We start from the raw sequence: 137,345 nt of genomic DNA, 5'->3' as shown, positions 1-137,345 counted from the left end.
AAGCCCAAATGAGGGTTTGGAATTCAAGCATTCTGTCTGGTTCGCTCTCTCCTGGAAGAGAGCGCCATAAACTAGGTATGAGTTGGTTAAATACTTACAATAGGTCCTTCTATTTGGTCATCTACTCAACACTTATTTATTGGTGCATGCATTATCCTTTACTGTTCCTGAAAGTTGCTTTGCCTTGAATATTTCTGGTAATTCTCACTGTCTGTTCTTATGATTAAAAAAAAATTGACATATTTGTGATGGGGGAAACACTCATGTTTTCATTTGGATAAAGCACTACAAATTTGCATACTCGTAACTCCTTAGAAATACTATGAACAACTTTTCCCATAGCAGTTGAGAATTTCTTCTTAAAACTCTGGCCACGATGAGGAAAGCACAGGAGTGTCCTGAAAACAAAATCAACTAAGCTTTTTCTTAAAAACCCAAAATTTGGGTTGAGTTTTGGGTGAATTTGAAGAAATCAATTTAGAGTTTTGTTTTTTTTAATTGAACTGGTTTGCCTATATCAATTTAAATATCCCTTGCTAAATCTTATAACTTGTCTAATACTTTACCTATGTTTGTCCAATGGAGCTAATTGATCCCTGTTTATATTAATCTCTCTGCTCTCTGTGGCTTTCTTCAGAACTGAACACACCCTCTTCACATACTCTTTCTATGTAGGAAACCGTCACTTACATTCTTCATTTATACTCTCTATTTACAGTTTTAAAGCTGATGGCAGAAACTAGAAGGGTATTCCAATTAAGGCCCACTCGGTGTCAATTAAAATGGAATTTCATTCTGTACTGTCACTATTACTAATGACCATATTCCACATGTAACCATCGGTGCTGTTTGCAGAACTTGAAAAGCCCAAATCATAATTAAATTTCCTTGGTTTCAAGTTCATAGAGTTCTGCTATTTGCGCCCCTGGAACTGGGAATTTTACATGAACAGGACTGTAGTTCTGTTTGCCAGCTAAACATACAGATAGGAGCTGGTATTTGAAAATAACTTTCTATTAAGAGAGCTTCTTGTTGAGTACATTGCAAATTTATTGAATGCTGTGGTAAATCAACATCTGTGCTAAATGTCAATTTTAAAAATGCTATCTTAATAAGATATTCAAGTTTTTTTTTTTTCTTTAAACTAGCAGGGTAAGTGCTAGTGAATATAAATGACCTTTTTGTGGTTATGAACTGCTGAACTTCACAGTGAAACATCCTACCACAAGATGGGAGTCTTGCTACCAGAACATGCCCTATAGATTTTTACCAGTGCCTTATAAGCTTCATAATTACTTGTAAAAGTGTTTGTTTCACTTTACTGAATGGACACAGTGAAATAAAACATAGCCTTTTTAAGCTTAGGAAGTAAACTTGGATTTATGCCAGCTACAGTCTGTTTTTTAAATGTTAACTTCTTACTTATTATAAACTTAGTTTTGACACCAGCTCAATGGTTGCAGGGTTGTCACATTTATATATATCAAGTGCAACTTCTGTTTTGTGAAAAGTGATTATTCTTTCTCACACAGAGGTTTTGTGTGTATCCTAGAGTGGAATTGCATTAAAACCCACTTGACTACTTCAGTTGCTGCATTAGAGTCTTTTAACATGTGTGCTGATCTAGGTGAGAGTTAATCTAAGCTGATGTATTTAGGACAGGATCCTGATCAGTGAATTAACTACTAATAGCACTGTGCAATGTTGCATTGACTATGGTTCTCAGGACTATTTCTGAAGGTCATTCTTAGTTTATTCCCTGGCTTCCTAACATAATCTAGCAGTTAGCCTTGCAGACATGTTCCACTTGTGATGTGCGTGAACACATGAATGATTTCTTTTGCACTAATGTGTGAAGACTTTTTTTCCCTCCACTACAGAACAGGTACAGTAAATCCTGTCCAAGGCTGCCATTTCTTGACAGCTGTAGGTTACCTCACAATATGAGGAACTATTCAGTGGTTTAATTGCATATTTGCAGTAAAATATTATATTAGATTTGGACTATGTTAATACAGCCAGGTTCCTATTTAAACCAGAACAGCATTCCCTGTTAAATAGCAGCTGGTTTTATTTTTCAAAAATAAGGTTTATAGTTCAAGTACTTTTTAGCCTTTGGGTCTGTGATTCTTGAGACAAGTTGCATGTTCTTATTGATTGGTCCTGTAACTTCTATAAAACAAGTTGCATTTGTTCTGTTCTCTGCAAAATAATTAACCCTTTAGCCTTAATCATTTTAAATACAATGGATGCGTACTAGTAAATTATAATAAAACCAAATATACCTGTGTATTCACTCCTGCTTCCACTTGACTTTCCTCCCAGCTGCATGGAGAAGGAGGGAACTAGCCAAACGTGTCTGAATCAGACTTGTTCAAGCATCTGGCATAGTATAAAAAAAATTCAGAGAAAATAAACCAGAATTGCTCTTTAGGAGTCAGTTATTTAATTCACTTTTTGCAGGAAAAACAAAATATCCTGAGTTCTAGTCTAACTGGTAAGGAAGGAACTACTTTTTCAAATGGTGTGTATTTAGTTACCTTTGTGGAATCTTGAGCAGTGGAGTGGCAGAGCGATATTTGGAGGGGGAACTCTTGGGGGAAACTGCCTTTATACTCATTCAGTACCTTGCATATTATGGATGTTACTGGGAGAGAGGGGGAACTGTCTGCCCCTTTGAAGGCACAAACTGCATGCTAATTGATTATAATGTGAAGTAAGTTTCCTCAGGCAAAGGAGGGACTATCTAATGAGCAGGGAAGTAAACTGTTTCAAAGTGCCTGCCCCAAATAGGATAGCTAATACTAATCAGATGAGTTTTGCAAAGGAGACACAGGCAACTTATGTAAGTTCTAAATATTTATCAAGTTTCCCCACCTTGCTACTTTTGCTACTTGCTAGCTCTGACTTCAGTCTTTAATTAAATAGCTGTTGTGTGATACGAGTTTCTGCAGGCTACTGTAATAAACAGAAGTCTGTTGGAAATAGAAGTTGAGTGGCAGGAGATGTTTCTTATGGTCTTAATTCAATAACTTCAGTGTATTTGAAACTGTAAAATGTTACAGCAACTTTCATCCAAGGATTGTATGTGACAGTTATAACTATAAACTTAATGTCTTAGGCTTGGTCTACACTACCCCCCCTAATTCGAACTAAGGTACGCAACTTCAGCTACGTGAATAACGTAGCTGAAGTCGAAGTACCTTAGTTCGAACTTACCTTGGTTCACACTCGGCAGGCAGGCTCCCCCGTCGACTCCGCGGTACTCCTCTCGCCGAGCTGGAGTACCGCAGTCGACGGCAAGCACTTCCGGGTTCGACTTATCGCGTCCAGACTAGACGCGATAAGTCGAACCCAGAACTTCGATTTCCAGCCGTCGAACTAGCTGGTAAGTGTAGCCAAGGCCTTAGTGAAGACAAATGTTGACTCATTCCGGACTCTTTCCATTTCATGACTCTTTTTAAAGTTTCCATCTGTTTGATTTTAAAATAGCTGTTTTTCAGAACTCAGGAAGCTCATAGCAGAAACCTTTGAATAGTATTTAAAGGCAGAGAGACAGTATTGTTACAAACAATAGTGATTTATTTCTGAAATAAGAATTGCTATGCTACATGAATTTTCATTAACAAGTATAGAGGTTTTTTTTATGGATCCACTGCTGTGGACAGAAGTCATTACTTGTCAGACAGGCAAAAGGTATCCTTGTTCTGACGGGTTTAGTTTAAGGCTGTTGATTAATCGCAATTAACTCAAAAAAATCTAGATTAATCAGTTTCAATTGCACTGCTAAACAATAGAATACTAATTGAAATGTATTAAATATTTTGGATGTTTTTTCTACCTTTTCAAATATATTGATTTCAATTACTACACAGAATACAAAATGTTCAGTGCTCACTTTATATTTTTATTACAGTTATTTGCACTGTAAAAAGGATAAACAAATATTTTTCAATTTACCTCATACATGTATCAATCTCTTTATCGTGAAAGTGTAATTTACAAATGCAGATTTTTTTGTTACATAACTGCACTCAAAAACAAAACAATGTGAAACTTTAGAGCCCACAAGTCCACTCAGTCCTATGTCTTGTTCAGCCAATTGCTAAGAGAAACAAGTTTGTTTACATTTACAGGAGATAATGCTGCTGGCTTCTTATTTACAATGTCACCTGAAAGTGAGACCAGACGTTCACATGGTACTTTTGTAGCCGGCATTGCAAAGTATTTGTGCCAGATATGTTAAACATTTGAATGCTCCTTCAGGCTTTGGCCACCATTCCAGAGGACATGATTCCATGCTGATGACGCTCGTTTAAATCTGTGAGACAATTCTCCCCCAAGGAGTTCAATGTCTCCTGCTTTGTGTTTTATCCGCATTCTGCCATATATTTCATGTTATAGCAGTCTCTGAGGATGATCCAGCATGTTGTTCGTTTTAAGAACACTTTCCCTGCAGATTTGACAAAAACGCAAAGAAGATACCAATGTGAGTTTTCTAAAGATAGCTACAGCATTCGACCCAAGATTTAACAATCAGAAGTACCTTCCAGAATCTGAGAGGGATGAGGTGTGGCACATGCTTTCAGAAGTCTTAAAAGAGTAATACTGTTGCAGAAACTACAGAACCTCAACCACCAAAAAAGAAAATCAAACTTCTGCTGGTGGCATCTGACTCAGATGATGAAAATGAACATGCATTGGTCTTCACTGCTTTGGATTGTTATTGAGCAGAACCCATCATCAGCATGGATGCATGTCCTCTGGAATGGTGGTTGAAGCATGAAGGGACATAGGAATGTTGTAAATATCTTGCAACACCAGCTACAGCAGTGCCATGTGAATGCCTGTTTTCACTTCCAGGTAATGTAAACAAGAAGCTGGCAGCATTATGTCCTGCAAATGTAAACAAACTTGTTTGAGCGATCAGCTGAACAAGAAGTAGGACTGAGTGGATTTGTAGGCTCTAAATTTTACATTGTTTTGTTTTTGAGTGCAGTTATGTAACAAAAAAAATCTTCATTTTAAGTTCAACTTTCATGATAGAGATTTCACTACAGTACTTGTATTAAGTGAATTGAAAAATACGATTTTATTTTTACATTGCAAATAGTTATAATAAATATAAAATGACACTGTACACTTTGTAGTCTAATTGAAATCAATTTATTTGAAAATGTGCAAAACATCCAAAAATATTTATATAAATAGTATTCTATTTAACAGCGCAATTAGTCCTGCAATTAATTATTTTTAATCGCTTGACAGCCCTAGTTTATTTTAAATAGACCCTAGGATATATACAAAACAAACCATTCCTTTGCACTATTACTGTGTGCCCATTGCTTAAAACGGATGTCAACTTCCCAGTTTCAAGGAGCTTCAAGTGCTAAATGTACCAATTTTTTTGTGGCTAAGATCTTTTGTCCTGTTCTTTGAAAATGTTATTTCCTCAGTTGCATGCAAGATCTCTCCAGCCTATTGGAATGGAGGCAGAGTTCTTTGCTTTTAGTTCAACAAAGCTTCTAGTTTAACATATTTACTGATTCTTCTCCCCCCGCCCCCCATTCTTTCCTCACTCTCTCCCTCATCCGAGTAGAGTAGATGTTTCCTTTGGTTCTCAGAGACCTTTTGCAAAGGATTCTTTCCTCTGAAGTAAATTTTTCTTTACCTTCTTATTTACATCCTCTTCCCTGTGCAGTTTTCTCCCTGACTTGTACTCCATCTGGAGAGAGGAGGAGGATCTTCACAGATGCTCTTTTGGAAGGGTTGGAGACTCCCCTAGCTTAGCAGTAAATTCCTGAAATCTTATCCACATCTGCAGCATTTTGAAGCCCCAGTGGCAACATTTAAAGAACTCCTGCTTCCATGCTCAGAAGAGTAATTTTGCATTTGGAACAGACTGCAGTGCTTGGAGCAGGCAGTTAAGACCAGATGTTGTTCCATGTACCTAGCACTCCACTGAGACATAGTACGGTGCCTACTTCTGCAGCCAGTGGCTTAGCTGCTGCTGCTTCGAGTAATATTCCTATGGGTGCCCTCAGATTTTAAGTAGCAGTGTTCGTTAGGCCTATGCATGCCTCAATTGTCTGCTTGTGACAGACCCTCAGCAGCATCTGAGTTGAGTTTACTGTATTTTTCTTGTGCTTAATAGTTTGTTCTCAGTTTCCTTTGTGGTGGTTAGTTTAGTTTTGTTTTTAAAACTATAGAATTAGTACAGCTATCTTAAAAAAAAAAAAAAAATCTTATACTCCACCTGTTCTTTGTTTCTTCCCCTCAGGAGAACTTAAACCAGTTCTTCCAAGTTTAAACATAGCCTCTCGGCACCATAGGCAATCCCGAGCAGTGATGGACACTTCTGATGTCTGCTGCCTTGGGGAGTCACATGTTCCAAAAAATTGTAATTTCTGTCTGCAACTTAGTCTGGTTAGAAAGAACCGACAACTTAAACTCTCTTCATGATGGAGAGTCTGCTCGAGTCAGCTTCTCACCCTGGTCAGGGGACTCCCTGCACAGTACAGCGGTCTCTCAGCAGGTCAATTGTTTCAACCTCTTTGCTGCAATGTTCCCCTAGAGCATTGAAGAAGAAATCCCTCTCAAAAAGACTCTAGGAAGAAGTCTTTTGGGTAGAGAATCTGTTCCTGGAGAGAGGGGTAGCCGGGGGCATTGGGGCATGGGTCAGTCTCCAGAGCAAGGTACTGGCCAGGGACAGTGGGACACGGTGAGGGGGAGGGGGAAAGCAGGCGGAGGTCATCAGTCCAAGGAGCAAGGGGCTGGCTGCGGGCAATGGAGCAGGGGCAGGATCGCTACCTCTCTGGGACGGGAGCCAGTTGCTCTTTTGTGTTCTCTTCCTGCCTTCTGGTGTTGGCTTGGGTTATTGTACCTGACTCGGCACTGTGTGATTTCCCCTGCAGCTGATGCCTTCCTCCCTGCCCACGGGCATGCAATTATGCGTTTTTAAAAAAAAGTGTTAATTTTGTTTTCAGTTAATCTTAGGCATTAACTGTGATTGACAGCCCTACATCTGGGTGTACAAAACACCATAGCGGATGCCCTCCGCAGACGCTTCTCACAAGATTGCAAATGGGAGATAGATCCCACTATACTCGTCTGAATATTTCAATGTTGTTGCCCTACAAATAAGCCTGTTTGCCACAGCCAAGAACAAGAAGTGCTCCCAGCTCTGCTTGGCACCCTGGGAGATGCCTTTCTCCTTCACTGGAGTCCAGGCCTTCTGTATGCATTTCCCCTGATATTCAAGGTGCTGTTGAAGGTAAAGGAAAGCCAAAGTTATTCTCATAGCTCCAACATGGCAGAGACAAATGTGGTTTCCTTAATCAGTTCACTGTTTTGTCAACCGATTGCTCTCTGGACTGTCCCCCATCTTTTCTCTCAGGATGCTGGTCAAATCCGTCACCCCAACCTTGGGGTTCTCTAGTTCAAGGCAAGGCTGATTGATGGTTTGCGTGGTTAGAAACAACCTGTTCCGAGGATGTAAACAAAGTGCTGTTACATGGCAGGAAACAATTTACTTGTGACACATATCCCCAAAACTGGATGAGATTCAAACACTGGTGTGACCTAAAACATCTTCCCTTTCCTACATCTTCACCATTATCATATGTATTAGATTATATCTTAGAACTAAAAAGGACAGGATTAAGATCCATAAAAGTGCATTTGGTAGCTATTACCGTCTTCCATTGTATGATAGAGGGTTTTTCTGTCTTTGCTCATCCTACAACAGAGGTTTCTCAAGGGACTGGACAACCTCTTCCCACAAATCAAATGCCCTACATGGGACCTCAACTTGGTACTTGGGTGTCTTACAAGGCCTTCCTTTGAATCTATGGCAACCTTCTCCCTTCTACAGCTGTCTATGAAAACTGCATTTCTGTTAGCCATTATTTCTGTTTGAAGAGTGGGTGAGATAAGGGCTCAGATGCCATACCCTGCCTTCTTTAAGAAGAAGGTCTCACTCTGTCCGCATCCCAAGTTCCTGCCAAAGGTATCTTTGAACTTCCACATAAATTAACGTATCCACCTTAGTTTTCTTCCCTATGCCACACTAGGATAAAGGAGATGCAACATTAAATAAACTTTGATGTTAATGCCCTCTCAACCTTTTACTTAGGAGCAAGCCCTTGAGGAAGTCTCCCAGGTTTTTTCTCTCCATTGTGGACAGTGGTCTCCAATTTCCAAGCAGAGACTCTTGATGGATATCTGGCTGCATTGCCTACTGCTATCACTCTCATGATCTTCAACCTCCATCTAGAATATTAACTCACTCTACAATCACTCTGTATTTCAGTATCCTTTCTTGAGAACGTTCTCAACAGACTTATGTGGAGCTGCAACTTGGACGTCCATTCATACATTTGCTGAAGTGTCTAATGCCACAGCTTCTGATGCCATATTTGGCTCTTCTGTTCCATCTTCAATCTTAGACTCCAAAGTCTCACCCTTGTGTAGAGGGTACTGCTTGATAGTCGCCTGGAGTGGAACTCCCATGGGAAATTGCTTGAAGAAGAAAAAGGTTACTCACCCTGTTCTGTAACTGTGGTTCTTCAAGATGTGTCCCCTATGAGTACTCCACTACCTTCCCCTCTGCTTTGGAGTTCTTTACAACAGACTCCATAGTAGTAAAGGAACTGAGGGTGGTTCATCCCTTCATCTATATAGCCTCGGTGCAGGGCATGAGGCTGTGGCGGGTGCATGCAAGGGCCGAACAGACACTGCTACCTAAAATCTCTAATCTGAGGTGCATAGGATTGGAGCACCCATGCGGCGGGGAAGGGGACATCTTGAAGAATCACAGTTACTGCATAGGTGAGTAAACTCTTCCTGCTTTATTTCACAACAGATTGAGGACACACTAAGTGCATTAAGTCTAAATGGATTTCATCACTAGATGCTGGCTTGCCCTCTCCTTTAGAATCACCATCTTGAGCTAACTTTCTAGTTTGCTAGCAAATACCTTGTGATCATCTTGGGAACAACATAAATCCACACAGCCAATCTGTTCAGCACCAGAATCAGCATTGTCACAAAGCTTGCACGAAGGCTCTGGTAATGGGAAGAAATTCTTGTCTGATACATACAACATCTATTTTTATTTTCTGTCCTGCTGCTGTGTTGAGCATACATGCTCACAAATTTTACAGCATCTTTTTTTTTAACTCAGGCTAATTCTAATTTAGAATGGTCTCTGACCCACAGTGCCCGCTAACTGTTGTGCATAGTTTGGTATTTGTTCATTTTCCCTTTGTGATGGTTGAATGATTAACATTGGTTGCTACTTCCCATGAGTTATGCTTTCCATCCGAAATAATGGATCTGTCAGAGAGGTAAGGCAAAACTTAGCTTTTTTTTTAATCTGTATTTTTAGCTTATTCCTAGTGTGACTTAACTGATCTGACCAGCCTGTGCTCCTCTAGTATTCTCTAGGCTTGGCTCATCTTCCTTCGCAGGTAGTATGCGAAGGAATGTTACATGGGGCTAAAAATGTCCCTCAATGTTAAGTGTTGGTAATTTTCTTAGATACTAATTTGCCTCATGAGGCTGTTGCATAGATCTTTACATCCAGAAGGGACTGCTATGATCAAATAGTCTGACTTCCTGCCTAACGCAGGCCATGAATGTTACAACAGTGTTTTGCTGTTTAGTTATTGCTCAGATGCTGAAATGTTTTGCTCTTCTTTGTAATTAATTATAATGTCTAGAATACCAACATTGCAGCTTTGTATTCCTGTGTTCAGTAAACCTGTGTTATACAGAATTTGTTCTCTTAACAGGTCAGCTTGGTTTCAGAGTGAAATATGTTTGTTTTATACCTTATTGATGTCTTTGACAGGACTTCTTATTTGTGTGAAGCAGGCAAGGGTTGACCAGCAGGTTTATTTTGGGTAGATTCTAGATGACATACATAATACAATACTAAAAATCCCCAAACTTTAACTGGACTTTCACTATGTACCCATTCCTTAAAGGGGATGTCAACTGGCAATCCAATTAGCTTAAAAATTGAAAGTAGTTTCAAGTCCTAAACTTGCCAATTTTTGTGGCTAAAAACCCATTTTTTCTAATTTTGAAAACATTTTCCTTTCTCTTGCTCCAATTGAAACAAAGGAAACTAGCAAAGTAGGAAAAACAGTGAAACTGATAATACACAAGGTGCTGTCACCTTTGCTTGTTGGGTCATGACTTCAATTAAACTACTTGCATGCATTTAGTTAAGCATATGTATAATTGTTTTATGGGTTGGGGGCCCAATATTGTAAGCTTTTCACAACAGGAGCCATATTCTTGTTTCTGTAATGTGTGCAGAACGCTTTTGGGTATGCAAAACCAGTGCTTGTGTTCCTATGTGATATGATGCATCCTGTAATGCTTGTAATGGTCAGGTTTTAAGAAAAATGCTATGGTAGGCAAGCCCATAGAATATATGCAATTCAGGCAAGTGTTACTAAATTAATAAAACAGATATTGGACCTACGTTCACATGGAGAAATGAATGTCTTGTTTCTGCATCTAGCCTTTTTCAGGTGTAAGTGGTGTTTATGGCTTTCCATATTTCACTTAAATTGGCAGTTCTCTATATGATATAAATGTCTGAACAGTTCTGTATCTTAGACCCATACCCCATAGCATACTAAGTTGTCAACCACCCCACCCACATTGTGTGAAATAGATGCAAATTTGTTTTTATACTAAAATCTTCACTAGCAGTCTGTAGCCTTATTTTTATAGAATTTCATATTGGAATATAAAAAACTTAGAAATCTTAATCATACTATGCAAATCACTTCACTTTCAGTGAATCCAATGCAGCTTTAGAAATATTTGATAACTACTATTAGACTTCCTCTTTCCTTACCAAGTTCCTCCTCCATTATAATCTTTTTGTGGTGTTAGTCTTCCTCTCCTGCTAAGATTTGTTTATACTCACTTATATTTTTGTTGTACCCTACTGATTCCCTCTTCAGAGTCTTGTGAGGATTATAGCAAGTTTCCACTCTTGCACTTCTAATGCTAGTCTTCCATTAATATTTTATTGGGTGTAACAGCTAATTACCATTTGGATTTTACATGGATGTTTGTTTACATTATGCTACTGACATTTTGTCATCTCAGAACTTTTGAAACTTGTTTCCATGCTAGCCTAATTCAAATTTTATTTTAGTATCTGTTTCCTACAGTGTACTTTCAAGAACCACCTTTTTGGAGGTGGGCTGAAGAGGCAGTTAAAGATGTGCTGATGCTAAGTATCTGGATTGATTGTGCTGAAGACTGGACTGTGTTCTATGCAACATGTACATTACAGGCAATGACCCTGCAAACTTTCTGAACATGCCTCAAACCTGACCTGCAAGAACTGCTTCTAGTGGTGAGAGTGGCTTATTCCATTGCTGTTCAGTTCCTGATCCCTATGTTTAGTGACAGCTGTGGTGGTGAGCCTATGGGTCTGCTGTAAGCATGACTGAAACTACCAAAGCACTTCATACAAGACATTGAACAGCTATCCAATGGTATATTGTATTTCTGGCCAGTTATGTATATAAGTGGGTGTATATAAGGTAGAAGCTAGAGTTTGACTTCTTTAATAAAGTGCATGGATAGCTCAGTGGTTTGAGCATTGGCCTGCTAAACCCCAGGGTTGTGAGTTCAATCCTTGAGGGGGCCACTTAGGGATCTGGGGCAAAAATCAGTACTTGGTCCTGCTAGTGAAGGCAGAGGGTTGGACTCGATGACCTTTTGAGGTCCCTTCCAGTTCTATGAGATGGGTATATCTCAATATATTATTTATTATATAGTTTATATTCTTGATTACTGTGCCCACTAGATTGTGAGATGATTGGTGAGTCATACTATGATTTTTTTTTTTTTTTAATGGTATCAATGAAGCCATATAAAAGATTCATCATTCACCAAGATTCAGTGTTCTAAGGCCATTTCATAATTAGGGCATCTTTGATTAAAACATCAGTTTCCCTTAATCCTTCCCTCCTACCCACCAACTTAATGGCTTTCTATTAGTGAGAACCAATGTTGGAATTTTAAGAAATATTTTCAAAGAAAGGAGGCCAAATTGGGAACAAAAAGAAATTACACTGAAACTGCACATGCAACTGGGACTTAAAATGAAAATGATAGGCCTCATTTTGTAATTAATCACATTCCATAAATTGGGAGTGATACTAAGATACCTCGCTTAAAAACTCTCATTACACAGAATAAGGGGATCAGTTTTACTTTCGACGTTGTTAGCAAGTCTCTGATCTGTGCTTTGGCTGGCTTTTAAAACTGGAGCCTTTAACAGTTCCAATCCCACAAGTTGATTTTTGTTTTTGTTTCTGCTAACAGTGCTGTGATAATGTAAATTCAGCAATAAGAGATACTCATTTACTGTGGACATGTGAACACAGATAAACATCCTTCAGTCTCTTCTGGGGCTAAATACATGCTAAAAAGTTTATAGGATAAACAGTGATGCTTCAGTTTAATGTTTTTTTGGGGGGCAAGCTATGAAAATGGTGGGTCAACAACAATCCCATCCATGTGATGCTCCAAGACACTGAAGCTAACTTAATTAAATCTTTTATTGACTGCCAATGGAATGCTAAACACACTCCTTCACACCATAGTATATGTAGTATTAAAACAATAGGAGACATGATTATGGCTAGACAAAAGTCTCGAAGCACTCCTCTTCTGTTATGTCCAAACTGCATATCAAAAAAGGGAATTAGACCAGCCCCTAGGGTATCTCTAGAGTGCAAACAATCCCCAAAACAAACCAAAACCCATGGCACCAAGTCTCAGAGCCTGAGCTTACAGACTTGAGCTCGTGGGGCTTGCGCTACAGCACTAAAAACAGCAGTGTGGACATGTCCACTTGGCTGGATTGATTCAAAGTGTCCTGGCCAGATGACATTCCATTTGTAATAATTTAAGAAGCCTACAGAACAATATACCCACCCTCTTGTATTCAAAAGATCTTTGTGTCAACCTGCTGCATTCATCCTAGTGGTGTCATGTAGAGATTAATTCTACTCCTAGAATCGGAGATGCTATAGCCAGCATTTCTTTGGTGCTCCCTGCTATTTGAGAACTGAGAGCCAACCTCAACTGCCCTGTGCCAGATAAGTATTTACAGCCATTAAAGCTTAGATTTTTTTTTTTTTTTAAGAATATATTTCAGATCAGTCTGGCTGATTTGAGACAGAACAAGGGATGTGTTTGCCCATGTTGAATCTCTAGTTGGAGACCTCTCTATATATTCTAGATCACCACAAGGCCCACAGGAGAAAAGGAAAAGCAGTCATCTGATAGTATGATAGGAATTATGGGGAATCGGAGTGTTGTGTGTGTTGTTTTTTTGTCAGCCCCCTTCCTTCTCCCTCTGGACATGTTGAGGCCTTCCTTTGTGTCTTACCCTTAGACCAGTGATTCTCAAACTATTGTACTGGTGACTCCCTTCACATAGCAAGCCTCTGAGTGTGACCCCCCCCTCCCTTATAAATTAAAAACACTTGTCTATATATTTAACACCATTATAAATGCTGGAGGCAAAGTGGGGCTCGGGTGGAGGCTGACAGCTCGCGACCCCTCCCCCCATGTAATAACCCTGCGACCCCCTGAGGGGTCCTGACCCCCAGTTTGAGAACCCTTGCCTTAGACAATTCCTACATGAGTTATGCAGGAGGCTTTCTTCCCCAACTGGTTGTGTGGTGGTAATGAATTCACATCCTCCAATAGACAAAGTTATATCTCTCGAGCTCTCAGCTGAGGCTGGATCACAGATCCTTCAACTCTAAAACATAGGCCTCTGTGGTAGCAAATGGTCCCACAAAAGTCCTGTTTCTTGAAACAGGTATGAGTAGTAGGGGACAGGTGTGGTTAATTAAAGGGAATCTCATGTGGGGCAAATTCCTATGTATATTGGTTTTATATGTACTAGGAGGCAATATTAGTTTATAAACCAGTCATGTCTGGAGCCCAGAACCAACAATAATCTTTTATTTTTAGCTTTTAGTTGCCTCCTGCTGGACTTGTAGAGACTGGTCCTCATCAAAGAGCTGTCAAGGTACCTGTTGGTAAACATCTCTTGTTTTCCTCCTTCATTAAATAGGAGAGATCCTGAAACTGGAAAAGTGAGACTTACAACTCTCCCCCTCCTCCCCCATTTAAAGTAAACTCCGTATAAACACCATGCTGAAACCTGCTGAAAGGGGGACCAATAAGTCAGCTTTCAAGAGCCTGAAATAAAAGTATAGGAGAGAGAAACAATTATCTAGCAGCCCTGCAAAGAGAGGCAGACTGGTGTGGAGCTGGTTTGAGAAGAAATTGACTGCTTTTGAGTCTCTGGTAAAGGAAAATGCTGAAGAGAGGGGGAATCTTCCTATGTGTCAGAGCCCTCTGGTGAAGACCCCTTACGCCCGTCCCTCCAAAACAAACTATCAGCCTTATAAATATTTCTCATGTCTGTCTTTGAAATGCCAGCCAACAGAGCATCCTCTGACAATGCTGAGCATTTCTCCAGAGTCAGATTTTGCATTCAAAAGGTCAGTGCTGTTAATATGTACCTTGCTAAAAGTGAAGTTCTCATAGTAATTGCTGGTTTACAGAGGTCTCAATTGAAGTACTTATTTTTCCATAGTCCCATATTTTATTAATGTTATGAATAGTATAATTTATTTCCTAGAATTCATTCTCTTGTTAGAAGAACAAAACGTAGGATGACTTCAGCTTGTAAAGCGTGGCTACATAACATAGCTTTAAATACTGGAATCAAAACTATTTAGCATCACTGCTGGAATAAATTTAGGGGGTTTTTTTGTTTTGTGTTGGTGTTTTTTAAGATGCATTTTATTGTTTGCTGAAATTTCAGGGCTGGTATTTGTCATATCCCTCATGGTCATTGTGATGTGACAAGCTAGGCTTACAGCAAGGAGAGGGTCTAGCACAAAGAATAGAACTTCTTTCTTCTCCTTTTCCCACTGATGCTATTAATACTGAACAGAAATGGCTTGTATGTGGCCCAAACAGTATCCATTTGAGACAGCAGTCTGTCAAAAGCCTAGGATGTGTGCAGGAGTAAGACTGGATATAGGGGGAAGAAATGAAGCTGACTTGTGCCTGCTGCTTTCTAAAACATGTCATGTAGGATTGCATTGTTGTTTGACTTCTGTTTTCAGTTCACAATTTTAAATCAAGTACCTTTTCCCTCTCGGCTGAATTTTTACTTTGAAAATGAATGAGAAGACCAACTCTAGCTGTGGGTGAAAAATCCTTTTGAGGACCCCGGCCAAGCTGCTGCCAGCCAAAGGAAAGAATGAGATACATTTAACAAAATAAATAAAGCCACTCATTCTTTATTAGTTGTATTTTACATTTATTTTTTACTTTACTGGATCTGTTGTGATAGCACAAGGAGCCTTTGTCATGTTGTCATTAGCTCTGTTAAGTGTAGCTAGTGCCATAGATGTTTACTACCCTTAAAGTCCCTTTAGAAGCTAAAAATTGAGTTTGTTGCTATTGTTCAATAACTTTTGTTTTAATAGACACCAATTTTGAATTTACATCAATCCAAACAGTGATTCAGTATGAAAAGATCACTCACTCCTAGAGAAAGAGAAAGCTGGTCAATAGGATCCTTCTGACTACCGGGTCCAAAGAGGAAGGTGGGAATGTGACATTAGTAGCACTCACCTTACTGTCTTGCTGTCTGGAAGAGAACAAGGCACCATAATACTTTGGCGCATGTAGAGCAAAAAGACATCAGTAGCACTGATGAATATGGAGTGTGGGATATAAAGCTGCCGCCTCCTCTAAAGATCTGTTCCACTCTTGCATGTTGGGCACAAAACAGAAAAATATATCTGCATGATAGGAACCTACCTTCTTGGTGTCATTGTGGGAATACTGTATCCCAGCTATATCCTTAATTGTGCTGTCTCTTTTGTGCTAAAGTATTAAAGGTAGACTGCAGAGCAAAAATGATTGTCAAGTGAGAGTATCATGTTTCTCTGTGAAGAGTAAAGTGTGACTGATGGACAAAGTTGGTATTTGATTATAGAAAAGTTAGGCAATGATGGCTGTTTGTAGTTCTAATACCCCTAGAGGGCTGATGACTAAACGGAATATTAGATACTTGTATCACTGGAATTAGTATCAAAAGGAAAATCTATTATTACAACTCCAAATACATGTGAGCTGAGACAGCATGTTTTTTGCTAGAGCTTTGTATTTAAATAGCTCTATCTTGGCTGACAGAACACCTGCATCAGCTTGATCCATCAGAAATGTAAAACATTACCTCCTCACTACACACACTCTACCATTTTTCAATTCCTCTGCAGGGTGGGAAACAAAGCAGGTTCTGGAATTACCCTCTGTCATGTTCTAAGAAATCCTTATTTTAAAATGGCAAATAAGTTATTTATCTCTAGCTTGCCAGCAGCATTTAATAGGTTTTAGCTGTAGAAGCTTTCAGTACCAAATGAGTCTTCCCACATAACTACATATCCCTAAAATTGCATAATGTGAGAGCCAAAATCTAAGAGTCAATGAATGAATTAAAAATATAAAAATAAAGGGGATGGTTAAAAGCAGAAAATAATATTCAGAATCAAAATTCAGTGTGGTCATAATACCATGTAGTGTTTTTACATTTTATAAAAAGAACAACAGGAGTACTTGTGGCACCTTAGAGACTAACAAATTTGTTAGTCTCTAAGGTGCCACAAGTACTCCTGTTCTTCTTTTTGCGGATACAGACTAACACGGCTGCTACTCTGAAACCTTACATTTTATAAAGAGCCTTAATCTCAATGCTACAACGAGAGAATTTATATACTCCGCTAAATTTACCTGTCAAGCTGAAAATTCAGCATTTCTAGAGTAAGGCTAATTGTTATGCAAGACACGTTCAGGCTTCCTAGGAAATGTCTAATGAATTAGATCATTATGTATGCAAAGTCCCCTATAGAAAATTAATTAATCAGGCCAAATTTAGCTGGGGGTAAATAAAGAGTAACTAACTCTTTAGTTACACCAGTGTAACTTTAGTGCAAAATTTGGGGCTAATTTGCTCCTTCCAAATGAAAAGGAAATAACCCTGTAACAGTTCTTTTTTGGGAACTGCTTTATGAAATATTTTTAACTCGGAAGATTATTGCAATCTGTGATACTTGTTTTTCACACATTTTGCATTTTTATCAGGTTTTCACTACCAAACAACAAATGGAAGAGAATGCGTTTTAAGGGGGTTTTATGTTAAATAGAATGCCCATTTGTAGAACTCACTTTAAAAACATTTTTAATAATCCAAGTTTAGAATAAGATGCCCTTCAAATAAAACTAAAAGTAGCACAATTTCCTTCTTGTAATGTCATCTTCTTTGAGTCAGTAAAATAAAACATTCAGCACTGGTTCCTATTCAGATATCCACAGAAATACTGTAGAAATAAAGAAAGCACTCCTAAATTTTTTTTTGCATTGTTAATTACCATAGTTTTAATATTTTTAAACAATAATAAAAAAGGATTTGCATCACTGACAAGGCAGGTATTAATATGAGTTTGTAGAATTCCATACAGTATCTGCTAAATAAACATGTTTGGCAGCTTAGCAAATATCATATGATTGCAGCATCCATGATTTTAATTAAAACAGTGATTTCTTCCTCTGTAAAGAGTTTGTAAACCAGAATAGCACTGTACCAGGTTCTGGATGGAATCAGAGCCCATGGGTTTAAGAAAGTATATTTAGTGCATGACTCCAGTACAGAACTGCCAAAATCAAACGATTGTCTCCTTTGAGTTTCTTTTGACTGAATGAAGGCCCAGCAATGACTGCTGGTTAGAAGGAACACTGATGGATTTTGGAATTAGGAGTATCACCCTCTGATTGGTCCGACGCCATTCGTTGTATAATCTACAGTGGTACCTAAATGACACCTGGCGGAAGATCAAGAGAGAATAGATTATTAAATTTAAAAATGCTTGGTGTCCTAGAATGAAATAAATTAGAAACAAAAAATAAACACTCCTGGGAGTCTGTGGAAAAAATTTAAATCAGAATGGGGGGTTGCTAAAGTTTGAGAACCGCTGTTCTATCTGTAATGAATTGTACTGAATGCTAGTATGTTTATTTTCCGCTCCCCTGTGCTACCCATCCCCATTAGCTGCTGTCCACTCATTCCAATTATTACCAGCCTAATGGTTGGTAAAAACTGTAGCGAGATGACAATCTGAGGCTAGAAACAACTGTTGCACAGATTGCATCACAAGTTTTCAGCAGCAGGGAAGTGGAGTTGCTCGGGATAAAACCCGGGCCAGAGTCCATTCCTATCTCCCCACAGCTGGAAGCACTCACAATCTTACAAACTAGCTCTCTCTCCTGTCTGGGAACAAGCCACTTCCATAAGTATTAAAATTATTGGCAGCAACTTGGAAACAAATGAATCTGACATATAGCTTAATGCTGACAGTTGAGACGCTGATAGTAAATTCATTGTGAAGATCTGCAAGTAGCTCACAGGTAGGCACATATATAAATAATGACTGAGGCTTATGCTCTCCTGCTTCTAATCCCCTCCCCCCCCTTTTTTTTTTTCCAATTAATGTGTCAGACTCCACAGAAGATACAGTAGTTGAGCACCATGTTGCAGAACTGCCAGTTCTCATCATGGCAGCATGAGTATTTCAATTTAGGGAGCCGTTTGTTTGGGGTTTTTTTAAGTTGCTCAGGAGCTCCAGAAAAGCTGGTGATTGTTTGACTTTTACCTGCACTAAAAAGGGCCACCTTTGTTTTGAGTGGAATTGAAGCCAGATTGCCCTCAGGTGAGATGGCCAACATTTCCCTTCAGATTTTGCAAGAGGAAGTGTGGTTGCCCTTGTAAAGATAGGCACTAGTACTCTGTGTTTTGGATGAGTTTGAAGCCAAATTAATGTCAGTGCAGATGACCACTTTTATTCACTAGGTGTGGCCTAGGCCTGAGGGGTAACATGGTACAAAGAATGAGACTATGGGGTGGGGGTAGGGAGAGAGGGGAACTTGGAGGAAGGCTATGGGGATGAGGAATATATGGGAGCCGGGCAGCAGACTGGAAGTAATGGGAGACTAGAGAGGAAAGCACAGGCAGAGGATTGAGTGGCTTGCCAGGAAAAGGCAGGGAGCAGGTGAGTGATAGCAAAAAAAAAAAAAAAAAAAAAGAGATAGAAAATGGCAGTAACTCACCCTAGGGATAAGAAGAGGGTAAGTGGAGGTCCCCTCTGAGAAGAGAGGGGAAAGGCCCATATTTTTGTGTCTATCCATTTTCAGCCAGAAATTATCAACAAACTGGGAATGGGGCTTCCAAACATCTAAAGACCCACTACCGTTTCAACTGGATGCAAAACACTTCACCTCCTGTCTTACGTACATGTTTAGCAATAACCGTGTGTTAAAAGCTATTGTGTTCCATCCCTCACATGGATGCATTAGCAGTAGTGAGAGAAGTGATTGTGGCGTAGATACTGACAGCTGGCTGCAGTTTTTGCACACACAATTACCTTATATGTATTTAGCACTGAAGGCAATGGTATCAGACCCTTTATTTGTGAAGTGTATTGGTAATACATGACTGTAATATAGTACTCTTGAGCCGTGGGTGGGAACTGCCTGTACACTGATGACAGACACCTTGTCATTGCTATCCAGGAGCTATGGAGTGAAATTAAAGACACTATATCTGGAAATGACACACACAGTCTGGGGAGAGGGAGGGACAATAGGAAGGTACTGCTGTTTGTTTACACAGAGCTTGCAATATACTCAGTCTATGGCTGCGTAACTGTCAAAGGAAGCTACTCATGTCCTTACTCTAGGAGCTGCAAGTAAGCATCCAGGGCAGATTGCCAGGAGGATTTGGGGAATATAAATGATAAAATAAGAGCTAAGTGATGCAAATGTCTCCTTCAAAGCTGTCTTGAGTTAGCTATCTCAATATAAAATCCTAGTGGAGACAAGGTATACACAGCATTTATCTCAGTAGAGCTAGTCAAGGTCAATCCTATATCCCCCACCTGTGGTTTACCTCAACTAGCTACTATGTCTGTCTTCTCTCCACTAGGATTTTACTGAGTTAGTTATCTGGTGTAAAAACACAGCTTTTTGCAGTGGAGACATAGCCTATATCTCCATTTTCACTGAACACATGAACATACATGAGGTCTCTAAATGGATGAGTGTGCTAACAGCAGGAGAAGGCACATTGGAATGAGGTAAAGAACTTGATCTGAAATGAATGGGCAGAATTCAGAATAAATTCTGGACAGAAAACACAAGAACTCCTCTAGACAATCTGGATTTTAGCTCAGGACTTGCTTGAAGCTGCAGAGAACTATTCTGGAATAGCTGCATTGTTAACCCAGGCTGGAACTGTTTGAAGACATTTTCACAGGATATCCTACTTAAGATTGACAGCTTGTTTATGATGGGTTCTTGCCTTAGGGCAGTTTCCAAGTGATGTTAGCTAGTAAATTTCAGTGACAGTGAGGGCTGCCCACCATTGCATTTCTCAGAGAAGCCATTTTATGAGACACGAAACTCCTGAGGTGCTACATAAAATGTATGTTTTTTACATCAGTCACTGGCATACTAAGCATCTTTGTCTTTGGACTTGGATAGCAAGGGTTGGGGGAATCCATCTTCAAAGCTCACTTAGGTGCTTTGTGAACTCGTTCAGATAGGCATTTGTTTTTAATATTTTTAAACAGCAATTACATTGTTTTGCAAACTAGAGGATTAAAATAATACTCTGATATACACCTTATCCAATCCCACAGAAGTCAGAGGCACTACTCAGGGTGTAAGTTAAAGCAGAATTTGGCCCTAAATTCTTGTCTTAAATAGAAAGCTTGCAGATCTTCCTACTCAAGCACACAAGCATTTTTTGTGTATAGGTCACAGAGATATTGACTAAATTCAGAAGAAAAGCAATAGTCTTTCTGGGACACACTGACTGTTACATTTGCAAGGAAGCTATTTTACTCTATCCCTAAGAACCTCTCTACCAAAAAAGTGTCTCGCGTTGGCAGCCCATTAAGCTCTTGGTTCACTGAGGTGTAGTGGTGTATAAATAACCCATATGCCAGTTTTGGATTATAGAGAAAATTAAACTGATTGGTTGGAAGTAAAATGAAATTTTGTTTACTTTTTCCAGAACCTTAAGGAGCATCACTGTGCTGCACATATACTTTATCCTGAAGTGATAAGAATATTCCTTCCCTGGCTCTCTAACCACAGTGCAGATTCGCCTATGTTCCTATCTTTCAGATTAGGATGGATCGGCTGATGGCGCTTTTTATTCTGGTAACACAAAGATAGGCTATATAGAAGTGCATGGTGCTCTGTAGCAAGAGTAAAGATAATAGGGCCAAGATTTTTCAGAAGTTATGTGATCACACTGGGGATAGGCTTGATTTTTGGAAGTTGAGTGGCCAATACCCTCTGAAAGTCAAGCCCTTTTAAGGTGCTGTAGTTAGGCAGCCAAAATCATAGTTGCTTTGAAAATCTTGACCTTTCCAGAGGAACTTACTGTCTTGCTGATAAAGTATTCTAAAATGCTTTGCATATAGACAGTGCCTTTCAGCTAAGCATGTCGAGCCACCTTACAAAAGTATTTAAGTCTTACAACCTGTCTGTACAGAAACATTACAGCCATATTGTAGATGGTGAAAACTGAGGCACACAGCACCTAAGTGACCTGCTCAAACTCATTCTGTGTAGCAGTGCTTCAATGAGACCCCAGTCCTGGCTCCTTGGCTTCCTTCTTCTAACCACTCAATTCACTTCCTCTGAAATGGGAGGTGTGACATTGCACTCTATATGATTTTATGAAAATATGCTAATGAGTGTGAATATAATGTAACTGGAATATGCTTCATGCAAAAGGTCTCTTGTAAGGTATCATTACAAAGCTTATAATCTACTGAGTGTGCTCATCCTATTTGTATGAATGTATCATTCTTGTATCTGAAATTAGGAATATAAAATTTAACTCTGAGGTCCTATTGTAGTTATGCAAAGTATGGGCCATTACTGGTGGCTTGGAATCTTGATGGCTCCCATTAACCAGGACAATTGATTGTAGATGGCTCTGTATACTTGTAAGTATTCTTGTATATGTGTTTGCTGGCAAGTTGGCAATGAAGACCGTGGCTACACTCAAAACTTCAAAGAGCTGCCATGGGAGTGCTCCCGCAGCAGCGCTTTGAAGTGTAAGTGTGATCGTGTGCCAGCACTGGGAGAGACCTCTCCTAACACTGCAGGTACTCCACCTCCACGAGGGAATTAACTTACAGCGCTGGGAGCCGTCCTGTTTACGCTGCCGCTTTACAGCGCTGTAACTTGCTGCGCTCGGGGGGTTTTTTCACACCCCTGAATGAGAAAGTTGCAGCGCTGTAAAGCGCCAGTGTAGCCAAGCCCGAAGTCTTAGTGACATGATCATGTCCCCTCAACTGGACTCTATCTTTAACCTGGTGCTTTTCCATTTAGAAGGAGGGGTGGGACAAAGGATTGCCACCTTGTGCAAAAGGTATATAAGGGGGTGGAACAGAACCAAGGGGCTATAGTAATGAGAAATCCACTAGCTAACATCTGAGCTGGAACAAGGACTGTACCTGGGGAAAGGATTGGGCCCAGACTAAAAGGAGGCTAGTCTGTCAAAGAAGCTTATTGGAACATCTGAGGGTGAGATTTACCTGCATTTAATTTTTACTGTATTAGGCTTAGACGTGTGTTTTTGTTTTATTTTGCTTGGCAATTTTTGTGCTGTCTGTTATTACTTGGAACCACTTAATCTTTTTGTATTTAATAAAATCACTTTTTACTTATTAATTAACCCAGAGTACGTATTAATATCTGCGGGGGTGGGGGCGGGGGAGGCAAACAGCTGTGCATTTCATTATAGAAGGCAAACAATTTACGAGTTTACCCTGTATAAGCTCTATACAGGGTAAAATAGATTTATTTGGGGTTTGGACCCCATTGGGAGCTGGGCATCTGAGTGCTGGAGACAGGAGCTGTTTCCAGTTAAGCCTGCAGCTTGTGAGGGATGTGGTTCAGACTTGGATCTGTGTTTGCAGCAGGCAAGCGTGTCTGGCTCAAACAAGGCAAGGTACTGGAGTCCCAAGCTGGCAGGGAAAATAGGCTAGAGGTAGTCCCAGCACATAATGTGGCAGTTCCCAAGGAGGTGTCTGTGATCTAACCCGTCACAGGAGTGGTTGCTGTTCTGCAAGGTGAGATACTTTGCCTCCCTCACACATCTACCTCCTGCTGCCCTGAGTAATATAGTGAAATGGATATAGATTTCTCCCCTCCTGTTCTCTCCCCCTCCCCGGTTGAAAAACCACAACTAGGGGGCCACAGTGCAATGAAGATGGTGTATTTCAGTTAAACTGAGCTACATATTGATATCAGGCTCATCACCATAATATCTAAACACTTACCAAAATTTTGAAAGACACACACACTTCTCATTCCATACTGCTAAAGGAGAAACCCTTTTTTAAAAACGAATAATTGATTTTTAAATGTTGTTGGTAAGAATGGCCCTACCCAAGTAGCTTTTAGTAGCTTCAGTTAATTGTTGCAGTAGTTATTTAATGGGCACCCACAGGAGTCCATGCACCAAGAATAATGAAATCTAATTATTCAGCCAAACTATTTTTGCATAGTTCCAAACTCTACTAATTTTGAAATTAAGAAACAAATCCGGCTCCAGTTGGGCTTTCAAGGTGACTTGGATGTATTGTACATAAGTATCGTAGTAATCATCTGAAATCTACAAGCTGTGTGAGGTAGCATCAAATACAAAAACACTCTGCTGCCTAACTTCTAGTGTGCTTTCAACCTCATGTGTTTACAAACTGAAGAATTAAGCCACACTTTCCAAAGGGAAATGTTTGCAGCAACTCAAAGGAACCACTAAGTACAGCACCGAGGACAGAAGGGAGAAACGGCAGACATTTTGGGCAAAATTTGCATGTGTTTTCTTGTGAGAGCTCCCAAATTGGCCTGCAGTTATGCGTATTGGCAACACTGCTGCCAACACCACAAATGGAATGAATGAATCAGGTCACACCTTGCTCAGAGCTATTGCTTGCTTCAGGTTGCCTGCAGCCTCAGTGATGCAACATGGTGTTGGCTTAAGGCTTGTTGGCTGCACTGGAGTTTTTTAGCACAAGTGTGGGTGCATTGCATGGAGGTGGCTATGTTGGTTCAGCTACCTTCCAGCACAGCCAAACCCTTGCATTCTGTTCCCATTTGGAGGGGTATCACGAGCTCAAAATGAGGCTATTTTTTTATATAAATAAATGCTTAGATTCTGAAGCACCGTCCTGCAGCAAGGTGTGGATTCTGTGGCAAATTCCACGGCAGAATACATGGGGCCTCAAGAAGCAGGGATGTGAAAAATATTCTACTAAGATTAAATTTTTACACAAACTCAGCACTTTGAAAAGTATCTGCACTCATAATAGCAGTCAGAAGTCAAATTAGAAGACCATGCTTATGCCAGGGCCATGTGGCAGCCATTTTAAGGCTGCCAGGATCCCATCTTAAATCTCCCTTTTCTCCTCCCCACAGCTTCAATGACAGTTCACTCCTGCAACATCTGTCTGGAACTCTTCTCCCCTTGGGCTTTCTCGTTCCCTCCTGCCATCTCCTATGGGGCTCTGAGTCAGTTATTACCAAATACCAAAGGCAAAGTACCTTTAAGGAAGAGTTCTGTATAGTTTAATTGGGATGAAACCTATAGGTCCCCTACAGACATTACTCTAAAAAATCCTATAAAAGGTAATAGAATATGACATACACCCTACCACATGATCGTTAGATAAACAGTACTTACTAGCGTCCAAAAGAGGTAAATAGTGAAGAGTGCGACAGTGAGTGCAATGAGGCCAACAGCTTCTAGCCTACTACTAAAGTGCAGATGGTCCACCGCTCCCCGCAGACACAACCAGCCAGAGATGGTCGCCAGTGGAGTTATAAACAAGAAGCACACCATGTCTCCAAACAGAGTCCGTTTCTCATGCTGCGGGCCTGGGTTTCTTAGCCACTGCAGAAGGGAATTGAAACAAGAGAAGTGTCAGTAAAAGCTTGTTAGAATGGTATAGAAACATGGCTGTAGTGGTAAGTTTTTATGGAATCTGGTTACCATATCTTGGAGAGGTAGATTTACTACAGCAATAGAAGACTACACTACAGTGCTAGTCCAGTGCAGTATTTCTAATGTAGATATACCCTTAATGTCCTGGGGTGGGTCTATACTTGAAAATTAGATAGACCCAGTTATGTCGCTCAGGAGTGTGAAAAATCCACACCCTGGAGCCACACAGTTAAGCTTACCTAAATCCCCACATAGACAGCGCTAAATCAGCAGAAGAATTCTAGCTACTGCCACTTGGGAAGATGGATCATCTATACTAATGGGAGAACCTCTCCTGTTGGTGTAGGTAGTGTCTACACTAAAGCACAACACCTGTGCTGCTGTAGCATTTCAAATGTAGACTAACCCCTAACCTCAAGGTCACTTAAGCATTAAAATGTTGAGATGTAGTTTGTATAAAAGATATTACAAAATAAGTCTGTTTTAATGTAAAAAGTTAGTTTGTTTTGGTTGCTTCTAGAAATGATTGATTATAACTGTCACCTTGTTCAATTTCCATGGATCCCTGTAATGAGAAACCATAAGGAGAATGTAAAAAGCAACAGAGTCCTGTGGCACCTTTAAGACTAACATTTATTGGAGCATAAGCTTTCGTGGGTGAATACCCACTTTGTCAGATGCATGTAATGGAAATTTCCAGAGGCAGGTATAAATATGCAGGCAAGAATCAGTCTGGAGATAATGAGGTTAGTTCAATCAGGGAGGGTGAGGTCCTCTGATAGCAGTTGGGGTGTGAACATCAAGGGAGGAGAAACTGCTTTTGCAGCAAACAAACCTCGATGCCAACTCTGCCCACATATCTACACCAGCAATACCATCACAGGACCTAACCAGATCAGCTACATCACCACCAGTTCATTCACCTGCACATCCACCAATGTTACATATGCCATCATGTGCCAGCAATGCCCCTTTATGTACATTGGCCAAACTGGACAGTCACTACGTAAAAGGATAAATGGACACAAGTCATATCAGGAATGATAATATACAAAAAACCTGTAGGCGAACACTTCAACCTCCCTGACCACACAATAGCAGATGTAAAGGTAGCCATCTAACAGCAAAAAAAAACTTCAGGACCAGACTCCAAAGAGAAACTGCTGAGCTTCAGTTCATTTGCAAATTTGACACCATCAGCTCAGGATTAAACAAAGACTGTGAATGGCTAGCCAACTACAGAAGCAGTTTCTCCTCCTTCGGTGTTCACACCTCAACTGCTAGCAGAGGACCTCACCCTCCCTGATTAAACTAACCTCGTTATCTCCAGACTGATTCTTGCCTGCATATTTATACCTGCCTCTGGAAATTTCCATTACATGCGTCTGACGAAGTGGGTATTCACCCATGAAAGCTTATGCTCTAATACATCTGTTAGTCTTAAAGGTGCCACAGGACCCTGTTGCTTTTTACAGATCCAGACTAACACAGCTACCCTTCTGATACTTGACATAAGGAGAATGCAAGGAACTAAAGGGAACAGGAGTGGGGATTCTCCTTTTAGAGGTGCCTATCGAAAGATTTTTGTAAGAAGTGTTTAAAAGGTGACCTACAACGAGAGTTACTCAGCATCTGCAACTCCCATTGGTCTCAGTGCTACTGCAGATGTTCACCACCTCACTTCTCCAAGTAAGAGCCTAAAATGGTAAAATCTTTTTATTTCAGCACCATGGCCTAATGGTATGTCCACGCTGCAGCTAGATATCTGTAGCTGGCCCATGCCAGCTGATTCAGGCTTGAGGGGCTCAGATTAATTGTGATGCAGATGTTTGGGTTTGGGCTGCAGCCTGGGCTCTGAGACCCTCCTACCTCACAGGATTCTAGAGCCTGGGTTCCAGCCTGAATCTGTCTACACTGAAATTAAACAGCCTCTTAGCCCAAGCCCCGTGACCCTGAGTCAACTGGCACAGGCCACTCATGGGTTTTTAATTGCAGTATAGATATACTCCTAGTGTCTGCAATTAACCATGCTGTGAAGGGCATTCAACACATAATTTCAGATTCTGTGTCAGGTTAGGCCCTCCCCTCCCTAAGATGTAGCTGACCAACTCACACTATGTGGTGATGGTGTTGGCATGCACCATACTGGGACATTCCATCAAAGCAGGATGTGGCTGGCTGTGGTGCTGGCATTCGGAGAGGTTAAAAATAACAGGAGGGAGCTTTGATCCATTTGCCAAACACGATAAAACCACCGTAAAATGGATTTTTTCATGGCCAGTGGTTTTAATTAAAACTGCTTTTTTACCAACACCGGTTACCGTTTTGTTGCTCGGAGATCGAATGTCCTCAGTGTTTCGTCCATATTTCCTATTTGTGACAGTTCAAATGCATATTCCTTTTGATATTTTATAATAAACCTTTGGAAAGATTTGGTATTTTCTTCCAGATCTCTCAGCAGCTTTTGCACTATCTTTGTTCGCTGATGAAGACCGAGACCATGATGGTTCATGAAGCAAGCACACCAACCCACTGATGGGACGAACACTGATGGCTTTACTGACTTATATTTGTCGTCTTTCGACACTTGCAGAGTACGCAGATGAATTCCAGTTCTAGTGACAATGTACCCATTTTGTCGACATTCAACAACCTAATTATTGAGATCTTTCTCCAGCTCAGGAAATGAAGCGGACCTTGTTAGACATTTTTTCTTGCTTCTTGGCATGTCTTTTAGTGTTGTTTTATTTTTTTGCCATTCTCTTATTTGCTTCTCATTGATACAGAATTCACGAGCAGCAGCGCAATTATTGTTTGCTTCTTCATATTCAACAACTTTAAGTTTAACGCTGCGTGATAAGCAGACCGTTTCCTTTTGATTTCACCATTGTTCATTTTAAATACTAGTATGAAAATAGATTATTATTATAGTTATAGATTTTGTAGGACTTTATATAGGAATGTCACCTGCTTTATCACTGTCAAATTATTATTGTTCTTTGTTTATTTCAAAGCAGCCCTGTAGATTGGCATGTCTGTGGCGATAATAGGTTATTTAAATTTTATTAGAGATTCCATCGATTCTGTGCGTTATATTTTCATATTGGCTCGAGACTTATGAGGTCCATTTGTAGAAATGCATGAAGAGATCAAATTTACACAGTAGCAGACTGACACCAGTGCTATAGTACTATCATTCATTGTATTTTTATGATTGGCTTGTAAGGTGTAGCATTTTGTGAACTGCATGGGTCAAATGTCATGCAGATCTGCAGCACTGCTCTTTCAGTATTCATTTCAAGCCAATCTAGTCCACTAAACAAAGCCTTTGCAACTTTAAAAGGCTGCAGTATTGTGATCAATAAATGGGATGGCAAACTTTGGCTCCTTGCCCGTTAGGGTAAGCCGCTGGTGGGTCGGAACGTTTTGTTTACCTGGAGCGTCCGCAGGCATGGAGCCCCTCAGCTCCCTGTGGCCACGGTTCGCCATGTCCAGCCACTTCCCGCAGCTCTCATTGGCTGGGAACGGCGAACTGCGGCCACAGTGAGCTGAGGGGCTCCATGCCTGAAAACGCCCCAGCTCAACAAAACCACAATATATTAGATATTCAATTAAATGATTCCATAGAGTTTAAAATCATCAAATTTTGGTGTAGACCCATTTATAAGCCAATCCCCGCTCTTCAATGCTTCACTTTTTTACCAAAAATATATGGCTTATGAACGAGTATATACGGTATTTTTTCTTTTTTTAGAAGGGATCTAAAGCCTCATGCTTTAGATCATATGCCAACCACTAACTGACAAGGTTTAGGAAGACATCTCGCCATGGGAAGGTTATTTAATAATGGCCTACTTCAGGATTTCTTGTACCTTCCTATAAAACATCTGGTACTGGCCATTCTCAGAGACAAGATACTGGATTAGACAGACCATCACTCTATTATGCTATTGCAGCACCTATAGTCTTATGCCCCCAGTTACACATGTAAAAGCTCTTACGCAGCACAGGTGTAAGTGACTGGCATGTAGTAATCAATTCTGCTGATGCACAAGAAGGACCAGAATCCAACCACTCTCTCTTATCTCCACAGTGCAAACAGGAGCAAACAGTAGTAAACATTTATGTACCATCAGTAGGCACACTGACTGACGGAACACCCAGGGATCTGTTGTGTAAGAATGTGCCATTTTTCCATAGTTACTTTTCAAAGCAGAGTTGAATTTTAAGCTGTCATCTACCTTAGATAGATTAAACTGAACTCTTGGTCTTCTTCAAAGCTGTTCAATTAACATAGACTTGACTGGCTTCATGTGACTCCACATATTTCAAGTAATTTAAAGATCCAAATACAAACTCCACCACTCACGAATCTGTGGATTTGTGACACTCCTGGAGGACTTTATGTCTACGAGCCAATTAATAGATTACAATGAGACAAATCTCTAACCAGCATAATTTTGCTCCAAAACCATCCTTGGTATTTAAAAGGAAAACTTCACACATGCACAGCTAGCAATTTGAAATTTCCAAAGATCCCCTTTCAACATAAATATACTGAGAAATGATTTGACCTCATCAAATAATTTGAAACTTCAGACTCCTGAGATGAACAAATGAGCAAAGTTTCCTCTTAATTGGTTTACTTCATCATTATGTCGGGTTGGATCACAGAAACCCTCTTGGGAGCTGCCACCCGATGTGCCAAGACTACTTCTACCCCTGCCTTCCCTGCCAGCTTAGGGTCCCAGCACCCTGTCTTGCTGAGCCAGACACTCCCATCTGCTCCAATAAAGACCCAGGGTCTGAATTACTTGCCCCAAAGCTGCAGGTTTACCTGAAAGCAGCTAACAGAAGTGTTCTTGTCTTTAATATTCAGATGCCTAACTCCCAATGGGGTCTAAACCCAAATAAATCCATTTTACCCTGTATAAACCTTATTCAGGGTAAACTCATAAATTGTTTGTCCTCTATAACACTGATAAAGAGATATGCACAGCTGTTTGCTCCCCCAAGTATTAATACATACTCTGAGTTAATTAATAAGTAAAAAGTAATTTTATTAAATACAGACAGTAGGATTTAAGTGGTTCCAAGTAGTAACAGACAGAACAAAGTAAGTCACCAAGCAAAATAAAATAAAACACGCAAATCTATGTCTAATCAAACTGAATACAGATAATCTCACCCTCAGAGATGCTTCAGTAAGTTTTTTCCTCAGACTAGACACCATCCAGGCCTGGGCACAATTCTTTCCCCTGGTACAGCTCTTGTTCCAGCTCAGGTGGTAGCTAGGGGATTCCTCATGATGGCTCCTCTCTCCCCTTTGTTCTCTTCCACCCCTTTATATATCTTTTGCATAAGGCGAGAATCCTTTGTCCCTCTCTGGGTTCCCACCCCCTCCTTCTCAATGGAAAGACACCAGTTAAAGATGGATTCCAGTTCAGGTGACATGATCACATCACTGCAAGACTTCATTGCCCACGTGCCAGCACACACATATACAGGAAGACTTACAGGTAAAACACAGCCATCTGAAGACAATTATCCTGGTTAATGGGAGTCATCAAGATTCCAAGCCACCATTAATGGCCCACACTTTGCATAATTACAATAGGCCCTCAGAGTTATATTTCATATTTCTAGTTTCAGATACAAGGGTGGTACATTTATACAAATAGGATGATCACATTCAGTAGATCTTTGTAATGATACCTTACAAGAGACCTTTTGCATGAAGCATATTCCAGTTACATTATATTCACTCATTAGCATATTTTTATAAAACCATATAGACTGCAACGTCACAATCATGTCTGAGCAAACATCACAAAACACAGAACTGTGATCCTGAAATGTCAGATTGGGCTTGAGACATTTAGTGGTATGTGTCATGATCTTGAAGTCCTACACTTAGGAAAAGGAAATCAGCAGAAACTGGAGCCAGATATCTGGAAGCAGCGTTTTAGGCATACTTTGGTGAGGGGGCGGGCAATAGCAAACTAAATAAATACCAGCTGCCAGTAGAAAGAGCATTGGTAGTAGCCTCTCCAGAGTTAGGGCCCCCAATGGGCAAACATTTACTCACATGCTTAACTTCAATTAGATGACTCATGTGCTAAAGTTAAGTACATGCCTAAGTGTTTTCAGGATCAGGGCCTAAGGTTGCAGTCAGCTTTCATTATAAAGCTCTATTTTGGTTCCCCTATAACTTTGGCTTGGAAAATTGCCAGACTTACTCTGGAGGCAAAGAAGATTCTACAACCTTTGAGGAAAATCCACCAAGCTGAGTTACAGGTACTTAATATCTACCCTGAATGTTTGCCCTTTTTTTCCTGAAACTTGTTTCCCTTCAGCTAAAAAGCAGCAAACTTTCCAAACAGCTCATGCTCCTTGAAAGCTGAGACTCTAGCTATACTTGTAGAAAGCAGATTGCAATCAGGCAAAGTTAGCAATTTTTGTTGTGGTTAGTCTCTCCTTTTGTCTAGGTAAATGGGAAGGGTTTTGCCTTTAATGTAAAGATTGACACTAGGTAGATCTGTGAACATGTTAATCTCAATGGGATTGTTTCACTTTAGGAAGTGTTTAGGTGACAACTAACAAACAGGTTCCTTTAGTGTAGTTGATAAAGGGCCTGTGCTTCTGGAGGTAGAGGGTAAGGGTTTAAGGCTTTGCTGCTGTATGTAGTTTTATTATGACAAAGCAAGTCTCTTCAAATATAAGTTTCCAACTATACTTCTGTTATAAGGCTGGGCTTCAGTCTAAATCCCATCCCCCAAACCGCATTTAAAAAACCTCAGCCATTCATATTTTTATGTTTGTCTCATTCCCAGTGAGAATGTTTTCTGAGTATTTGGAGGGAGCTGAGTAAGAACATTGTGGCATTACAAGACAATGTGATCACTAAAAATGTCTTCGGTTGGAAATATTTGCAAAGTGTCAGTTTATTTGTGCCTATCTGCCAAGTTAATTACAGCACAAAAACTGACACATTGGTCAATTCTGACATTGGCTCAAGCAGGAGGCAGTTTTAAGAGAAGGAAGAATAAAATATCTATGAAACTGCTTTTTATTTGAAAACTGGACTGGATTATCTGTAGATGAAGTTGGAGACTAACCAAGGCAATAGAGCATATTTTCATTGCTGAACTGTGAACAAACCAGGGTTACTTCTCTAACGGGGAAACAAACTCTATTTGCATTTCTTCTCAATTGTTGCGATTTTTTATTATTATTATTACGTGGGCAGTGTAAGATCTGATGTCCTTTACTCTCAGTTTAATTTCTTTTAATGCCTGAGCCTTGTAAATGACAAATAGTTAACTACACTACCCAGCTCCAGTTCTGCTATGAACTTCACATGGGCAGCCCATTGTGCCTGTGTTGAGCTCATTGCAAGCTCTGGACCTTAATGACCTTGGTGTTTTTTTTTTTTTTTTTTTTTAAATAAAGTCACTTTCCTTTTGGAGTATATAAAGGGATAACATGCAGAGGTAGTAGTATCACTCTACATAGCCCTAGTGTGTATACACCTGGAATGATATGCCTGTTTAGGAAGCACATGAGAGAGGAAAAACACAAAGAATGGGAACAAATTTGATACAAGGATCAGTTTATAGGAATCCTGCATGAAGAGAGATTGAGGGAGCTAAATGTATAGAATTTAGAAATTACTTAGAAGGAATGTGATCATAGTCTATCAAATACCATCAAAGTAACTATTGATGAAGGAAGGGAATTATTTATGGCCTCCGTAGACAGATGGAGCAATGGCTTGAAGTGAAAGGTTTGTGCTAGAAAAAATACTCTTTACAGTAAGAGCAACTGAGAAGTGCTCTAGCCTACCAAGGGAGCAGGTTGAAGCATCTTGGTCGGCTGCAGAGCCTGACCTTTTGAAATGGAAGTTTGATCCGGGACTTCAATGGCAGCCGACCCTATGATTGTATGTAAGTGACTAGGCTCTGCAGCTGCAATGCCACAAGGTATTCGTGTCATGGCACAGCTTAAAAGCTGACATGCAACTCACTCTGCCAACATACAGCACTATAAATGTCAGGTGTGTTCTATATCCTAGTCCTGGGTTACAAAATCTGTGTTTAGAAGCATTGTAATGATAGGCTAGGGAAAACATCAGTGGGTTACTCAACAGCTGCATAAAATCTATGCAGCTTCTTCCAGCCCCAAGAAAACAATATTGTCTTCCCTAATTTGCTGCTATAAGCAGCCTTCTTATTCTCCACTCTCAGGTCATATTTGAGGTGACATTGTAGTAAATAAAACGTTTCAAACCATACCTGGGGAAAAATCCCTTTGATTACTTGTTGGAACCACTGTCTTTCGGCATAAGCAAAAATACAGTTCGGATACTGCTATTCCCAGCTAGGAAGACAAAAGTAAGCACGTGGGATAGAATTGCCAAGAATCATGTTTTGTGTTTCAAACTCAGAGCTAAATGGGATGCATCTAGCTCCACATCTGTGTATGGAGCCAGCTAACAGATGAACACTCTATGTTCTGCAAGTGTGATCTGTAAACTCAGAGCTATAGAAACTAGTGGGGATAGTTGGGTAGAAGTTGGGCAACCCTCAGAGCCAGCAGACAATAAAACTGTCACCTTCAGCACTATTTTTGTTTCCTAGCAAAAGGAAACATCTGGCCCCATGCGATAGAGCAGTAGCAAACATTGTTTTGGACACTTGAAGTGTCCCATTTGCAATCTAGGTTTTTATTGTAGAATCCTAACATCTAGAGAAAACATATTAACATAATTATTTCAAACACAAGGAGTTGTGCCTTTGAAAGCCCACTATCTTCCAGCCCAATCCCTAACCCTTAAAGAAAGGCTGCAATCCCTTCTATAGGAGCTGCTTCCTCTATGATTGCCTGGTTGGGACTAAATGCCCCAGTGTGAGTTGTTTCTTACAGGAACATTTCCCAGAATTAATTTCTAGTAGTTCTCTCTCCCAAATTTAAAAGGTCAAGCAGTAGTAGCCTTAAGGGTCCCATTTTGCATCTCCCTCTCTGGTAAGTATTCTGAGCCATCCCCACACCCAGGTTTTTCCTGTCTCTCATTCATATCCTCACACCCAAGTATACAAGGGAGCCAAAAAGGGGTTGAGGAAAGTCAGAAGAGAAAAGTTCTGTAACAACAGACTTCTGCAACTAATACGCGAGTTATTTTTTCTGTTGTTCCAAACTGCCTAAGCCTCTGACTTGTTTAGATTTATCTAGATTACTCCCCATTGAGAGTGACTAGTAAATGGTATACATACAACTTGAAGAGATGCAAAAAAAAAAGTTAGGACGCTGAAGTGTTTATTACCTTAGCAGTAAATGAAAGCTGTATGTTGAGCTACATTTCTCTTTATAATACTCCTTATAAATTAAACATGCACCTTAAATTAAGACTACTGAAACTGCAATGCTGCTCGAAAACATGCCTGTCTGCCTTTGGCCCCAAGGGGCCATTCCCACAGGTGGGGGTGACTGGGACATAAAATCACCCCTGCCACACCTTTTTCCTCTGTCATCTCTCTATGGCAGAGGAGTCTGATGGGAGGGAAGGTGACAAAGCTGTTACAATGGTACTGTACCTCTCATTCTCTTTATTCAAGGGGGATTCTGAAGTGTCCAAAGCACCAGGTTTACAGCTGCTTTACACTGCCTGTGTGGATTCAAGAATCAGGCCCCTGGGGTGGAATCCTGGTCCCACTGAAAGCAAATGCAAAATTTCAATTGAGTTCACTGAGCCAGGATTTCAACCCGAGTGTCTTATTACTGCACAGTTACTTAGTGCAGGTTAATCAGGGTTAGCTGTTATACCCCTCTTTGCTTCTTAGCACACTGAATCAATCTCTGTTTAAAGCGAATACATTAGTTGTCCATGATCATTTTTTCTCTTGCCAGTTCTTTCTGTGCTCCCTTTCCTTCTCTTTGAAAGGAGTTCAAATAATCTTGCAGCACATCCTTTATTCCCTTTAGAACTATGTAATGAAGTTATCTGCTCTCTTGCCCTAATGCTGTGTTGCGAGATACAGGTTCTCCAACTTTTCAGAATGAATCGAATGCTGCTTGTTGCTGACCATGCATCTGAAACATTTCCTTCTGGTCTTGAGAGTTATCCTTTTGCTAACTCTGTTAAACAACTCCTGGTGTTCCTCTGTTCCAGTAACTGAATACTAACCTTCTGCTTCATTGAGCAGCAGAGAGACAAAAATGCACAGAAGGAACCCCAAAGGATAAAAAGAGAGCAAGGCTCAAAGCCCTGCACAGAAAGTCAATTCAGATTTCAGCGCAAAGCTTCTAAAAGTTTTTAATTATTATGCAAACTCATCTTAATCCTTTCATGCCCAGAGCTAGTTTTTTCCTATCACAAGCTCCATTGCTAACGATGGGCTGGCAGAGAATAAGAAGTTCACATCTATCCAATATTACTATGGGTATGTCTACACTACGAAATTAGGTCAAATTTATAGAAGCCGGTTTTATAGATATCGGTTTTATACAGTCGACTGTGTGTGTCCCCACATTAAAATGCTCTAAGTGCATGAAGCTGGCGGACTGCGTCCACAGTACCGAGGCTAGCGTCGACTTCCGGAGTGTTGCACTGTGGGTAGCTATCCCACAGTTCCCGCAGTCTCTGCTGCCCATTGGAATTCTGTGTTGAGATCCCAATGCCTGATGATGCAAAACAGGGTCGCAGGGGGTTCTGGGTACATGCTGTCAGGCCCCTCCCCCTCCGTCAGAGCAATGGCAGACAATCGATTCGCGCCTTTTTACCTGGGTTATCTGTGCAGACAACATACCACGGCAAGCATGGAGCCCGCTCAGCTCAGCTCAGCTCACCGTCACCATATGTCCTCTGGGTGCCGGCAGACATGGTACTGCATTGCTACACAGCAGTAGCTAATTGCCTTTTGGCAGTAGACGGTGCAGTATGACTGGTAGCCTTCATCGGCTATCTGGTGCTGGCAGACGTGGGGCTGCATTGCTACACAGCAGCAGCCCCTTGCCTTTTGGCAGTAGATGGTGTATTAAGATTGATATCCGTCATCATCGTATTCCAGCTCAATCAGAGGCACCTGGGCAGACATGCTTTGTCTCCTGGAGACTCAGTCCTGCCGGCAGTCCAATTGAACCGTCTTGACGATGATGGCTAGCAGTCGTAGTACAGTATCTTCTATCAAGCACCCAGAAGATGCCGAGGGCTATCAGTCATGCTGCACCATCTGCTGCCAGCTTAAGATCTAAAAAATAGATGTATTCATTTGCTTCCCCCTCCCTCCGTGAAATCAATGGCCTGCTAAACCCTGGGTTTTGAGTTCAATCTTTGGGGGGGGCCATTCTGTGTGACAGTTGTTTGTGTTTCTCCCTGATGCACAGCCACCTTTGTTGATTTTAATTCCCTGTACCTGTACGCCATGTCGTCAGTCGCCCCTCCCTCCCTCCGTCAGTTTCGCGCCTTTTTCAGACCAGACGCCATAGCACTGGGATCATGGAGCCCGCTCAGATCACCACGGCAATTATGAGCACTATGAACACCATGCACGTTGTCCTGGAGTATATGCAGAGCCAGGACATGCCAAAGCAAAACTTGGACCAGCCGATGAGGCGATTGCAGCGCGGCGACGAGAGTGATGAGGAAATTGACATGGACATAGACCTCTCACAAGGTACGGGCCCCAGCAATATGGAAATCATGGGGTTACTGGGGCAGGTTCATGCCGTGGAACGCCGATTCTGGGCCCGGGAAACAAGCACAGACTGGTGGGACTGCATCGTGTTGCAGGTCTGGGACGATTACCAGTGGCTGCAAAACTTTCGCATGCGTAAGGGCACTTTTATGGAACTTTGTGACTTGCTTTCCCCTGCCCTGAAGCGCCAGAATACCAGGATGAGAGCAGCCCTCACAGTTGAGAAGCGAGTGGCGATAGCCCTGTGGAAGCTTGCAACGCCAGACAGCTACCGGTCAGTCCAGAATCAATTTGGAGTGGGCAAATCTACTGTGGGGGCTGTTGTGATCCAAGTTGCTAGGGCAATAAAGACCTGCTGATATCAAGGGTAGTGACTCCGGGAAACGTGCAGGTCATAGTGGATGGCTTTGCTGCAATGGGATTCCCAAACTGTGGTGGGGCGATAGACGGAACCCATATCCCTATCTTGGCACCGGAGCACCAAGCCACCGAGTACATAAACCGCAAGGGGTACTTTTCAATGCTGCTGCAAGCCCTGGTGGATCACAAGGGATGTTTCACCAACATCAATGTGGGATGGCCGGGAAAGGTACATGATGCTCGCGTCTTCAGGTCTGGTCTGTTTCGAAAGCTGGAGGAAGGGACTTTCTTCCCGGACCAGAAAATAACCGTTGGGGATGTTGAAATGCCTATCGTGATCCTTGGGGACCCAGCCTACCCCTTAATGCCATGGCTCATGAAGCCGTACACAGGCAGCCTGGACAGTAGTCAGGACCTGTTCAACTACAGGCTGAGCAAGTGCCGAATGGTGGTGGAATGTGCATTTGGATGTTTAAAAGCACGCTGGCGCAGCTTACTGACTCACTCAGACCTCAGCGAAAAGAATATCCCCATTGTTATTGCTGCTTGCTGTGCGCTCCACAATATCTGTGAGAGTAAGGGGGAGACATTTATGGCAGGATGGGAAGTTGAGGCAAATCGCCTGGCCGCTGATTGCGTGCAGCCAGACACCAGGGCGGTTAGAGTACAGCAGGGCACGGTGCGCATCAGAGAAGTTTTGAAAACTAGTTTTGTGACTGGCTGGCTGCGGTGTGAAACTTCTGTTTGTTTCTCCTTAATGAACCCTCTGCCCCATCCCCACCCGGTTCACTCTATTTCCCTGTAAACCAACCACCCCACCATCCCCTCCCCCCTTCGAGCACCACTTGCAGAGGCAATAAAGTCATTGTTACTTCACATTCATGCATTCTTTATTAATTCATCGCACAACTAGGGGGATAATTGCCAAGGTAGCCCGAGAGGGGTGGGCGAGGAGGGAAGGAAAAGGACACACTGCAGTTTAAAACTTTAACACTTATTGAAGGCCAGCCTTCCGATGCTCGGGCAATCATCTGGGGTGGAGTGACTGGGTGGCCGGAGGCCCCCCCACCGTGTTCTTGGGCGTCTGGGTGAGGAGGCTATGGAACTTGGGGAGGAGGGCTGTTGGTTACACAGGGGCTGTAGCGGCGGTCTCTGCTCCTGCTGCCTTTCCTGCAGCTCAACCATATCCTGGAGCATATCAGTTTGATGCTCCAGCAGCCGGAGCATCGACTCTTGCCTTCTGTCTGCAAGCTGATGCCACCTATCATCTTCAGCCTGCCACTTGCTCTGTTCATCCCGCGATTCAGCCCGCCACCTCTCCTCTTGTTCATATTGTGCTTTTCTGTAGTCTGACATTGACTGCCTCCACGCATTCTGCTGTGCTCTTTCAGCATGGGAGGACATCTGGAGCTCCGTGAACATATCATCCCGAGTCCGCCGTTTTCTCCTTCTAATCTTTGCTAGCCTCTGCGAAGGAGAAACATTTGCAGCTGGAGGAGGACAAGGGAGAGGTGGTTAAAAAAAGACACATTTTAGAGAACAATGGGTACGCTCTTTCACATTAAATTTTGCTGTTCACATTACACAGCACATGTACTTTCATTACAAAGTCGCATTTTTCCTCTTATATTGAGGGCCTGCCCGTTTGGTGTGAGAGATCACTCACACGGTGCCAGGCAACAGAATTCGGCTTGCAGGCAGCCATGGTAAGCAGGCAGCCATGGTAAGTCTTTTGGCTTTTTTAACTGTCATAACATGTGGGAATGGTTTCAAACAGTAGCGCCCTCATTTCCCATACCAAGGACCCATTGGGTTGGCCATTTAAAATGGGTTTGCAATGTAAAAGGAGGGGCTGGGGTTTCCGGGTTAACATGCAGCACAAACCCAACTACCCCCCCCTCCCGACACACACACACACAATTCTCTGGGATGATCCCTTCACCCCTCCCCCCCACCGCATGGCTAACAGCGGGGAACATTTCTGTTCAGCCGAGCAGGAACGGGCACCTCTGAATGTCCCCTTAATAAAATCACCCCATTTCAACCAGGTGACCGTGAATGATATCACTCTCCTGAGGATAACAAAGAGAGATAAGGAATGGATATTGTCTGTATGCCAGCAAACACCGGGACCATACGCTGCCATGCTTTGTTATGCAATGATTCCAGACTATGTGCTACTGGCCCTCCCCAGAAACCTTTAGCAAAGGCTTTGGGAGTATATGAAGGAGCGCTTTCTGGAGATGTCCCTGGAGGATTTCCGCTCCATCTCCATACACGTTAACAGACTTTTCCAGTAGCTGTACTGGCCGCGATTGCCAGGGCAAATTAATCATTAAACACACTTGCTTTTAAACCATGTGTACTATTTACAAAGGTACACTCACCAGAGGTCCGTTGTGTGCCCTCAGGGTCTGGGAGCACGCCTTGGGTGAGTTCGGGGGTTACTGGTTCCAGGTCCAGGGTAATAAACATATCCTGGCAGTTGGGGAAACCAGTTTCTCCGCTTCCTTGCTGTGAGCTATCTTCATTGTCTTCATCATCATCTTCCGCGTACCCCGAACCCGCTTCCCTGTTGCATGTTTCTCCATTGACTGAGTCAAAGCACACGGTTGGGGTAGTGGTGGCTGCATCCCCTAGAATGGCATGCAGCTCCGCGTAGAAGTGGCATGTTTGCGGCTCTGCCCCAGATCTTCCGTTTGCCTCTCTGGCTTTGTGGTAGGCTTGCCTTAGCTCCTTAATTTTCACGCGGCACTGCTGTGCATCCCTGTTATGGCCTCTGTCCTTCATGACCTTTGAGACCTTTTCTAATATTTTTGCCATTTCATTTACTGCTACAGAGTTCAGCTAGCACTGATTCATCGCCCCATATGGCGAGCAGATCCCATACCTCCCGTCCATGCTGGAGCTCTTTTGCGATCCTGGGACTCCATCATGGTTACCTGTGCTGATGAGCTCTGCGTGGTCACCTGTGCTGTCCACGCTGGGCAAACAGGAAATGAAATTCAAACATTTGCAGGGCTTTTCCTGTCTACCTGGTCAGTGCACCTGAGTTGAGAGCACTGTCCAAAGCGGTCACAATGAAGCACCGTGGGATAGCTCCCGGAGGCCAATAACGTCGAATTCCGTCCACACTACCCCAAATCTGACCGGCAAAGGCCGATTTTTAGCGCTAATCCCCTCGTCGGAGGTGGAGTAAAGAAACCGGTTTAAAGGGCCCTTTAAGTCGAAGAAAGGGCTTCGTCATGTGGACATGTCCAGGCTTAATTCGTTTTAACACTGCTAAAGTCAACCTAAACTCGTAGTGTAGACCGGCCTATGCTAATGTTATCTTTACTTGAGTCTTTACTAGCCCACACTGTTTACTTATGTTTCATTTTTTTTAAATTAACCAATTAATACATATCTAAAGTGCTATTTCAGTTGGGCTGATTTAAAATATGGCAATAACTTCTAATGTCAACAGTCTAAGTGTAGTGTAAATTTAAATTCAAGAGGGAACATAGCAAATAGAATTGTAAATCAGAATACATCACTATCCAAATTTTCTGTTGTTAAGATGAGACATACTTTGACTAGCATATTTTCCAGGGCTTTAAAGGCAATGCTACTCAGATCCATATGGTGCACACAAAATGCTTTTAAATTTCCAATCTCCCCCATGTTTATGCATTAATGTGTCTGCTTTCCTTGCACCCTCCTACTGTATTTGGATGCATTTTCAGTATTTTATCTATTGCTGTTGCCATGGTGGGCATTAAACTGACACAAGAGGAACAAGATGACGTTCCATATCCTCAGTGTAACATAGCTGGAGCTTGACTGAGCAAAATCTCAATGCATTATACTTTTTGTTTAAATACAGTTAATAATCTGTTTGGGGTGGCTCCCTGTATTATCTTCTAAACTCAGTCTTTCTTCTAACTAAGACTTCACTATCATAACATTATACTAGTTTGGTGTAAAGAATGCTAGTTCTTTGAACAGATGTCTGTGCCCAGGGTGCTCCCTTGAATTATTAGCTGTCTCTTGTGCTGATGAAAATACAGCATTGACTATTATGTAGACAGGAAAAAAGTACATGAAATAAGAGGAAAATCCTACATGGGTCTGATTTAAGTATCAGAAGGTGTTAAGTAAGTCTCTGGATGTTCTACAGAGCAACAGATAAAAGGGCACAGTCATAGTGTGCTTGTCCAGTGAGCTGTAATTTAAAAAAGTACAAAGAGGTTTCAGTGTAGTAAAATGAACTCTGCAGTGCTGCTATATAGCGGTACATAAAACATGCTGGGTCTTTGGCACTCTTTAAAAAGTTTTCTATATGATAAAACAAAAGCACCTTAAAAATACTTGTCCATCAGGTGACTTACTGTATATCTCACTAATTTTTATAACTGAAATATGTGAAAACAGGCCCCAGTTTCAATTTGGCTAAAACCTTCACAGCCTGTAGGGAACAAATTCCTTTTAAATTGTTCATACAATTCTTATCAAGCAGCTGGGTCTTTTTAAAGGAAAAAGAAATGAGGAAATCTAATCTCTCTCACCATGAAAAATACTGCCATGCCTTTTTGATCCCAAAGGAAGATCAAGACATCATATGAAGCTTTTCTTCTGAATTGTCATTTTCCAAATCTTATTTCTTAATAACTTATTGCACATTTCAGCTGACCCTATGGCTCTCTTCTAAATGTACTGTTCAACAAGCTAAGAGTTAAGCACAGAGCAGGAAATGGGGAGGCAGCACATACGTTAAAACCCCTACTGGGTAGGAAGCCATGTGGCTAGGGCATTCACCTGAGAGGTGGTCAATCCCTGTTCAAATCCCTTTTCTTCCTTAAGACTAATGGGGACTTGAACCAGAGATCTCCCACATTCTGAGTGTGAGTACCCTAATCCACTAGGCTAAAGGTTATAAGGGAGGGTCTTCTGCACTGGCTGCTTTGTGTGAACTCTCCTGAGGGGCCTGATCCAATAGGTGTGCTCAGAGGCCGCCAACCAGATTAGGCTTCCCACACGTGACTTAGGTGGCCAAACACCTACCTTCCCTAGTTTGTGAATCGCTCTGGGGCTTACGCTGTAGAGAAGCACCCAGGCGTTTAGAGTAAGGCAACAGTGCACAAGCCCATAGGCAGGGGTGGACTGGGGGTGGGGCCTAGGGCAGAGCCGGGGGTCGAGTACCCCCCGGCACATAGGAAAGTCGGCGCCTGTGGCACTAAGTGAATTTAGGGACCTATGTGGGTAGGCGGCTGCCAAGCAGGAGTTCTGCAGATCACAGTGGTACCTACAAGCAGGACTCTGGCACTTAAGGATTTTTGAGGATCGCACCCAAAGTAAATTTACTTTTACTTTTGTTCCATTAGATCAGGGGTGGGCAAACTTTTTGGGCCAAGGGCCACATCTGGGTGGGGAAATTGTATGCAGGGCAGGGGATTGGGGTGCAGGAGGGGTGCGGAGTGGAGGAAGGGGCTCAGGGGAGGAATGCAGATTGCAGGAGGGGGCTCAGGGTAGGGGGTTGGGGTGCACAGGGATGCAGGGTGCAGCAGGGGGCTTAGGGCAGGGGTTGGAGTGCAGGAGGAGTGCGGGGTGTACAAGGGGGCTCAGGGCAGGGAGTTGGGGTGCACGGTGCAGGCAGGGGCTTAGGGCAGGGAGTTGTGGGGCGGGGTGCAGGAAAGGTTCGGGCTCTGGGGTGGCAGCGGCACGTGCCAGGGCAGGCTCCCTGCATGCCTGCCCTGTCCCCGGCCCCACGCCGCTCCAGGAAGTGCTGCGGCCCCTGAGGTAGAGCTCAGTGTGTGCTGCCCTTGGCGCACCTCCAGGTACCTCCCCTGAAGCTCCCATTGGCCGTGGTTCCCTGTTCCCGACCATTGGGAGCTGTGGGGGGCGGTGCCTGGAGGCAAGGGTCCGGAGGCCGCAGGGACGTTGGGCCAGCCGCTGCTTAGAGCGGCGCGGGGCCCGAGGCTCCACAGGGGGCAATCCCGCGGGCCGGATCCAAAGCTCTGAGGGGGCCGTAGTTTGCCCACCCCCGCATTAGATGATGCATTTGTTTGAGATCCCTCCAGTTGGTCACAAATAGGGTGACCAGACATCCTGATAAAATCGTGACTGTCCCAATTTTTAGGCGTTTGTCCTGCGTCCCGACCGATGTTTGGTTGGGATGCAATTTGTCCCGATATTTCGCACTCCTGTTTTTGTTTTGTTTTGACTCTTGCTCTGCCGCAGGATCCCTTCCCTCCCCCACCATGTGTCCCGATATTTTCTTTATCCCCTCTGGTCACCCTAGTCACAAAGTACATCAGATCCACACACATCAACTATCACATAATGGATTTCTTCCATGTCCAGAGTAATACTAGAGTTTCAGCATCTTAAATTTGACAGTGTCTGGTATCAGGTGTAGCATGGCTCTTACTTTTCACTGTGAGAAGAAATGTTTTTCAAGGTGAAGCCAATCAATCTTCTGACACACGAGGGAATATTTGGTTTCTCTTTTTTTTTTTTTTTTTTTTTTAAGAAAAAAATTACTAACAATACTGAAAAAATATAGTGAATCCAATAGCCTGTTCTGATCACATCATTACAAATGCAGAGGAATCTTCTGGTGCTATAATAATAAAGTGCACAGGGGAGTAATATGGTGGAATGAGCAGCCAAACCGCTTGTTGCTCAGTTAACTTTAAACCTACCACCACCCAACTTCTCTAGGGTGATGAGAGCTTGAGTGGTCTTCAAGTGTGTGAAACTTTCAGCTCAGGCAAGCTAAATCGCTGTTTGTTTTTGTTTAAACCATTTTCCTTCCATGGTTAAGCAGTATAACAGGCAGTGCTCAAATTGGGAGAGGGATGAATAAGGAGGATATACTCCAGGCCCTTTTCTTAGCTTCTTTCTAAGAAAATGGTTTAACATTTCTTCTAGTGGGAAGAAGATTCAGTTTTTCTTCATGGAAAAATCATTAGGTTAGACTAGGTGTGTGCACTGTTTTCAAGAAGCAATATATTAAACTTTTAAGTTTAGATTATACTCATGATAAAGGTAACTTGTGATATTTTCTATTTGGATTTGTCCTTTCGCTCAAAATCCAGATAATATTTTCCCTTTTTATTACTTTGTTCCTTCCAATTTTAATTCATTGGATTTTACACCAAAAAAGTGGTTTGAGCTTAAATTAGGATTTAAACTATTTTTAAAAATGGTGCATTCATTATGCTCTTTCCTTCATGTCACTGTTGATCACCCTATAAAAACTTTGGGGAGGTGGTGGTTAAGAATCAAGTAAACGTTGCATAGTAAAAAGTAAAATGGTAACTAGCAATGTGTACTGTTTTGAAATCTGCTTGGATCTGGTTCTTAATTCTCTTTTAACTGAGAAACCAAAGACAATTTTTTTAAAAAGTTATTTTGTTAGAGAGAGAGAGGTCACTTCAGCATGGAGGATCAAACAGCTAGCCTCCTCCAGCTCTGAAAGAGTTAGATTTCACTCTCAAGTTGTGGCATCATCATTAACTCTGAAAAATGTCACACTCCATTTGTACAAAGAAAATTTCATGAGCAGTCATTGTGAGGACGAAGTTGAAACAGGCTGGATCCTAAAATCTAACCGTTTATTTCAAACGGTATCAAGGTCATTCATCTTGTTCCTTAGGAGGCAAATTCACAATGGTAGGGACCTCAAACCACAAACAGATCTATTTTATTGCACCTTGCTTGATTCAGGATCAGAGTGGGTTGATAAGAAAATGTCACCTTTATTGAGTATAGCCCAATTATGATGATTTTGCTATTTAGTCATTGTTAGCCTGGGAACATCCAAAATCAGCATTTCTCAAACTGTGAGGCTTGAATCTTGTTCAGTTGCTCAGACAAGCCACTGGAAAACGGGGGATAGGATTAGGCCAGAGAAAAGGACTTCTTCCCCCTCCCATTATGACTTGACAAAACTATAGCTCCTAGTATTCAATACTGATCATGTACAACCTAGCAGAAGATCTTTGCTTTGCTGAACCCAAGAAAGACTAAAGTGTCCTCATGTTTAAAACTGGTCCAACACAAAGCATCATTGGTAGTCCCTGGAGAAGATCTCCCACTCCCACCCAATTGGGCCAATGTAGTTTTTTCCAACAGATAAATGATGGGATTGGTGGATACAGAATCTACCTCCTGCTGCTTATGAATTGGATGAAAACAAGAATTTGTTTCCATTTATATTGTCAGTTTTTCCAGGTACACATACAGTACCAATCCAAAATCAGCCACACATGAAGCACGTACAGCACTTGATTAAATCTCTGTGTCCCCAACCAACATGAAATAAGATGTTTTTCACTATTCTCATAAAAAACTCAAAGCCTTTGCAGCTTAATTCAAGCAAAAGAAAGGCTGTGAATTTTGGGTGTTGGGAGGTGGGGGCAGAAGTGCAAGAATAACAAAACCTTCATTTTGAAGCAATTCAGTTTTAATTACAAAAGGATTCAAATTTCACAATATTTTAGAAGTCAAAATAAGGGAGAAGCAAGTTTATCAGCCAAGTCAAACCCATATCTTGACTGCTTTTTAGCACAACGAGACCGGGCAATTTTGTATGTTAATTAAAGCAACTGCAGTAGGCAATAGCCACATTTTAACTAACAAAGGGGAAACGATTACCGAATATTACTCTGTAGTCTGGTGTACAGGCAAGAAGAAGCAAAAGGGTCATCTGAGAAGTGCTAAAATGTAAAACCTCCAACAAGAACCATTCCTTTCTAGGGGCTTAAAACAGAAGCCAGATTTGTGGGGGGGAGGTGCGTTAATTAATTCCTGACCCATATTCATTATCCCAAGTAACGTTTGTCTAGTATTCCATAGATTTTTGTCAGTTGTTTTCTAGATGGCTCTCTACCAGCCTAGCCAAAATGATATACTCTGCATTTTCTACTTCAGGCAAACTGTTCACAAGATGATGTTCGTTTAGATGTTTACAGTGAAGCAAAACCATCAATTTCATTCTTCTCACTCAAGCTGATTGCTTCAAAATGAAGGTTTTGTTATTCCTGCACTGCTGCTGCCCTCACCTCCCAATGCCCAAAATTCACAGCCTTTCTTTTGCTTCAGTGAAGCTGCAAAGGCTTTGTGGTCCTGGTGTAAAACATACATCACTTGCTCATTAAAACTAAGCTTTTGAGGACATGGCTCATTTACTGACCTCTACTAACGGCCTGGGTTTGCGCTCTACTGCAAACCTGAAGTGGCAGAGTTCACAGTAACTGGTATTCGAAGAGGACAGCCAATGCTCCAGGCAGCTGCGATGAATAGTCCCCAGGGTTCCTGTACATTCACATGGAGAGAGCAGGTCTTCCTGACTGCTGCCTTCGTGGCAGATCCTGCACATTGGCCTGTCATTGAAAGGGCTGCCAAACAAGAAAGGGAAGTTGCTGGTCAGTATATTAGGTTGTAAATATACTGCTTTATTTACAGTAAATATATTAATTTCTCTCTCTTAGCCCATGTTCCAACATAACAAGAAGGGATGTTCACAGCGTGTATTTATTTATACATTAGCGTACAGCATGATCCCCAGGCTAAAGACTGAAGGCACTTTGATATTCTTGTTCAAAAGTGCTCTATTTCTGGTCTATAGAGTGACAAGCTGGAAGGAAGTCCTTAACAGTTGGAGAAGGGAATATACAGAAAATTTACTTACACTGACAAATGTATCATTTCTCACAATGTAGGGAAAGAAATACACCAGGAAACACTTTGGGGTGGGGGGTGCACTACAGGAGAAATCTCTAAGTGCAGCAGAGTATATTTTAACTCTATCCCAAAGTGAATGCCCGTTACAGGGACACTAGTCATGATTAATGCTAAAATTTTTATCATGGATATTTTTAGTAAAAGTCAGGGACAGGTCATGGGCAATACAGAAAAATTCACAGAAGCCCCTGACCCTGACTTTTACTAAAATATCCATGACACTGTAGGAAGGGACTGGACAGCTGCAGGGTGGCTGGGAGTTCTGGGGCACCCACCACCATGGGGGCTCAGAGCTCAAGGGTGTCCCATCCACCAGTGGCGGAGGGGATCTGCAGGGTCCCCCTATCCTCCTCCCCAGTGGCAGGGAGCGCTGTGGGAATCCCCCAGCCCTCCCACAGCAGCTGGGAGCTGCCGGGTACCCCCGCTGCCCATGGTGGCTGAGAGCTTGGGGGCCCTCTGCCTCAGGTGGTGAGGGTATCTTACAGCTTCCTGCAGCTGCGGGAAGCAGCTGGACCCTGCAGCTCCCAGCTGCCAGGGATGAAGTCACTGAGGTCTTTGGAAGTCCACGACCTCCATGACAAAAATCATAGCCTTAGTCATGATCTGTGCCACTGAACTACAGGATAAGATGCGTGCACACACACACACACACACACACACACTCTCTAATTTAGCCTGAAACAATAACCCTGTGACACAAACTGACCTCCAGGCAGCACCATGCACTGCCAAGTATACGAGCAGAGTCTCCAAGCCAAGTTTGACTGGACACTAAAGAGATCCAGGATGCTTTGGTCTGGTGAAGGCAGCACCATACATCTGGAGCAATTCCTTATGGCCAGCTAAGGAGCACCATTACTGGGTTCTGAAAGGAACAGTGTGATTCTTCTCAGCCAAAAGAAGGATCACTTTTGATGGGGCACAGATGGGGGAGGGGAAGAGCACCTCTCCTTTACAAAAGCATTAAGGACTCAGTTCTCCCTTCTACAGACACATGTAACTATCAGTAACACGCATGAAAAATAAATAAGAGCGGAATAAATCCCTGAAATGCTAGAACTGTAATATGCTAGAGGGGTAGATTAAGTATCAGCCTTGAAATGCTTGGACTCCTTGGACCCACAATTTAAAATCCCAGCAGGATTAACATAGCCATTCATCTGGCCAAGGCAGATAAATTGAATAAGTTGCATTTTCATGTGTGTGGATCTTTTGGCTGAGACCTTGAAAACGCCAACTCTGTATCGATGCTTTGGGTTCACAGGGCTTTCTTATAAGAATAGTGCCTTTGTCTCTTTGTCACTGACCCAAATTTCCCCTCCTCATTATTGTGCAATGTGTTACTGCTGGCCACTACCCCTGCTCTGGCTGCTTTTCAATGGTGCCCTGTGTATATGGGGCCAGGTTCTCCTTTCACTACACGAGTCTAAAATCCAGTGAAGTGTAAAGGTGGCCTAGGCGAAGGGACAATCTGGCCCACTGTTTATTAAAAAAACAAAACCCAGTGGTGTTTGTTATGACATTACATGCAGATCTGAGCTAGTAAGTTCAGTTTGATAAAAAACTGAAAGGAATAATTGTTTCACTCCAAAAAAACCCCACAGTTTTACATGACACCCCAGCAAGTTAATAACATCTGCCTTTAAACAATGCAGCGGGCTTGATTCTGTGCTCTGTTACACTGATGTAAATCCAGAACTACTCTAAAGTATCAGGGAAATGCCCAAAATCTCCTGTGTGAATACTGTGAAACCCTTATGGATTCTCTTAATAAAGTGTTAAGAGAACAAAAAAACCCACCCAGCTTGTGGTCTCAAAGTATATGACTTAAATATATATTTTGCCACATAATCTGTCAGTGTACATCAACAGCATAAAAAGCTGCTATCAATCACATGAGAAATGGCTCCGGCAACAAAGCCTGCATGTGAATCTTCATGAGAGACAGATTCTTTGCTGGCTCAGTGAGTTAGAGCGTGTGGCATCGTTTAGGAATGGCAGTCTGAACAAAATGTGTTATGGCAGTATTAGCAACAGCACGTGAGGAGGGAGGGAGAGGAACGCTGTATGCAATATTCTGTACCTTAATAGTGACAGTGCGTGTTTGAGATGAAACCCATGTATGAAGCATCATTGGAATGAGTGTTCTCATCAGTAAGTAATGAGTAGCATTCACAAGTTGTCAGGAGTAACATTCTGAAGTTTCCTTTTACAAATCAGGAGAAATTATTGAAACTTATTCACTTGACCATCTGCATCTTCAGACAGCACTGCCACATTTTTTTGCATGAAGGTATAATGAGAGTTTAATTATAAAAGGTGAAATGGTGGTGATGATAAAATTGTAGTGATGATGAGTTTAATTATCACAGTAGTAAATCTTACGCGAGCAGCAACACATCTATCTTCTTCTTCTTCTGTGTGTGACTTAAAATAGAAAAGTAAACATGATGGATTTTAGCTTCTTACTCAATTGTCATAGAAACAGGTATGACTGAGCCTGTATATGTGTTTGGCTTTTTTATATAGATTTCTTGTCTGACACAGACTTGAATACTGTAATTCTAGCCCCTTTCTACACTTCCGAGCTAAAACAGTTTAATGATCAATTACATGTTTGTTTTTTATTTGGTACTACTGTACCTCTGTGTGGCAAGAGTCCTTACTACTGTTGACAGAAGCTGCCCGTCCTTGGCTGAAACTTGCATGACATACTGCGGCTGTCCATTCACAAGACTGCTACAATCCTCCACCGTCTTTACTAGGGGAGCAGCTGAGCTGGTGCAGTCTGGTAAGACTTCAGGCAGGTGACTGCAGCGGCTGGTTGTCATGGTAATAGACAGCAATTACTTTGCTAATGGTTTTCACATTCATACAGGATTTCCATCTAGGAACAGATCAGAAAACAATTTATTAAAGCAGGGCTGTTAACAGTGAATGCAAAATTACAGGCAACCAACATCCCATTAGTTAAAATGAAATAGGGTTGGAGTAGCACCTTATCTTACAAATTTTACACACACACAAGAACCCGTGGCATTTAATAACAATGCAGCAGGCACATCTGTGTGTGTAACTGTTGTATTGATCTCTATGAAATGAGAGGTGTGGGGTTTTTTTTGTTTGTTTGTTTGTTTTTAAGAAAAAAATAACCCCAAACCTATTTACCTCTTGGTATTGAAAGAAAGCTTAAAATATTACTTATAGTTGAAAAATAACTTGTGCAATGTGCATATCTAGGAATCAGCTGCACATACAGGGTTTCCTTTGTTTTTCTCTGATTTTTAAAGTGATGGTGGTGATAAATGAAAAGATTGGAACCTTTTGTCTGTCTGTCTCTTTTGCCTGTGTTGCAAATGAATGTATTAGGTTCATTTTAACTTGACACTTGCCTCTGACCACAAACTGACAAGGTTACATCTTGAAAGAGAAAGTAGTTGATAATCTACTCTGTGAAATCCCTCTGTGAAAATAATCCATTATTGCTAAGCGCATTACTTCACCAACACAGCAGAATAGAGAAACAACAAATACCAAGCATTTGTAACACAAACCCACTTATTGATAGTCTGCATGCCGTAATAATTCATGCCACAAGGAGAGGTAAAAATCATAGCATGCATATGGCTCTCTCATACGTTTGGCTCATTTTCCCATCACTTAGAATATATTTTATATGCTGTCCTGGATAGTGGTAATTGCAAAGCAAAGGTTACACTAGCAATAAGGGAAGAAGACAGAGCCTTTGGACACGCATTCTTTGCAGCTTCACATAATGATGGTCATTATGTCCAGGTATGATTTTTAAGGCAAGGCAGTGTGAGTCAATGTATAGCACGTGGGGCACTGTGCCTGGAAACTTGGGCCCTGATCCTTTTTGGGAGTTAGGTGCCTAAATACCTCTTGAGGCTCTGGGCTTAACTTCTCTAGACCTTAGTTTCTCCATCTATAAAATGTGAATGATCCCCATCTTCCTTTGTAATATGCCTTGATCCATGGATGTAAAATACCACTTTAAGTGCTATGAACGATTATTATTCTTTGTGCAAATTGGAGCCAGACCTATATTGTGCCTAAGTGTTTCTGTCTGTGCACAACATTTGGTCCATTTAAAAACCCAAAACTTAATTCATGTTTCAGCCATCATTATTTGTAGAGTACTGCATGCTAGGAATCAAACCGTGCATTTAAATATTAATGATTACTTCTTTTAAGAGCCCTTTAGAAAGGTGTGTTTAAGGAATGAATTAATGTAACTAGATCTCGTTGGATTTGAACAGACACTGGAATGTCACTGTTGAATTTTTAAAGTTTCCTGACTGGACCTCTTTGGCAGTAAGACTTTGGGAGATGCGAGGATGTGATGGTGATGCCATGTCATTTGTACAATGCAAGCTTCAGAATGGATGCAGGCCTTCTTAGACAGGTTTCTAAGAATAGGAAAGAATGCCTGGGAACCTGTGTGTTTTAATGGGATCATTTTCAGCTACTTTTCAAACTCTATACCCCAGAGAGAAGTGGATGCTGATGAGCCAGCTTACAGTAGTTTCAATGTTCAGAGAACAGGGAAAAGAAAGAAATCACATTCTGACCCTCATTTACAATGAAAATGAAGCAAATGACTAATTTCAAAACCATTAGCACATAAAAGATGAAGACTTCTTATGAGAATAGGACCCACAGGATTTCCAAGGAGGGTGTGCTGGGACATGATTACCAGTAACACTTTTGTTTTAAAATACATGCTGAGACTGTTCAACAAGAATATGCAGCAGCAGAGTAGCTGCTTCATTAAACTTAAATAGCCTAGACAGTACTGTGCTTACAGACCCATGCCTGAGAATTATAGATTTCCTTTCTGGTTGCTTCAATGACCTCATTATGTACAACAGCAAATTTATTGTTCCATATAAAATGACCATCCAAGCCTTTACAAACACATTCATCAGCCATTTGATAAGTTTAAGAGCATTTTCTGAAACACCAGATGATGCAACTAACTGCAGACTATTAAAGCACACAGAACTCTTAGTTGTAGCCATCTCCCATCTGTGATGTTAATTCAAATCCTTGTGCACAGCACTGCCTTGACATTCCAAGCTAGTGGAGCAACCTTGCCCTATTCTTTTGTCTAACTTAATAATTTTCACTTTTCTAATGGAAAAAAACATTTTAACAAAATCGATAATGATATTAATTCAGGCCTTGAGAATAACTCTTTTTTTAAAAAAAATTGTTTCAATTCTAGCATAGATCTAAAATGTAATTAACTTGATTCCAAACCCGGTACCCCTGGGAATGTATTTCATGCAAACTGCATCCCACAGTATATGCTTGGAATTAATACAATTACAAGCTTAAATAATAAGCACATATTGTACTCTGAGGTGAAGACCAAGATTAATTGTCCTGAGAGGTACATGCTGACTAAGGCAAAGCTGAAGTCGATGTTGATTCTGAAGAACAATAAATCTTTATAGGCAATAAAACGCCAAATTCATTTGGAATGTTTTCCATCCAAAATATGTGGAAATCTCTCCATTGTGGCTATCAATATCTTAGCAGAAGGGGAGAGATTAAGAGCAAAGGCAAGGAAGAAAATGTCTTTCCATCTGGCATTTAATGAGAGATATAATACTGAGGAGGTAGGAGGATTATTTCAGATGCCAGGAGTTGCAGAGAAAGGCAGCACTAATACAAAGTGACAAGACCATATGAAAAGATCAAGATGAACAGAAAAGGTACTAGTGAGATAAACTTGCCCCAAACTTTGAAATTGGAAACCTCAGGAGGGCAGGCCTAGGGTATGTCTATACTTACCTCCGGGTCCGGCGGTAAGCAATCCATCTTCTGGGATCGATTTATCGCGTCTTGTCTAGACGCGATAAATCGATCCCGGAAGTACTCGTCGTCCACGCCAGTACTCCTGCTCAGCGAGAGGAGTACGTGGAGTTGATGGGGGAGCCTGCCTGCCGCGTGTGGACCCGCGGTAAGTTGGAACTAAGATAGTTCGACTTCAGCTACGTGAATAACGTAGCTGAAGTTGCATATCTTAGTTCGAAGTGGGGGATTAGTGTGGACCAGCCCCTAGACTCGATCCTGTTTCTAATGAGAGCTGGCATTGAGTATGTGGTAACAAGTGTATACTTACTGACACACTTGAGAAAATGTATATAATCTGTCATTTCCTCTCTCTGCCTTGATTACTGCAACCTCCTCGTCTGGACTTGGATTCCCACCTTGTCCTTCTCCTATCTAACCAAAATTCTATTGTACTGTTCAAACCATGAATCTCCCTATTCTCCTAGTGCCCAGTGACTACCATGTGCCTGCTGAATGATGGTAGAACTTTGCACTTACATGTAACATTTTTTTCTGAGAAACTTGAAGCACCTAGCAACAAATAATATAGTACATCTCAATACACCTCTGTGAGGCAGAGAAGTAGAGAGTGGAACTGAGGCCCAAAAATTGTTTAAGTAAATTGCACAAGGTTATTCTGGAAGTCTGTGTCAGAGCCAGGACCATATTTCCAGAATCCTAGTCTTCTGCTTTAGCCATAAGGCCATATCCTTCTCCCCATAATGACTTATTGAAAATTACAAGATGCTATTCCAGCAAAGGGCAGCCCTAGCTTATACACACTCTCTTCCTTCCTGATCTGCTTGCTCCCACCCAATGTGGTACAATACAGCTCCTGGTGGTATTATTTCTCCCCCACCCCCTTTGTTTTAAATTATTATTCCAAGCCCCTTTCTGTGGGCTTTTCAAACACAAAAGCAGACAATATACAGATCAGGAAGCCTGTCTCTCTTTCTCTCCTCCCCCCCCCCTCCAACAAGGGGGCAAAAGTGCCACCAAATGTTGGCAATCCACAGTATGAAACGAAATTATAGGCCTTTGTTTCTTGGGTACACCAACAGCTGAGTATTCCTAACAACAAACAGTTACTTAAATAGCTTTTCTTTATAGAAGGATTTTCCTCCTGTAAGAGACTTGTAATTCTGGGATTAAGAGAAACTACAGGACTCCAGAAATACCTGTATGCAAGGCACCCGGACTCTTATTAAGTTATATTCAAACATATGGAGATGTCAAAAACCAGCCTCAAAAGCCAGGGAAGGAATTTCAACAGCTCACCTGAATTTACAATGGGCACATACATTGAATCCTCAGTGCACTTTTGACTATTGTGCATAAATTGAATTCATTTCTTAAACCCATAAAGCACCATCATGCTGATGAATTCAATTACAATAGTGGATTTTCAGTTTTAGCCACGAGGGAATCTCTTGAGAGCTTCAGTAGAAACCCTGAGTGGTTTGGAATGGATTCACATGAGACAAAAAAGCTCTTATACTGTAAGGCACTAGGAGGCAAGTTATACAAATATTGAAGTGGAGCTCTTGTGTAAACTGCCCATTTGTGCTTCTTCAGCACCCTTATTAAAAACAGCACATAATGCATCTGTTGTATTCATATGCTTGGAAACCCATTCTCTTTTCCCATTCTACATTCCCAGGAGCCTCTGATTCGTTTCAAGAAATGCAACTCAAACTTATATCAATCAGCTTTGGGACTTTAGAACCAAGGGGGGAGGGGAAACACACACTAACTTGTTAGCAGGAGAAGGTTTCCCTAAGGAGTGTTAGTCATGGAAAAACAAAAAACAAATCTGGGGGGGCACTTTGGTTCCTATTAATTTATTTTTACATTTTCTTAAGAAAATGTATCTGTCTCTCCAGAATCTTTCCCCCCAGTTTAACATAACTTAAAACAATGAGCAACAGGTAATCATTAAGCATCAAGGAGAAATGTCAAGCTAGTGATGTTCAAGGCCAAACGGGAAACCAAGGCACATATTGCTCTTACCAATCCTTACATGACTTGATAAGGTCATGTTTTCTAAAGACCTCAGTGGAGCCCCTCAATTTGCCTGGCAAATTTTGCTGGTGAAGATGAATCCATTTTGCCCAGAAGTCTTTATGAAAATATGGCACACAAAAAACAAGAAGTTTGTGTTCATATGCTTTTGCTATTATTAAAAACTGCAGATTTTTATTTCAGGGCAGTTTAATGTTTTTTTTAATATATATGACTGTATTGCAGAACAGGAGTACTTAACTATGTCAATGTCATTCTGAAAAATACCATTTGGGGACTGCCAGAAGGTGGGCTTGTCCTTTTAAGGGAGTTGAGCTCAGCCCTACCTGTGCTAGTTAACTTCCTCCTCAGGCAATGGGTATTTAGGTTTCCAATAAGAAAGTGGAAGCCTGCTCATCTCACTGAGAAGGGAGATGGAAGACTCTCTTGCAGAAAGGTCAGGTGGGTGATACAAAGGGCAGAGGGAGGCTGACTCTCTGTAGTGAGCTTGAAAGGCGGGGCTGGGAGACCCTGAGCCTTGACTCAAGGGTAATGGGGAAGCCCTGGGAAAGGGTACTGCTGTAGGCAGTGTTGAAAGGAATTGATGCTTGCAGTTGCTTAGAGGGTTGAGGCTGGGACTTCAGTGAGGGTGGGAGGAAGAACCCCTTTGATGACTTTGTGCCACCAGGGAAAGTGAACTGCTGAACTCAGGAAGGAGCTAGAACAGTAACCCAGGAGGGAGCTAGAATAGGAACTACTACCCAGAGAGGGTGAAGATGTTAGGTAGCCCTGGGAGGATGCAGCCTAAGCAAACCGTGGAAGATCTCTGTAGTCCCAGGACCGCTGGGAGATGGCTTTGTTTCCATTAGACTTGTTCTATTAATTCTTGAAAGGGTGGATTTGTGTGATATACCTGGAGGGCTTAGTCATGTCACTGATCCAGCAGTGCTGGGAGCTGGAGGACCACTGTCGGGAGACAGTAAGTTTACCAGAGTGGGGAGATTAAGGTAGATACCTTACCTTCCTTGGCTTCTGGGAAAGCAATATTGCCACACATGGTGGGCTCCACATCTCAGATTAGAGACTAGCATAGACCCAGAAGCATGAGGTTTAATATTCTGCCCAAATATATCTATTAGTCTTTAAGGTGCTACCAGACTCCTTGTTGGTATTGCACACAGTATTTCAGATGAGGCCTACTCCACTGATCTTCTATATCTTTAAAACATAATCCCAACTATACATATAAAATGATGGGAGTCTAAATTACCTGTTACCACTCAAGAAAGATCTTGGAGTCATTGTGGATAGTTCTCTGAAAACATCCACTCAATGTGCAGCGGCAGTCAAAAAAGCGAACAGAATGCTGGGAACCATTAAGAAAGGGATAGATAAGACAGGAAAATAACATATTGCCTCTATATAAATCCATGGTGCGCCCACATCTTGAATACTGCATGCAGATGTGGTCGTCCCATCTCAAAAAAGATGTATTGGAATTGGAAAGGGTTCAAAAAAGGGCAACAAAAATTATTAGGGATATGGAACAGCTTCCATATGAGAAGAAATTAATAAGACTGGGACTTTTCAGCTTGGAAAAGAGACGAATAAGGGGAGGAATATAATTGAGGTCTATCAAATCAAGACTAGTGTTGAGAAAGTAAATAAGGAAGTGTTATTTACTCCTTCTCATAATACAAGAATTAGGGATCACCAAATGAAATTAATAGGCAGCAGATTCAGAACAAACAAAAGGAAGTATTTCTTCACACAATGCACAGTCGCCCCGTGGAACGCTTTGCCAGAGGATGTTGTGAAGGCCAAGACTATAAGAGGGTTCAAAAAAGAGCTAGATAAATTCATGGAGGATAGGTCTATCAATGGCTATTAGCCAGGATAGGCAGGGATGGTGTTCCTAGCCTCTGTTTGCCAGAATTTGGAAATGAGCGAAAGGGGATGGATCACTTGATTCCCTGTTCTGTTCATTCCCTCTGGGGCACCTGGCATTGGCCACTGTCAGAAGACAGGATACTGGGGTAGATGGACCTTTGGTCTGACCCAGTATGGCCATTCTTATGTTCTTATTATAGTATTTTCTGTATTATTCACCATCCCAGCCCACAGGCACAGGTGGGGCTGAGCACAACTCCCTTAAAGCTCCAGGCCATTCTGTGACTTTTTTCTAACTCTCCTACAGCTCTGGGCAAGTTTGACCCTAGCTGCAGTTTGAGTGCTGTATTTGCCTTCCCTGACAGTTCTCAGAACCGGAATTCTCTGGTTGCTACCTTTCACTTATCACCTTTCCCCTTCCTTGGACATCCAGATGGCTCTGATATGCAGTGGGAGACTAAGATGATCATGTGTTTAAAACACAGGCACAGGAGTCAGGAGGCCTGGATTCTGTTGTGTGACCCTGGACAAATGACTTAACCTCTGCCCCTATTTTCACTTAAAACACAAAATAGGGACCAGGATTCTTAGCCACCTTTTATATTGTTAAAGTTGTAAAGTCAAGTACTCATTGGCACACAGGGGCCGAATTAACTGACCTGTGGCATTTCTGAATGCTTGACTTTGCAACCATAATGTTCTCTCAACATAGTTTCTGTATGTATTTCCCCAGGTTTTTTTGTAAAAATCAAAACTGAACTGCCCCAGAAATTCTGTCACGTGGAATCATAGTGAAACTCGCATGGCTCCAACCCTGCCGATGAACCTTTAGATCCACTGCACGGACTTCTGCCACTTGAACTAATGGAGTAAGTGATGGCAGAGGCAGTATGTTGTCATCCTATATGTGATAGACCAGCTCTATAGGGGGATGAGACACTTTTTGCCACTGGGTTTCACAGATATCTGCTGACAGAAGAGGAACTGTGAAACTCAGGAATCCTGAGTCTATTCCAGGCTCCTGAACAGAGTGGTCCCTAGTAGTCAAAGACCCTTCTTCCCCTGTCTCCTCCACTCTCTGTCTATCCTATTGCTGTCTAACCCACTCCAGCTCCTCATCTGATTTCAACTGCCCCCCACTACCGCTCTGGATTCCTTGTCCCAGTTTCCTGGTCCTATCTCACTTTTTCCCCTCCCTCTCCCCCCACCCCCATCCCTCAGATGGATGTTCCAGACTGGCAAAATTATAAAGCTTTCCAACATTTCAACACTTCCCATTCTAAATTTTCGGTTGCTTAACTATAGGCTAGCTCTGCCTACAACAAAGCATATTCAGAATCTCTGATTAAAGGGATTATAAGTGGAGCAACCTCTATCGTAGCTAGTCACCAAAGATTGAACCTAAGCCATCCAGACTTAAAAGCATGAGCTTCTACTACTTGAGTTCAAGATATATCTCCCTTAGCTGGTAGCTATACAGTTATCCTCTAAAAATCCACCAGAGGAGGGCACAAAACACATGTTGGACAGAGAATTACAAACATGCCAAATATTATTAGACCTGCAATTCTTTTCACAATGAACATCAGTGGGGGATCAACTGGGAGTTTAAGAATATTTGGAAAACAATTTTAGAATAACATTCAGTGCTGTGGTTTAAAAGAAAAAAAAGCCTGTTAAAACTCATAACTTAGCAGCATTCAGTGTTGGGGGGAAAAAACAACTTATAGGAGCTATGGGATACAAGTTGAGAATGTTGAAACAGGAAGATGTTATGCTTAGTTACCACTTGGGCAAGGCATGCTATGTAATACTTGCAAGATTTCACTGTATTGTTTTACAATATATAGTAGCGCAATACTGATTCCATTGATATTGTTGAGCAATTCACACTGATTTTATTTCAGCCCACATCTTACTAGTTTTGAATACTGTAGATCACAATTTTCAGCTCAGTAGGTCTGAACATGCAGAGCCTTAAAATTGCTATGCTCTAAACTGTATATTAACTACAATTTTATAAACCTGCATGTCCGAGAACTGCATGCCACTACTACTAGACAGTGGCACAAGGCAATTCAGTGTGAATCACAGAAATGTAGGACTGGAAGGGGCATCAACAGGTCATCTAGTCCAACCCCTGCACTGAGCAGGACTGAGTAATAACAACTAGACCATCCTTGACAGGTGTTTGTCTAACCTCTTAAAAAACTCTAATGACTGTTATTCCATAACCTCTCTAGGTAATTTGTCCAGTGCTTAACTACCCTTATAGTTAGGAAGTTTTTCCTAATGTCTAACCTAAATCTCCCTTGGTACAATTTAAGCCCATTGCTTCTCATCCTTTTCCTCAGTGGTTAAGGAGAACAATTTATAAACAAGCTTCTCTTTATAAACAACCTTTTTATATACTTGAAAACTTATCTTTTCGTCCCCCATTCTTCCCACCCCCCCCCCCAATTTCTCTTCAGACTAAACAAACCCATTTTTTTCCAATCTTTCCTCATAGGTCATATTTTCTAGGTCTTTGATCATTTTTGGTGATCTTCTCTGGACTTTCTTCAATTTGTCCATATCTTTTTCCAAGAACTGGACACCTCATTTCAGTTGCAGCCTTATCAGTGCTGAGTAGAGTGAAGAATTGTCTCATGTCTTGCTTTAACACTCCTCCTAATACATACCAGAATGATGTTTGCTTTTTTGCAAAAGTATTACATTATTGACTCCTAGTTTGTGATCCACTATAACCCGAGATCCTTTTCTGCAGGGTATTCCTTCCTAGGCAGTCATTTCCCATTTTCTATTTGTGCAATTGATTGTTCCTTCCTAAGTGTAGTACTTTGCATTTGTCCTTATTGAATTTCATCCTATTTTGTTTCAAATCATTTCTCCAGTTTGTCAAGATCACTTTGAATTCTAATCCTGTCCTTCAAAGTGCTCGGAATCCCTCACAGCTTGGTTCACAAACTTTATTAATGTAGTTTCTATGCCATTATCCAAATAATTTATTAAGATAATGAATAGAACCAGACTGAGGACAGATCCCTGAATGTTCCTTTTATTTGTTGTATGTTTTCAAAATGTCTGCCCATCCATAAATCAACGCTCCTATTTGGATGCCCTGAATTTCAAACCATTTTCAATTAGAGGATGTGACTACTTTTTTTTTTTTTCCCCCCTTGGCATAGTAGAACTGTATAAATAGCAATGTTCCAATTGAATAAATATGAATGTATGTATAAATCAAGTATAAATAAAGTTTTCACCAGTGAAAAAAGTTCATGACATTTGCCAAATGAATAAATACTTAAACTAGCCAAACTTTGGCCACATTTACAAGGGAAGTTAGGCTTGTATGTCCAATACTTTGGCCCCACTGACATTTTTAAAACCATAGCTCAGCTGCTACCTAATCCAGTAAGTACCTAAGTCTCCTTTGCACTTAATTTTCCACCAATGGGCATGCATAACGACACTTCGCAGCTAACCAGCAGCTTGGAGCCCTTGCGCAGGCCAAAGCTGTGGAGCTGCCAGTAAGCTTCTCAAGCCGTATTCCTCTGCCTATCTCATCAGTGGGGCCTGATCCTGTGCGCATGCTTTGAGAGTGCCCATAGCATCAGCAGATCCTGCACAGAAGACAGCCAGTGGGCTAGCGTGTGTGTCCAGAATACCCAATAGCCCAGTGGTTAGGGCACTCTGCTGGTGTATGAGACTCAAATCTGAATCCCCACTTTGCCTGATCTGGAGCAGGATCTTGAAGCCAGGTCTCCCACAACCCAGATGAATGCCCTAGACATTAGGTTGTAGCCTCTCTCTCTCTGGCCCAGTGTATATTTAATGGTTTATACAACAGCAACAACAAGGAAGATTGGGAACTCTCCCACACCACTCCAGAATAGCCCATAGCTAGATCTGGGCTCAAGTCTGGAAGAGAGAGGATTTGAATCTTGGTCTCCCACATCCCAAGCTTGTGCCCTAACCACTGGGCTATTGGGTATTCTGGGGTGGGGTGGTCTATTTCTCCAGTTTTTCAGGAGAAATGTGCCTAAAGGCAGCTCAGCCCTAATGCCAGGAGAGGTTTCATGGCTGAGAACCCTGAACAGAGAGAGGGGCCTATCAGTCTAGTGCCTAAGGTTCAGATCACTGGCAATTAGGCATCTAAGTACCTTAGAATCTAGACCCAAACCATTTGCATTTGGCCACCTGGCTAGCTGAGATGGATGCCTGCTCAATTTGCTCACTTCTGAGTATCTCTTTCATAGATGCCCAACTCTTTGTGTATAATGCAGGTAGCCTGAGCTGGCTAACTCAGAGCTGAGAATTCCACTATACAGCTAGGGCACATACGTATGTTTGCGAATCTGGCCCTTTAGTTTTATTCATAAGTCTTCCATTAACAGAAATAAATAATGTAAAGCTGACCTGACAAAGTGGGGAGAAAACAGAGGTTATGTCTTTCTTTCTTTAGATGTATAAAGAAGGGGTGCTATGTTTTTGTTAGTCCTCTTAGCACTAGAAAGTCAGGACATGTCGGTCTTGTTTTTCTCAGAAGATTTTCTGGAACACTGGACAAACAGGAGGAGGAAACCATGACTCAGCACATCCTCTGTTCTGACCAGATTTTCCCAGGCCAGTCCAAATACTTCCTGAGCTGTGCCAGCTGTCTCCAGGCTCCTTTTTGGAGCAGGGGATTGCAGATACCTTGTGTCACTGCAATGTCTCTTCGAGTGAATGGACTTTCTAGTGCCTGGGTTTCTGCCAGCAGAAGCTGGTGGAACACAAGAGTGAATAAAGTCCCAGGAGTCTATCACTTAAGCACGATCTAGAAAAACAAAGTAATATGTGCTTCCAGTTACACTCTGCAAGTTCCTGACAGTATGTTGTTGTAACCCAAATCTTCAAAGAGGCTACTTAAATTGCACCTGCCTATTGCACACACAATATGCTATTCTGCTCCACTAAAGTCAATAGGAATCTTTTTATTTGTATACCCAACACATACTTGTAAATTTAAGGCCAATAGACTTGCAACAAGCTGGCTGACACCTGCAAAGCTTTGGGTCTAGATGCATTTTGAAAAAGTGGCTTGACTCCTAGGGCTGATCTACACTACAAAATTAGATTGACTCAGCTACATCACTCAGTGGTATGAAAAAATCCAAACTCCCAAGTGATGTAGTTAAGCTGATCTTCGTCCCTGTGCAGACAGCACTAGGTTGATGGAAAAACTGTTCTGTCAACCTAGCAACTGCCTCTCAGGGAGGTGGATTTACTACAGTGATGGAAGAACCCCTCCCGTCACTATATAAGCACAAAAATAATAGTTTAGTGAGATTGTATTGGAGAAACTGACAACACTCTTCTTCAATTGTTTCCCCACCCCCCTTTTTACTGCCTACTGCTCAAAATAATTTAAACAAATTTCTATGATGATTGGCGTCAAAATTGACAAAAGTAAGGACATTCAGAATTGAAGTCCAAGGACTCATCTCTGTTGGGGAACAGAGATTTTTGATTTCCGCCTGCTGTGGATAGGCAAACTTGGTATTTACTCTGGTAGAACTTACCCTCTCCTCCCCCAATTAAAGTAAGCAAAATGCCACTAGTGTAAATACCACTGGCTACATCAGGTACCTATACCAAAGTCTGAACTCAGGTCAACCCCCCAGTCTACTGTACCTTTAATTCACTTTGCTGTGCCTAGATATTTCAGCAGGGATGGTTGTACTGCCAACCAGGCAAGTTCAAAAATTAGCCTTGTTTGTAAGCTGCTCTCTGTTCCCATGCTCAGTACAAACAGGGGAGCAAACTTACTCTACTGGGTGCAGCAGTGGCCTCTGCTGGGGTAGCAAGAATTGCAACCCATAGCTTGCAGCTGTGTCCAGCAGACACCTCTGACTGCTGCAGCATCAGGTACAGCTCTGGCAGAAACTTAGCAACTTCACACGAGAGGCCAAAGTTAGCGCTCCAAAACTGCAGCACTGACAAAAATTGTTGTGCGGCAACCTTGGGATGGTTCGTTTTTCTTTTGATTAGGTCTATATGAATTGGGAAGTGTCATTTTTCACCATAATAGTTTCATAACTAAATATAGCTTCTTAGCATTGCCTGATGAGGGTGAAGCGGAACTGGTGGTGTCTTCCCAAAGCATGTGGTTCTACTGTTGCCAAGAACTAGGTCACTTGGAATATGTACATAGCACATTTCTGTTATTCAAAGGCATATTTTAAAGGACAAAATTTTCAAACCTGAGTGCCTAAACTCTGGTGACTAAATCCTTGTAGACCCCTAGGCATACGTGGGCAGTTTTCAGATGGGCTGGTATTCACAAATTTCATTGTAGTAAATGGGAGCTAGAGGTGCTCTTCTTTCCTCTAAATCAGATCACTTACATAGGTGCCTAAAAAGTGGATTTAGGAACCAAACATTAGACCCTCAGCTTTAATTTTTGGCCTCAAGGTGCTAAGAAGAGATTTAACCATGACACCATTTACTGTAATGGGAGTAACATGGCAAACCTCCATGCACCACTTTTGGTAATATTAAAATCTCCAAGTACTCCATTTAGTAAATATTCTTGTCTGGATAAGAGCAACCTTCTTTGTACAGTATTTATTATTGCTATAGCACTTCCCTTTAAGGGGGAACTGCAAGTGTTCTGATAAATTGCTCTAGTACCTCTGTTTTTCTGATGAAATGCTCTCTTGTGACTTCCAACAGCAGCTGTCTGAGTCACAGTAGATATCCCTACAGCTCCTCTTACAGTAATGGCACAGGAGGTGAGGTGAGAGTAGGGGATACGGGAAGAGGAAAGGGATCTTCACTACCTCAGAGAGAGGGGCATATACTGGAGTCACAAGAAGGCATGTTTTGCTGGGACTCTAGCTCTCTCTATCTTGATAAGACCCTTCACCTGCAGTGAAAGGCATAGTCTGACCCTGTGCAACATTCTTTCCATATAGCATGTTTTCTCTTGTTCCGTAAAGCTGACCTCAGATTGTCTTTCACATTTATAGGCTGAAGGGAGAGACTAAACAAGTGCATTTTGGAACAACTAACAAAACAGACAACCAGCCCACCAAGAAAAGGATACAAATTAACTTCTTATACCACACTGTTTTATAGCTGAACGCTTTCCTGCTTACACTACTTGGCTGTGAGCCTGAAATGTTAGTTAAACAATTACCTATTTTAAAGAGAATAGGTCATTTAGGACCTGATTCAAATCTTGTTGAAGTTTATATGGAAAGATTCTTATTGTAGTCAATGGGCTGTAGATCCAGCTTAGTTAGGGTTTGTCTACACAGCAAGTTAGTGCATGGCAAGCCAGCACAATCTACAACACACCAGCCCGCCACAAACGTGTGGATGCTGCTACAGGGTGAATTAGTACATGGTGTGCTGGAGAGTCACACCCTGCCCACACAGTCAGTCAGTGTGCGGCAAACCACGCCCTTAGTTTACATTAACTGTAGGAGGAAACTTAAGGGATAGTGGTCAGAGTCAAATCCCCCATTTACAACTACAGCCTTGTCTACCTAGGGAAATGGTTGTGTTTTTGTTTTTATTAAAGTTTCACCATTGTTACCATTGGGGCAACCAATGGACTGCTGCCACCATTTTAATCCCTAAAGTCCCAATCCAGCAAACACATAATTTTACAAACTATGGGCCTCATTCTCTATTCATGCTGGCTATGAATTGTGAGAGGACTCCCACAAAGACCCTGATCTTGCAAAGGCTGCCTACCATATGTGCTTAACTTCATGAAATGAGTAACCCTGGACTATTCTCACCGTACATTTGGAAGCCTCTGCAAGATTGGAGCCTTGGTCTTCTAATGCTGCTCAGAGAAGGTCTAATCAATATAGTGATTCAAAGGCAGGCTCTCTATGTTAGGGCTCACTATGATGCTAATAGTGGTGGAGTAATAGGGGGTAATTTTGGGGAAAAAAAAATTCTCTAAGGCAAAAAGGCCTGAGTTGGCAAGTGACTTGAAAAACTAAAAAATTCCAAAGATCAGACCCAATGAATAATACAGTCCCAATCTTTGATTAATTTTATTCCTTAAATTATTATATTTAAATTCTCTGCAGTGTTAGTAACTCATGATTTTATTGAGTTTTGTGATATTTGGGGCTTTTATTAAAGGCCCAGCTGCTGGAATTGTGATTATATCAGAATCTGTTTTCACTTCTTTAAAAGTAAGTTTCCAGTCCTCATGGTTGAAGAGAGAAGCTTGAAAATGTGAAACCTAAAGTTTTCAAATCCAAAGGCAAATAAAACACGATACCCACCACTCAACATGTACTATATTTAGTATCTCTGGATTTTGAGGGGCCTAATTTTTTTTAAAAACAGATGAGTTTGGCAATCCTGACTCTACCAATTTCACACAGACATCAAAGGCTTTTTTACCAGCCAATTAAACATGGAGTGGACAATGGTTATAAATAAATAAAATAAAGGTTAAAATTGACTTTTTTGAAAGCCAAGTGAATGCAGTATCTAAAATTGTTGTTTTTATCCTAATCATATCACTGTTTCAATGCATACTAATGTAACTTGACATTGTCAATGTATTTTACATTAACTTCCTTTCCATCTCTCAATCTACATAGTCATTTCATATTAAAATGATTTCCTATACCAGCCACCTCTCTCCCATCCTACAAACCCCAAGCACTTTGTTCCATGAAGCCTTTCAGTAGTGACCCATGCATTTGTATCATCTGGGGTTGAATACTGCAGTTTGTGTACACTGAGGTACAGTGGGATTTTGGGTGTGAATGGAACAGGTAGCGCCTTTTCTCCTTATATTGTTTATCTAGTATCAGGACTAGATTATCAACCCTTTGGGGTGGGGGCCAGCGCTTTTAATGTTTTGTCCGGTGCTGAGCCCACTCTTGGCACTCAATAAATAAATAAAACATAGCATGTGTATAGTACTTTATTTCCTGAAAGCACTCCCTTGCATTAACTTATTTATATATGTGCTGTCTCAAAATAATGGTGTGTAATCAGCCTATGTAATCCTGTGGGCTTGCCAGCTAACCCTCCCCACAAAGAGAACTTACTTTGTATTTTATCCTGTAGTGTTTTACTTGGCACTGGTTTAGCATCTGATGTTTATTGGCAAATGAATTAAACAAAATATTTTGGAAGATTCAAAAGCCATTTTTTCTTTAAAGAAAAAAGGAATATAAAATTAAGCTCCTTTCCTTTTCCCTTTCCTCGCTTACTCTCCAGACAAAAGTGACTAAAAATACTCTCCTACCATTTGCTTCAACACAGGAAGATGCAATAATAAAAGAACAAAAAGAGTTCCTTTGTCCCAGAGAGAATGAGCTGTAAATTCTAAATCGGTCTTCTATAATTTTTAGACACAGAGTTCTATCTTTAATTTTGTGGAAAGCTAGCTTATACCAAACTCAATTATGCTGTGTGTTTTCATAACAAATAGTTCCTAATGCCAAAAAGAGAGTGCATTTAAGAGGATTCTGTATTTAAAAATGTGATCATGCTGGCTGGTCCCTATACTCCGCTAGTGTTGCTGTGCATGGCAATATGAGGGGAAATCTGAGATTGCTGTTTCTCCCATCTGCCAAAGGTGCAGTCAGGGAGGATGTGCTCATAGTGTTCTGCAGTGAGCATGCACAGTGGCAGTGATAATGGGAAGCCTCAAAGCTACATGAAATACTTTAAGTAGTCTTCTATTATTAATCATCGGAAGGAAGAATGTTAAGTAAATTAGGGCCAACACTTATATGTGAGGTATGGGGGCCGATATTTTGTTAACTTACTTTTAATTACCCGTTTAAATGAAAATGGCTTGTCTGAATTTAAACATTCTCTTCCAATGCTTCCAAGCCAAATATTGCAGCATTGTGCTAGATCATGAGAAGCAGGAAGTAAACCTTACTAGAAGCAGAATAAACACAAACTGGAGAAGTTTTCTTTTATTATCTAAGCTGAGTGAGGTGCCAAAAGATAACAAAATGGCAATCAGATATTTTTTTTAAATATTCTTTATTATTAGAATGAAATGTAAGGGAATGTGATTGGGATAGTGGGGATTTTAGTATGAATTTCAACCTGATAGTGTTCTTTTGATTTCTGCCCAGAAATAAACATTCTGGGGCAGATTATTTTATGTGCCATGCTCTGCTCAGTATATGACTGAGAAGCTGTCAGATCTCATTATGCCATTTGTGTCAGCCCTACACATGCAATGATTTAGAGCAGGCTAAGGACTGCTCTAACTTATGCCACTGGCAAAGGATTTCTATGGGATTAGTGGAGGACTGGTGTACCATAGCTTTGCCTTGCCTCCTTTCCACTTCTGACACATCCCATCCACCTTCAATGTACCCCTTACTTTGGTGAGGGGTATTTGGTGCAGGAGCTTTATGCTAGTGGAGAACTCCCTCGCAGCCTTGGGAATTCTCAAAATGGCCAACTATGGCCAGATCCTGGTTCCTTTGTGGTACCTGAGAGGTATCTACAAAAATACTGAGTGTCGCCTAACATCTGTTATAAGAATTCAGATCAGTGGTCTCACTAGTCTGGCATCCTGTCTCCCACAGTGGCCAGTATCAGATGCTTACAAGAAAAGCAAATTAACCCCCAGAAGGAACCATTATGAAGATCAGCTGAAGAGAGATGCAGCTGGCAACTCTGGCTTTAGAACATTTCCCTTTCAAGTCTTCCTCTCATTTGTGGGTAAAAGAAACAGCATGAAATGTCTCAGAAAATGCTCTCCAGTCCACACTGTTTAAATAGTTCACTTATATTTATATTCTACAACCTTTTAAAAAGATGAACTGAAATCCAAAATAATTGTGATTAATATAAGGTTATGAAATCTCTCTCTCACACACACACATAAACCAACAGTGTTTACAAAAGCTACCTTTTCACTAATTGACAGCAAAACATTAGTGACATTAACAGGATCACATTAAACACAAGCTTCCTGAGCTTCACAGAAACAATTGCATACTGAATGTAAATTATTTTTCTTTTTAATGCACTATAAATTTTAGAAACAATTTGCTGATCTCCTGCCCCTAAAAAAAGAGATGCATACTAACCCCAACATTATTCTCTGTATGTCCATGTACACCTCTACCTCGATATAACGCTGTCCTCGGGACCCAAAAAATCGTACCGCATTCTAGGTGAAACCGCGTTATATCGAACTAGCTTTAATCCACTGGAGTGTGCAGCCCCACCCCGCCGGAGCACTGCTTTACCGCGTTATATCCGAATTTCGCGTTATATCGGGGTCAAGGTGTATTAAAGAAATCTGGGTTGTTACTTGAGATTCATTCTCCTTTTAGAAATATGAGGAAGGGACTCAGGCCAAATTGTTCAAAGGCCATCAAGTTCCATTACATTTTAGGATATGCTCATTATGAAATTTCTTTAGTTATTCTCTTAAACCAATATCTTCTTATAGATCCATTCAAGTCTCAGAAAACACATCTGTGTGCACCATTCTGTGTATCGCAAAGCCTCATTAACCCTGCAGAAATTATCCATGGATTTGAAGAGTGGAGATACTAGAACTTGGCTGCAGATGCTGGCTCTGTGGCAGGTCAACTTATAAAGGGATGGGGGGGGCGAGGGGAGGAGGGAGTCAGCATGTTGCAAAAGGACAAAATAAATAAAGGAAAAAATGGCTCAATCTCTGCAACTCCAAGGCTGGGAGTTGCAGTGGGCAGGAGGATGGCTGGAAAAACTAATGTAAATGACTTCCCTGCCTCTTGCAACTCCCTATGCCACACCTAGTCCTCTCCATCCCTCCCCATCTAGAGATCCTGCTTCCCTAGAACTATTACCTGGCACTGGTGTGAAGTAAAGAACAATCTTCTACTGGATAGGGTGACCAGACAGCAAATGTGAAAAATCAGGATGGGGGTGGGGGGTAATAGGAGCCTATATAAGAGAGACCCAAAAATTGGGACTGTCCCTATAAAATTGGGACATCTGGTCACCCTACTACTGGAGGATGGGGGTTTTTGGTCCTGTGGGTTCTGAAAGGGGTAAAGCTCATTCATCAAGCCCCATCCTCTTCATTTCCCCCAGAAAGTAGAGGGTTTTTTTGTGGGCAAGAGGGATATATGTCCTCTCTCCATCCCTTTAGGAAACTCAATCAGGGTTAGCCTGCTTTGAGGCCATGCAGATCCTCAAGAATGTCTCTGGATAACAATGTAAACCAGCCAGGCAAAAACCTATCCCCATGTTAAGATGTTCTGGAGACTCCCTGAGTGTATCCTATTGTCATTCTGATGATCCCACATGGAAATTAAGTGGGGTATAGTAAGGTTCTGTGCTACTAATAGTACAATCCGCAGCTGTTTGCATAAGCTTTTTTGAACCACGGTCTCTTCTAAACAGGAACCACTTCCAAAGCTACCAGCTCTCCGAAATGTGAAAATTATGAAGACTTGGAGCCAGAAAGGCTATTCGAGTCAGGATAGGGCCTAGAAAAATTAAACCAGCAAATAATGTTTTCAACAAACAGGGATGATAATCCCTTGTTCAATTAATGTTCAGGTTTTAAGTCTCTAAAACAAATTCATCAATAATCCAACACGGCTGGAGAACAACATAAATCCCTACATAAGATCAAATAACTTCCGTTTCCAATTCTATCTGTTTTGACTTTATAAGCTCCCAAGTCTGATCTGAACCAGAGAGAAAGGAGAGAACACAGTCCTTGCTCTAACAGACCTACTCTTTGAGAATAGAATCATAGCAGTGTAGCACTGGAAGGGACCTCAAGAATTCATCAAATGCAGCCGCCTGCGCTGAGGCAAGGCCAAGTTCACCTAGACCATCCTTGGCAGGTGTTTTGCCCTACCTCTTTTGGAAAACCTCCAAATAATGAGTATTTTGCAAGATCCCTTTGAAACCTATTCCAGAGCTTAACTACCCTTTCTAGTTAGCAAGTTTTTCTAATATCTAACAAATCTCCCTTGCTGCAAACTAAACTGATTGCTTCTGGTCCTACTTTCAGTGGACATGGAGAACAATTTTTCACACTCCTTTTTGTAACAGGCCTTAACATATTTAAAGACAATTATCAGATCTCCCTTCAGTCTTCTTTTCACAAGACTAACCATGCCCAGGTTTGTCTGTGTGTTTCAACCTTTCCTTGCAGGTCAGGTTTTCTAAGGCTTTTATCTTTTTTGTTGCTCTCCTCTAGACTTTCCCAATTTGTCCACATCTTTCCTAAAGTGTGGTACCCAGGACTGGGACATAGTACTCCAGCTGAGGCCTTACCAGTGCTTAGTACATAGACAATTCCCTCCCATATCTTACATACAACACTTCGGTTAATACACCCCAAAATACTAACATTTTTTGCAGCTGCATAATATTGTTTGACTTATATTCATTCACATCTCTGAAACCCTTGGCAAAAACTGACAGTACAGATGTTCCAGCCGATTATGGCACCCCAAAAGGACTTTTTTTGTCAATATTTTTCTATGAGTTTAATGGAATATTGAAATTTACCTAGACACTGAATCCTTGCCTTGGCCTCTGTCTAGTCAGGAGGAAAGCATGCCTTTTTATCTTGTTTTGAGGGACCATTGTAATAACTTTTTCCATCAGGTAATGTACACCCTACTTCTTTATTGCCAAAAGTATTCTTTCCTCACCCCACAAGTTTGATAACTACAGGCCAGCCACCTTCTAGTTTTGAATTAGGCCTCATGAACATGCCCTTCCTCCTTGCTTACAATCTTGCAGTCCTTGCAATCTTTGGCTACTATGTTTAAGCGGTTGACTTTTGGCTTTCAGAAATCCCCCAATCCATAATTTGTGAAATCTTGGTTTGTACTTAAGGGGAAACTGTTTTGCAATCATCTGTTTTCCTCCATAAAAGTGCATTTTAGTAGTCTGCTGAATTTCTCTTGGTTAATTATACTTCTCACACCATTTGGGCATTGTCATCTGTTATTCATACATGTCAATTTATTTGGGGTTCTTTGGGGTTCTGGGGTAAAATATTTCTTAGTGATTTGATTTACTTTTGTCACACATACAATGATGCTACAATCTCATCTCCAATTAACTCCTAACTCTAAATGAAAAATATTGATGCAGAGTGGTGACTAAATCAACTAGAAATAGAATCTGATTCACACAATCTTCTTCAAGCCTTTCCTCAACATGGAATCCTTCTCCAAAATGATGTTTTCCAATTTTCATGTAATTAGAAAAATTATGTGGATTTAGTGCTTGTGAAACATGGCTGCTTGACAGCTCTGCTCATGAGGTCTTCTTCATACCCATTAAATTCTTGGATCCTGCTGAAATGCCCAATAAGCATGCTAATTAAGTTATCAGGTATGTGATGTTAACAAGTGCCCACTGGGAACTGAACTGAAATCGCTTGTCTCATCTAACATAATTACTGACACAACCATCTGATGATGATAGCCTTTGGTTACTGATGACCTGGATTGAAGTAGCAAAACTATGGAGGAAAGCACTATATTCCAGGATAAATTTACTAAACCATTTAGTCCCCCATGGAATCTTATTATATTTTGTTCTAAGGAAAACTAAAATCTATAATTCTTTAGAGAAGAAAGTGCATAAGTTGCAAGAGACCAAAGGGGAAAAAATCCTGAAAGTGGAAAATATCTTCTGGTCAATTTCTTGTGCAACTACAGGGTGGTTACTGCACCTGTTTATCAGGTGACAGTTGACTGCAATTCCAGGTTAAAAGGGTAATTCCTGGGTAAAATGGGCACTTTCTTATAGCCCTACAGATCTAACCCCATGTTTGCTTTGGATTTATTAACATCAAAAAACCTAAAATATCCAGTCACATAACAAAACTTGAGTCACAACACTGCGACTTTGTAATCTTTCGCTTAAGGGTGCAGATAGCTGGAGTGTGAGAAAACTATTGTAAATCAATAGAAGTTATCTGGATATAACCACCACTCTCTGAAACTTCTTATAAAGAAACTGGAAGGACTGTAAGTTTCCTTGCAGCAGATGTCTCACCATAGTTGTTGCTATTTTAGTCACAGACTCTGATATAAAATCAAATGAGCCATTTTCACTTTTGCCTCCCCGCCCCACTCCACTTTCATACTCTCAATATCAGTTGTAATCCATTCAACTACCTTAATATCATATAACTTGCTGGATGTTCACACAGATGGGACTGGGATATCAGGCATCAGAGAAATAGCCAAATGTCTTAACGCTACACACGTTACAATTTAAAAACCAACATCACCTTAAGGACTGCAGCCAGCAATTACGTCCACTTCTTAAAAGCAGGATTAGTGTACCTCTGTAACACAGCACAATAACCGAGTGACAGCTGCTATGTAAGTGAGGGCAGCTTCAAAACCCTAACTATTGATGTGCTCCTCTCACCCTATTGAAGACACCAGTTATTCAGGTATTAGCAAAGACTAAATTGTAGATCACTTCTTATAAGGAAAAACACCCCTGTGGCTGAGGAGGGGTCCTGTACTAACAAAACTGCTGCAGCTCTGCTGCATGAGGTGGGGATAGGATTTGTCCCCATCAGCAATCTTGTGTGTGTGTGTGTGTGTGTATATATAATATATATAGACTATGTAGTCCCAATACAAATGCTCCTCAGAAATAGTTTTTTTTAAATATTAATTTATGTACAAACTTATGTGAAAACTGTGATTACCTATGCATGCTATAGAAAAGAATGACCTAGATAGCAGTATTCTGTTTAAGAATGTTTCACTCTATAATTTTAGAAACAGGACTCTAGAAGACAGTTCTCCAGACAGCTCCATCTGCACCTGGATTATTTATTTTGCTATAGTGAGATAAGAGCTCTAAGTGGTACAGTTCCTAAAAGCTGCTTTAATGGCCACAACATCCAAGGGGACAGTGGCACTTTAATGTTACATTGGTGTGAAAACAATATGACAACTCTGAATATTGGGAGCCTTACAATGTGCCATGTACACTTACTAAATCTGGACATAAACACTAAGGCCCAGTCTACACTAGAAATTTAGGTGGTTTAACTTCGTCGGTCAGGGGCATGAAAAATCCACATTCTGAGTGATGATGATGTTAAGCTCATCTAAGTTCTCATGCTAGTTTGATGGAAGAATTTGTCCATCAACCTAATTATGCCTATTGGGAAGGTGGATTACCTACACCAATAGGAGAACCCCTCCCGTCAGTATACGTAGTGTCTACACACTGAAGGGCTACTGTGGTGCAGCTGTGCTGCTGTAGCATTTTAAGTGTAGACACGCCCGAACTATTTCTACCTTTATTTCACAACATTTTGGAGATAATGACTTTGATCCTTTCATGAACAGCCTAAGGCTGATAAATAAACAACACTGATCTTGTGCCACTCTTGTGACTTTTTTTTTTTTTTTTTAAACACTTCAGAAAACCAATACCTTCCCCTGAGCTACTTATGAGAGCAGCGATCTTCCAGTTTTCAACTAACCAGGGCTTCCAGTGCATCTAGCAATGGGATAACACTGCTCTCCAATATCTTAATGTGACAAAGATAGGATATACTTGTTTTGTTTGTCCCTATTGGCAAACCCACCCCTAAACTACAGAACCCATAATCTTTATCTGTCAATTGTAGCTGCTAGTGTAACATTATGAATGAGGAAGAATACTTAGTCCATATACTGTGGCTTACCTTTTCAAAGCATGGTACCAACATTAATAGTAACAGAATGAAATTATGGGCCAGATCCTGATGTAAATCGATGTAGCTTTATTGACTTCAGTGGAGCTACACGGACTTACATTAGCTGGAGACCTGGCCCTAAACACGTATCTTCTGATTAAAATAAGATTAACATTTAAAAGAAGACTCATAATTAAGTCAAGACAAAGTGAACTTTCTCACTGGGCTAATGCTCTGCTGAAATGATACAGGCTATTGCAGCTGTGACCTCATCCTCTCATTTGTCTCCCCAGAGGTAAGCATTCAACTAGACTTGGAATTAGGGCACTAGAGATCTGTTTTGATGATGAAGTAAGAAAAATGTATCTTGCATTTTAAGTGAAAACTAAACTGAAGCTTCTGTGTTAACACGCCTTCCCCCACTTTGCTAACGACAGTTTAGAGGAAGAGTTTCAGCATGTTCACTCGGTCATAACTGATGAACATTGATGATCTTCATTCAGGCTTTGTTCAAAGGTTATCCAAAGACAAGGTTCTCCATGTCTGAGTGTGCAACTTTACACCCCAAATGAGAGATGCCAAAAATCCCACATCTGTTTTTAAGAATCCTACTACAAGTATACTGGATACATGTTGGTTGGTTTTGTTTTCTGTTTTTGTTTTTAATATCAGTACAAAGGGCAAACAACTGCAGTTACAATTAAAAATAAAAAAAGCCCTGCATCTATCATCACTGCTAGTATCCCAGTCTTGTCTGTGCCCAGACCTTATCCCTGGCAGCTGTTTGTCTCCTCCCTCCCCGCAATCATGAGTTCCTGCAGCCCATCAAAGCATGTGATTCTTTATTGCCAAAGCACTAGCTGTAAATATTGGCCCTCCACAGGAGCCTGTCTGGAGGAAATGCTGAAGACAGCCATAACAAGAGCAGCAGTTATCACTCAATGCTGCATCCTGATCACAAGATAAAGTTTAAAATGCAGGATATAATCCCATCACAAGTGTGATATGGTGATTTTCCCCTATATTTATTTATTTATAAACTGCCAACAGTAGAATATTTTGTTTGAATTGCTTATAATATAAAATCAACTTTTTCACTGCAATAACTTAAAGTTCTTTGACAGGTTTCAGAGTCGCAGCCGTGTTAGTCTGTATCCGCAAAAAGAACAGGAGTACTTGTGGCACCTTAGAGACTAACAAATTTATTAGATGCATAAGCATATGCATCCGAAGAAGTGGGCTGTAGTCCACGAAAGCTTATGCTCTAATAAATTTGTTAGTCTCTAAGGTGCCACAAGTACTCCTGTTCTTTTTAAAGTTCTTTGTTTTCATTAAATAATAAATACCTTGGGCTACTAAGGTCTCAAGGCAATTGCTTGAGTACTCTGGCTCACCCTAGGTGGGGCTTGCATGTCAGTAGGCACAAATTTGTATCACTGCTGATGACAAAAGAAAAAACAATCAAACAAAAACACACCAGCCACTTTCACTTGTTTTTTCTATCACAGTATTTCCATGCAGACCACACTTGCAATATTTATTTTATGGATTTATTTCCTATTTAGTATACCTATCGCAGTTGTTCTGAAGTGTGGGTAGCATTACACATTACAACAGAATGCAGGCAAAGGCAATGATCATATGTATCAAAAGGGATCTCTCCCCGCCACTCCATGGGAGGAATTTCTCTGTGTTGCTGCTTTCTCCAGCATCAAGCATTTAAAGGCTGGGTCAAACAGCTCCAGTGGCCATTGTAACAGATATGACAAATTCCTGCAATCCCATTGGGCGATCTTACTGAGTTAAATTTATGTATCAGTGTGGGACATGGATTATATGTAATCCCATGGGGATGGTGACCTCCAGGAACTATGAACAGTGAGGGGAGTGATCAGGCAAATTCTCTCTGACTGTAACACCTCTGGAGAAGGACCACCACATGGAGAGGCTCGCATATACTAGTTCAAACTGGATTTTCCAGAGACCAACAAACAAAGAAAAGGACTCAGCTCAGATAAATAGCATGGGTTTAAAATGACTTGGGGCCTGCTTTCTGATCCAGCAAATGGACAGGACTATCTGGAGGGACAGGACTATCAAAGGGAGGCTCCAATCCTTCCTGAGAAGGATTTTGGCCTGTTTAGGCCCCATAAGACTGTTGGAAACTTTTAGCATCCATCTAGGAACTTTTATTGTTTTAAATACATTTTCTCTGTCATGCTTTTACCTTAAGAATAAATGTGCTTGCTTCTAAGGTAGTAACTTGTGACTGCTGGCAATTACAGCTATTCATAGCCTTTAGTGAGAAAACAGAGCAGATGCTGTTTAGGCCGTCTGAATTGCTGGGGTTATTTCAGTGTAGGCAGGGAACTGTGCCACCTGGAAAGACCCTAGTCATAAGGGAAAGAGACTTGCGTCTCTACCCAAGAAAGGTGATGGCTGAGGAGCTGGGAACCTAAAGGAAGTGCCCTCTAAGGACCACAGAGGAATACAGATACAGTTGCCTGGAACTGTGACAGCCATCTCTGCCCTTCCCTCTCTCAGGAAGTCGGAGGGAGGGAGGGAGACGACTGCTCTTTGCTGCTGCTATTTTCCGAAACTGTCCCTTTCTAAAAGCCAGGCTTTAGAAGCCAGAAGTTAGAATTAACACTTGAATATTGAGCTCTGTAAGGCCCTTCAGGCATCCACCCCAACCTGTAGGGATTAATCACTTGGTTTAGCTCATTTCCCTAACCTCCTGGCAATTGCCAATCCTGTACGGATTGCTCGTAGGCCTATCTCACATTCTCCCAACCCAAAATCCTGTTGTACTGAATGTGTCAACTTTTAGATTAATATTTGTAGCCAAGATGGTTAGGAAAAAACTGTTCTGTTCTCAGAATCCAGCAGTACAGCAGAACAACAAAATCCGGATGCAAGTACTCAAAATGCCCAGGATTTCCTCACCTGATAGGCATTGGAAGATACAGTACAAAGAGATCCATTCCCCTGCAGGGATCAAATAATGGGCACTTTCTGCCTGCTCCTTTTACCTCGTGTGTGCCTGTTTCTCTGATGGTCAGTCATCTGAGATTCTCACTCCCACAGATCAGTGAAACAGCAGTCCGGAGAGAAAGCAACATCTTTCATGAGCTGAGGTGTCTGACTTGTGACACTGTGTAATGGTTAGATGACTCCAACAGTACTGTATTGGCACAGTTCACTCCTGCAGGCTACTTGGTAGATCACAAGCACAAAGAGAGCGAAGAGAAGTGGACTGATCATGTTGTTTGCCTCAGATACAGAAGAGCCCGCACCTTGAAAATGAACTCTGTCAAATTCATTCATCTGATGTGCAGTTCCATAGACAGAACCAATGTGGGACCCGTAGTGGTATGTAGGCTGTTAGCTTCCTATCATAAAGGAGGTTGGAGTATTTTAAAATAAGTTCCCAAAACACACACACACACACACACACACCCCACAACATTTTTAAAAATGTATTTTTTTTTTTTTTTTTAAAAGGAAAATTCTGAATGAAAACAAAATATTTTTTCTTTTTTCACACTTTTTCATTAGATGCAGAGCTGGTAAAATAATACTTAACCTACCCAAACCGCCTTCATCCAATGTCAGATCCAAGTTCCTCCCAATGCAAGGGGGCCCATCCTATTTCACTGAGAAGATTACCAAATCCAAGATTCTCTCATCCTCTCTGAGAGAACTGCACCTGAACAGAACATGGCAAGCATCAGAGGGTCCTGTGGTCAACCTCCCTGGCCACACAATAGCAGATGTAAAGGTAGCCATCTTACAGCAAAAAAACTTCAGGACCAGACTCCAAAGAGAAACTGCTGAGCTCCAGTTCATTTGCAAATTTGACACCATCAGATCAGGATTAAACAAAGACTGTGAATGGCTATCCAACTACAGAAGCAGTTTCTCCTCCCTTGGTGTTCACACCTCAACTGCTAGCAGAGCACCTCACCCTCCCTGATTGAACTAACCTCGTTATCTCCACACTGATTTATACCTGCCTCTGGAGATTTCCATTACTTGCATCTGAAGAAGTGAGGTTCTTACCCACGAAAGCTTATGCTCCCTATACTTCTGTTAGTCTCAAAGGTGCCACAGGACCCTCTGTTGCTTTTTACAGATTCAGACTAACACGGCTACCCCTCTGATACATGGCAAGCATGCCACCCGTTTGGCCCTCTGAAAAAATCTGAGGGAAGTTTGTGCCACCCTATCTGAGGCTAAAGTGGTCATGGGGCCATCTTCAAAGCTCTTTGAGGATATGGGAGTCATCCAGTCTGAGAGCAGAAACAGTGCCATGTTTCTTAGCTGACCAATTACATAGGTCAACAGTGAGTTGGGGGAAATAGCTTGTGAACATTTCGTAAACTGAAATACGTTTGCAAAAGTAATTCATACTTTTCAAAATAATGCTAACACAATGGTGAAAAGTTAGAGGAGGAAAGTGATATGTGGCACCAAAATAACTGCTATTGTGGCTGACTTCTATTGTGTACATACCTGACTAAGAGGCCTTCTTTTTGGTAGCAAAATTGGTGGATCCCTTAGAAGGGATCAGGAAATAATGGAGAAAGAAAAGGAATCAAAGACAGAAACCTAGACATATACATTTCACAAGACAAATGTTCTTAAATCAAGTATTTTTTTGACTCTCCTTTGGTAATATCAGTCATGATGATTAATCAGTACTAACTGCTATTCAGAGATCAACTGATTTTTAATAATCACATTTTTATAATTAATATAAATAATTATTTTCTATAGTTTTTTTTTTTTTCTTCAAAACAAATGTGCTTGGCGTAGGTGCTGGATCCAGGGGTGCTGCTACACCCCCTGGCTTGAAGTGGTTTCCACTATATTCAGGGTTTACAGTTTGCTTCAATGGCTCTCAGGACCCCCACTATAAAATTGTTCCAGCACCCCTGGAGCTTGGGATCTTTGTGAAACAACCAGAATTATAATGACTTTTCAGATCAAAGTTACTTCTTGAATAACATGTCCCCAAATAATTTCTGATTATTTTCTCCTTATCAGGTACAGTGTTAAAATGACAACTTACGAGTAATTAGCGGTCATGTTAACAAGTTTTTTCAGTTACTGAATTCTGCTAACAAAAGCTCATAATTCCATTCAATGACATTGAATTCAATGTCATTGAATGGGAATTATTATCAGCTTTGCTTTTCTCCCCCAAAGCAAAAAGTCCCATTGATCCTGAGATACAGTACTCAGTTCAATGAGCTAACAATCATTCCAAAGAGTACTTGTGGCACCTTAGAGACTAACAAATTTATTAGAGCATAAGCTTTATGCATCCGAAGAAGTGGGCTGTAGTCCACGAAAGCTTATGCTCTAATAAATTTGTTAGTCTCTAAGGTGCCACAAGTACTCCTGTTCTTCTTTTTGCGGATACAGACTAACACGGCTGCTACTCTGAAACATTCCAAAGAGTAAATGCCATTACATCTATGACACCTATAATGCTATACATACATATCTGCTCTATTCATGAGGCTGAGTTAGCCTGACTAGATGTCTCCAGCAATTATTTCAAAGTAGCTTTCTGTGATTTTTACACACACACACACACACACACACACACACACACACACACACACACACACACCTTCTTGACACAGGAAAGATTTTTGGTAGAACAAATGTGTAAATGTAACCTGATAAAGCTATAAAGGTATATCTCACCCTTCCACCCATGTAGACATTAACTCTGGTACGAGTGGCTTCTTCCAGTTTAGTTTGTCATAAGAGAACGGGTAAAAGCTAAACCAAAAAAGTCACTTTTCCCCTATAATAATGTACTCAAGGAGAGAGGGGATTTAAAACTGATAACTATATTTAGGGTGACCGGGCTACCTTGTCCGTTATCTCTCTCTCTTTTTTTTTTTTTTTTTTTTAAATTAGTAAAGAAAGAATGCATGGTTTCAAAACAATAGTTACTTTATTTCGAAGGGGGGGAGGGTGGTTGGCTTATATGGAATTAAAATTACAAAGGGGGCGGGTTTGCATCAAGGAGAAACACACACAACTGTCACACCGAAGCCTGGTCAGTCATGAAACTGGTTTTCAAAGCCTCTCTGATGCTCAGCGCACCTTGCTGTGCTCTTCTAATCACCCTGGTGTCTGGCTGCTCAAAATCGGACGCCAGGCGATTTGCCTCAACCTCCCACCCCACCATAAACATCTCTCCCTTACTTTGACACATATTATGGAGCACACGCAAGCACCAATAACAATGGGAATGTTGGTTGCGCTGAGGTCTGACCAACAGCGCCAGCGAGCTTTTACACGTCTAAAGGCACATTCTACCACCATTCTGCACTTGCTCAGCCTATAGTTGAACTGCTCCTTACTACTGTCCAGGCTTCATGAATGGATCCCCCGAGCTCGTCTCTGGGGAGCAGGAGAGCAGAGTTGCAGCGGAAGTGGTGGATGATGATGGTTAGCAGTCCTACTGCACCGTCTGCTGCAAAGGCAAGGAGCTGCTGCTGTGTAGCAATGCCAGCTGCTGCAGGTGCTTCTGTGTCTAATGTTTTGAGGTCCGGGTAGGGCAAGGTACCTCGGCCAAGGCAAAAGAGCAAGAGCCCTGGAGCTGTTACATGTGTCAACCACAGAAGTGCTATAGGGTGTTACAGCGCTGACCAGACTGGAATGTACGGCTGCAAGATTTCTTCACCAGCGACAAAGGACAGGAATATGATGCACCTAAAATCTAAAAAGGCCCGCACATTTCCCAGAGTAACTACTCTTGATAACAGAACGTCAATGATTGCATTGGCTACTTGTCCACAGCAGCCCCCACAGTAGACTTGCCCACAACAGCAGCAGTGACGGTGAGCTGAGTGGGCTCCATGCTTGCCATGGTATGGCGTCTGTACGGGTAACCCAGGAAAAGAGGCGTGAAACGATTGTCTGCCGTTGCTTTCATGGAGGGAGGGGCGACTGACGACATGTATCCAAAACCACCTGCAACAATGTTTTTGCCCCATCAGGCACTGGGAGCTTAGCCCAGAATCCCAATGGGCAGCAGAGACTGCAGGAACTGTGGGATAGCTACCCACAGTGCACCGCTCCATAAGTCGATGCTAGCCACGGTATTGAGGACTCACTCTGCTGACTTAATGCGCTTAGTGTGGACATATGCAATCAACTGTATAAAATAGTTTTTTAGAAATCTATCTAATTTCGTAGTGTAGACATACCCAGTACAATATATGCAGAATGGCTTTTGAAATTAATCAAAAAGGGGATTTTCTTGCACATCATCCTTATCACAATCTTTGAACAAATTACAGCATTGGTTTCATGCCTGTAATTTTCAGAAGTACTTTCCAACTGGCGTATGAGAGAGAGAATTTGGTAGACCTTTCTAATTTTAGCTCTCTTGCTCTCTATTATATGTTTGTGTATGTTCAGATTTGGTCTGACTTTTGAAGAGATGCAATTGTTGTTTGGCGGGACAAGGTACATCATTAATTATATGTATATTTAGAGAGTCACTATAAACAGGGGAGAAAAGTAGAAAGGGCACTGAATTTCTGAAATCAGAAGGGTTGGGTTCTATTCCTAGATCTGCTACTCATCTTGTGTGACCCTGGGCAGCTCACTTCACTTTTATGCCTCTGTTTCTTCTTCCTCTCTCTATTTAGATTTCTTGCTCTGAAAGAGTTTATATTCTTAGTCTGGTATCTCCTAGATGTTACTGTAATACAAATAATGAAGTAGCTGGGTTTTTTATGCATTTAATGGATGAGTTTTAGGATCAGCACATTTATTTTGTGCTGCGTTTACACATATACGGTGCTGAATTCTGCTACTGCTCTGGGATGGAACTTCCACTAAGGTAAATGGGAGTTCCATATGCAGACTGACTAGACATTTTCTTGCTATGCAGAAAAAATTACCATTTGTGTTCATTGGCGAGCTGCTGTAAATTAGCATCCTTTTAAAATCAGAAGATAGATAAGAGAAAGATGGGGAGGCATTTTTATGGAGCCAAATTGTCTTGTGCTTCATTTCCCCAAACCCTGCTTAGAATTTCTCATAACTAAAATTGGAAGTGGAAAAAGCTAGGATTTTTGGTCACATTAAAGTAGCATGTACTTTGCTTCTGTTTTTTGTTTTGGAGATGATGGGTTATTGGAAAAGGCAGGATAGTGTCACCTTCAGCCTCCTCGACTTATTGCTATAACTTAGTCTTTCCCTTTGCAACTGGAGGAATCAGTTGATGGAAGAGGTGATGGTGACTGGTCTGATCACTAGTTCTTGTTTTAACTTAGCCTTGTGATTCGAGTTGTTGTTAATCTATTGCTGTGCCTTGAAAAATGTTAGTATTGCATACGTGGAAGTGCCTTCCGGTGGTTAGATCAGACTTGGCCCTGCCACCAAACCTACTTTGTAATCTTCAGCTAGTCATTTAGCATCCCTGTACCTCAAGTTCTCCATCTATAAGATGAGGGTGATAATACTTACCTATTTCATGAGGAAGTTGCAAATCTAAACTAAATGGTTCACATTAATTTATTGAAAACAAAAGTGTGGAGGACAGGGAAATAGCAGCATCAAGTCTTTTCCCTGAAATTCCACAGGTTTGAGATTCTGCAGTTTTAGGGGATACATAGGTGATAACCACTCTCCACTAAACTGCCCTCTTCTACCAGTAGGGAAAAAGCCATGAAAATAACACTTATCACCTTGAGTAGTTCCCTCGGTGTAAAACATTCCCTCAGCTGTGTTTCCAACCAGCCACAGGCCCCTTCTGATGAGAGATCTGTGCTGTCATGGAGAGTTAGATATGAGAGAGAACCCATCCTCTGCCTTTCTGCTCCCACCACCTTTCGAGGCAACAGTCTAACGCAGACAGTGTACACACCTCAAGTTCCCAGGGAATGCTCATGTCCTCCTATATCTGTGATAGCCTTTTGAGGCCATATTCTTGACTATTCTACATATGGGAGGGAGGACTAATTTTCCCAGTCGTTTCTGCAGTATACTAAATAGGAAATACTATCAGTTTATGGGCCCTAGCACAGTTCCCCACCCCCAAATAGGATATGATTTGGCTTTAATTCTAGAAAACAAAACATACTTTGGAGTCCTTGGATAAAAAATGCTACATAAATACAATGCATTCTGTTTGGCTATTCCAACACATGCTTGTGATTTGAGAGTGTAGATACAAGAGTTAACTTATCTGAGTTACTTCTCCTATATTGCCTTCCTTTAGTACCTGGTGGGGAGTACTAGCTTTGCTCCCTCACTTGTTGATAAGAGTTGTAAGCTATTGTTGTTATTAATAAGCGCTATTTATGTTTAGAGGTGAAATCTGTCAGTGGCTTAAGCCATCACTATAGTGTGATGCCCACTAGGCAGTTTTTCTTTGACTTTTTTTATTCTTACAACCTCCTTTTTTAACAAAAATTTAGCCATATGTATGTATTTATCAGGAGTAGTATTTGACCTGTTTACATATATCAGTATTTATTTTTGCTTTTCCACAAAGGCTGCAATTAACAGAAGTACTATTTTTATTTTTTAAATAATTGCATCCCAAAACACGTTACAATAAAAATACAATACGAAGTGCAAGACTTACATGATGCCAAAGTCTATTTCAAGTTGAAGGGAATCTGGTAGCACAGCCTTACCTACTGCAGCTGGACTGACCCACCAGTATTTGAGGTGAATAGCACCTAAAAAGTAACTGTTTTTTAGACCCCCATGGTTGAGAAATCAATGCGACTGTAAACCAGTAGGGTGACTGAGCAGAAACAAGACCCAGCAACAGGCAGTGTGATGCATTCAGCAGCAGAGAATTTTTTATAAAACACACACCAAGAAAGGTAACATAAGCAAAAAGAGGAACAAACAAAAGTTTTCCAGCCTGGCGATCAATCCAGCACTCAGAAGGTAGGCAGGGACCTCCACCTTCCCCAAGTATACATCTCATCCGGTCTCTCCAAGCAACTCTTCTTATAGCCCTCCCCGTGTGCACAGATGTTTGAGGGGGGAAATGCAAGGTGCCAGGCATTTGTTCCACTCATTTAAAATAGTCTGAGCTGATATTATATTCTGACATTACTACTGTAAATGGTCATCGCTGGCTCAATGGCCAAAACTAAGCTTCTCATTCCCTCCTGCGTGTTCCGCCCTCCTTTTTTTCAGTCCTTGTAGACACCTCCACCTTCTTCCCTGTCACTCAGGCTCATAATCTGGGTGTTGTTGTGACTCTTTCCTTTCTCTGTGCAGTGAGACAGTCTCAATCTTGCTGCTTCATACTCCATATCGCTAAGATCAGCCTCTCCACCCACCCAACTTAAGTTTCCATCCAAGCCCTCATCATCATGTTGCATTTCAACAACTGCAACCTCCTCCACTCTGCACTTTAAAAAAAAAAAAGTGCCATTTTGCCCCACTTAGACCCATTCAAAACTCTGCCACAATGATTTGCATTCCTGGTTCGTTGCTTCTACTGCATCATCCCTTCTTTGCATACCTCTACTCAGTCCCCATTCTGTAATGCATCACACACAAACTATCTTTCTTAACTTTTAAGACACTTCTGTGGCCTATCCCCACCCTTATCTCTTACATGGTATTCAGACATCAACCCCCATATCCACTCTGCCAATGACACCAGCCTTCATTGTCCATTTGCCAAAATTGTGCAGAAATGTTTGTGGGAATTTCCCATGCTGCTCATAAGGATTAGCTCCCTGTAAAAATGCACAAAATCACATTGTCTTTCTTCAGATCCCTCTTTACAATGCATTTCTGCCATGATACATAGAAAATGCCTACAATAGGATTTGGAGTAAACCTCTGCTCCACTGAAGTCAATGGGAGGTGTGCCATTGATTTCCATAGGACCAGGATTTCCCTGCCGGTGTTATGTGATCACTTATGCTGATCTGAATCAGCTCATTGTTATCTTTTGCTCCCCTGTTTATGTACTATAGTCTCTTGTTGCTAGTCTGCTTTAGATGGTAAAAGGAAGGGACTGTCTTGTTGTGTTATGTTTATATGGTACTTAGCACCCAAGTTTAGTTGCTTAAACTCTAATTTCAGAATTATTAGTATTATTTGTAGAGCGTCCAAGGCTATTGTGCTATGTACTAGCTCTCAACTAGATGAATCCAGTAAACTTTTCAGCATGGTAGCTGTGTTAGTCTGTATCAGTAAAAACAATGAGGAGTCCTTGTGGCACCAAGGACTCCTCGCTTTTACCAGTAAACTTTCTTTGCCTTCATTTGGTTGTCATACTATTTTGTGTCAAAATATTTAAAGCTTTTTAAAATCTGGTGTGCACATGTATTTACAATGTTGCAAAACTTATAAACCCCTTTTCAAGTTTATTAAACTCAAACTCTGCTGCAGGTTGCATGTTCCAATCTTTGAGGCAGATACTGCATTTTTAATAAAACAAATTTGTATGGTGGGGGAGTGGCAAGATTGCCTACCACATCTCCATAAAAGGTAAGGCCTGCAATAAGAATTAAGCTAACACTTTGGCTGATCATGTAAGGCCTGGTCTACACTAGGCGTTTATGTCGAAGTTAGCGCCGTTACATCGAATTAACCCTGCACCCGTCCACACCGCGAAGGTATTTAGTTCGACATAGAGGTCTCTTTAATTCGACTTCTGTACTCCTCCCCGACGAGGGGAGTAGCGCTAAATTCGACATGGCCATGTCGAATTAGGCTAGGTGTGGATGGAAATCGACGCTAATAGCTCCGGGAGCTATCCCACAGTGCACCACTCTGTTGACGCTCTGGACAGCAGTACGAGCTCGGATGCTCTGAACTGCCACACAGGAAAAGCCCCGGGAAAATTTGAATTTGAATTCCTTTTCCTGTCTGGCCAGTTTGAATCTCATTTCCTGTCTGGACATCGTGGCGAGCTCAGCAGCACTGGCAACGATGCAGAGCTCTCCAGCAGTGATGGCCGTGCAATCTCAGAATAGAAAGAGGGCCCCAGCATGGACTGATCGGGAAGTCTTGGATCTCATCGCTGTGTGGGGCGATGAGTCCGTGCTTTCCGAGCTGCGATCCAAAAGACGGAATGCAAAGATCTACGAGAAGATCTCTAAAGACATGGCAGAGAGAGGATACAGCCGGGATGTAACGCAGTGCCGCGTGAAAATCAAGGAGCTGAGACAAGGCTACCAGAAGACCAAAGAGGCAAACGGACGCTCCGGATCCCATCCCCAGACATCCCGTTTCTACGAGGCACTGCATTCCATCCTCGGTGCGGCCGCCACCACTACCCCACCAGTGACCGTGGACTCTGAGGATGGGATAGTGTCCACGGCTGGATCCTCGGACATGTTAGCGGACGGGGAAGATGAGGAAGGAGATGAGGAGGACGAGGCAGTCGACAGCGCTCACAACGCTGATTTCCCCGACAGCCAGGATCTCTTCATCACCCTTACAGAGATCCCCTACCAACCCTCCCCAGCCGTTACCCCGGACACAGAATCTGGGGAAGGATCAGCCAGTAAGTGTTGTAAAAATCTAAACATTTATTTGTAACAGAACAGGAATATTAACAATTTAAAAAATGGGTTTCTCATGATTAGTTTGATTAGCTTAACGGTTCAGTCATGGGCAGTGCAACTATTGAAAAAAAAATCTAGCAATGTCCGGTTTTGCATGATTGTCCTGCCCAAGCCGCTCTACTGGTTAGTCACTGCTACAGCAGCTACAGTAAAATGCGGTCTATATGTCCGGGGATGGAGCAGAAATCCTCCTGTGACATCTCGAGGAAGCTCTCCTGGAGGTAATTGGAAATCCGCTGCATTAGGTTCTTGGGGAGAGCGGCCTTATTGGGTCCTCCGTAGTAGGACACGTTGCCACGCCACGAGACTATCAAGTACTCTGGAATCATTGCTCTGCACAGCATGGCGGCATACGGCCCTGGTCTTTGCAGGCTTTCCCGGAGCATTCTCTCTTTCTCGCTGTCAGAGATCCTCATGAGGGTGATGTCGCTCATGATGACCTGCTTTGAATGAGGTAGGGGAATGTTAGTGTTGGGACTGCTTTGCCGTTCCTTTACAGAACTGTAACCGCTGGTTTGCAGCCACGCGGTGGAGGCGGGAGAGGGGCAGCTGAAAGGGATCGTTCCCGGGGACAGCCGCGAGGGTGTGGGACAGGAGCAGACTTCCTGCTTGCCGAATTGCTGGCAGCAGGGACCGACATTGATTTCAATGTGAAATGAGGCCATTGCTAATATTAAAGTTTTAAGCTGCCACAAGTCTACGGCTTACCATGTCTGCCTGCAACAGAAATTCCGTTCTCCTGAGAGGCTTCTCAAATGTGCTGTAGAAGACCCCAGGCACTGAATGCGAAGGCCGAGAATTCGACCTTGTGCTGAGTGCGCATGTGATAGGTGCTGTGCATGGTCTTGTTAACAGAGAAAGACTATGTTCTTTGTTCACAACTACATTTATCTTTCTGAGGAATTCACTCCCTTTTTCCCATTCCCACAGCCCCATCTGCGACTGTCTCACAACCTAGCCTGTCATCACACTCCCAGAGGCTAGCGCGGATTAGGCATAAGAAGAAGAGGACACGGGAGGACATGTTCTCGGAGCTTATAGCCTGCTCCAGAGCCCAGGCAGCACAGCAGACCCAGTGGCGGGAGAACTTGACCCGAATGCACCAAGCCAACATGGATCGGGAGGAGAGGTGGCGTCAGGAAGACCAGCAGGCGACTCAAACCCTGCTTGGACTAATGAGGGAGCAAACGGACACGCTCCGGCGCCTTGTGGATGTTCTGCAGGAACGGAGGCAGGAGGACAGAGCCCCGCTGCAGTCCATCTCTAACCGCCCTCCCCCGCCACCAAGTCCCATACTCCCCTCACCCAAAGTGCACAGAAGGAGAGGCGGCAGAGTCCCTGCTAACTCTCACTCCACCCCTGCAGAGAGCTCGAGCAGCAGAAGGCTCTCATTCCCCAAAATTTGACAAGTTCTTTCCTTCCCGCCTGACACAAGCCCCCGTCCAAGTTTCACTTTCCCAGTTCCATGTTTGGTTGATAATAAAAAATACGTTTCTGTTAACTACTGTTTCCATCATGTTCTTTTGGAGGAGGGGGGGATAGGGGGTTGGTAATTCGACAGGACAGTCACCTTTGGCAGGGTATATAGTCGGGGGCAGGCACAGCAGCAGGGCACATACATAGTGCAGTGATGCAGTGACTAGTTACCCTGGTTAGTCTGGGAGGTTGTTTTCATGTTATGTGGTGGGGGGTGGGTTGCTCTGTGACTTTGTGGCAGGGGAGGGCAGTTACAGATCTTAAGCGGCGGTCCTTAGGCAGGATCACAGAGCCACACAGCAGGGGATCTGTAACCGTCCTCCCCCTGCCACAAAGTTACATAGACCCCCCCATACACACAGTCCCTATCAGGAGGGGTGACAGGCTCCATTGAAACAACCATCCCACCGCAGCGGAGCCTGTCAATCCTTGAGTTTAGAAGCTGCATTCGCGCCACTACAGTACACCCGCTCTGCACCACAGTCTGCGTCCCAGTTTTAAAAAATTCCCGCGAATACAGTATTAAAGAAAACGGTGTGCTTTAACAAAGTAGAACTATTTTTATTTTGAAACGTGTGTTGGAAGTGGGGTGAAGGGGGTATGTAACTGGATAGGATAGTCAACATTAACTGGGTAAAGAAACGGGGGCAGGTTTAGCTTCTCAATACGCAAACTTTAAAGTCACAGGTTACCCTGCTCACTCAGGAACTTTGCTTTCAAAGCCTTCCGGAAGCACAGCGCTTCCCGCTGGTCTCTTCTAATCGCCCGGCTGTCTGGCTGTGAGTAATCAGCAGCCAGGCTATTTTCCTCAACCTCCCACCCCGCCATAAAGGTCTCCCCCTTGCTCTCACAGAGATTGTGGAGCACACAGCAAGCTGCAATAACAATGGGGATATTGGTTTCGCTGAGATCACAGCGAGTCAGTAAGCTTCTCCATCTCCCCTTGAGACGTCCAAAAGCACACTCCACCACCATTCTGCACTTGCTCAGCCGGTAGTTGAAGAGTTCTTTTTCAGTGTCCAGGGCGCCAGTATAGGGCTTCATGAGCCAGGGCATTAGCGGGTAGGCTGGGTCCCCGAGGATGACTATAGGCATCTCCACATCCCCAAGAGTTATTTTGTGGTCCGGGAAGTAAATACCTTGCTGCAGCCGTCTAAACAGACCAGAGTTCCTGAAAACACGAGCGTCATGAACCTTGCCCGGCCATCCCACGTAGATGTTGGTAAAACGTCCCCTGTGGTCCACCAGTGCTTGCAGCACCATGGAAAAGTAGCCCTTTCTGTTAATGTACTGGCTGGCCTGGTGTTCCGGTGCCAGGATAGGGATGTGAGTTCCATCTATGGCCCCACCGCAGTTTGGGAATCCCATCGCTGCGAAGCCATCTATGATCGCCTCCACGTTTCCCAGGGTCACTACCTTTGGCAGCAGTACATCAACGATTGCCTTGGCTACTTGCATCACAACAACCCCCACGGTAGATTTGCCCACCCCAAACTGGTTCGCGACTGACCGGTAGCTGTCTGGCGTTGCAAGCTTCCACAGGGCTATGGCCACTCGCTTCTGGACAGTCAGGGCTGCTCGCATCCGGGTGTCATTGCGCTTCAGGGCAGGGGACAGCAACTCACAAAGTTCCAGGAAAGTTCCCTTCCGCATGCGAAAGTTTCGCAGCCACTGGGATTCATCCCAGACCTGCAGCACTATGCGGTCCCACCACTCAGTGCTTGTTTCCTGTGCCCAGAATCGCCGTTCCACGGCATCAACATGACCCATTGCCACCGTGATGTTCTCGGCGCTGGGTCCCCTGCTTTCTGAGAGGTCTGTGCTACTCTCAGACTTCAGGCCATCACCGCGTTGACGTAGCCTCCTCGCCTGACTTTTCTGCATCTGCCTCAGGGAAAGGTGTATGATAAGTTGCGAGGCGTTGAGAGCGGCCACAACTGCAGTGATGGTTGCAGCAGGCTCCATGCTCGCAGTGCTGTGGCGTCCGCGCTGTCACTGACTAGAAAAGTGCGCGAACTGATTTCCCGCCGGCGCTTTCAGGGAGGGAGGGCGGGAGTGATGGACGGATGACGACAGTTACCCAAAAGCACCCTGGACACATTTTTTTTACCCAGAAGGCATTTGCGGCTCCACCCAGAATTCCAATGGGCAGCGGGGACTCCGGGAACTGTGGGATAGCTGACCACAGTGCACCACTTCCAATGTCGACGCTTTCCCCGTTAGTGTGGACTCACAAAGTCGAATTACTGTCCTTAGTGTGGACACACACGTTCGACTTTGCAATATCGATTCCAAAAATTCGATTTAAGTAAAATCGAACTACTCTCGTAGTGTAGACAAGGCCTAAGAGACTACATAAAATCCAGCTCTGTGTACCCTTGCTGTACTTAAACAGCGAAGAGTGCTTTAGAGATGGTTAAAACCAATAGCAAACACTTGTTTTTAATCAGTAAAATAATCCAGTGCCTCTTCAAAACCAGAGAACACCAACCTGGGTCTCCATATAGTGATAAGCGCCTCCCCAGGAATGCTGAGTACCTTTAAAAAGAGTTGAAGTCAGTGTGCCCAATCCTGCTGTCGTTGACGTTAATAGAAGTTTTTACTTTGGTTTCTAAAGGGCAAATGTGGGGTAAGTAGGAGCAGAGAATGCTTGGGTCTTCCCAAAAAAGCACTCAGCACTGCTAGAGGATGGACTCATATTGCCTAAGAAGTATTAGTTAATTTTCTTTACTTCTACAGTGACTTCTGCATGGTGACTCTGCCATGATTATTGCATAGTAAGCAATACAACACTGAGTGTTTCTGGAACCTTCGACAGAAGTTTGGACATTAGTTTTGGTGCAATTATGTTCGAGAGTGGTGGGGGAGGGGAGAGTCTGACTTCAGGAATAAATTCCTACTGCCAGGATAAAAATCTCAGCTGCATTGTCAACTTCAACTACGCTCTTCCTATAGGTACTAAGATTACAGTAGAGAATTTTGCCCAGATTGTCTAAAAACCAGCACCAATTTGATCTCCATTAATGCGGAAACAGCACTTCCTCCTTCCCTCCCCCACACAAGCCACAGTGGCAGTGACAACAGCCGGTTGCTCACAAACAGCCTGGCATACAGGAAGTCAGCATTTACTACATCAGTATTTCTACATTTGATAACAATAAAAGGGAACTTTCTCATTTCTTCAGACACACATCCGCATGAATAAAAAGAACTGCATGTTCTCAAAATACGGTGAGGAACTAGTCATAGGGTTTCTAAGAAGCCTGACAAAGCTTAAATTTAATAAAACAAAAGACAGACATAAAATTTTCCTTAATGGTCAATTCTTCAGCATCCAGGCTAACATTTCCAAAGGTGGATACCAAAAGCGAGGCATTTAAATAAAATACTTAACAAATGGCTCAATCATCAGAGGTGCTGAGTACCCACAGCTCTCTTCTCTCATTGGACTGTGCAACTGCTTTACCAAGGACTCTTCAAATAATTTGTCTCCTGAGAAATTAAAATGACAGTAACTGCTGTACGTGTGCATCATTTCTAAGTTCTCAGCCAAAGATGTCTACATGAGACAGAATTACAAGATAAATCCCTTGGTGAGAATGTAACCATACTGAAACAATCATGAAGGAGGAAGCCAAAGAGATTTGCCATAGACCTGACTTTACATGCTGACCTTTTGAAGAGCCTCCTAACCAGTTTGCCCAGGAAATCACACTCTGGTAAAAAAAAAAAAAAAAAAAAAAAAAAAGTTTGCTGAGATACAGGTTTACACTGGTGCAGTCAATGCAGCAAAGATGCTCCACATTGAGACTTCCATCTCTCTTCTGGTCTGGTTCAGGTGAAGAAATCCCCCTTGGATAGGGTGAGAGAGAGGACTTTTCTTGGCCTTTTCCAAGAGGTGACTTTATCAAGGTCTAAAGGTGCCTACACAGGAAGAAGCAATCTGATTTTAGTGGGCCCCTAGCAAATAATGTCCTAACAAATCCAATGGCTGGAAGCTGAAGATAGAAAAATTAAAATTAGAAATCAGATGCATATTTTTAACAGTGAAGGTAGCTCACCCTTGGAACAGATTTCCAAGGGATGTGTTAGATTATCTATCACTTAACCAAGTTTTTAAATGAAGATGAGATTGCTTTCTAAAAAGATCTGCTCTAGTTCAATCACAAATTACTGGGCTTGAAATTGTTCATTTATGTAGCAGGGAAAAATAATTCCCTCCATTGCAGGAATTACTAGGTGAAATTCTATGGCCTCTTTTTTGCAGTCAGTTAAACTAGCTGATCAGTGTAATTCCTTTTGGCTTAAAATATCTGAACTTTCCAGTGAAAACAAAACTTTGAGCGGACTAAACCAGTACATTTGGCACTAGATTTCAGCACAGATTACTCACAACATGGAAAAGTGAAACATCAATCATTTTCCAGAAAAATGTTTTGGTAAAGATGCTCTGGAAAAATGTGTGAAAGAAACAGACTGTGAGGTCAGCAATTCAGGAACAAGATTTCAAATCTCAGTGCTGAATGTTTTATTGTGACTTGATCTAGTAATAGAATAGTAGATACAAGAAAAGGGTTTGTTACCCTAACCCTTTTTAAACTGATAAAATATTTAAGGACAAACCCTAGAGTTGGTGGTTTGCCTGGCTTGTTACCTGCTTAGTTATCTTTAGGATTTTATAACTGTATATACAAACACACAATACAAAATTAAAATCTGACTTTAAGGAAAACGGATATACAGCATGATGATTTTCTTTGTCCGAATTATATAAAAAAAGTTTCAATGCTAGAATTCAGAGTCCAACATAGTTCACTCAAATGTCAGACACACACATTTTGAATGTTCTCTTAACATCATCTTTGTCAAACACATTCTGATTTACCAACAAAATCAGAGTAGCGCATAACATAGCGTTAGAGGGGATGGAGGCTATAATACAAGAACACTCAAGCATCCAGGCTATACTGGGAACATCTCAGGAAAAGTGCTGCACCCTACTTACATAACAAAAATAAAAACCATTTGCATGCAGCTGTATTTGCTATAAATGGCTTCTTTGAAAAACATGCAGGTGATCTACTTTGCACTTTCCAGAGAATTAGATTTTGTTTGCAATATAGTTTGCTGAGAGCCACACCTGGATAAAGGCCCTTTGGGGCACTGCTTTTTTAATCAGTGGGTTCCAAAGTGTATGGGCAAAGCTCTGAATAGTTAGACTTAATTTTGTGAAAAGCCAAAATACCAAATATCCAGTGGATTGTCTGAAAGAAAAAAAACCAACCCTAAATGAGTAGTAGTAGTAGGGGTGTGTGTGTGTGTGTGTGTGTGTTTCTGTTTATATTAGAGCAGTGTGAAAACAAGGACCTGGTTACACACAAATTTTTGCACACAATTTCTCCATTTTGCTTTGTGTGATTTCACACTCCTGTTATTTCACTCTTCCATTTTAGGGCTGTGGATATCTTTCACCACTAAACATGTTTAAGCCCAAATAGGTGCTGCTTGTACAACTCCAAGTTGAAGTGAAATAACAGCCATCTTTGACTTTTCTCTCTTTGAGAGGAGATAACACTCAACCGGGGGACAGCAGTGGACTTTATCATCTGGTGAGAGGGAGAGAAGGAAGAAGACATCTGGTTTGGTTTGCTATATTCATCTGACCTTCTTGGGTGGATGGCAGGCCCCTCAGGAGTCTTTGAGGACATATCTCCTCCAGTCCTTCCACACAGGTCTGAGAAACGAGTCAAAGTGGCTGCTCTTGATCCTCCTCAACATAGAATAGTAGGGTTACCATACGTCCTCTTTTTCCCGGACATGTCCGGCTTTTCAGCAATCAAACCCCCGTCCGGGGGGAATTGCTGAAAAGCCACACATGTCCGGGAAAATGGCCGGCACTTCCTCTCCCCCTGTGGCTCTGCTCCACTCCTCCTCTCTCAGATTTACAGAGCCAAGCTGCCCGAGCAAGCGCTACTGGCTTCAGGCAGCACCCCCCCCCGCCTCCGGACCCCGAGCCCCCAGCCAGGCACTTCTCCTACCCGGCTCCAGCTGAGCTGCTCCCACGGTGCAAGGTCCCGAGGCAGGGGGGGTGCTGCCTGAAGCCGGTAACGCTGGCTCCTGTAGCTCTGCTCTGTAAGTCTGAGGGGGCGGAGCCGAGCAGCTCAGTTGGAGCCGGGGGAAGGGACGTGTCCAGCCAGCTCTGGGTCCTGAGGTAGGGGAGGGCTGCCAGAAGCCAGCAGCTCGGCTCTTACAGTCTGAGCTGGGAGGAGCAGCTCAGGTGGAGCCCAGGTAGGAGAAGTGCCTGAAGCCGGTAGCACTAGGGCAGCTTGGCTCTTAAACAGAGCCGAAGAGTCAGGGAGCAGCAAAGCTGGGAGTACCATGCGCCGCTGATTGCACAGGTGGGGGGCAGCGCTGGGGGAGCTGCTCCGGGGAGTCGCCAAAAAGCACTGACTGTGGTGGGGGAGGAGGGGAGGGCAGTGTGAGAAAGGCAGGAGTGTGCAGAGGGATCAGAGCTCTGGCTGCGATGGGCATCGGGCTGCCTTGCCTGCAAGTGGATCAGAGCTCCTGGGGCTGGGGTGTGCTGTATGGCACTCAGCTCCCCATTTGTGATGAGACACAGCAGTGTGGTGGATCACTGCGAAATACCTGCCCAATCAGAGCTGCGGGGGCAGGGCTTGCAGGGGCTGGCTCCGACAGCTCCCATTGGAGCTTTTCCCAGCCAATGGGAGCCTCTGAGCTTGGCTTGTGGCGGGCCAAGCACGTGGAGACCCTGGCTGCCCCTGATCCTAGGAGCAAACACAATGCCAAAACGAAAATACAAAGTTCACTACATATAAAGAATTACGTTTTAGAATTAAAGAATTAAATAGCTCAAAATGTCCGGGATTTTACCGGGCAGGGAGGAGAACTGGGTGCTCCAAGGCATCTGGGGAGCTGGGAAACAGAACAGTGTGAGCTGCGTGTCCTGACCGCTCCCAAAAACTGAGGGCCGGGGCAGATCCTCCACTGAGCAGCTTCATTAAAGTCATGGGAGTCTATACTAGTGGAGTGCCTGACTTTAGAATTGGTGCAGCTGTTTCGTGTGGCTGGGAGGGAGGAGGGGGAATGTGGGGTGCTCAGAGGAGGGGGCGGAGACTTTGGGGAAGGGGTTGGAATGGGGACAGGGAAGGGGCGGAGTTGGGCGGGGCCGGGGGTGGGGAAAGGGGTGGGACCGGGGGAGGGGAAGGGGCGGAGTTGGGGCGGGGCCGGGGCCCCATGGAGTGTCCTCTTTTTTCAATGTTCAAATATGGTAACCCTAAGAATAGGCTTAGCTACCATGGACTAGACTTAGCCTGTGTGGGGTCCTATAGAAATACCAGGTGACAAAAGACAATTCAAAATTGGAAAATGCACCTTGAAAAGTTGAATTTAAAATTGTTGCTGACATTCAAAAACACAAAATGTTTCATGTCCAAATTGTTTTTTCTGTGAATTCAGTTTAACGTGTTTCTAGACAAACTCCGTGAACTAAAAATCTAGGATAGTGAGGCTTTTTCCAGAACCTTGAGTGCATATGTGACAAGCACAGTGCTTTAAAAGGATGCCTTTGCTGCTGTACAGACTTGGAAAATCAATGCTGTTTGTGACCCTAAGAGCATCCTTATGCCAGAATATAAGGGCTCCCTAATATCTTAGTAATGACTGTCAGTTGGCCTGACCATTCAGTGCACCCCAACTCACTACTGTTATAATCAGTATCTAAAAGGTGTCATGTAATGTGTCATTGGAAAACTAGTAACTCACTTGATCATTAGTTTCAGAGTAACAGCCGTGTTAGTCTGTATCCGCAAAAAGAAGAACAGGAGTACTTGTGGCACCTTAGAGACTAACAAATTTATTAGAGCATAAGCTTTCGTGGACTCGAAAGCTTATGCTCTAATAAATTTGTTAGTCTCTAAGGTGCCACAAGTACTCCTGTTCTTCTTTTTGATCATTAGTATTTCTGCATGATGTATGTATGGTCAACCCACAAACAATTATGCAGATGTGCCGAAATGATAACTAACGTGTATTTTAGGTATGTCAGGGGGAGTTGATAAACAGGTTTTCGCCACACAAAGGAAAAAAGCCAACACCTCAAACCAGGTGTGACCAAATTCAAGTGGCTATTCATGTGTATTGGAGGTTGTAGGAAGAGATAAAAATCACCGAGGAGTCTAAACCAGGGCAGCCTGGCCTCCATACCCCGGAGGATACATTTCAAAGGTTTACAGGACGGACGAACCCTAGGTTATCCTTCACCTGAGGAGACACAGAAAACTAACATCTTGGACTTCATGGGGATCCTAACTAAAAGATATTCAGCCAGGGCTGGAAAAGGAAGATTGGTAAGGAAACTATCTTGAACAAAGGCTATAGCTTGTTCAGTTAGATTCTAGCTATTAGAAGGCATGCTTTTTACTTTTGTTTGTTTGTAACCCTTTCTATTTTTATCCTGTATACTTAAACCTCACTTAAAACCTCTTTTAGTTAAACAAACATATATTTAACAACATTATTTAAATTAAAAAGTAAAACAACCCAGTGTTTTGATGGAGTTGAAGTGATTGTTGATGCCAGCCAAGAAAGTATGCTCCTGCTTCTTCTTCCTTTTTTTTTTTTTTTTTTTTTTAAGGAGCAGTGAATTTACTGTCTTCTGTGAATGTACAGTGATAGGGACTGTGCATTGCAGAGAGAACCCTGCGGCGCCCAGTGGCTGGAGTTAATGGATTGTTACCTGCTAGGCAAGGTTTAGGCTGGGAAAGCATTGGGAAGGCAGATGTCAGGCTGATGTATCAGGGAGTTGTCACACAGCTGCAGCAACGTTCCCATTAGTAGAGGGAGGTGCATAGTGTCTTACAGGTCTGGGTATCCTTAGCAGCTTGTCACACACTGTAATGGAGATTTTAATCTGTGTGATGGCACAGGTTCTCACTTTAGCCAGGAAGGGGTTAAAAGAGCTCATCTGGGCACAATCAGCTCTAACCTAGCGCAACCTATGCGTATGTCTATACTGCAGTTGGGCATGAGCCTCCCAGCTGGGGTAGATGGGTGTGTGTAGGCTGGAACAAGGGCTGTACCAGGGGAAAGGATTGTGTCCAGACTAAGAAGGCATCTAGTCTGTGGAAAAAAAACTTATTGAAACAGCTCTGAGGGTGAGATTTTATCTGTATTCAGTTTTATTACTGTACTAGGTTTAGACTTGCATGTTTTATTTTGCTTGGTAATTCACTTTGTTTTGTCTGCTATTACTTGGAACCACTTAAAACCTACTTTCTGTATTTAATAAAATCACTTTTTACTTATTAATTAGCCCAGAGTATGTATTAATACCGGGGGGCAAACAGCTGTGCATACCTCTCTATCAGTGTTATAGAGGGCGAACAATTTATTAGTTTACCCCAGGGGTTGGCAACCTGCGGCACACGAGCCAATTTTTCCTGGCACGTGGCTGCCAGCCAGGGTCCCGGCCGCCAGCCCCGCTCAGCCCGCTTCTGGCTGAGTGAATGGAACCCCAGGCCAGCAGGAGGCTGAGCGGGACCAGCGGCCGGGACCCGGGCCGAGACCCCAGACAGGCGGCAGGCGCATCCCCGGTTCCCCCCTCACCGCGCTCAGGTTCTGCGGCTCCCGGAAGTGTGAGCCGCTGGGGCGTGGGGCCATGAGCCTGCTCCGGGAGGGGTGGCGGCAGCGGCTCACACTCCCGGGAGCCGCAGAGCCCGAGCGCAGCAAGGGAGAAGCCGGGAGGCACACGGGGACCACTGCCCGCATGCATCTGCTGCAGGAGCCCCCCGGGGGGACACCGGGCTGCAGCCCGGGCAGGCGTGCCTCCTGGCTCCCCCCTCATCGCGCTCGGGTTCTGCGGCTCCCAGGAGTGTGAGCCGCCGCCCCTCCCAGAGCTCCCCCCTCCCGCTGCCTCAGCACTCTGCGGGGGAGGGGCTGTGTGCGCGGCAGCGTGTTTTGCCTCCACGTGGAGCCAGCGTCTGACCGGCATGGGCATGGTAAGGGGAGTCCTGGGGGGCAGTCAGGGAGCAGGGGGAGGGTTGGAAGGGTCAGGAGTTCTGGGGATCCTGTCAGAGGACGGGGAGTAGTTGGATGGGGTGTGGGAGTCCTGGGGGTCTGACTGGGGGTGGGGGTGTGGATAAGGGTCAGAGCAGTCAGGGGACAGGTAGGAGGTAGGGTTCTAGGGGGGCAGTTAGGGTCGGGGGCCTCAGGAGGGGGCAGTCAGGCGACAAGGATCGGGGGGGTAGGGAGTCTCGAGGGGGGCAGTCGGGGGTGGGAAGTGGGAGGGAGTGGATGGGGGTGGGGCTCTCCCGTCCTCTCTTTTGATTATTGAAATATGGTAACCCTAGGCGAGGGGAGAGCCGGGGGGTGCCTGGGGGCTGGCGCTCGCATGCATCAGCTGTCTGGAAACAGGATGGCGGCACAGTGCCAGGTGTGCTCTGCAATGGCAATGGAGCCTGAGAGGGCAAGGGGGTAGGGACTGCAAGACCAACCTCCACATACCTGTCCTGCACCTGGGCATGAGTGGGTGGGGCTGGGCACCCCATGAAATCAGACCAGTACATAGTGCCCCCCCAAAGAAACAAGGAAACTCCCAACCACTCAGATTCTTGTGCCCGCCAACAACCTTCTCATGCCCCCCTTCCCCCCATGGGGGTACATTGTTTGAAAACCCCTTTGCTAGAGCATAGGCCACAGCTGTTTGGTATTTACTCACATGCCTTACATCACTAATATTTCTCAATCTGGTCTTCCCACTTGACATTCTGAATTCTACAATTATTATAACTTGCAGCTCCTGTCCTACAAAGTCACTACATACCCTTTCATGGTATGTCTCTACTTTTGCCATGAAAACTTTTAATGAGACTTCCAACCTTCTAATATTTTATATTTCACTTTCTACTTCTCAGCAAAAGTTTCTTTTCTCCCAAATAACTTGGTAGATAGCATGGCACTAGTGTTCTCCTTTACTTCATCCTTTTTCTATTCCTGAAAAGTTTTAAAAGGACATCTGCACAGACTCAATCGGTTGCTGTTCCTAAAACACAGCTACATGCTTAGTCTTTGACAATTACTGTCATTCAAAGCTAATCAAGATCAGATCTTAGTATGGATTTGATCTTTCCTAGCCTCAACCCACACTATAGCCTCTTGTGTAGCCTGTTAAGCTAGTGGAGTAAAAAAGCCAATAAAACCCCCAAAACATTTTTCCTCATCTTTTGGAGCATTTTTCAGACTGTTTTTAATACATAAAAAGCACCTCAAATGTTTTGTGAGGCATTTGCAATGACTATGTGAGCACATAATGAACAAAACTTTACTGCATGTAAACCTGTTCCCTCAAATGTCCTCAAACAGAACAAATTAGACAGCAGTCAATCATAGGTTGTGCCTCACTCTTCCAGATAACTCCAGCTTTTTAACCAAAGTCTAATTACTGCCCAAACTACTCTACCATCTGACTACTTCTAACTCATAGGTGTCTTGTTTAATAGTTCAACGCACTTAGTTATGAGAAGCTACAAAAAAAATCTGAATAGAGTAACAAAAATAAGTATATTCTTCTGAGCGGGAGTGTAATTCCCTTCGAACCTAACACAAATCAACATGGGCCTCCAGAAATGGCTACACTTAATGTCTGTGCTGCAAGTATATGAGGTCAAGGAAACACAGAAGTAAACTATAATTAATAATTGCACAAGTGTTTCAATTGTTTTCCATCTGTGTAGATTTTTCCTCCTGCTGGTGGAAAACCATCCAAGTGTTTTCAGCTGCCCACCATGTTATCCTGGAGCCCCCCCACTTCAGTGTGCAAAGCCACCTTAACCCTCATAGCCATTAACACAGCAATTTCTCTTACCGCAGAAAAGGGTTAGATGTGAGACCTCCATTAAGACAACTGCTTTGTGGCATGGCTAGCAAGAGTCCTATTGAGAATAGAAAGACAACTGCAGCATTCTCCACCCCAGAGAATAAGTGCAGCCCTTACATTAAAGGACATAACTTTTTAATGTATTGTCTTTTCTAACAGGAACTAAACAGTGCCTGTCCTGTACAGCAGTTAAAATATCAAATCAGACCAAATTTATTACACAAACAGCTGTCCACTCTCTCCAACACCATAACAAGCCCAATTCGATGATAAAATCAAGTCATTCTAACTAAAGAGCAACTAACTAAAGAAATATCCCATATTGCCTCAAAACTCCACGCTCTTCATGCCCTCACTCTTCCCAATTGCCCAGGAAAAAGCAGAGCCTGTTATTTTTGTTTAGTATTCTATACTGCAGCTGCAGCCAGAGTTCTCAGTTACAATCTGGGCGCATTGTGGTAGATGCTGTATGTCACAAAGGTGAATGCCTGAGGGCTATAACAATGAAAAAAGTATATAGTGTATTTAAATTGTATACTGCTCTTCACTGTGTTTGTTTTTTTAAAAATCCCAAAGCCTTTCTAGGCAAGGCACTGTAAGCCACAACAAAGTGAATGGGAAAAACTTCTTTGCTACCTGGAGCTTATCCGCTATACAGGTTGGGCAAAAGTCAACATGGTTTCTGTAAAAGGAAATCATGTTTTATTAATCTATTAGAGTTCTTTGAAGGGGTCAACAAACATGTGGACAAGGGGGATCCAGTGGACATAGTGTACTTAGATTTCCAGAAAGCCTATGACAAGGTCCCTCAGCAAAGGCTCTTACATAAATTAAGTTGTCATGGGATAAGAGGGAAGATCCTTTCATGGATTGAGAACTGGTTAAAAGACAGGGAACAAAGGGTAGGAATAAATGGTAAATTTTCAGAATGGAGAGGAGTAACTAGTGGTGTTCCCCAAGGGTCAGTCTTAGGACCAATCCTATTCAACTTATTCATAAATGATCTGGAGAAAGGAGTAAACGGTGAGGTGGCAAAGTTTGCAGATGATATAAACTGCTCAAGAAAGACCAAGCAGACTGTGAAGAACTTCAAAAAGATCTCACAAAACTAAGTGATTGGGCAACAAAATGGCAAATTAAATTTAATGTGGATAAATGTAAAGTAATGCACATTGGAAAAAATAACCCCAACTATACATACAATATGATGGGGGCTAATTTAGCTACAACTAATCAGGAAAGAGCTCTTGGAATCATCGTGGATAGTTCTCTGAAGACGTCCACGCAATGTGTAGTGGTGGTCAAAAAAGCAAACAGGATGTTAGGAATCATTAAAAAAGGGATAGAGAATAAGACAGAGAATATCTTATTGCCCTAATATAAATCCATGGTACGCCCACATCTTGAATATTGCATACAGATGTGGTCTCCTCATCTCAAAAAAGATATACTGGCATTAGAAAAGGTTCAGAGAAGGGCAACTAAAATGATTAGGGGTTTGGAATGGGTCCCATATGAGGAGAGATTAAAGAGGCTAGGACTTTTCAGTTTGGAAAAGAGGAGACTAAGGGGGGATATGATAGAGGTATAGAAAATCATGAGTGGTTTGGAGAAAGTGAATAAGGAAAAGTTATTTACTTGTTCCCATAATACAAGAACTAGGGGCCACCAAATGAAATTAATGGGCAGCAGGTTTAAAACAAATAAAAGGAAGTTCTTCTTCACACAGAGCACAGTCAACCTGTGAAACTCCTTGCCTGAGGAGGTTGTGAAGGCTAGGACTATAACAGGGTTTAAACGAGAACTAGATCAATTCATGGAGGTTAAGTCCATTAATGGCTATTAGCCAGGATGGGAAGGAATGGTGTCCCCAGCCTCTGTTTGTCAGAGGGTGGAGATGGATGGCAGGAGAGAGATCACTTGATCATTACCTGTTAGGTTCACTCCCTCTGGGACACCTGGCATTAGTCACTGTTGGTAGACAGGATACTGGGCTGGATGGACCTTAGGTCTGACCCAGTATGGCCATTCTTATAGTCTTATAGGTTTGTCTACATGAATTTCACTGGTTGGTAAGTTAATGTAGAAAATTAGTTTATGGATTGGAACTGCAGGCTTCACTTGCTTCCCCTTTCTTGCTTTAAATCTAGCAGCTGAGCCAGCACATATGCGGGTAACTTGTATGAAATATACAGCTGCATGACCTAGATTCTTGGACTAAACAATATTGCTTTTTTGTATGTAAGAGCATAAAGATCTGCTTAACTTATTCTCTCATGGGCCCAAGATTGACTTGGGCAGAGAATGCATCAGGAAGCTGGTTTCAGCTCCCTGACTTCGAGGACAGATCTGTGCTGGCCCCAATAAGACAGCAACTAAGGAAGTACTCTAACTTCTGACACTAGAAGAGACCACATGCCAGTGCAGGCTAGTGGTTCTGCCCTCCCACAATGTGTCCCCAGGCTCTGCCAGCTTTCCACCAATAGGCGAGAGTCCTGTGCCAGCACCATGTCCCATCTTACAAGGTAGGCTGAGTTACTTGCTCGATGGGAGGCTCCCCCATCTCAGTGGCAAAGGAAGTGATGGTGGAAATTCAATCTATGGAACTCTTCTCTCTAAGTCACTACTGACCCAATACTCTCACATAGCCCTAGGAGGCAAGGTGCTGCCTGAGGTCTTGGCTACTAATGGACAAAGATCAGGGAATTTTTCATAAGAATAGGGGTGTGAACCCTGGTGTTGTGCCCAACCTTCAGTTTAGACAATTACTTTCACTTACCATAATCCCCCTGGAACTAAAACTGGATATAATATTCTTAATCATTTTCTATCCTAAACTGCTGAGTTCTGTTGGTGTGAGCTGTTCGACAGTTCTTGTGTTTCACTCAGTGATGGCCGAATTTCAACAACAGGCAATTCTAACACGGCATTTCGTAAAGACTTTGGGGGTTCTGTGGGTTGAAAAGGTGCTATATAAATGTCATAGTGCTAAGAAAACAGGCATCCTTCCTTTACTTTTAGTGGGTGCCTGTGCTATTCAGTTCTTTGAGAAAGAATGGCAGATCTCCAATACATTGTTGATACTGTTTGGCTTGCATCATGCATGAAGTTTTTCTTTTTCCGCTTGTAACAGGTCAATATTTAGTGACTGGCAACACCTAATTCAAAGGGGCAGTGAGAAAAGGAGTCAAACTGTTAGATCACTAATCAGCAGGTCAGGAACAGTGGAATGATATGGTGCCTTTCCTTTCCAGGGGGAAACATAGCTCTCACCATCAGGAGTATCTCACACAAACATTCTTCAACAGCACATAAAATGGAAAAATACTTAAAATAGTACAAACTATTTATATGACAATGATCGAGGTTTGAAAAAAGTTCCCAAATCCTCCATCCCTGAGAAGTAAATAAACTAACCAGAGTTAAAAATAATCTGTGCTGCCATGACCACAACACGATCTCCCCTCCACCCCCATCTTTAATTTAAAGGAATAAAATCATGGCCTATTTGTAGTATGCTGTATTTAATTGCAACAATGTAAATCAGCTTTCTATTTAATAGTTATTCTTTTAACTTTCTTTCTTTCCCCTCCTGACTTCACTCCACTTTCCCTTTATGGTGTATCTTTCCCTGAGTTGTCTTCAGTGTACTTACTGTTTCCTTCTCCCTCTTTATTTTCATACAGTTTGTTCTCTCCTTCCTCCACTCTCTTCTTTACTGTCTCTTTCAGTACCATAATTTTCTTTGCTAATATATTCCATCAATCTCTCTCTCTTCCTACTACCATCCTCACACCAACCTCTCCCTCTGACACAACACACGTACACTCCACGCACAAGGGTTTTGAAATTGTGACATCTAATAACCAGAAGACTTAAATATACTATCCAAAAACTGATAGAAAAGATGCTTACAAACCTACTGACAAGCTCTCAGGTGAGATGCCAAGTCTCCCTCCCACTCTCTAGCTACTGAGAAAGAGGAAGGTGCTGGGTTTTCAACCAGAGAGATATCAGTGGACTTCCATCCTATCAGCCTCCACTTAGGCTTCTGATCAAAAATTGATAAATTCCTTCTATCCAGCATACTACTCTGGCTGTTGAAAGAGAGCATTCTCTCTCTCTCTCGCTGTCCCAGCTTCAGACTCTTCTGGCTGCTATAAGAGTAGATGGACTGGTCTCCATTATTTCATTCTTCTCCAGGCCTCTATTTTTGAATCATCCTCCCCAGTGAATACTTCCAGTTCAGAGTGGTAGCCATGTTAGTCTGTATCCACAAAAACAACAAGGAGTCCAGTGGCACCTTAAAGACTAACAGATTTATTTGGACATAAACCCAAAATGGGTTTTTTACCCACAAAAATTTATGCCCAAATAAATCTGTTAGTCTTTAAGGTGCCACCGGACTCCTCGTTACTTCCAGTTCCTGCCTCTTCTGTTGATCATAGCTTAGCTTAGTAGCAGCTTTTAGGCTATTAGGCTAAGGGGTGATCAGAGGGAGCAGCAGAAACTGGAATGACCAGCTTCTTGTCTGTTTTACTGCTCCCCACAGGACTCTGCATAGCAGCAGCATATATTTACAGGACTCGGTTGAGTTTTCACTATAATGCAGCTTGGAAAAGCTCTGAGCAGGAACAGTGGGCACTGGAGCTGTCTGCAGAATTAGGAAGACAATACCCTCTCTTCACAATTGGAAGTCTCTTTTTGAAACCACAAGGATTGGAAACCATTTTTTAAAAATGAAAGCTTAGATTCCACAGAACCTGAAGACGTACACTTGGGAAAACTGAATACTCTACAAATGAGTAGATTTTTGAAGCCTTGCCAATAACGAAAAAGTATTAAGACTTTCAGTAAATATATATACCTCCCATCTTCACAATCACTTCTTCCTAAATCTTGCAAGCCTAACCCCTTGGATACATATGCATTTCTAGGGATGGGGTTTAAAGGAAACCTGCAAATGAAAAGAAAAGGTGTTTGTGCACTTTTTTGGACTCATTTTCACATATTCAGAAAGCCTGAAAGGGTGTGGTTTGTTTGTTTGTTTTGTTTGTTTTGATTTTATACACTACAAATATCAGACATTTTACTTCTCTATTTCTGCAGTAGGATTGGAGAACTAGCAGTAGTATAACACACACAAGACTGAAATCTAAGCAAGTGAGAGGGAAGGGAATTTTCGTCAGAAAGGCAAAAACAGTGCTTTTGGGTTTTGTCAATCCCTATTTCAATAAAACTTTTGATATTAAAAAAAAAAATTGGAGATGTGAGTGGAGTGCTCTCTTTGTGAAATACTCATTCCCCTGCCCACCAGCCAAGCAAGTAGGGGCTAAGATGACTCCCATTCTGAGTCTTGACTCCTCCAATGCACTCTCCAGCAAAAACAGGACAAGACTAGATTTCCTACTGTGAACAAAGAAGCAGAACTTTCATGATAAAATATTTCATGCTGCTTTTAAACATGCAGGAGGAAAAATGGGCACAATACATTTCCCCCCGACTCCCGTTGTGCAGATAATTTTAAATACTATATTTGCATGTCAGGAATACTTAACTTGTTAGCACATACTGAGAGTCCAATATCTCCAGCCAAGTTAGTTATAGTTCTGGATTTCCCATACTATTCTTTTTAAATGAATGGGGACCAGCACTTTATGGGAAATGAAGAACAATCCCATCGCTATGTCTGTTGCACAACTTTATTCTTTCTATATTTCTGTGCAGACCAATTCACTGAAACATCACATGGATCAGCCTAAGTTATTTTTTGTGTAAGGTGTGAAGAAATATAAAGTCAATATATATATTTTCTTCTAGTGATGTAACAAAACAAAGGCATAGTGGTCTGAATCTTTGTGCATGTTTAGAGTTTGGTATGAACTACAGGATGTACTTTGTTTGAAATGTAATCTATACTTCAAATTTGTACTCCCCCGTCTCACTATGTTCCTGTTAATCTCCAGTGATTCTATTGTCTCTTTCCGTTAACCTTAAAACAAAGCATGGAAATTCTATTACACTTTTTAGTGGTAGATTCTGTGTAATGAAATGGGCAGAGGTTACACAGGAGGTTATGTAGTCAATGTGCTAAAGAGCCTGGGATTTGCAGGTACTCTTAGGATGAGGCTGGTTCTTAGGTTTTGTTTTGTTTTAAAAGGACATTTTCAATCGGAATTTAAGTACACCTCTACCCCGATATAACGCGACTCGATATAACACGAATTTGAATATAACGTGGTAAAGCAGTGCTCCGGGTGGGCGGGGCTGCACACTCCAGTGGATCAAAGCAAGTTAGATATAACGCGGTTTCACCTATAATGTGGTAAGATTTTTTGGCTCTCGAGGACAGCATTATATCGGGGTTGAGGTATATCTAGTTTACTGTGTGTTGACTTGCGCAAGTCAGTTATATCAATTTTCAGAAGTGACCTCTAATTTGAGTGCCTCCACTTTTCGGTGCCCACTCTGATACATCTTCAGCCTGATAATGAGAGAAGCCAGACACCCACAGCTCTAAATGCGGTCAAAGGTTAGCTGTGGGATACTCAACACCTGAAATCAGAAACAGTGTTTCAAGCTGGGCACTATGATGGGGTGAATATACCCCACTCCATGCATGGGGAAGTGAGGGTCACAGCTTCCTGTCCTGATTGAAGCGGGGGGAGAGAAGGAGGAAGGAAGTTGCTGGGAAGTCTAATGGCGAGCAAGCCTAGCACTGTCAGGCCGAGATAAGCCTAGCACCTTTTCCCTTCTTGTATGAAGGGAAGGAAAACTTGGTGTATTTTGTCTTAGGCTAGGTCTACACTACCCGCCTGACTCGGCGGGTAGAAATCGACCTCTCGGGGATCGATTTATCGCGTCCCGATGGGACGCGACAATCGATCCCCGAATCGATGCTCTTACTCCACCAGCGGAGGTGGGAGTAAGCGCCGTCGACAGGAAGCCACAGAAGTCGATTTTGCCGCCATCCTCACAGCGGGGTAAGTCGGCTGCGATACGTCGAATTCAGCTACGCTATTCATGTAGCTGAATTTGCGTATCTTAAATCGACTCCCCCCTGTAGTGTAGATGTACCCTTAGCCCTTAAAGGGACAGGGTTTTAAAGGTTTTGTTTTGTATGTTACTTGTAATAAATAACTGCGGTCAGCAAGGCCTTTTACATTTTGTTTCCCATGTCCAGGCAACTAGGCACCCAAAACTGGAGGTACCTAAAATCAAACACCACTTTTGAGCATTTTGATCTTAACCTTTCTATGCTTCATTTGATGTATCTGTAATTTGGTCTAATATGTAGCGCTCTCTCAGTGGGAGTCAGAGGCTTACATAATTTTTGGTTGTTATACAAATGTGAAGTGTTATTTCTTTTTGAATATGAAATGGATATGCCACTGATAGCTTTGATCAGCTATTCCACTTTGTTCAAGATAAGACACTTACAAAAAACCAAGAAAGAAAAGACTAGCTCAAACGCAGGTATAAAATATCTACAAACTACCAAAAGGCTAGTCTTTCAAATGCTCAAATTAAATAAAGACAACTGGAGCTAACTTACATCCCTAACCTTGAAGAAAGCTTAAAGAGACAAATTAATCCAACTTGTTTAAAAGTGGCTGTTTAAATTACTAATACACTTACCTAGTCGGTTTTTCATAAACAAATAGATACAATGAACCAGATTCTCCATTGTCCCTGCCCTGTGTGACCATTTAAATAGAAGTGAAAAGTAGGTGTAGGACACTACTGCAATCAGAAGGCAGTGTTTCACACTCACGTGACACATGCGTAAATGACTATACAATGTTCAGAGTAACAGTGGATTGGGCTCCACATCTTTATTTTGGTGCCTTCCCCTGCTCCCAATTTGGCTACTTTTGGTCCACATGAAATATTTTTTACTCAGATACATCTGAGTAAACAAAGTACCCAGTGGGGATAATCTGCAGATACTAAACTCTGAAATTTGAGCCTATAAATAAGTTTAGTTCCTCCTATATACTTTGATTATGATTGGTTGGTTTGCATTTCTGCAGGCAACATGTCTCCATTTAAAAAAAAAAAGTATAAAGACCATATGCTGCCTTTGATCTATGCATATAACTCACTGCTTTGACAGGAGTTGTGCTATGGAGAGAGAACAGGATATTGTTCAGAGTTCCATAGTGGTTTGTTTATCTGTTTTTTATTTGTTTTGCTAAGAAGGGAAACAATGTACAGGTCAAAATTTACACTTCAAGCAAGTCAAATCAAACAGCAGTTTCAAAATCTCTTGTTTCTGAAAGCACAGATGGGCAGTTAGGATCCACACCTGGATCTCAACTTGGCCCTAATTTAGGGGGCTCAGGCCTAGGGTCTTGGTTTGGGCCCATTTTTGTTCTTCATATTAAATACAGACTAAGCAACCTAACAGATGCTATGAATGTCGGTAAATGACTGCTTGCTAAATACCGTAAATTGTAACTGTAAAAACTGAACAAACCAACACTGCATTAGCCATGACATGGCACAGATTCATCTTGGCTTCTTTCTTTTGGTTTGAGTGAAGGATTTGGCCAGTAGTACTGATCAAGCAAACTAAACCATAAAACATTACACAGAAGGAGGGAAAATACTATTGGCATGGAAGTGTTGTTGGCAATAGCACAGCATCCTCATATATAATTTTAAACAGCCTTTAATACTATTGCCTAAGCTTTTTATACTCTGTAATATAGTACAAGTTTGCATTTCTTAAATAAAAAAATTAGCAGCACTGACAACTTCTTCCATTATTGTCTGTTTCTTTCCCCTGTATTCATTAGCGCAGTATTATTTTTCTTGGTAAATATATTCCCCAGTGACACAATGTTTAGCACTGTGCACTTTCAATACACCAGGCTAACATAACTCCCACAAGATTCTTCAATATACTAACTTCCATTCAGAATTGATCTACAGATCGTGCCAATGGTGGGTTTTTTTCATGCCACGTGAAATATAGAGAAGCTACACACTTCACTTACTGTGCAAACATTGATGGTTCTAGGAAAACTATTTACTAGGCATAAAAGAGAAAGGTGTCCTATACTCTAGCACCTACCAAGCAGTAATGAAACTGGTCAAATCTTATTACTTGCACCAGACTAGACAGTCAATACGAGCACACAATTATTTTTAACTCTGGGTGTTGTGCAAGGTTAATCATCCTATTTGGGCCTTTTTATAGATCTACTCTGGAACTTTCAGTCACAGATCCATAATCAAATGCAACCATCTCTTCACCTAACCCATCATGTGTGTGCCAGAGACTAATTAGTCTTTAAACTGGAATTCTAATTCAAGGACTTATAAGCAACACTATATTTCTGATTCTGTATGCAATTCAAAGGTTTCCATAAAACTCTATTGTTCTCTCTCGTACTGGTAGTGAATCATGTACTATGTTCTGAATAATGAGTAGAAAATACATTAGCACCCACCTAACTTTTATATTTTTGTTCAGGTCTCCTAAAATCCTGGTTAGTCAGCACCTGCTCCCTTTTGATGCTTCAGCATGCACCATGTTTGGTGTTATAATATGACATGACAGGACCATAAAGTTATTTTGAGGATCAGTTAAGTTACTCTTTTAAAAAGGATGCATTTTTCAAGTTTCTTTATTAGTTTACACCCAAAACACTGAAGAAAAATAATAGTATTTGAAAACATGCCCAGTATTGTTCTTACTTGCCTAAACTCCCTGTTTGCTAGCTCCACGGAGGACAACGGATTTGTTTATTTTGATGTATTTAACAGTGTGCCCATCTGGACCTCATCTTGCACATGAGCTAAGAGGAAATAATAAAACCTACAAATTAGGACCAAAGTCCTAAATGTGAAATCTTCTCAAACTAGGACTTCCCATCCACCCAAGCCAGCCTGGGGAAAGAGCAAATGTCTAAAAAATGCTTACCCAACATTTCCTTCCTTCAAGTACTAAGGTCTATAAATCCAACTATGAGTCTGCAGACTATGGGCAGCTCTGAGGCAGAACTCAGAGCTTTCAGTCATTTGTGCAGGGGCACACCCCTCTTGCCAAACTTCCATGGCTATGAAACTGTCCCTTCTAACAGACTAAATTCTTATTATGAGTAAAATAGTTTTCACTATAAAAAAATGAGAGGAAGAGAACTTTATTATTAATTTAGCAGCTATTTAGCAACCCCTTATCACGGGCAGGATGAGTTAGATCTGTGGACCTAATAGCTGAAGAAAAGAAAATTTTCCAGGAAGCATGCATATATTTTTCTATTCATCAGCCCCATAAAGGTCCAAAGATCCTACAGCAGGATTCTATCAGCAGCACACAACTAGGGAGATAAAACAGTTTTGCCTAATATAGAATGTAAACTGAAAAATTCTTAATGTAAATCATTTCTGACTTGCTGAGGCACTAGCACGTGAAACAGTGTGCTCCCAAAAACAATGGCTTGAGCATCAGCTCTGAAGTATTGCATGAAGGAAAGAATACACCGAGGATGAGATGGCCACCCTGCAGTGTTGTTTTTGAGTGTCTACCTTTGTGTGTCCACCCACATGGCAACTACTTCTCGTGGGGAATGTTTTGCAGGAGACAAGCTCTTTACCTTTGATATCTTGAATATAAATCATCTGATCTGCCTATCACAGGCTTTGAAAACTTTTTTGCCCCTTTCAGCCAGGTGATAGAGCATGAGCATTTGTCCCTTAAGAATTTAGTTTTGTGCAGGTATATTTTTAGCATTGTGGATATCCCCGGGTGTACCAAAACTTTTGGGTATGATGGCTTGGGACAGGAGTAATGCTGTCTACTGTAGTTTACTGGATATATAGCTGACTTTACATGCTGCATTCATCGTGAGAGCCTCTTTGTCAGCATGAAAAATGCAGTAGTAGGGCTCTATGGACAGCTTCTAATTCCAGCACTCATCTGACTGACATGAAATTACTGGAGTTAGAAGTGAGAAGTACTAGTAGCATGTGATGCTAGACGCCCTGAGGTGGCAGAGAATGTCAAAGATGATAGAGTGAGAAGATAGGGAGACAAAAGAAAAATGAGAGAGAAAACATGTAACAAAATAAGGCAGACACCTAAGAAAAGCAAGACAATGACATTTTACTCAACCAACAACAGAGTCTCAGCAGAAAAGAAGAATGGCTTCAAAAAGGCCAAATCAGGAAATGGTAGGAATGAGTGCAAGGAGAAATTATCTTTTTAAAGTAATAAAATAAATTGAGACCTGATTTAGTTTTGAAACTGACCTCTGTTTTTCATTGGATCAACAATGACTGCTTCAGACCTGTTTGTGAAATGAAACTTGATTATTCAGCCATGTTATGCAAAAGTCAGTGATACAGCACAGAGTTTGTTTGACCCATCCAAATATATACCAAACCATTTCTTCCGGAGAAATGTCAGCTGAAGAGAGAAGGATAGACATGAGAGGAGGACATAAGGGCAAGAGAAAAAAACAGCTGGTATCTGAGACTACATCACTCTCTCAAACACATAACATTGGGCAATTTATCCATCTCCAAATGCCTTTTTGCTAGTGAGCACACAACATGGCAGTGCTTAATTTCTATAGGTACAGCATATATCCTTCCAAAATAAGAGTTTGCAAAGTTGCCCACAAAGAATCTGATCCAGCTACCATTGAAATCAATAGCAAAACCAATGGTCAGGATCAGATCCCAAATGCCCACCAACTCCTCAATGCAGTGGAAAAGCGAGTTTCCACAGTACAGTTTTACTGGGCAATGGTAGTGCCTGTTATTGTTAAACTCCTTCTAATCCTTCCTTTTAATTACTCATAATTCCTTTTGTGTTAAATTTTTCTATGCTTGCACTCATTCAGCCCTTTTTCATGGGGAAGTCTGAACCACTTTTAAGTCTTGAAATTGACAGATTAGGAGGGGAAAAATCTTAGTTTAGTTTGCGCATTAGACAGCACTTTGGGGTCAATTTCACTGTTGGCAATTTCTCTTGTCATATGTTTTGGGGTCTTGTACATAGGAACACAAGAGAAAATATATATATATTTTAAAATAGGAAACTGTTTGTAAACCCACAAAAATTGAAAGGATGCTCAAGGGCAGATGCACTATCTGCATTTACCGCTAACTCGTTTTTAAAAAAGACTGTTTCCAGTTGACAAATGTCCCTTTAACAAAGGTTATTATGAAGGACAAGTTTCCCCAAGCCTATTCTAATGGAGGCTTCTTGTCCCACTTTAAAGGTCTGGTTCTGGTTCTTTGGTTACCTGGGCAGCTGCCCAAATATAAAGAGCACGGAGGTGAAATGCCATAGAGGAGGAGAAGTAACAATTTTTGTAATAGATCATCTGGACCACAAACAAAACTGCTCACTTAATGAGGCACTATGTATTGCTGACCTTATTTGTATTCTAATACACCACTGCAAAGACACACCTTTGAAACTCTGGTCACTCACTGAAGTGTCATTACTCTGGTCTTTTCCCAGGCGTAAGAATGCAACAGAAAAGTTTTGATGTGTAAATCTGTTAATCTCCAGGAGTCTGCTACATCTTAAAATTCCTTTGGAAATAAAGAGCTCCTCCTTATCAACCCTACAAACTCTCAGAAGACAGTGGACCCCTTGGTGGGAAACTCTGCTCTAGATCACCTAGATGCAATTAACTGATGGTAAGGACTCTGCTGAATAAAGGCTCAATCCTGAGAGGTGCTGAGCATCCACAAATCCCACTGAAGTCAACAGAAGTTGCAGGTACTCTGCACCTCTCAGGATCATGCCTACATCTGTCAGAACAGTATTTTAACCTAAGTCTGGTTTTAACAATTCATTAGTATGGAATCACCTTGTCTTCAATGATTCTAGTCACAAACACGGGGACTAGAACTATTTTTCGTGTGTTAAATATAGACAGTTTGAGAAGTAAAATGACTGTGCACCAGAGGTGAAAGTAAGCCGGTCCGGTCCGGCGTACCGGCAAGAGTCAGTATGCCGTACCAGACCAACTTCCCCAGGCCCTTTAAATTGCTGCCAGAGCCTCGCTGCTAGAGCCCCCAGGTAGTGGAGGTGGCTGGGAGCCCCGGCCCCTTTAAATCACCACCGGAGACCCCAGCCGCCAGCGCTATCCCGAGGGCTCCAGTAATGGGGCTCCAGCGGCGACTTAAAGAGCTGTGGGTGGTAGCGGCAGCTGGATCCCTGGGCCCTTTAAATCGCCGCCTGAGCCCCGCTGCCGGAGCCCTGGGGTAGCGGCAGCAGCTGGGAGCCTCTGGAGCTCTGTCGGCAATTTAAAGGGCCAGGGCCTCCGCTGCGGTAGTGGTGGCCGAGAGGCCCGTGCCCTTTAAATCACTGCCGGAGCCCCCAGCCAACACTGTTATCCCAGGGCTCCGGCAGCGGAGCTCGGGCAGCGATTTAAAGGGCCGGGGCTCCACTGTGGTAGCAACAGCCGGAGTCCAGGGCCCTTTAAATGGCCCCCGAGCCCCAGGGCTCCCAGCCGCCTCCACAGCTGGAAGCTCCGGCGGAGATTTAAAGGGCCCTTGGCTCCAAAGGCTCCACCTCGTCCAGTTGAGGCCACGCCCCTTCCGGTTGAGCCCCCCCCCCCCCGGACTCCGGCCGTACCGGTAAGTCCTTTAAGTTACTTTCAACCCTGCTGTACATGCTGTTAATTTCTTAAGATTGATTAAAAATTGTTTACTATATGAAGCAAAAAGAAAAGGCCATGACTATGGGTTTATAGTCATGATTTGATCACCTATGCACAGGAAATAACAATTCTCACAGGAAATAGTTGTGAAAACCTGGTCTCAGCCTTTTGCAATTATTATACTGGAAAGCACTCTGACACAAATCAATAGTGCCCATTTCAATGTACTATAGCATTTTATTTTTAGAGGTAACACTATGTTCCTGCAAAGTTGTATGTCACCACATAGGCCATCTCAGACAGTTAACATAATTCAATGCACAGATTACAAATTAGGAAGAATTAACACTATCATTCTTTTTGTAATAAAAAAGCTGACCAAGCCCATAGTCTATCTTAAAACACAATATACTTTTAGTGCATACACGAGAAGTCTCTCTTCCCCATGCCCTGCTCCTGCTTTGCTCACCCTCACTTCTTTGATTTTTTCAAACTTCTGGATGGTATGAGCAGATTTTTCTGTTTCCAGAGCTGCACAACAGCCTTCATTAGCTTTTGGCATTCCCTCTTAGTAGCATATTAAGTTAGAGTCTGAGAATACCAAATCTGTTTGAAGTGGTTTGTTATTTGACACTGTAATGAGTAACAATGCATATGCAGGCCTTTACCCTTAGTTAGGTCTGAAGCTGCATTTTGTTCTTGTATTTCAAAATCTAGCAGCATTTTAGGAGAAGGTGGCATCACTGCATGCAAAATTACCATGGAACCACTACGGAATTACTTATCTGATTAAAGTATTATATATTAGTAATGTCATTAGAATGAACTATGATTTCCCTGCTTATTCCAGCTGACCTAAATGTATTGAGTGGCCTTGAGTAATGGCCTTGTGGATGAGTTCAGGAAAGGCTTTCTGTGTATGGCATCATGGAAGAAGACCTAGAAATTGCTGTGTGAGATGTGGACAAACAGTGTAATAAGTCAGGCATAAACAGCGAGGATGTGAGGCTGATGTAAAACAATACAAAATGAAGATAAGTAAGGAGGAAGAGACTTTGATGGAAGTTTAAATTTAATTCAGTGGAGGAATCCAAAGAGTGAGGTGACAAGATCAAAGCAATATGTAGGGTCAGGGAAACAGCGAGAACAAAATTGGAGTAATCAAGATGGGAAATAAAGGACTGAGCAAGCATTTTAACTGTAGGGTTAGAAAGAAAATGGGGAATCTTAGAGATGTTGTGGAGGAAGAACTGGAAAGATTTGGGCACTGCTTGAATGTTTTGGGGAAGGGAGAGGCAGAAGTCAAAGTGAATTCTTAGTTATGGGTCTGTGACAAAGCTGTGAACTGTGAGAAAGAATGGGGATAATGGAGAAGGCTTGGAAGGGAAGATAAGGCGTTTTGGACATGTTATGCTTGAGTTGGCAGAGACATCCATTCTGGTGTGACGCTCTGTACCTCGGGGGGGGGGGCGACACCCAGCACCCCATGTTCATCCTTGTAAAATGATTGTGTGTATCCAATGCAAAGTTTGTCATGTCAGGTGTCTTTGGAAGGCTCACAATGCACTGAGCATTGTTGTTATAGTGATGTTATAGTAATTGTTGTTACAGGTTATAATTTCATGTATATAGTTATGAGGCTGAAAATGTGTCTTCATGGCTTAAAATGAACCCAGGCAAAAACTCTCCAAGAGCAGAGAGGCAGTTCACACCTCATCAGGGCATGTATGGGGCAAACCCAGCCCAGCCTCACTGGAACAAAGGACACTGGCCTAGGCAAGGACAAAAGGATCTGTTGGACTCTCGAGTGAGTCACCCCCCTTCCTTTGGTCAATTTGGGACTGCGATGAGGTAATGCTCACCTGACTCTGAAGGGGGGGGAGCAAAGCCAAGAGGGAAGAAAGAACATGATAAAAGGGAGACATGTTTGCCATGCACTCTCTCCCCGCCCCCCACCTCCATCTACAGACATCACCACAAAGTGACTGAAGTGCTGATCAAAGGGGAGAGCCTAGCTGAAGGGCAACCAGCCAGCCTGTGGTGAGAAGCATCTAAGTTTGTAAGGGCATTAAAAGTGTTAAGATCAGCTTATTAAAGCAAAACGCATTCTTTCATTTGACCATGTTATGCTTTGACTTATAATCACTTAAAATCTATCTTTTATGGTTAATAAATGTGTTTGTTTATTCTATCTGAAGCAGTGTGTTTAGTTTGAAGTGTGTCACAGACTCCCCTTGGGATAACAAGCCTGCTACATATCAATTTCTTTGTTAAATTGATGAACTCATAAGCTTGCCAGCGTCCAGCAGGCATAATTGGACACTGCAAGACGGAAGTTCCTAGGCTTGTGTCTGGGACTGGAGATATTGGCTAGTGACATTTGGTTACAAGTAGCTGGGAGCGGCTTACATGCCAGAAGCTGTGCATGAGCAGCCCAGTGGGGGTTCTCACAGCAGAGCAGGGTAAGGCTGGCTCCCAGAGTCCAGGATTGGAGTGACTTGGTAGATCACTGGTCCGGATAACACCAGAGGGGAACGTCACATCCAGACATGTCAGAGAGATGGGCATTCTGTGTAATGCAGTTTGGTGACACTGACTGGAGATGAACTCCAGGGAACATGTAACTAGGACTGGGTGACTGCAATACTAGATAATACTAACTCCATACTCAATTTGGTAGAGACCAGGGAGAGGGCAAGACCTGGAAAGAGGCTCTTCACAAAGGGAGCTGGGAAGGCAGCCCAGGAGGGACTATGGTGAAGAGGCCTAGAGATGGGTGAGAAAAGAAGGAGCCCTGACGAGGGTAAGAGATGGTGAAGAGATAACTGGTGAGCTGTGGAGAAGAGTGAAGATTCTGACATGCAGTAGTAGGGACTGGCCCAGTGAATTATGAAACTAGTCTTGTCTTTAGGACCTACTGTGACCCATGGTTTAGAGTTCCAGCGCTCCTGCCCTGAGTACAGGAAGGGCTGGAGCTCCCTGATGATCCCACCTAGTGGTGGTGACTGGTGAGAAAAACCTCCTGCAGGAAGAGGGAAGGACTGAGGGACTGCTTAGCCTAGGAGGGCAAAATGGCTCTTGTGACAGCACTGTGTCAAGACGGTGAAGACTGTGTTCTGGCAATGGCCAAAGATGTTCTTTTTTGGGGGACTTCTGTTTAACCTGAGAACACATTAACTTTTGCTTTGGCTGGAAGGTCAAAAGCACTGAAACTGCTGGATGTAAAGAGAGAACTGGTGGGTAAACTGAGGCAGTTACACTGGTGAGGTAGGCATCTGCTGCAGGATGCTATGGAGAGGTCAGGGATGGAGGGTGGAAAGAAACAGAGTTGCTAAAAGGACTAGAAAGGGACTGGGAAAGAGGCTGAAGGCATCAAGAGTGGGAGAAAAGAAGTTTCATGTCTCCCATGTATATCTTTGGGGACTAGTTGAGCAGGAATATGTATGTGAAAAGCAGTGTGGTAAAGTGTTGCCCAAAATAAGCTTCTACAAATATGAAAATATGAACAGGGTTTGTGGATGGATTATTGGAATTATTTCCATTCATCTTTGGTGGTGCTGAGGTTGGAAGTCTGGTATTGGGAGATGCCCGACTTCCAAATACTCTGATCTGATTTAGAATCCCTCATCTTAGCACATACCCAAAGCCAGAAGTGCAGAAGTGTTCAAATTTCTAACCCTTGCCTTCCCTGAGGGAGCAGAGCCTTTCCATCATTTTAACAGTTTTTTCTACTTTGTCACCTTCATCCATTGTGGCACAGATTTTTCCAACACTAAATGCCTCCAGCCAACAACAGCAGCTGTCTGTTTTTATGACTGGGGACAATGTCAGAGGCTGTGGGAGGTCAAAAACAACTAATCAGCTATAGAGAAATATTTCCACATTGTAAAAGTTTGAAATGACAGCACTTGTGTAGTTTTAAAAAAAAGTTAGAGCATAAGTTACAGATGGAATTAGTTACTCCTATGTAGCAACTTTTATATCATTTATGCCTGTCATACTCACATTTTTATCAGCCATATTTGTACTATAGTTCATAAAAGAAAACCCCAAAATACAAGTGGATAAAATACTTAAATAACCACAGTTATTTCAAATAGCTGCATTATACGTAGATATTGAATACTAATAGGCACGCTAGGGCAACCATTGACATTATGCATTAGGAAACCCTTATTTACACTATGTAGGCCAGAACATAGTTAACTAATCCATGCAACTAATAGTCACTCATTTATTTCATTCTCACAAAACAAGCAGGTTTTTTAGCTCTGTATTTGTTACGTAACTCTGTTTTTACTTGCTGAAAGTAATAAAGCTCTTTCAAAGGGTGAAATCTTGGCCCCACTCAAGTCAATGAATCTTGCTGCTGATGCCAGTGGAGACAGCATTTCAGGTGTGCTTTTTGTGCTGTTTCACTCCTGAGCGGTTTCATTTTATCATCAGGTTTGAGGGTGGTTCACAATGATTTTTCCTTTCTTCAAATTAAACTACATCAATGCTGCTCCTTGCACCACGTAGCAAAGGATGCTGAAGGGCACAGAAACTGACATCCTCCCACAAGACCAATCACGTTACCCCCCATAATGTGCTTATTCTCCAATTCTCTTGCATAGCGTCAGAGAGAATGTGGCAAGGCAGCATACAAACTCAGGGCAGCGGAGAGGCATAGTACAATAATAGCATACAAATGAAAGCTTCTTGGGCAGAGCAGTGCCAGCCCCACCCTTCCTATTTTCCTGCAAAAAATCTTGTGTGCTAAGAAGTCTTCAAGGCAAATGAGAAGTAAAACATCACTGCCCCTCTGTGATCTATACTAGAGTCTAATGCCATGCTGGTTTCTGTGAGAATTCAGCCCACTTTCTTTTTTTTAATTCAACCATAAAAAAAGGATCGGGGCTAAATTGGGGGTTGGGGTGAGGAAATCTGGTCATGTGTTTAATCTTGACTAAGATTATGGATTTGAAAGTTAACTACGAGGTCACTTGCCCCAGGAAGCTTCCCTACTAGTAAAATGTCCTCTAAAAGCTTCTTTAAAAAGGATATAAGAGAATAAAGCATTTAATCCATATAACTACCTCTGAAAATGGGAGCCTAGAAATTTCTGTAAGTTACTGCAACAGCTACCAAACCATCTGTGCAGAGTACCCTACATTTATGAGCTTAGGTTATTTCTGTTCAGGACTTTGTTTAGTGAGTGAATGAATACTTGCTCTCATAACAGATTCAAATTCAATCATCGCTGCATGCCTCCATCTACTCATCCAAATAACCCCAGGCTTTTTGGGCATGTATTCAACTGCTTCATCTAGCACAAGGAGATGGTTTCTATTGGTATCCAAAGTAAGTCTCAGTCTGGCACAGCAAATGTGGTATTAGAAGCAGATCAGATTCAGAAAAGCTGTTTTGCTCCAGCATATTGCTTAGCAGTTACAAGATTCATGTTTATTTTGGTTTTTCTTAATAACAAGTCTTTCAAGATGCACATTTCTGGGTTTCTTTTCAGCATTCCTGTAAAAACTTGGAGATATACACTTCCACAGAACTGTATATGCTTTTTCCTTTCTCTCTGACACACAGGCCAATTTACAATCCATGATAAGTGAAATTTTAAACACCATTTTTAGCACATTTTATTTCCAAGGGTCACACATCTTAAAAAGAGAGAGAGAGAGAGAGAGAGAAATCTGATAAATAGTCAGGGGGATACAATCATTAAAACAGTGACAAGGAACTGTTTATATTCAAAACATTGGAATTCATTATTACACTTGGGCTGCACATTCAGGAGGGAACAGGAAACATTGTTTTATTGCAATGTGTCAGTAAGATACAAAAACCAATATGCTGGGCCATCTGAGTCAATATGGTCAGTAAATGTAGCTAAAGTTGGAAAATATTTATCTTGTTTCATGCAAATAAGTGTTTTTCCATCAACAGTAACATAAAGCCACTGATTCTGTAGAGTATGGGTTAAGTAGGAATTACATTTCTAAAGGGTGTAGCAATGATTTCAGATGATAATACTGTGCACTTATACAGTGCCTTTCATCTCCTAAGTACTTCACAGCACTTACTAATACATCCTGACAGTATTCTGAGGTAGCTCAGTTTTATTGTCCCAATTTTACAGATAGGTAAACAGAGGCAGAGAGATGAAGTAACTTACCCAAAACCACAAGGAGAGCTGCTGTCAGAGCTGATCACAGAACCTTGGATTCTCTAACTTTTCTGCTCATAGCACTAGCCCATCCTTCTCCTTCATCTTATATAATATCTGTAAGTAATTTTTGTACAGGCAATTGTTCCTGTACAACACAATGAAAATATTGCTGTCTAACTAGGATTTTAAGACATCGGCAGTGAACAAGCCAGGATGACTTACGTTTTCTGATTGAGGAATTGAGTTGTCTAGACACAACTGGGGATGATGGACTGAAAGGGTGTTCTCGCTAACACTGTGAGACTGAGAGAAACTCAGTTAGTCCATGGAGTCTTTCAGTTACTCACAATAGACAACAGAGTAGAGGGTGGAAAGATGTATCAGTTTGGCTTCTAATCTTAACTGTGACATTTCCTGTCTTGTGTTACACCATTAAGAGTGACCTCCTTGTTCAAGTCTAACATGGGATTTTTCAAAGCTCAAATCTGAAATTTGAAAACTGCATTTCATATTAGATTACTCTTTGCCAGAAAACTGTTCTGACAAATGTTAGCCAACTCTGAATTCAAGATACAGGAGCCTTTATGAAGGAAGTGTTTGGCTTTTGCATTACTGAAACTTTATATATTATTGAGAATCATTTATATGGTTATAAATGATTCTCAATAATCACACCCCCTCTCTCTCTCTCATCATCCCCCCTCTTTTTTGTTTACATTTACTAATACATTATCTCTCCCTTATGGAAAATCCTATAAAATATAATAGAGAACCATAACTCTTTGATACAATTCTGTCTGGTTTAAAACAAAAAGCCAACCAAAAACAAACAAACAAAACCCATTGTAGAAAGGAAGATCTCCTTGTCTCTTTTCCAGTACTTTAGAACCCTATTAGTTTCATTTCCATTAAATTCTATAAGATTTTTCTATAAGGAATGTTATCCCAAAGCTGAAAACCAAGTGGACACTCTGAGAAGATCATATCTCTGCTATTTATTTTCACTTAAATAGTGGGTTTAAAATGACATGTGATGGATACAGTACATTACAAGCACAGTGTACAGGTATAGATTAGCTATTGTGCAGTCATTGCAAGCTTCCTGATTTGACTGACTATCAGAGGAATAGGTAGCAAAAACGTTATACCAAGGGACAAAAATGTAAAAACAAAAACAAAAAAAACCCCTGAAACATTTAGCAGTTATTGAAAATCGAAATGAAGACCCTAAAAAAACCTACTTTTTTTTTTTTACTTAATCACTGGAATGAAAAGACTTTGTATTGTGTGCTAACATCTGAAATGTTACTATTGGAGATACTTGAAGAACTCTAGCTTAGGAATCTTCTTCAACATTTTTAATGCAAAGTTGAGCATTAGCTACCTTTCTGAAGGCTTTACAAAATTTATATTGATTGCCCAACTAAAGCCAACTCACATTTTGAGTAGACTTTAGTAGGTATTCTTGCTAGCTTTGATCCACAGTCCTTAAATGAGTCGAGAAAGGACTACTTCTCTCTGAATGAACAACAACATTGTGTCACTTGTCACTGCCACTGGTGAACAAGTAAATTCCCAATACTTAACTCTCCCAAATCTTCAAAACAGATGGGAGCAGCCTGCGATATACCTATTAAATGAATTGCAAAAACTCTACAGCCACTCCAGCTCTAAAGCAGCTGCTTTTGTGAATCATAAAGGAGCTTTCAAAGCACAGTATTCACACACAGAAAAGCACATGCCCAGCTCCGGCTGTACCAGAAGAGCCTCACTCATATTACTTGAGAAGTATTCCAGCTATGCATGTGTAACTATTATGGATTCTTTCTAATTGCAACTGCTTCTGCTATACATTTTCTATACACTCATGTTGTTTACCATCCACACAGCCTTGGGAGAATTTTTCTCTTTTGAACCATATGGGGCCCTCTTACTGCATTCACCTATATATATATATATATATATATATATATATATATATATATATATATATATATCACACATACACACACAACGTGCAAACTGAAGCCATCTTTAGCAAAAACAAATTGTTTGTAACCAGTGCTCTGATGTCTATATGTCTTTTCCAATGTCATTTAACAGGAATATAGGAAACTATATTTTAAATCTGTATATGTTACAATTATTAATGATAGTGAACTCTCCCCAGGAAATGTATACAAAGAAAACTGTGTTCTAATAGCCTTTTATTGAACTGCCTCTAATATGACATGAATATACAATAAAATATTTAAAGTATTTTGAAATAAAATAAAATAACATGACGTCGCTTATTATATAAACTAACTATGGGCATTTGAACACTGCATCTTTCAGAAGTTAAAGGCCTTATCCCATTTCTATTGAGGTCACTGAGAGGTCTGCTCTTAATGAAGAAGAGGGTGTTTCACTAAGCACTCCCATCGGGGGTGCCCTGACTGATATGGGTAAGACACTGCCAGTAGTTTGTACAGCCCTTTTTGGCAACACACCCCGGAGGGTGAGTGGGAACAAGAAGGCTCAATTTCTGTCAGGGTTTGGAAAAACATATTTGCTCTTGTCCATTATTAAAACTGATTTTAAGCTCCTAGTTTTTGTAGAATAATTAAGTAAGAAATCAGCTTATACTTCTAAGAAAAAAAGATATTTCCAGAAGACTAACTTGTGAGGAATATGACCTCTATGCTCAGAAAATAATTTTAGCTTCTTACCCTCAATTTATAGAAGAGCGCTTTTAGCATTACTGCTAGATTCAACTGTTCAGCCCTAATTAAGATATTAGAAAAATAGAACATTACAAATGAGCAATAAGTTTAACATTATTGGTATTTATTCATGTAGCCAAATGACAGTGTGATGAATTGAGGCTATCAGTACTACTTTTTAATTCTGACTGATATTGCAAAACTGTATTTTGAAAAACTGCTTTATCATCTGTGTCTATATGTATATGTCTGGCCTTACAGCAGATACACCAGACAGGGACAACAGGAAATATTAACAGTTAACAACTGTACTTAGACTTTACAAAGGTTATGCTAAAAACCTTTGTAAAGTCTAAGTACAGTTGTTAACCTCTGGAGGGAGAGGGGAAGTTATGAGCAGTGGAAACTTATCAGGGAACAAGAGAGACCAGGTAGGGTTGCAATAAAGAAACAGAGGAATGGGGGAACCAGACAGGAAAAGGAAGTGTAGGGCAAAAGAGAGAGCAAGGTCACAGAAGCTGGCTGAGGGGCTCAAGCAGGGAGAGGTCACCCTGCATGCAGTAGCTTCATAGGCCAGGGCAGCCCTGACCACTTTCCTGAGCTCAGATGGCCCCAATACTCGGGATTACCCCAGGGACTCAGATCCCAGCCCCAAGAGTGCCCTGGATTGGTGAGGAAACTGAGGCAGGGACATGCATTTTGTGTTTGTTGCTTTGTATGATCTGAACTCCTCTGTGCTTGACATGATTAAGTATAAAAAAGATTAAAGAAATTAGACAGAGCAGAGTGGGTGTATGTTCACTGCTTCATAACTGCTGCGTGCCCCTGAGAGAGTTATTCTGCAACCAGAAGCTTTGGGGTGGAGTTGTGGGAAAGAGGTGTATTTAAGTAACTGGGATATCTTGGGTATCAGTGATGGGGTTTGGAGGCTAAGGAGCCCCATTTCTATGATGGGGTAACAGACTGAGTGTGAGTGCCTAGGAAATGTGCCAGAAAGGCCAACGAAGGAACCAGTGTGGCAACCTGCTGAGGCTTTAGAAGCTTAACACACCCCAAGGGATCCACAGCACAGAGGCTTGTATCCCTCCCCACCCCTTCCCCAGCAGTCCTAGAGGGTGCTCAGGAGTGGATGCTCACTAGGATCCGTGACAGGCATTAATCAAGAGATTTTCTTGTAAACTTTGCATTTATGGAAACAAAGAAGGCAAGGATCAGAAAACTTAAGATGCTTTAGCTCAGGGGTGGGCAAACTTTTTGGCCTGAGGGCCACATTTGGGTATGGAAATTGTATGGCGGGACATGAATGCTCACGAAATTGGAGGTTGGGGTGCGGGAGGGGGTGAGAGCTCCGGCTGGCGGTGCGAGTTCTGGGGTGAGGCCAGAAATGAGGAGTTCAGGGTGCGGGAGGGGGCTCCAGGCTGGGATAGAGGGGTTACGATATGGGAGGAGATGAGGGTTCTGGCTGGAGGTGTGGGCTCTGGGGTGGGACCAGGGATGAGAGGTTTGGGGTGCAAGAGGGGGCTGGGGCAGGAGCAGAGGGGTTTGGAGTATGGGAGGGGGCTCTGGGTTGAGCCAGGGGGTTGGCATGTGGGAGGGGGTATGGGCTCTGGGCTGGGGGTGCGGGTTCCATGGTGGGACCAGAAAGGAGAGGTTCAGGGTGCCGGAGGGGCTCCGGACTGGGGCAGGGGATTGGGGTGTGGGGGAGGGGGCTCCAGGTTGGGGCAGCGGATGAGGGGTCTGGCTGGGGGTGCGGGCTCTGGGGTGGGGCTAGAGATGAGGGGTTTACAGTGCAACGCCAGCCAGGCAGCTCTGTGCGCTGCCCCGTCTGCAGGTGCCGCCCCTGTAGCTCCCATTGGCCGCAGTTCCCGGACAATGGGAGCTGCAGAGCCAGCACTAGGGCAGGGGCAACATGTGGAGCCCCCTGGCTGCCCTTACGTGCCGGAGGGGGAACATGACGCTGCTTCCAGGAGCCACGTGGCGCCACAGCATGCGCGGAGCAGGGCGAGTCCCCAACCCCGCTCCCTGGCTGGAGCTTGAGGGCCAGATTAAAAGGTATGATGGGCCGGACACGGCCCACATGCCATAGTTTGCCCACCCCTGCTTTAGCTCCTTAATACATACATTACCGTAGCCTCTTTTGCCTATGCTTGTTCTCTTTCCCATTCAGTGCTGATCATCAAAATATTTGGATGTAATTAGGAATATATTTGATGACTTGTGCACTCCTCCTGTCTGCTTTCTTTGCAGATGCTAGAATTCAGTGTCAGGCATTATATTTCACAGCTGGGCAAGAGAGTGTGATGATGATAATGCTAGCTTGTGACATAAGTGAAATCAAACTGACTGACTACAAGAGGAGAAAGCTGAGATTTGGGAGAGACATATGTTGGTAATCAGCAATTACAAGAAAGGAAATACATCCAGTGCCCAGCTAAATAGGAGTTTGCAACAACATATGTATTTATTAACATTTATGTAACTGTGGTCTGTATTTAAAAGTTCAGAAATGGTTTATAATAAATTGCCTGGCAGCAGCAAAGCTACAGTACCACAGCAAAGTAAAACAAACAAAACTTATTGGCATTGGTGTAGGGCCTGGAACAGTGCTCTAAGTACTAAGTTATTTGCCATTAATGTGGGAACTTTCTTTATGCTACTCCCATGCTGTCAAGTCTACTCTCAAATCCTGCAAACAGAATGCCAATCCTCACTCTACTTTTTCTATATGCTTAGAGGCAATGATAGCAATAGCTGTGGACAGAAAATCATACTGTTCTACCAACCCCTTGAGAGAGTTAATTACTTGCTGTATAACACTGTGCCTTTAAGAAATATGAAAGCCTACCGTGCTCATCTGTCTTCATGGGTGGAGCAATGAAAAACGTAAGATCACAAACATGTGAGCAAAAGATGGCCCTGGCTACAAATTGGAAGAGTGGAAGTTCTGACCATGACAGCATGCTCTCCCGTGGGCTGAAGTATGTGAGTGTTTCATGTTGTCATGGCAGCCGTAAGATTCTGTGGAGAGCCATCACCCACATGGACTTGGAAGTCATTGAAATATAAGTCTGTGCACCATAATTATTCCCAAATTAACACCATTCCAGGACTCAAACTAGTTGGACACAATCAAATATATTTATTTTTAGAGTCAGATAACTCCTATAGCTGGGCTATTGGTAACACAACCTAACCACTCCCTCTCAGTGCATGTTGCACCTAACTGAAAAGAGCTGGGTCAAGAGAGGCTCATTTAGCTTATCCAGCCAGGTTTCAGTTGTACAAGAAATGCTGGTTGCCTCATCAATGACTAAACTGTGGATGGTTGTGACTTTATTAGCTGTTGCCTTTACACTGGACAGAATGAACCTAAGAGTAGGCTTTCTGTCTGTCAGTGTGCCCCTAAGAGATTTTAGACAAGATCACATCATAGATATGAGGAGATATAAGGAGAAGAAGAATTCTCTAGTGGTTAAGGCTCTAGACTGGGACTTGGGACACATGTTCAATTCCTTATTCTGCCACAGCTTCCTCTGGGACTTTGGATGAGACACAGTCTCCCTTTGTCTCAGTTTGTGGGGTAACAGTGTTTAGTGCTTCCCGGTCTCACAGAGATGTTGTGAGGATAAATACATTAAAGATTGTGAGTGCTCACATACTAGACTAATGGAGGGGGAGAAATTATACCTTTTATTTGCAGAACAGGTAGTCTACATGTTTAAATTTTTTTTTGTGGGGGTTTTGTGATTGTTTTCTTTTTTAAGCATCCTTCTCTCTCCATATTCATCACCGCAAGAAACTCAAAACCCAGGCGCTCAAACAACAAGGTCAAGGTTGTGTTGATCAACTGTCTTTGTCACCAGAATGGATTCTTACGGTGTACAGCCTGGGAGCAGAGTTGAATGTTTTTTGCGCTGAGATATGTTTGTTTCATGGCTAAGAGCAATTAGATTCAGACTGGTTTCAGAGTAGCAGCCGTGTTAGTCTGTGTCCGCAAAAAGAAGAACAGGAGTACTTGTGGCACCTTAGAGACTAACAAATTTATCAGAGCATAAGCTTTTGTGGACTACAGCCCACTTCTTATGCATCCGAAGAAGTGGGCTGTAGTCCACGAAAGCTTATGCTCTAATAAATTTGTTAGTCTCTAAGGTGCCACAAGTACTCCTGTTCTTCTAGATTCAGACTGGATGTCCAACTACGAGTGGGACTGATCCAATTTAAGAGCGGACAAATGAATGTCTCTTTGACTTAATCCAGTTTCACTCATTCTGGCTCTAAATGTGCTGGAGAAGACTAGATTGTAATATATGAGGTCTGGTCTATACTACCCGCCTGAATCGGCAGGTAGAAATCGACCTCTCGGGGATCGATTTATCGCGTCCCATCGGGACGCGACAATCGATCCCCGAATCGGCGCTCTAACTCCACCAGCGGAGGTGGTAGTAAGCGCCGCCGACAAAAAGCGGCAGAAGTCGATTTTTCCGCCGTCCTCACAACGGGGTAAGTCGGCTGCAATACGTCGAATTCAGCTACGCTATTCACGTAGCTGAATTTGCGTATCTTAAATCGACTCCCCGCTGTAGTGTAGATGTACCCTGAGATGAACATGGGAGAAAATTTCCAGCTCATTCAATAATAGGTAAGCTTGCCTCTAAGTGACACAGCATAATATGGACACATCACCTAGTGCTCTAAACACTATGTGAGTTGCTCATTGAATACTGGAGTCTCTTAAATCTGGAAGCTGTCTTGGAAACAGTTAGTTAGAGACTTGTTTGAATACTTGGCTAGACTAGGTTGCGGGGGAGGAAGACATTCATTCTAGAATACTAGTGTTAGAGTTCCTAGAGGGTGATGTTGGCTAACTGCTCACTTGCCTCAAGGATATGAGAGGGAAGCTCAGAGAGAATGCAACTGAGATTGACAGACGACAGTGGGATTAGGAAATCAAATTACCACAAAACAGCAAATTGGCTCCATCCCTGCAAAAAAAGCTAGCAGGAGAAGAGACCAAAGGAGGACCCGAGCCTGCTGTTGTCAATAGTACAGTAGAACCTCAGAGTTATGAACAGCCTCCATTCCCATTTAACACAGTGTACATGTATTTGCCTTTAAATATATATATCTCTGTTGCTGCCTGATTGCATACAGTGCTTCTGGTTCCAAATGAGGTGTGTGGTTGACCACTCAGTTCGTAACTGTGATGTTCCTAACTCTGAGGTTCTACTGTATCCCCTACTACACCAGTTTCATCGGCCCATGTCAATTTCTCACAAAGGTATTTCTGACTTTTTCCATGCTGTCTGTTACATATGAGATGTCCCCCGCCCCGTAAAGCCATTACCCCTCTCCAAGTGCCATCTTTACCCATGACACCTAGAAAAAAAAATAATCAGCAAATGTAAGGTGGACAGGTTAATGGGAAGATGGAAATGGTTGGCATCTTATCTATAACTTTTTTGCAATTATATAATCATAATGACTGTGTGGTGTCTTTCTCCTCTCCATGTGACACTTATCTTTTTCAACTGGAAACTCTGGGGAGGCATGGACTGCCTCCTCGGATGATTTCACAGTATCTAGCACAACAGTGCTTGCTCCTACTGGGCCTCTGTATGCTATTGTTTATATATAATAAAGACTTACAAAGTATCACACTGCTGAATGGAGAAAATGATTAAAAAAAGACAGCTGTGCAAAAATAAAGTGGGACAGGGGATGTAAGAGAAACAAGGTTTGCACAAAAATTCTATTCACATCAGTGGGGGTTATATTGTGGGTAAAGAGAGATGGCCTGAACTCTGTAGCCCAGCTCATAGACTAACTAAGAGAATTAATTTGTCCCTCTCTCTGGCACTGATGCGGTTTTCCCTAGACCAGGGGTTCTCAAACTGGGGGTCAGGACTCCCAGGGGGTTATTACTGGGGGGTCGCGAGCTGTCAGCCTCCACCCCAAATCCCGCTTTGCCTCCAGCATTTATAATGGTGTTAAATATATAAAAAAGTGTTCTTAATTTATTGGGGGGGGTCGCACTCAGAGGCTTGCTATGTGAAAGGGGTCACCAGTACAAAAGTTTGAGAGCCACTGTCCTACATGATCCTAGAGGGATTTTGGATCCCAGCTACTCCTGTTTTCCCAGGAGGTGGCCAAGAGAGCCTCACTTCATCTAGGTCTAGTAAGGAGCTTGCAACTACTTTTCTCTGATGTGGACCTAGCTATAGCAATTTAACATTCTGTAACCTCCAGATTGGGCTGCTGCAGTGCACCCTACATGGAACTACCTTTATAGACTCTTTTGATGCAGCAGAATACAGCTTGGTAGTGGTGGCCATAGGAAGCGTATTACAATACTTCTCCAAAAATTGTACTGACTTCTTATTTGCATTCATGACTTGTTTCCAAGTGCAATCAAAGGAGCTGACAGTGATCTATAAAGTCCTAAATGGTTTGGGTCAAGGCTACCTGAGGGGCCCCCACTTCCCTTTTTCCTATGTGCCACCGTAAACCACGATCAGGAGACCAGGCATTTTCAATGGTAGGTCCTTGGCTCTAAAATTCACTTCCCTCTCACGGCTTAGACAGGTCCTGGGTGCTTATCTTCAGGTCTCCGTTCAAGGCCAATCCCTTTGCCTGAGGTGGGGGTGATTGCAGAGTAGGAGAGATATAGTCTATGTTGTGGGGCTGGAGTCTTTTTCTTTATTAACACTGACAGTTCTTTATTAGCTTTAAATATTTCATATGCAGCTAGAGACCAAGTTTAACTATGCATTGGAGGTAATTTAGCAAAGGGCTTTGGTAGAGTCACGAGGGTCCTGCTAGTAAGTGCTGCAGGACTACCCATGTGAACACACCAGATGGCATGGAAACAGCAAAAAAGAGCAATTACACCATGGGACTGGGAAGTGATGAAGGCGGCAAGAAGAGTGAAGGGGGAACTCGGAAGAAAGGGCAAAGAGTGATGGGAGAGAGGGATGTAAAACCTAACAGAGAGGGCTAGAATGATGAGAAAACTGATTTAAGACCAATGAGAGTTGCAGAAAACTAGAGGGAACAGAGTAAGGAAAAAAGGAAAAGGGAAAGCAAAGGGGAGAGTGGGTAAAAGAGGGAATGAGAATAGAATGATAGCCATGCAGAAAAAGGAACAAGGGAGGAGCAGGAAGAAAGTGAAAAAGGGACCATGGGGTCAAGGGAATGGAGGGCAAACAAAGATGAGCAAGGTAAAGAGAAGAAAATCCATCCTCCCAGAACCTCCCACCTCATCACTCTAATCCAGAATCTATTAATAGGTCAGGAAATAAAGAAGAGGTTCAAATAGCATGCAACTACCTCGATTCACATTTACATTTAATAAAGAGGTCTACAAAACTTTCACTTTGAAAACTGACCTCACCACATTCCTTATTTCATTCTTACCTCTCACTGAATATTGTGTTTTTTCCATTGGAAACTGAACACTATTAAAAAAATCTGGATACTTCACGTAGGTACATAAATGGGAGCAGAGCTCTTTTGAAAATGTGTTGTTTGTTTGCTTGTTTTTTGCAGGGGGAAGAAAGGCTGAATATTTTGGAAAAATCTGGCATTTTGCTATTAAAAAGTGGTGGTATGAAGACCAATATGAAGTCTACTCTCTTTCCTTCAATACACTTTGGAATCCAGGTTTGGAATTCATATAAATTATTACTTTTCCCTCTCCTGCAGCAGATATAATCAAACTCTTTCTAAGATATACATTTCATCTTTAGAAAGTACATATATATTTAAAAATATGGTTGCTTGTGTGCAAAGATTAGATACAATATAACTAGTTTCCCCTAGCCCTTTTGATGCAAACATTTAGAACCTTACTCTATTTCTTGCCAATATCTGAATATCAAGTAATAGGTACATCATTAGATCAATGGCAGTCTGATGACGTATTACTCTAAAGATGGCTCCAGCCAAGAAGAGTAAGCCCAGGAGACTCATTGTGGCAAACTTCATAAACATATGTATTTTAAAAATAGATACAAAAATTAGGAGGCAGGAAAAAGAATGTGAGTACAGCAGAGGAACATCAATCCAGATTGCTACCATTGAGAGTTTTGCCTTAATTCTAAAAGTTGGCAGGATGTAGTTCTGTTGCTGCTTCTTAGACATTGTTCAGCTAGTTAGCCCCAGAACACAGAAGAAAAATAAATATATGTAGATATAATATGAAGTAGAACACATCCCAGTGAATTACAGCCTAGCACACACCCACATGCATCTTGTTACTTCAGCTGACATTTTATTAGTTATTTCTCACCTTCTTTGTATTAAATTTTCCATCTGCTGTACTTTTCCTGCAGACTAGCACTCACAATCCTTCTTCACTTTTCTTACTGAACTTACATGCATTTAAGTATAAAGTAACAGGTGAAAGAAAAAGGGCTAGTGACTCTCACATCACTATTCGTTAAGCTACATACATGGCACTCTTAGTTAACCATAGTTAATTATCAGTTATAATTATATAATGTCATCTATTTATTGACTTCAAAACACTGATTTTTTTTTCAGTTCCAGAACTGGGCCAATCCAATCTCCCTTTCTACTGCAACATCAAAGATTAAGGCCTCAAACCAGCACAGCACTTAAGCACATGCTTAGCTTTAAGTATTTCTGTAGTCCCATTGAATTCATCAGAACAAATTAGTGCAATAGAGCAGGCATTTAGCATAAAAATATATTGACTTGCTTGGTGGTAGTCTAACTATTTTTAAAAATATCCTGTTTCTTGCACAAGACTTGAGAATTTCTTTTCCCCAGCTCTGAGAGGTTAATTCTAGAGAGAATCAAAACCTGAAATTTCCATTTCATAGGGCATTCCAATATTTTGACATCTGTTTTCTTGATATTGAAATTTTGGATGGAATGAAAAGTTAAAAAAAATTCAACTAGGAAATGTCAAAACAGTTTTCACTGCAACTAAATGTTTTGACAGTCTCAAATTGAAACATTTCAGTTGTTTGTTGACCTGGAACAAAACCTTTAGTTTCAGATCAACTTTAATTGTTGTGTCTGTCTGAGTCTTGCAGTGCGTCATGAGATTTGTAGTTTCAAGTTCCCCATGTCTTCATTCTCCCCATGGGCAGGACTACATCTCAGGGTGGCGCAGCAAACTGAGGCCTTGGCTACATTTGGGAATTCACAGCGCTGCCGCGGCAGCACTGTGAAGCGCGAGTGTAGTCGCACCGCCAGTGCTGCGAGAGCTCTCACAGCGCTGTATGTACTCCACCTCTCCGAGGGGAATAGCTTGCAGTGCTGCGAGCGAGCGTGCAACGCTGCAGGCACTGAATACACTGGCGCTTTACAGCGCTGCACTCGCTGCGCTCGGGGGGGGAGGCGTTGTCACACCCCTGAGTGCAGCAAGTTGCAGCGCTGTACAGCGCCAATGTAGCCAAGGCCTGAAACACCATGAGCCTAATTTTCAAAGGTGTTGAGCATTCACACCACTGACTTTAACTGGAGTCTGGGGCTGGGCACCCAGAAGCAGACGCCACTATAGAAAATGTTTGCCTTGAGATACAATTGTATAGTCAATTTTATTTTACAGCCCCAGCTTTCTTTTCCCAGTTGATGGCTGGGGAGGCTGTGACAATATCTGTGGCAGAACCCATGAAATACAAGGATCCTGACTCTCCTCTCTCCTGAAGTAAATCAGGAGTAACTCCATAGACTTTTACACATATGTGAGATCACAATCAGGCCCAAGGTGTTTTCCCCGCCTACTACCAAAAGTACCAGCCATGGGAAGTCAGAAAGACCCCCAGAATCTTACTGCTACTCAGTGATGGGCAGAATCCAACAAGAGTGGAAGGAGTGGCATGAAAACCGAAGGCAGGCAGCTAGGTGCCATTTTAGAATTGTGGATTGGGACAGTGCTCTAAGAGCGGAGTCCTCCTATCCCACTTCCAAGAGTCACTTCTTTCCCTTAATGACAGGTTTCAGAGTAGCAGCCGTGTTAGTCTGTATCCACAAAAAGAACAGGAGTACTTGTGGCACCTTAGATATGCATCTGAAGAAGTGGGCTGTAGTCCACGAAAGCTTATGCTCTAATAAATTTGTTAGTCTCTAAGGTGCCACAAGTACTCCTGTTCTTTCCCTTACTGGCAGTCCCAGGCTTCAGTCCTCATTCCTGAGGTGGAAGCAGGAGGCTCTCACCAGGGTACATCCCACAAGAAGTGTGACTGTGTTCATACACTTTAATGGGAGTTATATGCACAATTATGATATGCCAGAACAGTTCTGATTTAATGACAGATCTGTGAAAAAGTGGATTTTTAATACTCATTTAGTGCTTGAACCTGCAAAAGAGTAGTGTGATTCTGAGCACCCTTTAATTCCCACTGACATGAGAGGCAAGTGAGGGCACTCCTTAAACAGAAGTTATGAGCCTAATGCAGAAATTACTGGGTAAAACTCTATGGCCTCAGTTATGCAGGAGGTCAGACTAGATGATAACAATGGTCCCTTCTGGCCTTAAAGTCGATGAATTTTTGAATCCACATCTTGCAGAACCGGGCCCTAATGGAGTTAAAGTGGGTATTGCCTAAATTAACTCCAAACTACTCCATTCAGGTCAGTGAAGTCCATCACTTGGAAGTTTAAAGACTTATCATCCATCAATATTATTTTGATTTTTGCTAAAATAACCACTTACATGAAAAGTGTAGTTACAAGTGGATTGCTTGATCTATGTGACAGACTGTAACGGACAACTTTCTGAACACCAAGCCACTACAAGTTGTATAATGGCTAATACTATTTACAGTGTCCAATTGAGATGTAAAGGCATCTCAAAAACTAGTCCTGTTTATCGCGCAAGTACATATAGATTATGCAGACCCTGATCCTGCAACAAGCTCAGTGCAGTCAGACCCCTTGCATCAACACGATGCCCCAATGAAATCAATGAGGATCAGCAGAGGTGCAGGAATTTGTCCATGTCGGTCTCTTCACAGGATTAGCACGAGGTGGGTTCTGGTATTGTAAGTGTATCAACAGCCTGATCCAAAGCCCACTGATGTGAGTGGGTGTCTTTCCACTTACTTCCATGGGCATTGGCTAGGCCTTAAATATCCTCATGAAAAAGTTACAACTCTGCTTCTCGTAAGGCTATGCCTACACTGCGCATCTAAGAGCAGCACAGCAGGGCCGCTACAGCAGTGCCAAGGTAAGGTACACAGTGTAGCCACTCTTTGTCAGCAGGAGAGCGCTCTCCCACAGACAAAATAAACCACCCCCAACGAGGAGTGGTAGCTTTGTCAGTAGGTGTGCTGGCCACACTGGTGCTTTTTGTGGGTAAAACTTTTGTCAATCAGAGGTGTGGTTTTTTTCACACTCCTGACTGACAAAAGTTTTACCAACAAAAGTGCAGTGTACACATAGCCTTAGATAGCGCTTACTTTACACAGCTCAGTGATTCTTGAAGTGGTTAGATTTCCCCATGTACTGTAGTTACTGTTTGCCAAATTATTTTCCCTTAACTTTTTTTTAAATGTTCAAACCATTTTTAAAGGTGAGTGCAAGAGAGTGTTAAACTGGTACATTTAAAACTTGTTGAAATTTAAATCAAACTGTTTTTTAAAATGTCATAGACAGCAATATTTAACACGTACATAGCTCTTTACATCTTCAAGCCACTGTATAAAGATTAAGTCACAAAAAAGGATACAGTGTTCCTACACTGAGACTCAGGATGTGTGGGGTATTTTTAAGTGTGTGAAGAAATGGTTTTGCAATGGAATTGCTGAAGAAACAGCCTTAACTGTAGTTGCTGGAACAGTCACTTTAATAAACCCTTGTTTATTTCTGTCGCAATTTTTTCTGGTAATAAAATTAAAATTACATATCAGTATATTATGAAAAACAGAAGTAGAAATCCATCCTGATATAGATACAGCATTCTTATCCAAGTAGAAATTAAGTTGTGTATATGTCAAATTATATTTCATTTATGTGGACTCTCAATTCTCTGCCCAAATAAACCCCCAACAGACCAGTCACTAATCCAAACCTCTAATAAAATGCAATTTGGCTTATACTCAAAGACTTCATTTTCCATTATGGTACATCAAGGCAGAAGTTAATACACATGCCTGTGTTAAGATAACACATTATTTCTTATTGTTATTTTGTTGCTTTTCCAAGTGCTTTGACTGGAATGTACATGTTACATTTTAACAGGTGGGTTGGCTGGCTGGCTGCTTGGCTGTAAACCAGCAACTGGAATCTGCACTGAATGGTATTGAACTGAATGCTTGTAAAGTTCATGGACACAGAGTGACTCAGACAGACTCAGATGCAATCACACACACACAGAGAAGAACACACACATAATAACACGCTAGCCTGCCTCTCCTTTCCCCTCTGTCCAGGGGTAGTTCAGGACTGAGTTTTCTATCACAATTTCATGCCCACACAACCAAAAACCACATTCATATTATATAATGCTCCTGAGAAGTTAATGTGATATGTACACACAACGAATTTTCATGCACAGAGACATATATACAGATAATGATCTCTATATTTAAAAAGAACAGTGAAACTTGCGGTCAACAAGAAACTATACAGGAATTCTAAAACTGAACCACTATGAATATGTATAATATCACATATGAACATAGAAATACTGTAGACCCACACAAAATCATAAATGGAAGACAAAGGTATGAATATTGTAGCCATATTTTTCCATAAAAAAAAATGTATTCATAGCTCTCCCTATCCTAGAGGGAGAAAAATACACAAGTATGAGTTAGGGACGCAGTATGAGACTAAACCTTGAGTGCTGTAGCTCTTATTTTGTGTTGCAACTTCAAATGTTGCTATATTATGAGTTTTATTTGTACACTTCAATGACTTAGATATATAAATTGTGTTTGTAGCATATGGTTGTGTGTACATGTTTTGTGTGGGTACATATGTATATGTAGCTATAATATATATTTGTTTGTTTCACAGTTGTGTGTTTAAATAGTTTCCTTGATTGTTGTTGCTTTTTTAAATTGTAAGTTACAAAAGGCAAACTGTAATAATTCCCTAGGAGACTAGAATACATTACAGAATCCTACCTGGTCTAACGTATTTGTATGTGTCCCTACTATATATAACTGTCTGCTAAAAATCCTCATTAAACATGATTATCTGTACAGAAGTTATTAGCTTCAGTTCATTTTCATGCTGTGACTTTATTTACATTTTTATTATTTATCAAAATCCAATGTAATCCATATTGTCATTGCTTGTGGCTTGAAATATGAACTACATTGTTCTGGGCAAAGGGGCAGCCAAGAAAACAAACAGGTAATTGTTGGTTTAGAGATGGATCATTTAAAGAGAGACCTCCAACTGACATTTTCATGCATTAGTATTTCAAAAAATACTTCAGCTCGTATTGCCATTGCCCACCAAGTTTCAGTGGGGGCCACCTTTTACAGGGGCGAGTTCTACCATCCTCGAGGGATTCGGAGCTCACAGAGCCTATACCCCGAGGGACAGACGCACACAGTTCATGTCCACCGAGAACTCAGCCTAGGTGGGAGCAGAGCTCGCTGCACACCGTGCACACTCACCCTCCTTTTGTAGCTCCGGATTGCTTTACACGCCCCTGTTAGTCCTCCTCGTTTTTCCAACTTCTCAAGCAGCTACGTTCCTGGCTGGGGAATCAGAGACAGTGCAGACGCGCATGTTTGCTAGGCAGGGATTCGAGGATGGCTCCAGAGCCAGGCTTCTCCAGCTCCTCAGCCTCAAGCCTCTGGCAATTCATTGACCTGCTAAGCGAGCGAGGTGGAACAGCAGCGGGGGCTGGAGCAGCCCGGCCGGCGAGGCAGGGGAGGGAGTCGGGGGCGTGGCTCTGCTTCCTGACTGGCGGCCACTTGTACAAGTCGGCAGCGACAGCCGCGAGCTCCGAACGGGATGGGGAGGCGGGCTCGCGGGGGAAGCAGCAGGACAAAGAGCGGCTGGGAAGCAGCGCGTGTCTGGGACCCCTGGTGGCCAGCGAGCGGAGGCGCATCCGAGAGAAGTCGCCAGGTCAAAGCCTTCAGGAGGCAGAAAACCAAACCCTGCCTTGAAAGGACCTGCTGCTGCTGCATCTCCATCTCCGCCGAGCAAGCAATAAAAGGGCCCGGCCTGTAAACAGATCAATGTATTATTTACACAAATCCATTTTGTAGCCTTTCAGGGGCTGGTTTGGCTAGCGGGTTTAGTTGCAAAGATGTGCAAGGAAAAGCAAGACATAAAGGGCCATCAGGCTATTCTGCAATTCAAGAAACAAAACAAATACGTAACACAAAACGGGGGGTAGGGGGGGAGGATGTAAATGGTTTTTAAAGAGATTGATCTCTTACACCTGTGCAAGGAAAAGAGCTTGGAAGTGCAATTCTGCTCTGTAATGCAACTGTGCAAATGCTGCCCTGGGGTTCTGCGGTCATTGTCTCTCAATACCCAGTCTTACAGTAAAAACAAGTGAATATTTTTCTTTAACTCAGCCTGGCCTCCGAGAGTCAATTTGGGTTTTTTCCTTTATTGCATCATCACTTGCAATAAAGGTTCTGCTAGTTAAATTATGTCCTAAAGTTGCATCTGTGCAGTTCCACTGAATTCAAGCTAATTGGCCTCTAGTAAACAGTTCTGTGCATGATGCACAAGCAAGAAGAGAATCCAGTTTACTCCATTTTTTCTGTGTGGTTCTGCAGCATTAAAAGTAATAAAGCAGTACAAACTTGTGTTGCAGAGATGACTAAATACACTAAGGCAGGGATCGGCAACCTTTGGCACGCGGCTCCCCAGGGTAAGCACCCTGGCGAGCTGGGCTGGTTTGTTTACCTGCCACGTTGGCAGGTTCGGCCAATCATGGCTCCCACTGGCCGCAGTTCGCGGGTCCAGGCCAATGGGGGCGGCAGGAAGCAGCGCTGGCCAAGCGCTTCCTGCCGCCCCCATTGGCCTGAAGCGGCGCGATCGGCCGACCTGCTGAGGCGGCATGTAAACAAACCGGTCCAGCCCGCCATGGTGCTTACCCTGGGGAGCCGCGTGCCAAAGGTTGCCGATCCCTGCACTAAGGGAAGCATGTCTGTTAAGTAAGAAGGTATTGTTTTTATAGGGTTAAACTTCAGAGTGGAATTGCTCATATAAATATTCTCCAGAGGGCTTGGAAGAGGAGGAGTGCCTGGGGAGGGATAAACTGGGATCCAGGAACGAACACCTGTGGTCATTTACTTCCCTTTGTGACATGGCACAAGTCACTTAACATTTCCAGGTTTGGCCAATGGGAATAACTACTCTCTGGTGTGTTATGAAGACTAATGAATTCAGGTTTGTAATGAAGCTTTTTCATTTTCAAAGTGCTAATTTATAACACAAATTGTAATCAAAGCAACCTGATTTATCAGAAGCTGGGATGAAGGAAGGGTCAGGAGAGAAGAGAAACAATTGCATGGAGAGAGTATTAATCTTTATTTGCTAACATTCTGGCTGTGTCA

General features: G+C 42.2%; 2 protein-coding genes across 2 annotated transcripts; both read right to left on the bottom strand.

Moving 5' to 3' along the window:
* Positions 1-16,786: 16,786 nt before the first annotated feature.
* Positions 16,787-135,919, bottom strand: MARCHF3 (membrane associated ring-CH-type finger 3). Its single transcript, XM_054033046.1, has 5 exons — positions 135,441-135,919; positions 49,585-49,828; positions 46,391-46,595; positions 24,899-25,108; positions 16,787-17,960 (listed from the first exon to the last, which is right to left on the bottom strand). Exons 2-5 carry the CDS (start codon positions 49,770-49,772, stop codon positions 17,802-17,804), a joined length of 762 nt encoding a protein of 253 aa, XP_053889021.1. The 5' UTR covers positions 49,773-49,828; positions 135,441-135,919; the 3' UTR covers positions 16,787-17,801.
* Positions 38,110-40,213, bottom strand: LOC128839775 (mediator of RNA polymerase II transcription subunit 15-like). The gene is made up of 2 exons (XM_054033044.1): positions 39,600-40,213; positions 38,110-38,702 (listed from the first exon to the last, which is right to left on the bottom strand). The coding sequence occupies exons 1-2, from the start codon at positions 40,033-40,035 to the stop codon at positions 38,200-38,202; spliced, it is 939 nt and encodes a 312-aa protein (XP_053889019.1). The 5' UTR covers positions 40,036-40,213; the 3' UTR covers positions 38,110-38,199.
* Positions 135,920-137,345: the final 1,426 nt, after the last annotated feature.

The sequence above is a fragment of the Malaclemys terrapin genome, chromosome 6 (assembly GCF_027887155.1).
Source record: "Malaclemys terrapin pileata isolate rMalTer1 chromosome 6, rMalTer1.hap1, whole genome shotgun sequence".
Classification (NCBI taxonomy): domain Eukaryota; kingdom Metazoa; phylum Chordata; order Testudines; family Emydidae; genus Malaclemys; species Malaclemys terrapin.
Note: the sequence above shows the minus strand (reverse complement) of the source record. Positions and strands in the feature narration are given on the sequence as shown.

Bases quoted from the DNA above. Each gene is read 5' to 3' on its own strand.
- LOC128839775 (XM_054033044.1), bottom strand. From the start codon at position 40,035: ATGGCAAAAATATTAGAAAAGGTCTCAAAGGTCATGAAGGACAGAGGC. The intron at 38,703-39,599 runs GTGAGTGTACCT...GTCCTCCTCCAG, and splicing joins GGGCACACAACGGACCTCTG to CTGCAAATGTTTCTCCTTCG.
- MARCHF3 (XM_054033046.1), bottom strand. From the start codon at position 49,772: ATGACAACCAGCCGCTGCAGTCACCTGCCTGAAGTCTTACCAGACTGC. The intron at 25,109-46,390 runs GTCAGTAAATGA...TCCCTTCTGCAG, and splicing joins AACCCAGGCCGTTAGTAGAG to TGGCTAAGAAACCCAGGCCC. The intron at 17,961-24,898 runs GTAAGTACTGTT...ATCTTCCGCCAG, and splicing joins TTTACCTCTTTTGGACGCTA to GTGTCATTTAGGTACCACTG.